This window comes from Trachinotus anak, unplaced genomic scaffold (genome assembly GCF_046630095.1).
Source record: "Trachinotus anak isolate AG129_WGS33_773 ecotype Australia unplaced genomic scaffold, CSIRO_AGI_Tana_v1 ptg000002l, whole genome shotgun sequence".
Lineage (NCBI taxonomy): Eukaryota > Metazoa > Chordata > Actinopteri > Carangiformes > Carangidae > Trachinotus > Trachinotus anak.
In genome coordinates, this window is record NW_027273853.1 from 24,146,838 (window position 1) to 24,260,986 (window position 114,149).

The following is a 114,149-nucleotide window of genomic DNA, read 5'->3' on the forward strand; positions in this document are numbered from 1 at the left end:
GACACCTTCCTGCCAGTGTTTCATGTGTGCTTAATGATTTTTTTTTTTTAAGCGTAATTTGCCCTCTCTATTCCTGTGTGATCTCACAGGTCGGTTTTGAAGATGTCATCGCGGAGCCCATCTCCACACACAGCTTCGACTCAGTGTGGATCGGAAGCCACGCCGCGTTCGAGCTGGTCAAATTCATCTTTTACCGCCTGCTGACCACGCTGCTGGCCGTGCCCCTGGCCTTCGTCCTCGGACTGGTCTTCGGGGTGCTCAGCTGCATCCACATCTGGTAGGAAGAGGTTCCTCTCAACCTGCAGGTCTCTGTCCGGTGCTGTTTGAAGCCTGGCTTATCTGACGGGAAGTGGCACCTGAACATGTTATGTGACAGCATCCGAGTATCACATTAGATGGCTATAGGAGCGTTACAGTGATGTCATGAGACAAAAAAAATGACAAAAATGTGAAAAAGAATCATTAAAATTCAAGAGATTATAAAATGCAATAGAGATATTATAGTAGGAGTATTTTAGTGACACTAAAAGATATAAAGTGCTGGAAAAAGTATTTAAAAAATCCTCTTGTAACTAATACTGACTGCACATTATAACTTCCAGTAGGCGTATAAAGTATTATATTGATATAAAATTTGGTAAAAAAATTAAAATAAAAATAAAAAACAACCATTAAAGTATGATCATATCAAGTAAAAACCCTGTTTGGAGCAACAAAGACACAGTTAAAATGCCTGTGGGAACATTACAGGAACATCAGGGGCCACAGCAGACTTAATGTGGCTCTTAAGAGTTATTTTTACGGTTTACGTCACATGTAGCGTAACACTGAAATATTTTGTCAGCCTTTTGTTTTTATACTTATATTTGGATAGTTAGGTCACGCTTATGTCAGCTAAATGCATTTGCTGTGAGTTGAACCAGGTGCTTCCAGGCTTCATGCAAAACGTGCACATACAGTAGGTTCCCAAAGAGTCCATTTATTAAAGGTTGATGAAACAACATTTTATGGCACAGAGGGAAGCACTCTATGGAAAGTTGGATGTGGGGGTTGTGTAGTGGAAAAAAAAAAAAAAAAAGTCGTGGAAAAACACCCCATGCCCTTTGCCAGATCACTGGCATTCTAGTAGCAATTGAAGCCTATTTTCAGACCAGAGTGGGACATTCTTCAGATGCAGATGGAGCAGTGCTGAGTTACTTTTGCATGACCTTTCACCTTGATGAGGTCGCAAGCTCGAGCTCCACCTCAGTGTTATGACGGAAGAAGCCACCTCAGGTATTCATCAATAGAGGACTGAGTGAGGAGGACACTGAGCTGGTCAATACATCTGGAATGTCAGGAAGCGAGATCTCACAGAGGAGGGGACGGGCTTGCTGCTTCAAAAGAGGACGCAGCTTTCACAGAACACCCTCACACTGGAGAGAAAGGAACAATCAGCAGGAACGCAGCAATAGGATGCAGTTCCTTAAAGAACCTTTATAAGAACCACATTACAGACAAGACAGTAACAGTTACTGATAAGATAACACAAATATCAGAAATGAATTTACAGCATTGTTACAGAAAAATAGGCCAAATATGAGTCAAAACATCATATAAAATCTTCAAACTGACTGGATTTTTTTTTTAATTAGTGCAAATGTACCCAAAACATAAACATTCAATCATATTTTTTATTTCATTGATATATATATATATATATATATATATACACATAATGATATACAAATTATTGTAAAGACAATGTTTAATACATTTTTAAGAAACACTGGTATCAACACAGGTGGCAAACAGGTAGCAGAGTAATCACAGCATCCTGAAAAAAGATGCCACATAAATTCAATCATGTGTCCCCTGGAATTATAATGAAGAAAAGAAAAGACCTACTCTTTATTTACTTGTAGAGCCATCATTGTGGTCCGAGTCCACCTGGCTGCCACTCAGTTTCTTGAATATAGAAAATGAATAGTATTGTAATAGTGTTGTTTCTTAGCATCTTTTTCACCTTGTCTTTCCAGGTTGGTGATGCCTGTGATCCAGAGCTGCCTGATGCTCTTACCATCCATCCAGGTGGTGTGGAGGAGTCTGACAGACATGTTCATCATGCCGCTCTTCCACAGCATAGGAAAGAGCCTGTCCTCCATTCAAGTTAAAACCACCGAGAACTGACGCAGACGCCTCTCGGTCCCCAAGAAGAAAGAAAGAAATATGGGGCAGATTGGAGTGAAAAACAATTGGGAACGATGCACATGAGTTCTTATAAAGTCGGATGTAAAAGTTCTGACGAATCCTGTAAACAACTAAAAATAGTTTCTGATTAAGGCCACAACACCCCTGGGTTAAGTACAGAGTTACATATGGCCCTTGTTTGGACACAGCATTAAAAACAACAGTAATTTGTAGCCTTGACGCCACAAAATTTCACTTTTCTTTAACCAATTTTAGCCATGTTTGAGCTGAGATAACTAGATTTCATTTGACCTGCAAATCAATAAATACTCAGAGATGCTTGTGCATGTTAATGGTTAATAGACCCTCTATATCAGGCTATAGGAGCATAAGCTGTTATGACAAACAGTTTGAGACTGACTTTATAAAGAGCTCACGTGCGCCACCCAAAATGGAGTTGTTTTGCTGATTGTGACCAAAAGAAATTCTTGTCATTCCATGACTTAGTGGCAGACAGCAATGTAGAGGAGTGTAACTTTACTGTTAGGGCAAACTTACTGCTGACCTGCTAAGAGATGTAATATTTCTGCTTTTTTTATATATATATATTGTATATATTGCAATAACTTCAGCTGGAAGTTGAATGTAATGACCCGAATCAGAGTAGCTAGTTGCCTAAGATGCTAAGATGCAGCTTGTTGCACATTCACATTATTTTATCTGCTGTGTTGATCTCACTGTGCATTGGCAATAATACTGAGCATTTGCTTTCATATGGATCTACGGTAGAGCTGTTTTCACGTGTTACTGATCGGCTTTCTAATTTATTATTTATGCAACGACCAATTCTTGATTGGGAAACACTGACATCAAAGTAGTTCACTTCACTGCAGACGCGCCACATCTCGCACTGCGTTCTGTTGAAGCCTCAGTTGAACTGAGACTTTGGTACATGCATATTTCATTTCGAGGTGTTTTTTGTTTGCTGCAGTGCTGTGAGTTAGTGGGCTGGGTTTTTGAATATTTCTACAGGAATAAGAATCAAACAGCGACATAATTTTTACCTTTTCTTGCTGTGGATTTGATAAAGTTGAGTTTTAGGTACAAGCCTGCACAGTTCACCTCTCGCTGTGAGTTGTACAATCTGAAATTCAGACGGTGACAGAGAAGGAATCAGTGTAACAGGTGTCAGGCGCATCTTATACTGGTTTGTGCTTTCTAGTGAGATTTCAGCATTTCCACTGTGCACTTTAACTTTGTCCTTACAAGTGCAAACTCACTTCTCATAACCAGACACATACTGTATTTCCTTATACCTTGTACTGTCTCTGTCTTTAATCATTGGAACTAATGTCTATGTTTCATGTGATGGATGTAAATCTGTGCAGCAACATTTAAAGCTGCATTCATTTATTTGAGTACAGGCTGGAAGACACACACATCTGATTTATTACCCCCTCGTTGTGGCTAACATGTTAGCAAACTGCTGCACACTCTGCAGACACAGAGCAACGTCAGCATGCATATTTAGAGTCATGTTTCTTACAGCTCAGATTTTCCATGAAGATGGGAGCTCAACAGGTGTGATTATAGCGTTAACTAACATTTGCATTTTTGACAATTCCAACTTGTTACTCAACATTGTATTGCGAGCTAGCAAGCTAACCTGCTGAACTTCTAGAGCAGAGAGGCAGAGCGACGTCTGACACAACAGATGACACTGCATGACGTGATGTTTTGTTTCCAGCAGCTCTGTCAGAGCTTTTTTTTTCTAATCCTTTCACTGATGTTGGGCTGATGACAAGTCACCAGCCAACTTTCAGAGGAAATTCAAGGTAGCTGTTGTGCAATAGACACACACACAGGTGTGTGGCTAAAGCTTTTTTTATCTCCTCAACATAACATGTAGCACTAAACAACCTCAGCTCAGCCCAGCTATGCTTCAAATGTCATATAAATCATAATGTGACCTGCATCTGATGGTAAAAACATATACTTTTATTTGTTTGTATGTTATTCTCACAATCATTTTTTTAAATGTAGCTTTACTCGGACTTTGGATATACTCAATTTGAATAGAATCTCTTTCACTTCAACAAGCCAGATGTGACCAAAATAAAGACATTTTTTCCTCAAGGTAATTTTTCTGTACATGGTTTCTTTTTTCTGTCAGAAGAGATGAGTGGTTGGGATACGCAGCTGAGTGCCAGAGAGGTCTCATAAATCACTATGCTGAGATTGCATAAGACACTTTCCTATACAAAGATGAGCTGTGGGTCGATGGAACATGACCTGAGGCTTGGCTGTTGGACCTGCAGGCCTGCACAACGTTTCTACCTGTTACACTCCACCAACCTCTCTGCACTTCATATTTGTACCTCCAGCAGGTTTGTATATTTCTGTGCATTCTTTTGATGCTCAGTACTCCACGTGTGAAAAGTGCTTCATTTTAACCATCAGTAGTTATATACAGAACACAAATGGGGAGGACGTGCTGCTGCCTGTGAGGGTCAAATGAGTCAAAACCGCGAACCAAATAATTAACTGTCACTGACTCCCATTTCCAAAAGAAAAAAGATAAAACATTTTTGGTATGTAGCCGCACACTGTGAAGATCAGTTACTCTGACTTGCATTGCTGCATCTGCCTGAAAAATACTTGCGCTAATGCAACCACCCAATCACAGCCCACAGTGATGAAACAAAGCATTGTGACATTTTTTAAATATATATAAATACACACACACACACACACACACACACACACACACATATATATATATATATATATATATATATATATATATATGAAGCACATCTGAATGCACTGATGTTTTCTGTTGTGTTTCAGCTACAAATGTAGGGTAAAGGGTTTTTAATGTGAAGCCTGACCTTTGACTCCAACCATAGACGGATATCCCAGGCGTGCTGCTATAAGTGCAACCATTACCTATGGTAGAACAGTAGCTACACTTAGTGACCGCCCTAATGCTTAGCGTACCACTCAAGGAACAACATAGTGGCGCAGGGATGACGTATTTTTTTAAGGCTAACCCAGATGTTCGCTTCACTCTTGTTCCCTCAAGAAAAAAGGATTTGGATTACTGCAAAAAATAAACTCTGTGGCATAGAAAACTTTATGAAACTTACACATTTTCCTCAGCACGATTATCTTCACTAATAAAACCCACTTCTAAGATTTTTGTGGCCTTAATACAATCAGCAGCAGTAAAAAGCTAATGTTATGCTGTAAAAGAACTACACCACGGTCACTTGACTTTAACGTCACCAACACTACACTTCCAACTTGTAGTTTGACCTAGCCCATACCTCTTCTGCAAAAGCCTTTCCTCTTACAAAGTTACTAATACGTTTTCAAAAGCACGAGTATAAACACAACGAGGCTGTAATGGTGGACTGGTGAGTAGATCTGTTTTTGTGTAACTGCTATATCACTGCTGTTAATACAGACACTCCCTGCTTGACATGCATGGAGCTAAACATAGCACCTGTAAAAGATGCAACACATCCTGTGTGTCAGTTAATATGCGCCTGACAAGAAATCACATGCTTTCTACCATGCACAAAGAAGTTTCAGCTCTTTGTTTGCATTGTGTTTGTGTCAGTCAGTAAATTATCTAAATTTACCCACGGTTAACTATCATAATAAGCCTTTAATGAATCCAGTCCCTACAATATGTAATATGTAAATGTGAACGTATTTTACGTTTCAGTTGTTTTAAAGGAGCCGTCATCAGTTTTTCAAGGTCAGAAAGGTCATTCACACGTTAAGCTTTTACAGCTTTTCCAGTGTTGTCCTCCACACTGAAAACACAGCTGGCACTGGGAACAGAATCAGCTGTTTAAGAACCAGTTCTGTCACTGCTCTGATTGACACATTCAATATTTTGGATTGTCAATTCATAAACTGAAAAGACCTCACTGTTCCCACTGGTCCGTTCTGCATTCTGCAGCCTCACACTTCACAGTGTTTTCTGTATCTCAGCCTCCAGACACAAAGTCATGCCTGCTTATGATGCTCACGTAGGGACCATTGATGTTTGATATCAAATGATCATCTTTGTTTTTAATCAATTTTGAATTATAGAAGCCATTTACACAAACAGCATTGCTCATACGACACAATATGCTTACAGATATGTTTCCAAATATGCTAATATTTGCTGCCAGGTCAGAAACTGCTGATGTAGCTGCCTCTGTGAGGCTGCAGCAGCATATCTGTTTGAAGCAGGTGCTCATTTGTTTATTTAGATCTGTGTTCAGCACCACACCCAATGAAGTATAGAAGAGTAATTTTCTTTTTATAGCACCTTTCCAGAGCACAGTTACAGACAAAGGCAACAACAAAGGCTCTGCATCAGCAGTTGTAGTGTAGTGGTGTATTTACTTGTAAAAAGAAGAGAAATAACATGCACAAATGTGTTGGCTAATGCCCTCCTCACTGTGCATGGTTGAGAAAAGAGTAGAATGTGTGGTGACACATGGATTCCGAGACACAGAAGATCAGATCAAAATATTTCATGAAAGATTCTTAGGACTCTTGGTATTGCTTTCTGAAAATCCACTTGTATGAAGAGTGTCTAAGTTTGAACTTATTACTTATTTAATTCTTAATGAATCACTGACCAGATATTTATGGATCAGCTATATCAGTAACTTATTATTAAGAAAAACTTTCCATGTTATAAAAACAACCACAACCTTAATACATTTATTAACACATTACTATAATTAATCAATCAATCATTAGCATTGATTACTGCAGTAACATTCATAACTGCACTATTACCTAATATGAAAAAAACAAGTCAAACTGATTTTTCACAATCTGACAGCAGAAAACAGTGATCTTATAAATTAGATACAACCCATGATGCACTTGTAAAGGGTTTCTTATCAGTAAATAGTAGCTGAATCTTTAAGAAGCTGGCCTAGGAGTTCTAAGAGATTAAATTGACATAATACATAAAAACTCAACACAACAGTGAACTTTAGTTCTGTTTGAAAGCAAAAACTGAACATGAACCAAAACCTCTGTTCACATTTCTTCTCTGTACTAAATTAAAAAGCAAATAAAATTGATGTTTTCAGCCACTAAAAGAAGTGAAAAACAACTTTCCAGAGTTTAAGGGTGGCACCCATCACACACACATAAACACACCCACAAACTGCACCTATCATATCTACTGGCAGAAAACAGTTGATTGTGCCAGCTGGTGTCACTCCAAGGTGAGTAAGAATGTAAACAGACCAGAGTGACCAGCATGGCCTCCCAGTCTTGTAAAGCTGAAAACAACAGTATCCAGGTTTAAAAGACTGGTATAAAGTAAGCAACTGATGACAGTCAGGACTCTGTTTGCTGAAACAGCTAAATGAATTCTGGTCGGTCCTGAAAACCCATTTTAGTTTTATTTGTTTATTTATGTATTCTATTCATGATAACCACTTTAATTGATCTCCCTTAGGCTAAGGTATGGCAAGTAGGGATCCACACCTTGCCAAAGGTATTATTCTATGCCTTGATCCCCAGATAAAATAATTCCATGCAAGTTACAACACCCTGGCTCTGCTGTCTCAGCTCACAGGTGACTCCCGGGCTGTGAAGAGTTCGCTCTGCTCTGTGGCACCAGAGGAAACACCGGAGGTCTCCCTCACTGCCCTGGCATTAAATTCCTCTCACGTTCAGCGAAAAGGGCAGGAATTAGATCACTGCAGGTCCACGAGAGGAGCCCCGGTCCTCTCGGTTTGCCTCCACGCCTCCCACACGGCTTCCTATATTGTCTTCTTGTCTTGTTTGACCGCGGTAATCTGTTCAAACGTGAGGAACAGCATGACAGGAGGACTGAGAGACAACGAAACAGAGGAGGTACAGTATGGCGCTCCGTGTACAGCTGGCACTATTTTTTGTTGAATGTCTTTTAGCTGACACGGATTTTTTTCCTCATCAATGAGCTGATTATTCTGGCTCATAATTTGTATTCATGAAGGGAATTCTGATGTTTTTCCAACTCCAGTCGTTATCTTTTTCTTTTCTGGCACTTAGTCATGAACGCTTCTCCCACACCAAGTGAAGGAATATGAAGAACCATTCAGTGCGCATTAACATGAGAGTGCGAGCGTTTACCTGCTAAGACCATTATTAACACAGTAACCGTTTTTTTACGCATCAATTTGGACTTTATATTTTCGTGCGTAAAAAACGCAGAGGAGAGTAAACCCGCAACTTTTTCCAACATGAAATTTTAAGTCATGAATCGCGCACGCTCTTTCGCACAGACTAACGAAGCCATATGGCTGTGAGTATAAAGTATAAACGAGAGTGCTTGAAAGACTCACAAGCAGGACTGAGGAGACCAAAGGAGTCTTTACGCACACACTTTTCAAAGCGATGGACACGGAAACCCAACGTGTTTTTGCGTTAAATGTGAACATCTATTCACAAGTTAGATTACAAATATTTTATATCTATTTTTTTCAGAAATGGCAAAAACATATTCAGCTGTAGCGTCTTATATTCAAAGGGGGAGAAAAGAGAGAGAAAAGAGCGCATATTCCATATTTGGAATATGCGCTTTTACGCATTTCGTTAAACTGTTGCCATGGACACAGGTACATGTTGAATAAACTTTATGTCAGGATATTAGATTTCTGTTTGGGTGGTGAGGACCCCTTGCGGCTGTTTCGAGGGGTGTGGTGCTTCATTTTCAACTCATTTAAACCCATCCCTGTTTGTAGGGCAGGCTGCTAACTTGCAGCTCCAGTCTCTCTCCCTCTCAGCGCACTGCACACTATCCCTCCTCCTCCTCACTCTCTTCTTTTTCTGCCTCCTCCGGATCCCTGACAGGAGTTTCTGCATTCGCCGTTCATCCGAAAGCAAGGGAACATATACAAACCCAACAATAAAGACATGGACAACGACAGTCTGAACGAGAAGACAATGGAGGACGTCCACACCAAAGAGATCGACCTGGTGAACCGGGACCCCAAGCGCATAAACGACGATGTTGTCAAGGTGAGTCAAACCTGGAGGGCTGTTCATTTTTGTGCTTTAAATTTGGGGGTAACCCGCAGCTGCTGTGAGCTTTCTGTCTATTTTACGGCGCCTGAAACCATAACCTCACCAGAGCACCTGTTGCAGAGTTTGCATTTTATTTATTCTAAGTGGAGCCGCCTCACAATCACAGTAAACTGAAATAAACTGAGCGCAGAGGAGTATGAGCTGTCAAACTAGGGTTATGTGTGACTGTGCGCTCAGAGGCGCATTCAGTACTTTTGCGCACAAGTTGCGCGCTGCGGTTGCAGTTGTGTTACTCCTCAGCGACTTTCCCCCATTAGGAAAAGGTTTTGCATTGATATATTAAAACTCACCGTGGCGACAGTGTGGCAAACATTCACGTGTGTAAATGTCTGTGCGTCTGTCAGAGCAGCGGACTTGGAAACGCGAACGTCCTCGCTCCAACAGAGGAAACATTACGAATTTCCTGTTGTTGGAACACACGTTTCCCACAGTCCTTGTTGCACACGCCTTGCTGTTGGGAAAGTAGAATTCTTTCCATAAGAGAGCAGCCTGGCCGCATAAATACCGTGTGTTTATTTTATTCATTTATTTTAAGTTAAGAGTTAAGGCAGTAGAGTAGTGGCGCGCTGGAAGCCACCTGACGCTTTGCATGGCAGCCGCCTCAGCCCGGCCTCCCTCCTCTCCAGCTGGGGCAGGTTTTTTACATCAGAGTGGGGTCAAACAGTTCCCTGCGTGGGACGGCAGGGGTTAGCTCTTTGAAATGCCTGAACTCTGCCTTATTAAAACAGTGAAACACCCAAGTAGCTGGTCAGTCTGAGGGGATATCCCTCACCACTCCCCATCTCTCCTCCCTTCTTTCCTCCCATTCTGCTCCTCTCCTCCCCCCTTGCCTCCCTCCCTCCCTCCCTACATTCCTGTAGTTGCGTCAGGATAGCAAGTATCCATGTGTTGCTTTCTATTGGCCGCCATCAGCTTCCAAATGATAAGTGACAGTCTGACATTATTGATTGTGTTGATTGGAAAGATGGAAAGAAGTGTTTAAAGTCAGCTGACTGAAGCAAAGCTTGACTGGCAAAATAAATACATAAAGAGAGTAAAAACATACATGCCTACTGTCTTACTGTCTTCTTCACTCAAGAAATGCTGTTTCCTATTTAACATATAAATATCTTCAAATTGGAATTTATCACTTGTGTAATGTCTGAAAACCACGTGTGCCCAAATGTACATTCTTCCCATGTGACATAACTGTTTCACATGTGATAAATTAACATTTGCTTTTTTTAAAAAGGGACAGAGGGTAGGCCACATTTGGTGTATTGGAGTGTGTTTCCAATGGCAACCAGTTATACAGCATTCTCCCAGCTCTGCTGCATGAATACTTTCAAAAAGGAGAATTTGTACAAGCTTAAGAGAAGCAAAGATTCATATTTTTGGAGTGTAAATTTGGGAAAATGTTCATTTTATTTATTTAATCTTTTGGGGTGTTCTTTAAGAAAATGAACTTCAGTCTCTACTTTCCCTTCTGCTTCTCTCTCCACTTCTTCTTCCAGCCCTGTCTGCTCTCGCTCCCTCCTCCCAGTTCTCCTCCATTGTGACAGTGAGTCAGACTCTCCTTCCAATCTCAGAATAGAATGCAGCTTTATGATTGGCCCACCCCTCTCTAATCAACTCAACAGACCGCTGGAGAAATTATCTGAAATCACACGCGGGTACACTGTAAAAGTTAAAACTGCTGCAAGGAAATGTTAAGAGGCTGAGACTTTCAACTTGTCACCAGAGCTGGAAAGTAAATAAGTACATTTGCAAGTACTGTACAATAGTATTTTTATGTTATGCTACTTTATAGTTCTAATCCAATCCAAAGTTTTATTTGACAGCTGCAGTTACTAGTAGGCCTAACAGTGTTCAAATAGCCAATGTATAATAATATTTTGAATACAATGCATTGTTACAGCTTAACCAACCAAACAGTATGAAAAGTGATTCATATGATTCTCAAATCGACATCAAAATGCTACTTACTGATAATGTATTAGTTATGATAAATCATAACCCTGGCAGGGGCCATTGTGTCCTCATGAAGAACACTTTTACTTTTGATACTTAAAGTATATCTTTCTGATAAGTAATGGAGTAGGTTTACATTGAGGAATTGTATACAATCTAAATTTACAAGTGTTATTCACTACTGTATAGCACAAACCAGACAGTTCTTTAAAGGAGGTATATGTAAGTTTTTGCTATAGCTACAAAGCTAACATTAGCATTAACAGCTGTTTACTCATCAGTCAGGAAGAAATGTTGCTCCATCAGTGGAAAGCAACCCTCTTGGTTTGCTTCTAGTCCTATCACTTATTTTCTCCCACTGAAGTTAGCATGCTAACCAGCTAGCTCCACCTGGTTGGACTGTCTTGTCAGTTTCCGATACTGAGTCACTGTAGCATCCAGGCTACCCTGAAGATGTAGCACTGTTCTTGTCTTGTTATCGCAACAATGGCTGAAGATCTTGCCAAGTTTGGTAAGTAAACAACTGTTCATGCTAACGCTGGCTATGTAGCAGAAGCAAAACTTACAAATAGCTCCTTTGAAAAATTCCCCTCACACAGACTTAATGAAGCAACAGTATTTTGAGGAACTTCTGACACAGAACTTTATTTTTGTCATGAAGAACCTACATTGTTCTGGAGTTCAGAACAAACGAGGACCTAGTTTTTACAGTGTGCTGTATACAATGGCTTTGAGGTGCTTTGAGGTCAATGGAACAGTTCTGCCAAGTGGAAGCGTGTGTTTGGTGTGCCCCAATGAAAAGCACAAGCAGAGGGAATTCCTCCCAGCAATCCTCATCCTGCAATCCACTGTGACCACACACACCCCCACATACAGTGCTCACACGTAAATGTGTGTTGTGTGTATTAAGACATATTGTATGTTCAGTGAATGCGCACACATACACACACGCGCTACATTCTTGTAATCAAAGGAATACAAGCTGTTCTCCTGAAGCTGCTGCAGCTGGCCTCAATCACCTGGCCACATCAAAGAAGTTCCATAACTGACATGCATGTGGCGTCAGCCCTGCAAAGAGAGTTTTTTCCTCTGGAGAAGTTGTGGGTCTTTATATAGCAGAGAGGAGGAGCTTGAGCCCAATAGTCAGTGGAGTGAAAATGCCCCCACTGGAGAAAATGTTTGAGAGGGAGTTGTGAGAAGTTTGAGCTCCGGCAGCAGAGCCAGCAGGTCCCTGAGGTCAAACTGAAAGGAATGAGACACTCCCGCTGGGACTACAAGGCTTATGATTGGTTGACTGTTGATCATACACATGACCACCTGATTATCAATTCATTAATGTTGTGTGAAATTTTCTCACCTCCGGTTTTGACAATATCTGTGCTTTTATCTTGACTGAGGGTGGGAATTATGGTGCTTATGAAATGTCATTGCATTTGTATGCATCCAAATGTCATGCAAATTTAACAAAAACTACTGATTCATGCATATCTTTAAAATATTTGCAAATATATGTGTTGCATTTTTTAAAGGCCCCATATTTTAAATCTTTCTGGTGTTTTATTTGAATGTCCATGAGAAGTTACATTTGTGGTTTTAAGTACCAAAAATGTAGTTTTACATCTCCTCTCTCAGGCTTCTCTCTGGAGCTCCAGTAACAACAACAGGTCTTGAGCCAATCAGAGGAGAGGCTCTGAGCATAGCTTACCAGGGTCAATGTGTTAAATTTGAGTCAGTTTAATTTAATTTGATATATGATATAAATTTGTGGTCACTTTGTTATTTTGTGACATCAAAAATACACTTGAATATGGTGGATAGAAAACAACTCCTGTTTAAACTAGTGAAACGTTCCTTAGTCTGTGCCTGTTGGTCATGTATGTTTCTGCTGCCAATCATCCTAATCTCTCCTCTGAACCAAAGCAAACACTTCCCCTGACTACCAAAGCCCTCAAAGTAACAAAGGAGTCCATTAATGTAGCACACGCTGACCTTCTCCTCCAGAGACCCACTTTGTCTATTCAAGCATAGTTGAGAGCCTGAAGATGGAGCACTGGAAATAGCACATCGCCTTATTTACCCAATATTACAGTTGCCTTGCCGACTGGTCACATGCCGACCCTGAGACTCCATTGTTTGATATCAAACCTCTGACATGACCAACAGAGGTCCACTCTTTGACTCATAACTCAGCTGCTGCAGTAAAAGTGCTATATGTATATTTTCATGTAGAAGTATATTCTGATTTCTATGATTTATTTATCACAGTAATATCCAAATCAAAATTAGCTAAATAGTATTTTAGAAAATGGTTTTCCTCATAATGTTACACAAAAAACAAGTATTTAGAAAACTGAAAAGCTGGAGAGAAAATAGCAACAAACAGCTTCACTTTGTGAAGTTAAAAACTCTCCACCATCCTGCTGTGGCTGTGTTTGTGCCGCTCTGCAGAAGGCTCTCATTTAGTCTCAATCAAAGTTCTGGAAACTGGCGCAGAGTGGGTCCACTTTAAAATTTGTAGCTGTGGAAAAATTAAATGGACGCCACACTGGTTTTGTGGCTGCAGTCAGATTTATATTATAAGGCTGCAGTGAGCTCCGCCAGTTGGTGCTGTGAGAGAGGCTTTATGCTGCAGCTTGGAGTAAGAATTGCACTTACACGCCGCTGTTTCAAGGCAAAAACAAAATGTAACTCTGCTGGAATATTGGAAGAGCTCTGTTCCAGGATTGGAATAAACATTATATTTACCAAGAGCATCTAATGAAGCCCTAAGATATGTTGTATACATATTTGTGAAAATGATATAGTATAATACACTATAAATACAATTTGTTTGTTTGCCTTAAACATAAATATATTAGCATTTTCAATAGAATGATTAATATAAATTGTGCACTGCCACACTGAGAGGTTTATCTTAGCTTAGCTTAGCTTAGAATAGAGCTTGGAAATAGTATTTATGCTAAGACAGCGTAAAAAGGCAACTTTTTTACACAAAAGTTTTTACAGAGATTAAACATGTTATTCACTCAGTTCAGAGGAGCTGATAGGGGGATTTTTTGACCTTTGGACAGAGATACGATTCCTCTTGCTTCTAGCCTTCATGTGACTGTAAGCTAAGCTAACCAGCTGCTGGATTCTGTTTAATATTTAACAGAAAGATATGAGAGTGGCATCAATCTTCCCATCTAACTTTAAGCTTGACAATCTTATACCATTTAAATGATGAGAATAATCTCCTTTTAAATGTGAATATATGGCATTACAAAATAGAGATTGGCTCCAGCCAGTCTGAAAAATGTTTCATTCAAATCATTGGTTAATTAACAGATGGAGTCCATTTTCACAGATCTAAGATGGTGAAAGTATCAGCCGTGACGTGCTGTTTCAGGAGTCAGTTTGTCTTAAGTGGGCATCACGTCCTCCAAACAGTGAATAGTATCACACGAACTAAGCACTTCACTTTTCCATTTCACCATCAGCGTGACACTGGATAATATCTACGTGACTTATTGGTATTACAGCCATTAGCCAGCAGTAGCCCAACGGGTTTGTTAGACAGTCACCAAGTAACTGTAAAATAAATATTGAGCCTGCTCTCAGAAGCCTGTGGAGAGGATGAGAGAGGGAGAGAGGGAGAGTCTGCATTGTGTTTAGAGTGTGTGAGTTGCCACTTTTCCTTCCATTTCTTAAATGGCGCTAGAGAGATGTGTTTACAGTGAGCAGAAGCACAATGTCTTGGTTCACCTTAATGGTGAGGAGGAGAAGGGGTCCAACAGATCACTTGCCAATCAAACAATGTGGGAGGCCAGATGAGTGCCACACTTATGATCACATTGACCTTGGAGTTTTCTTCCTGTTTATTCCACATAAACCAGAAATGTGGAACCGGCACTTCCTCTGCACCACAAGATTTTTTCCTAAGAAAGACGTGCCACACACTGAGTGTTTAGAGCAGCAAATGTAAAAGCTTACAGGAACTGGATTTAGCCTGATAATTATTTAGATATATCAAACAGTAACATAGTCCTCTTAAACCACCAGCCAGCCACAGTCCTTACAATGTTTTACTGCATGCATCTGGTCCATCTAAGGGTCAATAGTAGCTGAAAACGTACAATTTAGTCCATCTATCTATCCATCTGGAGGTGGATGTTTTCAAGACGCTTGTATGACTAAAATCCTCCTGATGATTTTCAGAAAGCAAAGCAGATTCAAGAGACAGTGTGTGTAGTAATCAGTATTTTAGGTGGGCCCGTTGGCGGTTACGCTGTACCAGTCGCTGCAAGGGGAGATGTAGATCTTGCCAGGAATCCCACTCACCGACATATCACTGTAACAGTGAGTAAAGCAGCTGATTTATGTGGAAATAATGAGTTCAGAATTTGAAGGACTGTAAATTCAGTGTGATGGTTTTATCTGTACCAAATCAGGACTGTTGTGAAATAGCTATTAGCAGTGAATAAAGGAGTCTGAGGAGTATAATGACAAGTCTGATGTGAATGTGGTGGTCCTGTGGTTTTCTTTTCTGTTTGTGATGAATTCATCCAAATCACAATTCACTGTTGGCTGTTTCAGGTCATTTTATTTAATATTCAGCCTACTTCTTTAGAAGAAAATACTTCAAAGCAGTACAGAGAAAATCTAATTTCTAACCACAGAGGTAAAACCTTAACTGACATCTCCTAATGTCACTATTGTCTACATTATCTCTCTATATTAAATCTGTCAGTGGATTCTTCTCTGCTGTCTTGTAAATGAAAGGCTGATTTGTTCCCCGTGGTCATCATCTCATTTGTCACCAGGGAGCCATCTGCAAAGTCTACTCCTTTTTCATTCATTTGCTTTTTGAGGACATGGACGGCTAACCCTCACATAAAAGCCATTCCAAGAAATGTGATTACAGTAACTTCTAGCCCATGATTATTGTACCAAATAACTGAGATGTTATTTGACCTGCATTATAATAGCTACATTTAGTTTTGACCTTTTAAAATTGCATTTGCACATAATCAATAACTTTTGCTTTGAAACAAATGGGTTTTACTGATAATTGATTAAACCTTTACTTGCACATAGGTCTCTTAGTTCTGGCAAAAGCGGGTTTCACACCTTCAAAGAGTTGGTAGACTTAAAGAAGCTTTTAGTAAGTTTTGCTAATGCTATGTAGCCAGCGTTAGCATTAACAGATGTTTACAGTCTAGAAGAAACTTTGCTCAGTTCAACCTTCATTCCTTTACTGACCAAGAGCTGTCTCCAGACGTGGAAAGCAACTTTTGTCTCTATTCCATCTTTTCTTTTAGTGAAGTTAGCATGCTAATCAGCTAGCCCTAGCCCATCTCATCACTTTCTGATAGCGACTCACTGTAGCCTCCAATCTTCCCTGAAGAGGTTGCGCTGCTCAGAGGGCGTATATATTTGTGTTTAATATAATAATCATTTATGGTTGATGGGTTGATTTACTGTCATTGACACTGGCATGTTCTGGTCAACAAGAGCACACAACTCCTGTCATCACACTCTGATTGTTAAATTCTGATTGGGCAGTAACATTAGGCAAACATGACATTTTCCACCAAGACTCTCCTCCTCAACTCGTGAGAAATACTGAAATCTCTATGTAGATACAGTATCCTCCTGGCCTGGAAGATAACTGCGTGTTCATAGAGGACCACACTGGTGACACTAATGTTGCAATGCTCCTCTTATGGTTCCCTTTCCTGACTTGGGAAGTCATTCTTCCGACTTCAATGTGTTCATCTGCTTCTTCTAACTATATTTGGTCACCCTACGTGGACACCAATGGTTAGCATAGGGTGTTAGTTAAATGTTAGCAAAAAATTGATATGCAGACCATGAATTGGCACCATTAATCAAAGGTTTTTCACCATCAACCAAACACTGACTTTCATCTGCCAAGTTTCTGCATATATATGTCAACAACTCGGCAAGTGGTGTACCAAAATTTTCACTGACTCCTGGAGATGTTGTTCTGAATTGAGGGGTCGTTTATGTGAAACACATTTTTTCAATTATTCCGACACCTCATTAATGCAGGGTAAGAAGCTAACTGAGAAAATAGGTTCAGTTGATAGTATCATTACATCTATAATATGTCAGTCTAGACCTGACAGTCGAGAGTGTTTTTCTCACTGTTTCTCTTTCCTCCTCTTCAGGTGGACTTTGAGGACGTGATTGCAGAGCCTGCAGGAACCTACAGCTTCGACGGTGTGTGGAAAGCCAGCTTCACCACTTTCACTGTCACCAAGTACTGGTGCTACCGACTGCTGACGGCGCTGGTCGGCATCCCCTTGGCGCTTATCTGGGGAATCTTCTTCGCCATCCTGTCCTTCATCCACATTTGGGCCGTGGTGCCGTGCGTCAAGAGCTACCTGATCGAAATCCACTGTGTCAGTCGCGTCTACTCCATCTGCGTGCACACCTTCTGCGACCCGCTGTTCGAGGCTATGGGCAAGTGCCTCAGCAGCGTCCGAGTCCGCTTATCCAAGGAGGTGTAGCGTCAAAAAGGGGAGGAGGAGGATTAACGGAAAGAGGGGAGGGAGGAGGGGAGGGCTGGAGCAACATGGATGGAGGGAAAAGTCAGAAAGGAAAAGAAGAAGAAAAAATTGACCTCTGGAAAATGGGAGGTGAGACGTTTCCAGAGCTGGGCGGGGGATGTTAGGAGGTGAAGGGGCGTGGTCACCACCCTTTTCCACCAACTGTTTTTTCTCACCAGTGTTGGCGTAACCAAACGGGGGGTGTGCACAGGAAATCAAAGGGTTGTTCTCCTGTTTTCTGTTGTTGTTTTGTTTGTGTTCCATAGTTTTTTTTTATTCTTCACTGTTAACTTTGTCAAGCAGGCAACCAAACACCATATCTGTTTTCTGTTTAGATTTGCAACATGATGTTAATTCCTTCCCTTCTTAGTGTTTCTGTGGAGAGATCATCACTTTGACTGATTCATGTGAAGACGGGATGTCAGAGTGTATCTCTGTCTTCCCTTGCGCTTGTGTTTTTGTTGTTTTTGGAGTCTCGGGGCAGGGTGGGATGGTGGGACGCTAAAGTTGGAAGGGTCAAAGCAGAGAGAGAGAGAGATAAAGAGAAAGACCGCTGCCAAATTCTATCTGACTCTGCAAAAACAAAACAACCCCACAGCCCCTCCCTCGGCCCCACATGACCTCCAACCCACCAAAAACAACCTCCCACCACCCCCACCCCCCTTCGCCCGGCTTTCCCAGCAGTCTGACACACTGAACCTGCCCTCGTTCCTGCATGCACCTGCATCACCCTGCCAGCAACTCGCCGTCCACCACTGCCACGCCTGCCACACCGCCTGACGATGCAGCAACGATTTGCATCTCCACTTACTCGCTCTCTGCATCAGCTTCTTACTTTGCCTCAAACAAAACCTTTCAGTGCAGGTTTCATCACCACCATCCTCATCAGTAAATGAGTGTGTGACAGAGAATGTTAGCATCTGAATTGGACTAAAACTATTGTTTTGTTTGTTTTTTTTGCTTTGTTTTGTTTTTTTGTTTTTGTTTTTTTTATGTACTCCAAGAAAGGTATTTTATTTTTCAGTGAAGCTCAGTGCTTTTGAATGCACATCATCATAGCTCTGTAGTGAATGCTTTTTTTTCTACACTATGAAAATGAAGAACTTTTAGGGGTTAGTTTCAGTGCTATTATTTTTGATATCCTACATGTACTGTAAGGGTGTTTGTGCAGAAAATAAGGCTTCACAAGCTATGGCCTCATTCCAGTGCACTAATCTATAGATAAGTATTGTAAGTGAATAGCACTAATGAAAATCTCCTTTCTCTATAACTCATTTTGCAAAGGTAGTAGAGTTCTAACTAACTTTTGCTCACTTTGCACTTAGGACGTGCAGTTATGAGCGTGTGTGTGTGTGGAGATTTTTCATGGGCACTGTGGTACTTATGCAGGTTAATGCATTGGAAAAAAGACAATGTGAGGTGGAATGTGTGATTTTTTTTTTGTTATCTGATCATAATTTTGCACCCTCCCCCTAGTTTTCACTTCCCCTGACGAATTTGTTTTGCTGCCCTGCTTCTCAACTGTGGACACGATGCTGAAAAGCATCAAAACTAACGCCCCACCCAAGGATGGGTGGGGTTGGGGTGGGGGGAGGGGGTTCTGTTTTGTAGAGACACTAAGCTCGCTTTGACTCCGTCACCTTCAGTCTACCTGCTGTCTTCTCACAGGGATGGTAATATCACAGCACCTGTTTCTTGAAATGAGTATTTTAGCTCAAAAGGTGATATTTTTATAAAAGTGATTTTTTTTCCTTCCTTGCTTTTACTGTATAATATAACGCTGTGCACATTAAAAATTTAATATAATCCAGTGTTCATTTGTTCATGTTTTTTTTCATCTACAGTTTAATTACCACGATGGATCACTAGCATGTGCCTCGCCATGAAAGTCAGATTTTAACAAAGGCTTTTCTGTTCGATTTTTCTTACTTGTGATATTGAGTCATAGCAAATCTAATTATCTAATGATTCACAGTAGATACTTGTTGACTGGATTCATCTGTATTGCAGGGACAAGCTAGTTGACGCTACATGTGGAAAAAATACATAAGAATGAAGCTGGAGCAGCTGAAAAATCATTTCCAGCAGCGGTGCCCTCTGCAGTATCTGTGTCAGTGAGGTCTAATGCCTGCAGGGTTGCTCATAGCCTTGTGTTTTCCAAGCCTGGCACAATGTTTCCATGGTTACATGAGAAACAAATAAAAATCTTGGGTAATGCTCAAAAGGCTGGAGTCAAGTCTCTTGACTGTATTCAAATTAATTTACACCAAAAGCAGGCACATAATTATGCAGCCTGAAATAAGCCTGGACTATTACTATAAACTGTAACAGTAACACACTGAGAATGAAGTCAAGTCGACTTCACAATGGTTCATTGTTTCAATCACTCAAAGGTTATTTTCAAGGATACATGGATACAATAGAAAAGGGGCACAAAACAAGCTGCCTCCAGGATTTTATGTATAAACACAAGTCGGTAGTAACTTTATGGCCACACTACATGGCCAAAAGTATGTGGACAGTTCATCCATGTGAGATTTGAACATGTTAGTCCAAAACTATGGACATTAATCTGCAGCTATAACAGCCTCCGCTGTTTTGGGAAGGCTCTCCACAAGTTTTTGGAAACTGGCTGGAGGGATTTGCTCCTGTACAGCAACAACAGCGTTAGTGAGCATCATAGTAATGGTGGGCCTGGGCCTGGGCCACAGCCTGTGTTCCAGTTCATCCCCAAGGTGTCGAATGGGGTTAAGTTGGAGTGATAAGGGCAGACCAGTCAAGTTCTACTAAACTGACCAGGGACATTTCTTTGTGGACAGGGGCATTACTATGTCGAAGTAATAAGCCTTCACCAAAGTGTTGTCCCAAACTTAGAAGCATGTTATCATCTAAAATAACATTGTATGCTAATGGCGTCTACATTATCCACAAAACAGCTCCAAACTAAAACCAGACAGAGCAACAGAGTGAATTGAGTGAAGTGTCCAAGACTCTTCAGTTAATCTGCATCATAAGAAATATTCAATGTTCTGCACATTAAAGACAATCTTTTTGTAAAACTTGTTCAACTACACAATGCATCAACAAAACTGAAAAGATTCAGAATCAATTGACTTGGTGTATATCACTGTTATTTTCCATTATTTCATATGTTCATATGAAATTATATTTTCATTGTACAAGGAAAGCAAGGGGATATATCCTGTCTGACCACCATCTGTTTGGGATTAACAATAAAGTCACAACTTGGAAAATAGGTTAAAACATTTTTTTTTATCGTGGAGGGGAGAAAATATAACACATATAAAAGATAACACATGGGAGACAAAAACTAGCCCTGATGGTATTGTATTCAGAATTTAGCCAAATGATGTAGATAAAGGTCAGCAAGGTCAAATTAAATCACAAATAAGAGAAAGCAGGCAAAAGGAAAAATCAGGTTGAAAATAACAGGGAAAAAACAACCAAAACACCAAAAAACTGAGACCTCCTCAACAGTCTGACCACTCAGACACTCAAGCATCATTATGAAGCAGCCAAACTGGACCACAACAGAGCAGGATGCAGCAGGAGGTCCTGGCAGAGGGAAACCTGCTCACTTTTGCTCCAGAGGGGGAACATTTCCAGCGACTTGCAGAGCAGGACCAAAGCAGACATAACAGGAGGATGAGAGAACACAGAGACAGTTCTGTTACCTTCACAAAGACGACAGGGTTGGACGGTGAGCTAACGGCAGCGACCTGGTACGACCAGGGTGAGAAGTTACGGAGGTTGTTCGGCTCAGTGCTCAGTGCTCCTCTGCTCACCTGTTCTGTTCAGTATTATTTGTGGGTCCAGGTTTTTTTTACAAACTGAACTTCCTGGTTAAACAGTGAAACTGGCAGGAGGGGGTGTTTGGATTTAACCACTCAAATGATTTTTACACATTTCAACAAAGCTGATCATGTTTAAAACACATGTTTCAGATTTTTCAAAGCATTTTTCCTACCTGCCATCGACTTCCACTGACTTCTATAACTTGGTGACAAATGTTAATGTTGTGTCCACTGGGATGGATTAAAGATCTTCAAAAGCATGCTAATGACACTGTTCAGAACTGTAATAATCTGTAATGTTGGGAAAATACATTCAAAATACTAAAACTCTGCAAAGTGTGTTTGAAAATAATCTGCATACATGTAAAGCATGATAAACATGATTTGTAGATAAGGAGCAAACATAAAGTCCAGGGTTTAATATTGTTATGTGGAGAGTTTGCATGATCTCCATGTTTCCTGTCAGTTCACAGAGGTGCAGGTCGGGGTGATTTAAAATACTGAACTACAAATGTCATTTGTTTTTCTAGCTCCTGCCCAGTGTGTCCTGGGAAAGGTCCCAGCCTCCTGTGAAAATGAAAATAAAAGGTAGAAAAAAGTGAATTAATGTTCCCTGTGGATTCAAGTAAATCCTTTACACCTTTGTCATATTTGTCTTTATCAAGATGCTTAACTCAGCTTTTACAATACAACAGCTCCCTCTAGTGGCACAAAGTCAGAAATGCATATGTTTACTATATGGCCAATAGTATGTGGACAGCCTTATTTAAAGCTCCATCTGATTTGAATAGCCTGCCCAACACACTTAGATTTATCACCTCTTTTCATGTCTTTAAGGCATCTCCTCTGTCTCATCTTCAAACAACCTGCTTCTGTCTCTCATTCTGTGTCAAGTGCACCTATGAGTATTTGCATACGTATATGTTCACATGTGTGCATAAGTAAGTATATTTATTTATATATGTGTATATGTATGTGCATGTGTTTGTGTGTATATGTATTTACAATATAAATGCAATTACAATTAAGTCACACAATTATGCAGACACGCTTATGTCTAACTTTTATGGGAATGTGAACATTTATTTATTTGTTCATTTGTTCATTCATTTATCTATATCTATGTAAGTGTGAGTATACTGTAATTGTGTTGTTGTGCTTTATGTATTTTGTGATAAAGAACCCCCTTGGTTCATCTCAAGGGGTTTATCCTTCCAATAAACTTTCATTTCTTTATCAGCCTGGCTTTGTGCATGGGGGTAGTGCCATGTGTCACAGGAAAGAGTCTTTCCCTCGCTGTTGCCAGAATACTGGAAGCAAACTATTGTCTAGGTCGTCATTGTTTGCTGTGGCATTTAGTTTTCCTCTAACTGAAACTAAGGATCCTACGGCCCCAGTCCAAAAGTACACAATAGTAAATGCACAGGGGTGTCAACATCTAGAATCATCTATCGTTTCTTTTTCATGTTGGTTTGTGCATGGAAAGGACAGGAAGTCAGTTTTTTTTGTGTCAATAGAATGAAACCACAGACTTATTTAATGAAATTACGTTGACCTTGCCGTGCTGTATCACATACCCCTGTGAGCAGACGGAGGTTTAGACAATTTGATATAAATAAATCAGCATTGTTTTTATTTTTGGAGCTCTATCTAAGTTTTGCCTGGTTTATCTGCTCACTCCAGATGAGTCATCATCACATGCTGGGATTCGCCTCCTCTCCAAACAGAGTGAGCCACTACATTATTCCTTGTTAAATGGAGGAAAAAAACAGTGAGGTAGCAACTAGAGAACAGATGTAACAACAAACATGACGATCGGTCTCTTCTCTCCTCCTCCTCCTCCTGACTCAGTAGTGATCATCAGTGGAAAGACAGAGGCCAGGTGACATAAACACTGTGGCTTTTAAGCACCTGGAGGGAAACAGCATCAGCAGCTGTTTTCTCTCGCAGCAGACAGATCACACACACAGCAGTGATTAGACAGAGACGTCTCAGCCATTCTCTGTGATTTGTTGCTGTCAAAATCCGTCAAGCGGACACGTTCGCCTTCCCCTGAAAAGGTGGTGAAGAGGATACTTTCTCATATGCGTCACCTCAGCTCTGTGGGTTTTGTTTAGGTGAATTCTTTTAAGGCTTGATCCAGAGCTTCTATGCTTTGTATTCACTTTTTTGTGTTTACATGACTTATGTCCATTGATCTGATGTGTTCATTCGTACTACTTTCTCCTGCAAGCCAGTCAGTGGAGAGATATTCTTAATGTAATTTAGATTCATTGGTAATTTTCCATAAGAGGAAAAGATTTATTCTTCTCTGGGACTTCAACTTTAACAAGAGTCAAATGTTATTATCATTATAATTGTTGTCTAAGTTGTGCATTCATTTTATTTTTCAGATGGAGTCAGATGAAAAACAGATGGAGATTATTTTTGTTTTTATTTTTGTTTTTTCTTATTCCTTGACTCAGACTCATTTTAAAGCTACTCAAGACAAAGCACTGAAAACATGTTTTTTCTTTTAATAAACTGTTTAACTGCACAGTTAAGATCAGCAGACCCTGAGGTCCAGTGCAGCAGCTCTGATGAGGCCTAACTGCACATGAGGAGGCAGGTGTGAGAGGACAATATAGATATGTGTAACTTTAAATCATGGAAACTATTTGTGTCCTGTTCCAGTGAATTAAATACCTGGTAAATTCAGGTATTTCATGATATTTTGTAGCTGAAAAAGATCCACTGTTGCTTCACCCACAAAGGATTTATTCAACCAATATCAACATGAACGTGACAGATCAATATTGTCTAATGGTAAATACAGTAAATCATCACATTGCCCCACTCTACAAGTGAAGCTCCTCTTGATCAGGTGTAAAGATGCATTTCGTTTTAACTCCCAAGAGGTTCCTCGTCCTCAGCTTATATAGTCTCCAATCAGCTAAAGTCAGGCAATCAGGAAGAACCAAAAAAAAGACAGGAGTGTGACAGCCCTGGGCCATATGACACTATTTGTTTTGGTCTGTCCCTGTTTCCCAAGTTAAGCTGCAGCAAAACACAAATAATTCAGTTTTATAATTCTCCCCCTTGCGTCACCTCACAAACCTTTTTATTTGATATCAGCAAATTTTTCTAGATTACACAATATTTTGCGTGTTTGTAGAAAGACTATAGCAGCCCGTTCTCTGATGGCTCACAACCATGAGTGGGCACTGACTGACCATACATTCGTCAGCTGTCCAGAGGAGCTCTGGCCTTGCTGATCTGTTAAAAGACAGCTCATTTCTGAGTTGGATCGCACGCGCACACACACACACACACACACACACACACACAGTACCATCTGTGTTCTCCAGCATGTGTTCTCCAGTATGTTGTCTTGATTCGGTTTCAGTAAACAGACCCTCAGGGAAGCTGCTGCTGTCCTGGTTTGCCCCAGTCCCACACACAATGTGCTCTCGGGCTGTTTGCCTGCAGGACATCGTGTCTGAACTCTTCAAGACAGAAATCTACTGAACTGATCATTTTTGTATTTTCTTGCATGCTGCACTGTGAGGTGCCTCTTAACCTTATATTGTGTTTACTGTACATAGATTTTCTTTTTTAGTTGAATGGGATTTTTTAAGTATACTAAAGGAAATGACTTGCATTTCTTCATGGTAATAATTGTTTTTTTTTTAATCTGATCTCTCTGGAGCTCCTTGAGGGGATATGAGCCGTGAATCCAAACAAAACATAAATACACATAAACACATAAGATACAGCAAAAGACAAGGAGTTCTGCAGTGTATTTAGAAATATAATCCCACACTTGATAAATCATATTAAATATCAATATTTCTGAGAAAAAGGAACAGATTTCCCTTTCCTTGCAAAGTTACACCACATGTGTAATCCTTTGTTGTGTTTTACTTCATTATTGTCCTGTACAGAATTTCTTCTCACTCCAAATTTGCAGTGGCCACACACACACACACACAGGAAAAATCTGCATCATTTTTGGCCTCACACTCTCTCAGCTGTTGCAGCAGTGCATACTAAAGATGATGAACCGTGCTATGACATCAAGCAAGAGGAAGGCTGGCGCAGATCCATCCCCTCCGGCTCATTGTCCACCACCACAGCAGCCCTTTGCAGATGTTCATCTGCACTCCAACACACCTGGTTCTACATCAGTCTACACTTCACTCTTTGTCACTTTTATCACATCTGTGTTAAGAGTTTAACAACACAACTCCATGCAGTAAATCTTAGAGGGCAAATCTATGACGTCTTTACTTGTTGATCCTGTCTCAGCTTCTGTTGCTCTTTCTGAGATTTCTCTGCGCCGCTTTTCATAGAGATCCCCTGTGAGTTAGACACTGTGACGTCTTTTCATTGGATACTGTGTTGGTGAATTTTAATTTTCTGTTTTCTTTATCACTGCTCATGTTCATCTTGTGTGTATTTTCAAACAAATTCTAAAAATAACGCATAGATTAGACATTGAAAATGTGAAAAGTGAACTTATATTTTTGTTAAAGGTCCCATATTGTATAAAGTGAGATTTCCATGTCTTTTTTTCATTATAAAGCAGGTCTAGATTCTCTAATATATAATAATATAGAATAATACTGTGAAAGTATCAAAGTGCTCAGTCCACAGAGATATGCACACAGCCTGTTTTCAGAAACTGAGCCTTCAAACGAGCCATCAGGAGTTCCTTAACTTTGTGATGTCACAATGAAGCAGTCACCGCCATCTGCTATATATTTATTTTATCATTCAGAAAACAGTCAGCCAATCAGAAGAGAGCCTCAGAGCCTATGGATATCAACACTCAGCATAAATAAAACACTGGAAAAGTGTAAAATACCTTTAATTGAAGGAGGAAGTAACGCCAGATGAACTAGACAACATCCTCTGTTCTCTCACAGCTATAAAGACCCACTCAATTTAAATCAGATTTATACAATGAATGTGTGACTTTTTAGTTATACATGAAACCAAAGGTTAAAAAGAACAAATACATATTAATACTTACAGCGGTTTACTGTTTGCATAAAAATAATGTGCGAGCAGAGGAGAACAAGCATAAATATATATGTGGGACAGACAAATGAATATGTACTGTACATGCAGCACAAAGCTCAGATGTCGTGCTGTGGCTTCACTGGCACTTGACTGTGGTTTATTTTAGTCAAAGATTCCACAGATAAACAACAAGGACCGGAGATTTTAAGAGCTCTTTAGGGCTTCACATAAATTGTTTTACACAGTGAGACTAACACAGCAGAAGGAAATGGAAAGATCTAGCATACTGGATGCAGTAGACTTTTTTAGTTTTTTCAACAACAGGAGTAGGGCGTGCATGTTTTTTTTTTTTTTTTTTTTACAGTGTATATACAAAACCAGTGTCATACAGTAAAATCGAACTTATCTGATTCAGACAAAATATTTGTGTTTGTGTCGTCCTTCTTCACTTTGAGACATATGTGCATATTTAATGTGTCTTAAGAGCCATCTGATGCACTGAAACTTAACCACATTAATCTTTTCTCACGGTGGAGATATGTGGTATAAATTTTGTCCTGTGTTTACTTTCCTGAGCTGATACAATTCTCTTAATTATATTCCTAACATCCACTGATGGCCCTCAGTGGGACTTCATATGAGCTGGGCTGCTGCTGTAACAGATTGGTAGATACATGCAGCAGAATCTCATTGACATTGTTCCTGTCTGCCTGCTGCAGTAACCATTTCCTGTGATGTATGAGATTGTAATCTGTTGGTTTCCTGTTTCATTAGGTGAACCTTTATCTAACACACAGGTAATGGAAGATGGGAACACTGATCTCTGCAGTCATGAAAGTATGGAGTTCAAGCAGGGTGGTCTGATCACTGGCTGTAGCCAGGAGGTTCAGTCTAGGTAGGAAAAATATGTCCATTAGCAAGCAGAGTATGTCTAAAACTGTCTAAAAGTAACACTGCACATTTTTTTAAATTTTCAGTGAATATAAATAAATAAAATCAATTATCTTCAAGAATTTTCCACCGAAAACTACAATAAACTTAATACAGGTCTCTGTCTTTAAAGGTCCTATATTGTATAAAGTGGCATCTCCATGTCTTTTCTGATTATAAAGCAGATGTAGTTTCTATATCAATACTGTAAAAGTATCAAAGTGCTCAGTCCACAGAGAAAAGCACACAGTCTGTTTTCAGAAACTGAACCTTAAAAAAAAAGGACTTCCTTTCAGAACTTCCTTAACTTTGTGATGTCACAACAAAGCAGTCACCACTCTCACCCAAGGACTTGGTTTCTCTGACTGTTTACCTGAAATCTACTCTATTTTTATTCAATCACTCAGTAAATAGAGGAGAGAGGCTCTGAGCCTCTCTTCTGATTGGCTGACTGACCTGTTGTTACTAGAGCTTCATTCTGAAGTCTGAGAGAGGAGATGTTAAACTACACTGAAATGGTTTTTGGTACTTAAAACCACAAATATATCTTCTTATGGATATCAAAACTTCAAATAAAACACTGGAGTAGTGTAAAATATGGGACCTTTAATATTTAATTCCTTCATTCATAATTCATACAGTTTATCCTTATAGGGTCGCAGAGGGACGGGAGCCAATCCCAGCTGACACCGGGCAAAGTAAATGTCAGATTTACACCAACCTGATGAAGGCACCAATTCCAAAGACCTTTGAACTGTGTGACCTGTTAGTTTATCAGTTGGATTTAAGTGTCATATTTTCACATATCACTTTTCACATTTTCCTCTGAAGAAGAGCTCTGTGTTTCCTCGGGCATTTACTGGTGATTATTTTAACAATCTTACATAAATTAGGCAGAGTTTGTACATCGACACCATAATTCAATTCTGGGTTAAGACAGGTGAAATTTCCTCACCTAGAAAAATCTCACTGCAGCATTTTTCACTGTAAAACCAGGCATTGATTGCAATACCACTCTACTCTTCTAATTTGTGAGCAGTCTTCGTCAGCAGACACTGAGGTGCTCTCTCATTAAGAGTTAACACCATACAGACGGGGGCACCACATGAAAAATCCTCCCTCGACCTCCCGTTCTCATGTGACCTTTTATGAGCCGCTCTGTCATTATCTGTCATGAACCGTAATGATCCAGCTGAAGAAGCCTGTCTAAGAAGACACACGGCTCACAGCGATGGAGGCGGCACACACTTAATCACCACTCTGTGCATGAGCTAAAGCAACTGTAAGAGGTAAAAGGGTCCATCTGCAGAATGAAACCAGCCTGGGGCATGTGATGGGTCAAGAGCATCAATCACAGTTTACTGTCCTGGTCAGCAGTTAACCAGGGTTTGTATTGACCCCGCAGGTGATAAACAACCTCTTTTGGACTTAGGTTTAGGTGCATGGGACTGGGTGACAGAAACAGGAAAACCAAGACTGAGTGCAACCCCGCTCCTCCCTGATAATCCCTCGCCTTGTCTGTGAGATTACTCTCCTCACTTTCTGTTCAATAGCTTGGACCTGAGGCTCCCTTCGCGTCTCAGGGGACTAACAGTGCCTGGAGTACCAGCAGATGGCGCCTTAACAAGCTAGAGGCAGGCTGTTGCAGCAGGTTTTAAAAGGTCAGTTCAACCAAATTACAAATCCTCCTCTTCATGCTTTTATTTCAGCTACTCTGCAGCCTGGAGCATGTGAAGAAAAGAAACAGGAAGTGTGTAGTTGTTGTGTTGCAGGTGTTGTGGTTGCAAAGATGCAGATCATTCCTTCAGCTTGTGTCACACATTGGGGTTTCCTTATTCTGCATGCTGATGATGTTTACCACCACTCCAGCTTTCTTCCTCCCTCTTCTCCTTTCTTCTTCTTCTTCTCCCGCTGCTGCTGCTGCTCCCTGCCAAGACAAGGGCCCGAGCCAAAGTAGAGTTTACCACCACAGGAGCCACAGAGCACGCACACACAGACACACACCCCTCGGGTATACAGTAAGACACATACAGACACACACCCTGTGTGAGGCACACCCCTTGGCAACTGTGTCAGAAAATGCCCTGAGGAAAGGCAAAACGCAGTTCCTCTAACAAACGGAGACTGAAGGAGGTTGTGAAACTTCTGGATCATCAGTTGCAGAGTGTCACACTACAAGCTTTTATAACACGACTTTTTTTAGAATTGCATTTAAATTCTTTGGGCGTTTCGCTGATGATCACTCCATAAAATGATCATGAGGGAGATACAGCACAGGATTCGTGAGATTTGTGAACAAAGTGGCTTCTAGTGAGAGTGAAATCCTCAGAGAGTTGAATGTAATTAAGCTTAATCAATTAATGAAGCGTAATTTAAGTTTAAGAACTGAAATGGTTAGCACATTATCCTCAACAAAACCAAGAGTTGAATTTTCTTTAAGACTGTGTTAGCCAGACTCACTGTTTCCAGTCCTCATGATTTAATGATCTTCTCCGAGCTCTAATTTCATGAATCCAGATCTAGATTTAGATCCGTTTCAAAACTTCGAACCCAGCAATTATCTGTTCTCCTCTGTAAATTCTGCTGCTGTATCCTTTTTATTATTATTATTATTATTATTATGCATATGTTTTTCTTTTCTTACTCAACATAAATTCCTCTGGAGTAGTCCATCAAGGTGAAGTAAAGGTTGATGATGCACACAGTGACAGTTTAAGGGCTCTCTGGTGTCATGTCAGAGGCAACAGTGTTTTCCTTTAGGAAATCAGGTGAGGTAAGAGTAGAAATGCAGATGAATTTGTGGGGTTTTGTCCAGAAAACGTCTCTGTGTGAAGTCATAAATGGTCAGTTTCAGTTCTGAGAGTGAATGTAAAAGCAGATGAGCTTCATGGGGTATTGTTCAAATATGGAAAAAATAGGAGGAGAGGGGAAACAATTACTCTGTCACTGCGACACTTATCACGTCCATGTGCAGGGTCATATTTAAGTTGAAGACGTCACAAATTTCACCTCGTCCGCCCACTTGAACACACTTGCCTCCTGTCTGTCAGTCTCATTAAACCATCTTGTCAGAAAGTGAGTGCAAACAGCCGCTGAGCCTCCTCTCGACAGCTCTGTACCTATTAATTCCACATCCACGCTCTGTTATCAGGGTTTCCAGTCTTCATTCCAACTGCGCCTCCTTTCAGGAAGTGGGACAAAGGAATTTTTTTGTGCTGCCCGCTGTGATTCATGGCTGAAGCGCACACACACACACGCAGTTGGTTCAGCCTTTATAACCTAGATCATTATTTATGGCTGAGTGAGCCGTTTTAACATGACAACCAGTAGTCTGACTCACCGGGGTGCTGGAGGAGAGTCAGGTGGAAGCTGGAGGAGAAAGAACTTTCCTCTACATGTGGCCTGGTTCACCTTGTCCCTGTTGGATAAATACTGAGAGCCGTTATCAGAAGTTGTATGAAGCCATAAAGACACACAAATAAATACTTAAAAGAACCCATCAGTTGCGTTTCTCTGGTAATCGCACTGATTTAGTTGTAATTTGTGGGTTTGTGCAACATGATAATGACTAACCGGAGCTTGTAATTTACTGTAAGCCCAGTGTTCCTGTCTCATCTGAGCTCCACCGACCGAGGAGCCTCTGTAGCACCTGGATGCGTCACGGAGTTTGGAGAGAAGGAGGCGGAGCTTTACGCGCCAAGAGAGGAGCTGCTGCGAGATGTGAGAGCGGCGGCAACAGCAGCCGCAGCGTGTTCCTGCAGCAGTCAGTCAGTCAGTGAGTCAGTCAGTCAGTCAGCCAGCCAGAGTGGAGCCCTTACAGGTTTCAGCTGGAGGGTGTAACTTCTGGAAAACAAGCAAGAAGTCAGATTGAGAAGTAAAATATCGGACAGTTTTTTTTTCTAGAATTAAGAGGCGAAGAAAAAAAAAAAACGCAGCGGTTAGTTTGGATTTCATGTGAAAGTCAAAAAAAAGTGCCGCATTGTTAGAGACCAGTGGAATATGATTTGAGCCAAGGGAACGGACAACACTGTTGCTGACTAACAGGTGAGTTTTTTTGGGGTTTTTTTTCTTACTGTTTCTCGACTTTCCTCTGTTTCATTTAGCAGTTTAACCTCAGTCTGTTCCTTCCATGCGTAAAAACGCGGAGATGTTCACAGCCCTCCGCTCTTTCTCCTCCTCCTCCTCCTCCTCTCCTTATTCTTCTGGTTACAGTAGCTATCACAGCATGTTTTCAGATGTTTTTACTGGCTCCTAACACCATTTCACCAACTTCCCAGTTGTGTTTTCTGAGACGTTTCGCCATGAGTCACTTTCCTCTCAAACTGAAAATATTTTCACTGTTTCCCACCGCCTTTTGTCCTTTGAAAGAAAGAAAGAAAAAACAGCCGTGCTCTAAGTGTGGTGTGTTTGGTGCAGGTGCGCGGTAATGTGCCTCCTATTACTCAGAATTTTAAACCAAAACAAGTCGACTATCATCTCACCATCCTCCTAATGATAGAAAGCTGCCTATAATATTGTGTAACTCTTCTATGAAAGAACCTTAAAGTGTGTTTTTGGTTTGGTTAGTTTCTACTACATCACTATCATCCTCCTCAGACTCTTTTATTAGTGATATTGTCTGCTGGAAACTTTACCTACAAGCACCTGTTAGTTCTGCCAGTTTTGAAATCTTCCGGAAATATTGTGGCAGGATGACAAACTGAGGTTTCTCCCTCACACTTGTGCTCACAAACAACATAACTTCAGTCATAAATCAGTCAAAGTATTCGCCCAGGGAATCACAGCGAGCTCACACATCACTGTGGGCATGAATAAAAACACTGAGCCGAGTGTGTTGGATGTTTTTGCCTTGTTTTGGTTTATGTTTTATATCTGGGGTTTGTGTTGAAGCCACATCCAAATTGTAAGAATGCAAATACGGATTTTTGCAAATGCTTTGGTGTCGCTCTCCCCCCTCTCCCTCTCCCTCTCTCCACTAAAAGCATCTCCCGGAGGATTACCATTTAGTCGCTGGGGTTATTTATCATTTCACAGGACGGTTTCTTCCCTCCTTGCCTTCTCCCTCCCACCTCTTTCATTTTAATTGAGTTTATCTCTGCTCCCTTGGGCTTTTGCCGTCTAAACTTAGGCCCGTGGTTGCGTTGCCCTGCTCTCTGGGTGATTCACTGCTCAGCTTTGCGCTGTGGTCACTCGGGAATGGAGCAGAGCACCACAGAGGAGCTCACCCGAGTCTCGCCGCTGGTTTGTCGAGGGTCAGTGGACTCAGGAGTACAGTAGAAGCGCTGATGATTAGGAGGCTGATATTAAAGCTCTGTTTCACTATAAAGCCCCGAGTCACTGCAGTATGACTGGTTTCACTGCTTGTGGTGAAGTGAGTAAACCCTGGTTTTACACCCTGACACAGTGCTATCTCTGAGTCTAAAAAGGGATTTCGGTGACCCTCTTGTTTCTTGTCTGTAATCCCTATTCAGCACAGATTCTTCCACACAATTAAGGCCACCTATTCAGAGATATCTGTGATGAATGTTTTGAGGTCTTTGTGTTCCACCAAGGGATGTTTTACCGACTCATTTCTCATGTCTCTTTATTTCTGGAACAGGATGAATCTCGGTTCGCTTCATGCAGTCGTGCTGCTGTGGGCCCTGTGCCCCAGTACGCGGGGCCAGTGTGATAAATCATCAGAGACCAGCAAACTCAACCTTTCGGTCACCTACGAGCTCCCAACGTTCACTGCAGACTTCCCCATCCAGAACATGGTGACACTGGATGGGATCATCTATGTCGGGACTGTGAACCGGATCTACGCCCTGGCCCCAAACCTCACGAAGCTCTCAGAGTACCACACAGGGCCCCTGCTTGCCAACGAGACATGCGGCCAGAGACTGACCGGCACAGGGAGCAATGGCAGAGTGGACAACCACAACATTGCCTTGGTGGTGGAGAACATTTATGACAAGGGGTTGTACAGCTGCGGCTCGGCAGACAACGGTGTTTGCCGGCGCCACGTCTTGGACGATGACATTAGCCCGAAAACTGTGGATGAACAGGTCTACTGCTTCGCTGACAAGGTGAGGCAAGGCAGGGGTCAACCCATCGACTCAGATGTTGTGGTCAGCCCCTCAGGCTCTCAGGTGCTCAACGTGGAGAGCAACGTCATCAAGTTTTTTGTCGGCAACTCTGAGATCCCCGGTTTCGGAAACGTATCAGGCAGTGCAACACATCCCCACACCATTTCTCTGCGGAAGATGAAGACGAGCCAAAATGGCTTCACTTTCTTCTCCAACCAGTCACACATGGACCTGATTCCATCTCTCCGTGGAAACTACTACCTGCACTACGTTTACTCTTTCCACAGTGGACCTTTCACCTATTTCCTCACCGTGCAGCGGGTGAGCAGGGACTCTCAGGCCTACCACACCCGCATTGTTCGCATGTGCTCCTCAGACCTGATGATCCGCCGCTACGTGGAGATGCCCCTCGAATGCATCAGCACTGATAAGCGGCGGCGACGTTCCACGGAAGGCGTGAAGGTATTCAACATCCTGCAGGCGGCCCACGTCACCAAGGTGGGCAGCGATGTTGAACTGCAGAAGCAGCTGGCGGTGGAGGAGGGCGACGATGTGCTGTTCGCTGCCTTCGCGAAAGGAAAGCCAAATTCTCCAGAGCCTACTCCGAATTCGGCCGTCTGCATCATGTCACTGAAACACATCAACAACATGTTCAAGATGTACATGCAAAGGTGCAACACGGTGGACCCGTATCACTTCACTGGGTCAGACAAGAAATCCTGCTACAATGTGGTAAGAGTCGGGCTTGGGCTGGGGTCACCTGTGCAGGATTAGCCATTGTAGAACTCCCACTTTGCATTTGTTTTTTGGAGGGAAATGCAAATGTGGCTGTTTGTTCAACTTAATTTTTAAACTCACAACTTTATTTAAGGAAAATTGAAAGAAGACATTAATCCTGCATTCGTCTTCTTTTCTGCTCAAATGATTAGCGGTTTTCACCAATTTTTTAGCAAAAATAACCAATTTCTTACAGTTTAAACTACATTGATTTAAATTACATCAATTTGGTTCTAATATTTGTTATGTTTGAGATTGAATAAACTGGTTTAAGTGGCTGCAGTTATGTTTAAAGGCGACTTTACAATGGCTACTGCTGTATCCTTATGAAATTTATGACACTTTTGTGACTCCACAAAGAGTTTTTGAGGGGGTTCAGCCTGCACAGTCTTGATAGATGCAAATATGTACTTACTTACAATGTATTTGACATGGTCTGATCAGTAAAACAAGATTGAGCGTCATGGTGATGCAGTTTTTTTAATGTATTTTAGTCCCATGAAATAAGCTTCTATCAGTCATCTGTTGAATATGCATGACTTGGTTTTTATCCTTTAGAGTTTGAGGCCTTGGCTGTTTTATCTGCTGCAGGCTGGTTGGATTGTTGGCTATAGAGACTGTCTCAGTAACTGGGTGGTCTCAGGCTCAGCCAGTCAGTGTGTCGACTGTGTCCTTGTCCGAGCGTCCTTGAGCAAAACACTGAGGCATGACCTGCTCTTAACTTGTTCCCCTGACCTCTGAACCCCTGTAGTTAGGAATGTACATGTACACCTGCCTCTCAGCAACATGTGAGTTCAGTTTTACGATGACTGAATTGTTCCAAAATTCCCATAATATCTATTTTATACCCCCTTTTATATTTATGGATTAATTACTGGCTTTATACAGTGTGGTGTTCCTGGAAACGAGCAGGAAGTGAAGATGGATGAAGTGCAGGCCTGGCAGAACATCACAGGGCAAAGATGCATATGGATGCCAGTGTTTGAGACCTCATTTTTTTATATTAAATATGATTATTTTAGTTTATTTTAATGTGATGAATCACCTGATCTGGATGTAAACACCTTTAAATCCTAGCTGAAAGTCAGCACTTTTACCTTGCAGTGATTCTTCCAATTCATATGTGTTGTACTGAAGTCGCCGTCCCCCTTCCCCATGCTGCTACGAGCCAGCTGTTACCTTTGCCAGCTCTCCCTTTCCTCCAATCCATCAACATTGACCCAATCAATGGGCCGAATCACCTGATCAATAGTGACATGAAGTTAACTGCCGACCACCCTGCCAAAGGGTCTGTCAATATGTGTTCTAGTGCTTCGCTCTCTGTGACTTCATCTTTACTTAACCACAGCATCAGTCACCACTGTATATCACCATATGTTATACACTGAGTGGGTTGTCAAAGGGCAAGCACATACAGGAGCAATGCTAGAGTTGTGTGCAAACATGCAACACACTTCTGAGGAAGACTCAAAACATTGGGAATGTGTGCTAGTCTTAGTAACTACCGTATTTTCCGCACTATAGGGCGCACTGGATTATAAGGTGCACTGTCAATGAATGGTCTATTTTCGAACTTTTTTCATATATAAAGCACACCGGAATATAAGGCGCATATACACACACACTGTAATATTATGGTGAAGCACAGTAGGTATTACTCCGCTGCAAGCGGTGTGGCTTTGTAGTTTACCAAAGTCGTACAAAAACATTTTGACAGAGCGCCGTGAGCACCATGTACCACACAAAATCACTTCGAGGTCAGTAAGCACAACCAGAATTAATCCATATATAAGGCGCTCCGGATTATAAGGCGCACTGTTGTTTTTTGAGAAAATTAAAGGCTTTTAAGTGCGCCTTATAGTCCGGAAAATACGGTAGTTTAAACATCGCTCTCTGTGCCTCCACAGTAGGAACATTTATTGCTGTCATTAGCGCGGCTGCAAACCACAACCATGCACCATAACACTGCGGGTAGGAAGCATCTCAGATTGGTTGTGTCAGTGGTTTTGCTTGCTATTTCAGTTAGTTTTTCTATCATTACAGACGTCCATTGGTGTCAGTTTTGTATGGCATAACATCACATCTGCATGAAAGGTATCCCATTGAGTTCTCTTGTAAACCAAAACAGTTATTTTTACACTGAGTTTCTGTTACCATTGTGTGTATCCTTGAGGCCTAACGAACATTTTGAATACATTGATTTTCGCCTAAAACGTTTTGCAAAGCCAACCTGAATATTTTTGAAAGTTATATTGTGTATATCCATGTTCATATGGGATAGTTGTTCTCTACTTGCCTACCCTTTTCTGGTGCATAGCTTCATTTCCCATCATCTTGCTGCATGTCCTGTGCATTTTTTGGGTACATACTACTGGAGGATCAGATACAGAATAAACAGGGATCTGTTCAACAACGCTGCTAGTTGAAAACTCCAGGGTGGACCTGTAATTTTTGTCAAAGTTACATTATTGTTAGAAGATAACTGGACATAACTCCTTTAATAGAACTTCATTTAAACTGCATTACCATGCAACAATGTACTATCAACAAAATGAAAGCAGACTTGATGTTCATGATGATGGATTACACAACATACACAAGTTTACTGATAGATTTTCATTCTGTACAGAATTGATAGAAACCATATAAAAAATCTTAAACTGTATAGCATACATTGCATATTGGTTGGCAAAAGTGTAAAGTATATATGTTTTGCACTTCGGTCCTTAAAGTTCAGTATGTAGTGATTTTAAAGGGGGGCTGCAGTGGAAGATCATACACACAGACATGAAGAGTGACATGTGGTTAAGCTCTTAAAGCAGATTCAGACCAGCTTTGCAAATGCATGCAAATGCATGGTGGGTGGGTGTTTGGGTACATCGGCACGGCCCTGACAGCTATCAGCAGTGGGGATCCACAGGGGGAAGTGAGGAATGCTGGGAGCCGGGGGTTTGAGGGCAGCGAATATCTGACTCTCAGCGAGCCGTGATGAATGGCTCGGGGATAACAGGGCATCAGCAGCTGGGCGGAAGATGATCCCTCCCCACCGAGGCCTCCTCCCCAACTCCCCCTGGACCCCCACCTGTTACCAGCACCTGTGGGAAAGTGGAAGTCTCATCAGTGACACCAAAGAGGCTTTTTGATGGGTTGATATTGGGCAGGGTGATAATTTGGTATTATCTTCTATTGACTTTCTGAGGTGTCAGATCTTGATTTGATCATATCAGGATGTCACTTTAGAAAATTGTGGCTGTTCACACATTCATGCATTACTTATGAGAAACCTCTTGGACCTCAACACATTTCAGTGCAAAAATGTGACACTCTCTTTTTTTTTTTTTTTTTTTGCGGTAGAAAAAAGTTGGAAGAAAAATCAGCATTTGAATCCCACAGAACAAACCACGGACCTTCTGTCCTCTGGCGTCTTTGATGAACAGCTGTGAAACGTTTTCTCTGCTATAATGCTTAGCAGTGAACAAATTTTGTGGTTGTTTTTGGAATGTGCAGAAGTCAGATGCATTCCTCTCCTGTAAACTGATAACTCACAGAGCCCGTTGTGCACAGGACCAGAGCAAAAAATCATTCTGCTGCAAATCAAACAACTTTAACGCGTCACGCTTCTCTGGTTCCAAACAGTTTCACAAGAGCTGTATTGTACCAAGTGATGCGCACTGGGCAAAGCTTTCCCTTCCCTTCCATCTCCTGACAGCGACGGTATATGAAAGCTGTTGTTTTGATCACGCTGAGTGAGAACGTCCTATTCCATTATTACATGATTGTTTCGTGTTGACTCACTTGATTACTAGGTCGGGGTGAAGTATGATGTCAGTTTTGCTCGAGGTGCAGGAGCATCTCTCTGCCGTGTAATTATCACAGGAATATTAGTTTCTAACTCTACAGAGCACTTCTTGATCTCTCTGCAAACCACATTATTTTGAAAGTTAAAAATGATGCTGAGTCCATTCTTTCACAGCTGCATGACATGATCCCTTTTTAGTATCCCCCAAACTCAAACACATGCATACACAGAACCAGAACATTAACTTTTTTTTTTTTGTCTCTGGACGAGTCAGCAGAGACAAATGGCACAAAAATCTGCTGCTTCAAAATATTTCTGTCCCAAAACACATGGATGCAGCAGGTTCAAGTGCTGAATTGCTGCAGCCAAAAGAGCTTTTATCTCACTGCAAACCAGGAAGTCGTTTTCCAATTTCTCTTTTATTGCTGATAGTCTTACTTGTATCCTCTTGCCCTCAGCTGCCAGGTTAAAAAAGCAAGCTGTAACGACAACACGCCATCCAACAACTGCCCGTCTGAAGCTCATGCTGTAAGAGTTGAATGATCTAATCATGGCAGAGCTTAATAGATTTATGACTTGTATTTGGTGGCATATGGCAGGTAGACTCTTTGTTATCATGAGGCTTGGGAGAGATAAGCATGGTCATAAATTCATAAACGTTGTAAATATTCAGAGGCATGCTTAAACACGTAGGAGGTTATTTTTGTCGTTTGCTGAACCAAACCATGTATTTCTAGTGGAAATCTGCCAGTATGGGTCTGGATGAGGTTGAGAAGCTGAGTGGAAGAGTATGTTTGAAGTTTTTAAGAGGCCGTTGTCAGCTCAGACATGCCTCTTAACTCAGGTTTAGGCAGCCAGATATGATAAATGTTGTAATGATGAGAGCCTCTCTTTTCGGGCTGTCGACATGATGGTACAAATCTGTCGTTCTGGTTCTCTCCACGGGGATGTTTCTGTCTTCAGGCTGCACCTCACTCACTTGAACAGCTTGAAACTAAAGAAATAATTACTGTTCTTCATGATGGGATGTTGAGCATAACCACTGCTTACTGTGGTTTTTTTTTATTATGCTACTTTTCCGGGTGCAGTTTAAAACATTTTTCTAATAATTGTTTTTGTATTTGGATTAGTATTTACATTACCAGAGGCTTTTTAAGCAATGAGATCCATCACCGCTGCTGTACAATAGTCCACTGAGTCCTCAGTTGACTCAGTGGTTGATTTGAGTAGATATCGAATGGCCAAACTGATAATCAGTCCATTACTTTATTTACAAGAGTCACGCAGAAATTAGTTATCCACAGTAATCCTTGGTACACATAAAATACAGTAAAAGTCTCTGAGCGCTGAAGGAGCCAGTGTCATGCTTTTACTGTCATTTAATTAAAGGTCCCATATTTTGCACTTCCGCTGTTTTATTAGAAATGTTGATATCCATAAGAAATATATTTGTGGTTTTAAGAACCAGAGAGGCAAACACTCAGGACCCAAAGCCTGCAGGGTTGAATGGTGGGTCCCGGTAGGTGGAGCTAATGGCTTGGCTGAGGGCACTGACTGCTTTGTTGTGACATCACAAAGTTACAGAAGTCCTGACGGCTTGTTTTAAGGCTCAGTTTCTGAATACAGGCTGTGTGCATTTCTCTTTGGACTGAGGCTTTGATACTTTCACAGTATTAATATAGAATCTAGACCTGCTTTATAATCAAAAAAGACATGGAAATATCACTTTTTACGATATGGGACCTTTAAGCACATGTGCCATAATTTACCCTGAATAGAGAAAAGATTTAACATGATTAACAGATCTTTTCTCTATTTCTGTAGCTGAAATAGAGAGATAGAAATACACAGTTATCAAAAACACTCTCTAAGCTATTGATCCGACCCCCACAATGTTCTGTCGCTTGACGGTATCACTTTAAAAAAAAAGACATGTCAGACCATTTTCCTGGGTAATGTAGTGTGCAAAGCCATGGCAGGACTTTCACGCAGCCCCAGCACGCCTGGCATCCATTCCCATAAGTCTATAGAGGGAGCAGGAACATTTGAGACTAAAAATAAAGAACGGCCACATTCGAGGTCAAAATTATCATCGGATTACCATTGATTCGAGAAAACCCACCAAATGCTGATTGCTTTTAAATTGAATCTTCGGCCTGATTGATTATAGTGTGTCGTAATATAATTCCAGCTTGGGAGATGCTTTTGACCGACAGTCATTTTAATTAGCCCGCCTGTTTTAATGAACACGCTTGAAACGTTGGCTTGAAAAAATGCCAAACAATTGATTTAATGTTACTATGTTAAGGAATTCCTAATAATTTCTGATTATGAAGTAGAATAGATCCAGTTATTTGGCTGCCAAGATACTGTATATCAGCTGTTTGGTGACTGGGAAAGATCAAGTTACATTTTATTTGCATGTAAGGAATTTGCATATAGCACTGAATAAAAGAATGCAGACAGGAATGCAGCACATATCCAGGACCAGTTAACGCTTTATGCAGCTTTAATGACATGATATCCAGCATTTATTTGTAGCTCTTTAACAACGTGTAGTCTGTGGTTGTTTGTAACAGCCACAGCTGGTGTAGTGTGGAATTAATCACGATCAAATGCTGTCTTTCTGTAAATCTGTCCATCCTTATTGCTCTTTCTCAGTTTTTTCCCATTAAAAGGGTTTTTGGAGTTTTTCCTGATTCAAACAGAAGGTCTGTGGAGAGAGTTCAGATTGTACATAAAATTGTTTTGATAAGCCAAAAAAGAGCCAGAGATAAAAGTGCCAGGTTGCTGGCTGGAGATTTTGCACTTAGATTCCTGCTGGACTTCTGTCACAAAAGTAATGACCTCAATGCTGTGAAACTTGACTTACTTGAGACTCTTGTAAATAGCTTGCTATGTTAAAGAAAACACTGTTAACATAGATGCCATGGTCAGCAGTCAAGTGCTTGCAATGAGTTGTTATTTGATTAGACTTGTCTTTCCTGAAAAGGAAAAAAACTTGAATCTAAACTTGGACTTTTCCCAAAAGCCCTCAAAATAAGCAGCGCTTTTCAAAAAAGAGATGGTCAGCATGATAAAAACACGAAACTCCAGAATATGACGACTTCTGTCTCAGTCCATCTGCTTCTAATCTGTATTTCACTGTGAGCTTTAACATGAAACTGTCATAATAAATGTACAAACATGTACCAGTGAGCATCAGTTGCCTTGCAGCTACTGTAAAACATTGTAAACTGCACTTGTCAGAGCTTTAAAACGTACATCTCCTCCAGTGTTAGGATACGTCCTGTAGCAACAGCGATTACTCGTCATTCACTTCAAGTGCTCCTGATATTTTGTGCATTTGCTGTAGTTTTCCACACAGGGGGAGTTTCAGGGTGATTCGACCCGCAGCAGTCTGACAATAGATGGACTTAATACTCTTAGTCTCTTAGTAGTGCTGCTGATTCAGTGGGTTCTGCTGTGGATGCCACAGTTTTGAGCCCCACATGCCCGAGCCTGCTCATGCCATCACTTAGCTGGTATTTGCTCGCTTGAACTCTCCCTCTGCACGAACCAGATCCACCGAGCAGTAGGCTTTACTGGGGCTGGTGCAGGCAACATCATTACCATCAGCTAGAAGTAGTTTTCTACACTTATTCCTTTTTTTTAAGAAGCTGCAAAGCACATATAACACCCCAGAGACAAAGATGAATAATGTCTTCTTTTTCTGTGTTGCCACTTTTGCAACTTTTTGCATAATGTTTTGGTCCTGTGACCTTTTTTTATCTCCTTCTGGAAATCTGAACCAGGCGAGACAGTTGGAACTTGCATGATGAAATGCAGTACATAAACATTTGCTGCTATTGGCAGCCAGAAAATGCATTAACTATTCAGTGGAAAATATAGCTCTCAAACTATTTTCCACTTCACTCCCAGGACAGACAGACAGGCAATAGTTGCCACATTAACTGAGTAGACAGTCGTAGCACTAGATGTATGGAGAAACATGATTATAATTTCAAGTAATTAAAGCACATCACACAATGAAGTATTTGAAGTAAATAAAGGTAAAGAAAACCTAAAAGTTTTGCATAATTTGGCACATGATTTTTCATAAACATTTCAAGCACTTGATAAAAAGAAGTCTTGTTTTTGAGAGGTTTCCTGATTTGGCATCTGACACAGTTGTTGATGAATGCTTTTTTTTTAATCTTTATATTTGATCACATGTGATAAGAGGATTATGTGTCTGATTTTATGTTTGTGTCACAACACACAAGAAGAAGCACATCTCTTCTAAAGGATGAACATAAGCATAAAAAGTATGAAAAATAACACAGTGGCACCGCTGCCCTTTTGTATGTTTTTTTTTTTTTAACCACAGATGTCACAGATTGTGTAACTCATGCCCAAACCTGTCCATGCCATTGCTAAACCGGGTGCAGAACCCAGCGGGGCCCTCAGCAGGCGGGCGGGTCTTCAGGAGCGTACGGGAATAAACAAAAGAATGAAAATGCTATGTTCTTGTCCCGTCCTGTCCCCGTCGTTCCCCCTCTGCGTAAAGCCTCAGTTTTGATAAAGAAGACTCTGTGTGTGTTTGTATGTGTGTGTGTATGTGAAGAGAATGAGATTAGATCTGCTGTGTTTCGGTACCCTCCATCTATCTCTCACACTATCACTCACGTTAACACAGATCTTCACACGTGCATACGCTCACTCACACACAGGTAAACACCAGTAGCGTGCAGTGACTTTTACAGATAGTCACAGCTGGTTTTGGGCTTTTTTTTTTTTTTTTTTGACAGCAGATCAGTCTGAAACATTGCAGGGAGTAATGGAAGGAGAAGGAGCTGTCAGATGAAGAGCTGCAGGCGACAGGCTGCACACCTCCAACTTCTCAGCGAGCGAACCAAATGCTTCCACTGTGCCCTGCTGCTCACAGACTCACGCCGTGCGCAGGGCCGGGGGTTTGATAAAATCAGATCAGGATGCTCACAGATTGATGGAAAAAAGCCACTTAATGTCTGACTTCTTTATTAAAACAATAGTTTGTTTTGCTGCCCCCAGAAATCTGCGACCTGTAGTGTTAAACCACATTTGCTGTCACCACCAAAAGTACATCTGAAAAATCTTCCAGATAACCACTTTACCTGACAACAACACACTCCTGTGACAATGCAGACTTACTGCAGATCTTACACAGAGAACCTCACACCTTGATTAACAGAAATGAAAAGATATTAACATGATAACTAAAAAGCAGTTACATGGTTAACTGTAAATATGTAAACTAAATTAATATGTCAGTGTCCTTGAGTCTGTGGGGAGTTTGTAAAAGCTGCTGCACAATACAGCCTAACTCCAAGCTGTTACACATGTAGACCTTGGGGGTTAGTAAAACCCGCTAAGACCTGCTAACAGCAATGTAAAAGGTTACAATCTGCATTCAACCCAGGTCAAATGACTGCAGTAGACGTGGGTATTTATCGGCTCCCGTTCCGATCGACGTTGATGTAAACACGACCCGCGGGAGATCTCGTTCATTTTTGCCCTTTTCCTGCTGTGATTTTGTTCAGTCGCTGTAGACACACCTGTCACCTGCCCGGCACGGTGCCGCTAAACCAGAATCACTGCAGCTACGGATGAAAGAGTGAGCACAGCCCGGAATAAGATTTACTGTTACAGGAGCGGCAACCCTGAGATGAGACGTGACAGATCCGTTTTATCAGTTTGCACAACAAAGCAGTCACCGCTCAGACCCACTCCCCACGCGGACCCACCGTCCAACCCTGCAGGATTTGGTTTCTCTGAGTGTTAACCTGAAATCCGCTATATTTTTATTCAGTCACTCAGAAAACAGTCAACGACCAGAAGCCAGAGAGGGAAGATGTAAAACTACATAAAGATGGTTTTTGGTACTAAAACAATTAGAACTTCTCATAGATAACAAAACTTCAAATAAAACACAGGAGAAATGTAAAATATGGGACCTTTAAAGTAAATGTAAAATGTGTTTAACTGCTGAGTATGTCAGCTCGGGCTTTAGAAATTCCCGGGCCCTTCATTGCAACAATCAGCCATATTTTTGAGCATAAATCAGTGTTCAGGCTGATCCAAGCTACTGTTCACATGTTGTAACATCATGGAAAAGAGGACTGTGCGCCCTGACCCAGCGCACTACGACTGCCCACAGGGCGATGTGTTTTCGGTGAGAGCTGGCAGCTGTGTGCCCTCCTCCCCTCCGCCCTCAGGTGGGCCGTTGCGTCACCTGGCAGCCGTGTCCAGGCAGGTCCCTCTGCGTGAGGAGAGGGTTGGTCAGCACCCACATCCAGCTGCATGGCACATTAAGAGAAAAACAAAGCACAAAGACGTGGACTGTATATAATGTCATCGTATCATAAAGTCTTGCCTTTTACCAGCCTCACAGTGAAGTCATGCTAAACATGTAAGCACAGATTGATTGGTTGCTTCAGCAGGGCATCAAATTACAGGCTAATAGAGTTCATAATTCTTTGAGAGCAGAAGACAAAACTATCAGAGATTGCATCAACATTATTTCAACATCACCAGTCCACCTCAGCATGAACCTGTCTGCAGGCTTCTGCAGGCGTCTGCAGGTATTTCTACATGATTTTACATTCACCCAGTGTCTGTGTTTAGCTTTGAATCTGCAGAGTTAACCATTAACCCAGGGGTCTGGGCTCTTGTTTTGCTGGAGAGATGGAAGTGTGTGCAAATCCTTTTGCAGGCAGGCTTTTGTATGCACATCTTATCTTTGTTCCCTAGATAAAGAGCAGAGTAGTAAATATGCAGACGGTCCTTGCCTGCAAGCTGTCTTCCAATAAGCAGGGTGGGAAATTACCAACAGTCGACATCAGCCAAATACTGTTAAATTTAAGCCACGGCTGATAAGGATTTTAGTGCTAACTACCACTTTGTCAGACAAACAACCATCATTTCTTGGTTTTTCCCTTCTCTTCCTTTCTCGTTTGTCACTCATTCAGCTTCTCAGATGTGAGATTTAACTGCTTTTTTTTATCATTGGAAATAGAATATCTTTGGTTTGTGGTGTTAGTGAGTCAAAATAAACAATTTAACAAAGTCAAATAGGCCTCTGGGATGTGATTTCCCCCCCCTTTTTTCACTATTTTCTGGCAATTTATAGACTAAATGATCAACCATGCATCAAAACAAATCATCAGTTGCACCTCTGCTGAAAACTTTAAAACACATCTGGTGAATTTTGAAGTTCATCTTTCGCTGCTGTTGGCTGATGGATAAAATACTTTGTTTCCAGCCGAGTGCACAAAGTGCCTTTGTGATCATTGTGGCCAAGCCATGTCTTCTTTCTGTTTTGAAACTGTCTTGCAAATGAGATGCTTTCCTTAAATACCATCCTGCTGACAGACTCATATCTGACTGGATTTCTTAAATGTTTTCCTTACCAGCACGGAGGCACTTGCCAGCAGCGCCAGAAGCCATTCATGATAGACTTGTTTAGTGTCAAATATGGAGGAGCTTTGCTCCACCGAGCTTATGAGTCAAGACCCCCAAGCTATTTCCTAATCAGCGGCATGCCTCCTACTCTTCTATTTCACCACATGGTGATATCCTGCTCTCTTCTGAAATGAGCTGTGTGGATGCTTATCTGTCAGCCCCCACGCTCTAAATGAAGGACCAAAAGCAATCTCCTTTTGCTCCCGCTGCTGTCCTGAGGAGCGGCCTCACCTCGACCCCGGATCACTCTCATTTCCTTGGCTCTGGATCCTTCGAGCTTCGTCATAGTTCCCTGAGTCTGGCCCTTTGAAATGCTCATAATCACAAACTTCACTAGAGCAGCAAATGATCCCAGCAGGCCTGTGGCCACGGGCTCTAGGAAGACAAATGAAAGCTTACCTCAGCTTCATATTGCTCAAGTTTTAGTAATTATAGTTTCGAGTGCATGAAAAAGGCAATATGTGGATTGTTTATGTACATAATCTGGTCAATACAGTAAGGAGACATGGACAGAAACATCTGGCCGGGCCATCCTGCAGATGCATGTAATTAACAGTTGATCCAAAGTATTTTAAGTAGAAAATTAGAAGACGCTGCATCCTCAACATTTCAGTTCACACAAATGACCTAACATATTTCGGTCATTTACCTTGAGCGGTATCCAGCTGTGCAGGTGTTTTGGTTTTACTTGTTCAGGCTTTTGTTTGTCTCAAAGTTTTCACGCCAGCCTCCACACCAATAAAAATACATTTAAATAACAAGAAGCATGTCTGTGCAGAAACACTGTCTTTGTTATTCTCAACACATGGACTTTCCAGATTTCACAGACAGCATTTTGTTAGCAGCGCTTCTACATACACGTTGCTGTTGAATTTTTTACAATGAAAGGCATTTCATTCGATTTCATTCATCTACATGGATTTGATTTGGAGAAGAGCTGAATGATATGCCCGAAAAATGATATGCCCGAAAATTCAATCCAATTATTTTGACAGACACGATTTCAGTAGAAATCATATTTTTTGAATTTTATTTTTAAAAATATTAAAATGAAAATGATGTGGTTTTTGTTGGGTCTTGTCCCAACCAAGCATGTTCCTTTACGCGTGGAGAATATGATTTAGAGGCTGGGGGCATCTCTGTAACACCACAGTGCTTCATTTATGGTATGTTGTGACACATTGTGCAGCTCCTGTGATTTAGGTATTGCAATCGGCCATATTGCGATTTCGATAATATGTTCTGTTAATCAAGTGTGTTTTTCAGCCCAAATCTGGAGGCAGATATCTGACAATCTGAACAAGTAAAACCAAAACAATTGGAAAAAGCATAAGGGAGAAGATTTTAGATAGAATAAGTAAAAGTTTTCTTTTTTATTTTTCGGCAATTTGACCCTTTAAGTCTTTTGATCTGGACAATCTGCTAAATTTCCTGTGTTGTTCAGTCCACCATTTCAACAGGCCTCCTGATAACACAGATAACCAGTGAAGTATCCCACATTTCTAAGCTAATGGAAGTGGACACCGTATCATTCCAGTCGAAGGTCTCATCTCAGATGAGGACTAATCCCCCCAATTCCATTCAACCAGTAATCCCCACACAATGCAAGCAAAGGATTGTGCCTGACTGTGTATTCAAGTAATTGAGGGGAGTACAGAGGAAACCCTCCTCCTCATCATCCCTCTGTCCGCACACTTGCTTGGCTTTTATCACCCCCGGCCGCGCTCCCAAACAATGCACCGCAAACAGAGAAGGTATCCAGTCACAATCCCATGAACACTGCAAATAGTGTCTGCAGGCTTTGATCTTATTCTCCTCATCAGTGATCCTAGCTTGAATCATAGTGCAGGAGGAAGGCGAGCTCACACCTGAACGGGCTGAGGAGCTTTTCTTGGAAATGAGTGGCGCGTTTTACGGTTAAAGGCCTGATTTGTGTCAGCAGCTGGCTGAGTGTTTTGGTTTAAGAGGTGAGAAGAAAACATCTAAAAAAAACAGCTTTTGGCTATTTCTAGTTTTATGGGCATGCAGTGTTTGTTTTGTTTGATTAGGATCCAATTACCAGTTTGAACCAACGTTATTTTATCACACACTTTGCAGCCTTCACATCTTTTTTGAAAGTAAAAAATGGAACTGGGCCTGTAACATTAACTAAGCAAACTCAGATCATCCAGTCCTGAGTATTAAAAATTCTGGCTTGGGGCCTGGTGGCTCACTGAAGTGAGCGCGAGCAGATGCAGCAAAATTATTCAGGGCCCGATCCCTGCAGATCTTTGATATATGTGTGTACGAGTGTGCGAGAGGGAGGTTAAGCAACGCTGCGACACCAGATGCCAACTTCCAGGAGTTTTACAAGTGTGAAAAAGTAGCACAATGATGCATTGTTGCTCTCACAATCAGCTCTCGGAGGACTGAGGCATTGCTGATTTGTCTGTTAGTCTGCTTCTTTGTGCAGTGCAGAGACTAGAGCGAACAAATGGCTGCCACCTGCAAGCTGTCACGACATGCAGCGTCGTATTTTATGGCGTCTTCATAAAGAGCTTCTATAAAAACTGTAACTGTCTGGAGTTTGTTGATGATGTTTTAGCTGTTTGGAATTTCTTCACTATTTTTACCTCTGTCGGTTTCCATTGAAAGCTGCTGGAATATAACGTTTGCTTCTCTGTGCCATTTGGTGAGAAGGGACACATAAGAAAGGATGTGCAGCTGAGCAATAAAATGTACATGCCCTGTGAGGAACATTTTCTTCCAGGCCGCCACATTTCAGATTCCACTTGAGCTGTCGCCGCCTGTATTTGTTTGGTTTTCTTCATCTGGCTCTGATCTGAGCTCTCCTGTTGAGCATGAGCGCGGCGTCTCTGCCAGCGAGGATGCCTGCCAGTAAACTCATTTCATCCAGTACGGAGCTGAGATGAGGAGGCCCTGCGCGTTCGAAACCTTACATTGACCCTTAGTTGATACGCAATGCCTCACTAAAGCGCAGGCCAGTTGTGTTTACAACCTGAGGTTATCTGGCTGCTGCTCGATAGCTGCTGCTGCTGCTGCTGGGCTGCAGCCCTCCAGCTGCTGCGGTTTCCCCTCACTTACCTTGTGTGTGAGCAGCAAGCACCCCCTCAGTTCAGTCTGTCCCCACGATAGAAAATTGTCTCTCAGGTCTAAAAAAAAAAAACAAGAGACAGACGCAAAAAGAGCCACTTAAAGTCATGACTGTTCTGGGCTTTAAAGGGTATCGAGAAGGTTTTTGGCAGTTTCTGCTCACAGTGAAATCTTCACCTTGGAGATTCTGCCAAGTGTCTGCACCGGTGGATGGATTTGATTATTCCAGACTGCTAGGAAGCAGGAATTCTGGGGAGAAAAAAAAAGAAGAGATTTGGCTGAATAACTTAAAAAAACGTCAGGTTATATCTTCATAGGACTTGTGTGCATATCCCTGCTTCTTCCTCTTCCTCTGCATTAAGATCCAGTTATTTTGATGTATTCAGTGAAGCTGTTATAGACTTGTGAACCCACTCAAGCTGCAGTGATCAATGGGAGAGACGGTAACACTAATGCAAATAAAATCATCCCAGTAGTTGATTGGTGCTAACTCTCCGAAGCAGCTTCAACACTAAATCACCCCCCTCCTTTACGTTCATATGTTTCTGTAATTAAGAGCACATGTAGGAATGGCAGCTGCTTCAGTAAATACGACCGATCGCCCCGCTCAGCTGTCAGTTTTGGGTGATGGATCCGACCTCAGAAAGACATTCATGCTCTAAAATATTGTCCTGAGTGAGTAATATCCAGCCCGAAAGGGCAAAGCATGATGTGGCGCTCATTTACACCCCGAAAATTACCCTGCGTCATTACTCATGTAGTTGCACTGCAGTCAGAAAGTATTAGGACAGGGTGTTTGGGGTTGTTCACATCCATATTCATCCATGTTATACTTGTAGCCCCTTTTTACCCTCAGGGGCTATAAATAAAACAAAGAAAAAACACTGCACTTCCTGCACCATTCATCTGATATGAATGTAAACACCCTGAAATTAAAGGTTTGTATTCAATCAAATGACCAACAACATGCTTTCTCATGAACCTCATGCAGGTAGTTTTGATTTCTGCTTCCACCCCCAGTACAAAGGAGGCGAATGGAGTTTGACCAACAAACAGCAGCATGTCTTTGGAACGAAGGAAATTTTCCTGACAAAATCACCTCACAGCGAGGACAGTGATTCTTCAGAGTAAAGAAAGACACATTTCTGTATCAAAAGCTGTGAGAGTTACAAACAAAATCACCCTCATCTCCAGCGTGTTGGGAGGAAGGCAGAAAGACACAGATCTCAAAACCTGGACAAATCAAACTATAACTATCTGCATGGTTACATTTACATTCCATTCCATTTATTCATTAGGCAGACACTCTAAAGTAACTTACAAATGAGGGACATCGCCAAAGCTTCAGTGCAGTAGGAAATCTTGGTGTAAGCACTAAATACTAAATCTGTTCAATAAGAGCAAGGAGATCAAGAAAGGAAGTTCAGTGAAAGTAGGAGCAGCTGGTAGGGGTTGAGTCTTCCAGAGATTCTTGAAGATAGAGAGGGACGCCCCTCCTCTGAGAGAATTCAGTAGCTCCACCGTCGGGGAACCACAGCAGCCGAGAAGGAGCATGAGGCTGTATGACTGAGTTCAAGTGGATGGGTGCAGACCCAGAGGTCGCTCTGTGAAGGCAAGCAGTAGTGACTTGGTTAGATATCACTATCATAAGAAAGTATGAGTTTTTCTGGGCCTACTGACCCCTCAAAGCTGAAAGCTGATTCTTAAACTAAGTCATCGTTTAGACTTATGTTTTCAGGTTGTCCGTCCTTCCATCCCTGAATGTGATATCTCATTAACACCTTGAGGGAACGTCTTCAAATTTGGCACAAATTGTTGTGGTCATAACTCACAAATTCATACACTAACTATGACACAATTTAACTCATATGTCTCTAAGGATATAATGAAGTGATAACATTTTGTATCCAAATGGTCAAAGGTCAAGTGGTTGGCGACGAGGCTGTAATTCTAGTTACAGTAATGACAGCCCTCATCTCCTAGGAGTGGTCCACTTACATCCCAAGCAGCCACTAAGAGCTACCACGAGGGTCCGTGCCACAGCATCCTCACAGCAGATGTCACAAATATCATCGGTGACCTCAGTGTTTAAAGAAAAAAAGAACAGTACGAGTCAATTTCATACTGAAAGGACACATCAAGCATGACAAGCCTGGGTTTATATAGTGTAATGCATCTCATGTGTCAGGAGCTTTTATGAAACACAGAGGGTAAGAGTTGCCTGATATTAGTCATCAAAGGAAAAATGATCCCTCTGTTACACAAACAACACAGAAACTGGCCTAACTGAATAATTTTATAAACTTCTCTCTCAGACTCTCGCCTCTACCTACAAATGTAAGAATGCATTAAGGAGTCGACCTCTCTAATTCCCTTTGATCTACAGACTGTAACTTCAGCTACTGTGTCAGTCTGACCGAAACGTGTATTTTCACAGCAACTCTTCAAAGCTCATCTGAAGAATGTGATGTTGGTGTTGAGGAGAAGCAGAATCAAAGAGGTTCTCAGACAGCAGAAATAGTGTCTTTTGGCCCCTGATCGCCAAACTCAGCAGTCCATCATTCTTCCCCCTTGTTTTGAATCGCATAAATCTCAGAATCTCTTCGAAGAAGAGGAGAAAAATATGTTGATACATGCAGAAAAAGAAAGTTCCTGTGTCAAGCAGTGATGAAAAATCATCTGGCATCTAGCTGCGTTCTCAGGGACGATAATTTAGTTTCTCGTTGGAGGCAGAGGAGACAGAGGATGCAGGAATATCGTTCACCCAGCCCGGTTGCATACAGTAAAGGTGATTTAGAGGCTGGAAGCTGCATTGTTCCTTTGTGGGAGAAGTTAAGAAGAACATACACAAACACACAACAGATTATTTAACAGTTAGAATGGACTGTGCATGTGTGTTTTTGTTTGCAAGGAAATAGGAAAAAAAAAGAGAGGAAGGTGTTTTGTCAAGAGAAGAATTGAAGGGGGGAGGAGAATAGGTGGGCAAAAGGGCAGAATTTAAGTCAGGACTGGAGGCTTTAAGATTTTCTTTTTAAGAAACAATAAGCTTCTTTTTCAGTGTCTGGGCTGAACAAGAGAATCTCCTCCTACCAGTGCGTGAGAGGAAGCAAGAGGTTTTGCAAAGGATGTGATACATTTTTTTTAATGGATTAAAAAAAAAAAAGGAAAAGCGGTATGACATGATCTGTGGGCTGTTTTCAGATAGTTGAGGATTATTAGCAGTGTGTCAAAATTGAGCAGTTTTAAGTTGTTTTTTCCCACTTCTTTCCTGGGAAAGACTTTCCCAACATTTTTCACGGCATAAACAAGAGCTCTCAAATGCAAATGACATGTTGCAGGAATGAATAATGTAAAGACGACATTCCTTCACAGGAAAGAATATGATATCTCATTATGGACACTATCATTTTCATTTTTGGTTAAGAGAGAACTCCCAGCAATAAAGTCTACAAAGATCAACATAGCAGAGGTGAGATATTCCTGAATTATATTCTCTAGTATTCTCTCCCCAGAGGAAGTTTAGGATCAAGTCTGAGCGTAACGTTATTTGAAGAAACATGAGTATTTGCCTGACCATGACCTTGTAGGCCGAAACGTTGCATATATACACTGAGTTTTAGGCAACTTTCTAAATTCAGTGTGCAGCTGTACATGTGTTTATCTCACCGTTTGTGCAACAGAGGAAAAGACCTTTCGGTAGTTGCCACTTGCAGCCTCAGACGCTGGAAGATGACAGTTGTGGAATTTGATGATGGATGCATGTAGGGCGTCTTTTGGAAACCAGTGATTTTAGAAATCTCCAGGCACGGCCACAGAAAGTGACACCATGATGACTGTCATTTCCAGAACAGCTATTTTTGAAGATATTCTTACATGGTGAATGAATCCAACGTCCCGATTCTCTGGCCACACACGGCGTACATTATTTGTGGATACAATAATCTGTAAGCTGCAAAGCATCAAAGGAAAACAGAGTTGAGATACTATCATTCTAAAACGTATCCCAAGCTATGAATCTGGAAGAACAGCACAGGTTTTCCACTTCAGTGCAGTTGGTTATTGTTTGTTTTGTTTTGTTCTTTGCAAAAAGCTGGTCGTCCAGTTTTGACATCAGTTGTGTCGAAGAGGTCTGAAACCGTTTTTCCAGAACTCAAGGTTCAGTGGAAAGTTTCCACTTTACCGTCTGCAAACTTCATGTTATTGTGGATGTTATCATTTAAACATAGAGCTTTATGTTGGTGTCCCTATATAGTTTTATATAAATTTTTTATGACATTTTTCAAAAATAGGATGTCTAATTTGACTATAATCTCCACCTATGATTCTTCTTATCCTCTGTTGGACCTGTTAATGTGTGAGGCTGTTTTCTGCCCGCGGCCGTGCCCATCCCAGGACACCTTTATAAACAAAGCCGTAGTCCTGCCTGGCATCTGGCGTCAGGCCACTACAGGGCGAGGCCAGCTGCACTGCGAGCGCCGGGGTCGGTCTTCTGTCGCCTTATTGTCAGCTTCTCTCCCTCTCTTAACTGTCCCTGACACCCTGACAGTCCCCCACAGCAACACACGCACACACAAACATGCAAACACACATTAACACATGACCGCATGTGCTTGGTGCAACCAGCCACCTGTGTACTTAGACACACACACACATCACGGTTATTACAGCCACTGAGAGTCAGGTTGCAGAATAACGTGCACACTGAGCCCAGGTGGGGTACTGTAATGTGTGTTGTAACATTACTGCAACAATACGCTCCCCCCGAGTGAATGCACGCAAGCGTGAACCCATATGTGCACTCCACGTTCCTGTGCATTTCACTTTCTCTAAAAGACGCATTTCCTCACACCCCGATGACAGCCGAACCTCTCCACTGTCTGGAGCTCACAATTGCACAAGTGAGCCATAGGTCAAAGGTCTGTTATTCCAGTGAGAGAGCCAGCTGAGCAGCCAGCAACAAGACGGACCCCACAGGGTTCGTGCATGTGTGCAAGTCCGCTAACTCAGGCTAAGCCTCTGCAACATGATGTGTATTTTTGTACATTAGCAAGAGCGCCTTTGCTCTATTTTTGCATAGCACCAACAGTGTTTGCATCCAAAGCCTCCTCTGCAAGTAACCCAGTCCATGGTTTATAATTCAGGCATTAGCGTGTCTATTCACATAAGACCCAGGGGCCACAGTGAGAGTATGAAAACGACATTAAGCCACACAGATCACCTTTCACCCCCTCTCTTGATTCTCCTGAGCAGTGCTGCAGGGTTGGGGAGCTCCACAACACTGAAACCCTATCGCCACGCCGTTGTTTTGGGGACAATGGCTGCTGGTTAAGTATGGGGCAAAAGGTGTACAGTATCTCAGCGTATCTGCCCCACGGTGCCTGTTCTACGGCTGAGAGACACGTTCACAAAATGGCTTGAAATATGTAGAACATCAGGGGCACTTGCCCATTCCATAAATCTTCCAAAAGATTAATGTGCAAGATATAAGAGATGTTTGCTTCAAGTTCATCTTAAACTTCAAATGGAATCAGTATTAATAGATATTCATTGACAAATAATACTGTTTTTATATCCACTAAAATAACACAACATCAATAACTTACATCTGGTATGGTTTGCTTGCTCATTGGTATTGTGATCGCATTTTATTAATTTCTTTTTTCGCATTATAACCATTAGCTTTTAATGAGTATGTAACAAGTTCTACAGGATCACCTGTCTTTTTGAAGAGACAAAAACTGGTTAAAAATGGCTTGTTTGCTTCCACCTACAACTACAATTAGTAATACCTGACCCTACCCCCCAGCAGTTTGACCTTGTAGCTCATACCCTGAGAAACTGCTGCCGGCGTTCATCAATCACCATCACAACGTAAAAAAATAAATAAAATAAAGGTCATATATTGTATAAAGCAAGATTTCCATGCTTTTTTGATTATACAACAGGTCTAGGTTCTATATTTGATATGAAAGTATCAAAGTGCTCAGTCCACAGAGAAATGCTCACAGCCTGTATTCAGAAACTGAGCCTTAAAACGAGCCGTCAGGACTTCTATAACTTTGTGATGTCACAACAAAGCAGTCACCGCTCTCAGCTATGCCCCAAGCCCCGCCCACCTGGACCCACCATCCAATCTTGCAGGATTTGGTTTGTCTGAGCCTCTCATCTGATTGGTTTACCAAACTGAGTTTTAGAGACAAGCCTGAGAGAGGAGATATAAAACTACACTGAGATTGTTTCTGGTTCTTAAAATCACAAATATATCTTGTAATGGATATGAACACTTCAAATAAAACACAAGACAAATGTAAAATATGGGACCTTCAAATTTACTTTGCTCTATGCCAAAGAAAATAGTTTTATTTGTCTTATCGAGTTAGCATGAAAGCTTATTGTGTATTTTTGTGTCTTAATGGACAAAAATAAGATGTCTCAGTACTGTGGCTGTCAATAGAGGCTGGTATAATTGTAAATATGTATGTAAGGTCTTTTATTGAAGTTCGTGTAATTCTTGAGGAGCCTGTTCGCCTCCATAACAGTGTCAGCGTGACGTCCTCTCAAACTCTCTGTCTCTGTGCCAAGAAAGAGCCAAGGATAACAGCAGCGGAGCTTCAAACGAAGCTCGTCTAAACAGACTTTCCACCGTCCTCATTGCCTTGATCCTCACGAATACCTCAGCGGAGAGGCAGAGGAATTGCCCCCAAGACCTTTTCAGTTCTCCCTCCTATCGTCCTGCTCCGCTTCAACAAACACCCAAAAGTCCTGTTTGTTTGCTCTGAAAATAATCAGCCCGAGGCCTGTTTTTTGAGCCGCGTGGCATAATCTCCGCAGTGATGATGTCTCTATCTGCTCTAGTTTTGAGAAGTGAGAGGAGATGTTTTGCAGATTCCCATGTTTTTTACATGAGCCTCGTCATGTTCCAAGAGCGCCAGCTGTAGTTGGGATGGATCATATTTTAAACTGAACTTGTGGGTCAGGGTAAATTTACACACATTCATAGATTCACACAAAGAAGAGATGTATCTTCAGCCTCAGCTCTTAGACTCAAACCCTCATTTCTTCCTACGTGTCCTTATCTTTATCCAATTTCCAAATCAATTTCAGTCCCAAGTTATCACTCCTTATCCGGTTTGAACTATTTCTCCTGTCTTTAACACTGAGTAATTCAGTGCAGATCAGCTGGCTGCATCATCTTTTAATGTGTCTGGCATTAAAACATCAAACCTTTCTGCCAGCTTTCAATTTCCTCCACATTTTCCCTGCGTTTGACTTAACCATTGTCTCTCCCGCTGCAGCCACTGGCCTTGAGGACATTTAATTTATCCATGGTTTGTTGCTGCATGCTCGTCAGTCCGCCAGGTTTCTCTGCCTTCCTCGGCTTTCCTCTTCTTCGTGCGGGCCCTTGTTGGTCTCAGTTATGTGACGTCACTGAGAAAGAAACTTTTACGATTTATGACTCCACCATTGTTCTCTTCATCTTCAAAGCTCGCCTTTGAGATCTGCACTAAACAAATGATGCAGCATGTTTCATACAAACCACAAATAGTGGCCTCATGACCCAGAGAGTTCTTTAGGTAGAGGCAGAGAGAGATCATGAGTCTGTAAGTGATTAAAACCAACTTTGTTTGATGCAGTAAGATCACTTCTAAGTCACAGCAGAAGGCTATAACCAAGGTCACGAACATCTCTGTGAGGAAAGCGAGACCTGCAGGGTTTGGAGTTTCCTGCTATAACTGTATACACTAATGGCACAGTGAGGCACTTTGAATGAAGGCATCCACCAGTTGTCATAACCATTGTACCTGCAATTGCCCCACTCCTTGTGACTCCACTCAGGAGGTCATCATCCACTGAAGCTGAGAAAACAACAGAAAGCTCAGGTCCGGTCAAGCAGCCAGGTCAAGGACCTTAAGAGCCAGAAGAGGCCCGCTACCCTCTGGGTCATTAATAATTAATGAAACCTGAGGCTGGGACAGGAGGCCATGACTAAACACAAAAAAGAGCCAGAGTGGTAGGAGGGCAGGGCTGGGCAGTAGGGGGGGGGGGTTACTGATGGAGAAAAGGCGCTGAATCCAGCTCTGGCTACAGTCCATGCTTTCACTGTATGCTCCAAAGGCTCCAGACACAACAGTCTGCACAACCCAGCGACGTTTGAAAACCCAAGAGCAGAGCTTTGGACGACAGATTTTGGTTTTAACTTGAAGAGAGGAGATGGAAGTAGAGAAAGAGGAGGGTGAATAAAAGCAAGAGCAAAAAAAGTGGGGTTGCCCAGTTGGAGAGAGAAAAATGAGTTCATGGAATGAAAAACACCATGAAAGTCTCCTCGCTGTTTCCCATGAAATCCTGCCATCCACTAACTTCTACCCAACAAAGCGTGTACTTGCCCTGGAGGTACTATCACACCGAGACCTCCATTACGAGCACGGTCTGATGAAAGAGGAGCTAAGGGGGGCTTAGGAGGTTTGGCTCTTAACCCTCCCCCATCGGGCCTGATATGAAAGAAGATAGTTCAACATGATATTATATAACAAGTGCTTTTTAGGGGGGCAATCTGTTTTGACAAAATGATCCAACCTTGCTGATGAGTCTCAGAAAGCACAGTATATTATCTGATCTTTTCTGCTTGCTCCAGATTTTTATTCTTCTGCAGATTTACTAATTTGAAGTACTCCTCTCCTGCAGGATGTTTTTACAGATGTTGAACATGACCACGCTAACACTGCAGACATTTCTTAACTGCCTCTTATGTCATATTACTGTCGTGCCCATAACCACAACAAACTCTGATGTACTGATGCCTGTGGTTTATTTGCAGACTTCATCCGACGACTGCGACCCACATGAGGGAATCCACCAAGGGAAAGAGGGCACGTACCGCCTGCAGGTGACCCAGTTTGTCCAAAGGTTGGAGTATTGGCACAAAGAGCTGACGAACACCTTGGTTACTTCTATAACCGTGGTACCAGTCCATGGCCGAGCAGTGGCGTACCTGGGCACCGCCGATGGACACCACATACAGGTAAATCAGTCTTTTGTACTGTCCTCAGTGAACACTTTTTAAAAGACTGGAAAGAGCTTAATTTGCATGTAAAATACCAGCAGTTAGGCGCAAACAGAGACCCTGAGGCTACAGTGGCTGGTGCAGTTTCCCTCTGTCATTGTTCATGTAAATGTGGCAGGATGTTGGTACGTGAGGAGTGAAAGCACACTGCTGGAGACACAACATGAAGTCCACTGCAGGTGCCTCTGCTAAGAGCAAGCTGGGGGAAACTGTGACCGAGCACCGGGACCTTTCTGTTTGCACAATTTGCTTTCCTTTGACCTGTGCTCAGCGAGCTGCCGAAAAGGCCCACGTTCCAGTCTGCCATCTGAGCAAACACCGTCTATTTTGAATATCAATGTACAAACCAACAGTGGATTCCACCACAGCTGATCATTGTTAGCAGCTTTCAGCGTCTCATACATGATCTGTCACTTCTGCCTCTTTATTGTTGGGAGGATTTAAGTCATAGGAAAACTTGAATTAATGTGGGGCAGTGAAAGGAGGCTGTGATTATTCACTTTTGTTCATGTTTGTTTGCTTTGTATCTTTACATTTTTGTGTTTTATCGTTGTATCTTTAAAACCCAGGTAATTGAATCACTCACAGGGGGAACTGATTGAATGATCCACGTGCATATACAGTAAACTGACAAGGTTAAAGCACCTCAGCTCTAATGATTATGCGGGTGTTTGTCTTAGAGTAAAAACTGACAGACAAAATAATGTCAGTGGTCTCCACTGTCACAGCACAGGAGGTCCTGGGTTTGAACCTGCCAGCCAGTCGATGCCTTTCTGTGTGAAGTTTGCATGTTCTCCTTGTGGGTTTTCAGGGTGCACTGGCTTCCACAGTCCAAAGGCATGCAGGTTAGGTTAAAGGACAACTTTAAATTATATGTAGATGTGAAGGTCAGCCCTGTGATGGACTGGTGACCTATCCAGGGTCTACCCCACCACTGCCCAGTGTCAGTGTACATTAGCTCCAGCCCCCTGTGACCCTAAAAGGATAAGTGGTACAGCTAATGAATGAATGAATTTAATGAGTTATAAACACCAAACACTAAATACAAAGACAGACTATTCTTATACCGTCTGCTCTTTTCCATTTCTCTTGCTTCTTCCATAGAGGTTATGGACTTTTTACATCATGATATGCATCCTTGAAACTGGCTTTGTTCATTTTTAATTGCACTTCTTACATAAATAACCACTGCCTGAAGCTTGTAATTTAAAGTCTATATGGTCTTGTCAGAGGCCACTCTTTTGGCTTCCAAATAAGCTCTGATTTTGTAATTTAAGGTTAAAATTAGGCTAAAATATAAAATATGAAACAGTCTTAAACAAGTTACATACTTACAAATACATACAACTGTATTTCAAAAAGTCATTTATACTTAGTGCTTGTGTATAACTGTAAGCAGTAAAATAAAAAAAAAACTCTTTTCAACTGAATTTAGTACAGTTTTATGTCTAGACACAAAACTGCCCTTGTCAGTGATAAGGGAGTATGTGTTTCATCTGGCACATGAAATAATTTTCTAGCTTTTAGTGCCTGTGCACCTGCAGTTCAAATGAGCACTTGGCTTGGTATAGGTCCATTAGTTGCATTATGTTGTTTTGAGCAGTCATCAGGGTGAAATATAGCATTTTGGCATTCATCTTAATTAACTCAGCATGACTCGCCTGTGTGGCTGCATCTCAGACTATGACTCACTGCAGCCACTTTCCCTCCCTTTTCATGTGAGGTTTTGTCCGTCCACTCTACCGCCGCAGCTGCAGCAGGCACTGCAGCAGCCACTGCATGCAGCTGCAGAGTGAGGTGCAGCGAAGTGAAGCTGCACCGCTGCATCAGTTCAGTGCTGAAGGAAAAAACTGTGGTGAATGGAATGAAACACGTAAAGTAAAAGCTGAATTACCTCACGTGTTTTTGAAACAGAAGAATGAAAAGACGCGCGTGGAAAAAAAACAGCAAGAGAGATGTGGAAAAAGGGGCCGACAGCTGCACGGAAAGGGGGGGGGGGTTTGATGGAGAGAGGGTTGAGACAGTGGTAGTTGGGGGCGAGGGGGCTTACAAGCTGAACGGCACGTTAATGGTGAACGGCAGGCCCCGCTGACACGTTCCCTCGCACGGCATTTTGAATCGCTGAGCGTCCCGTGCAGCTGTTGCTGTGTGTTTCTCTACCGTCAACCCCCCACCCCCACCCACCCTCGCCTCCTCTCCCTCCCAGGCCCTCGTTCAGTTCTTTTTTGTGGTTGGCTGAAGTTCATTGTTTTAACTGAAGCATTTTAGAAAGTCTGAAGAGGAGACCAGCTGTCCTGCACTGCTAAACTCTCCATTTTATCAAGTAACTGTCTCCTAAAAATCTTACTTTCTTAAAACAAATCAGCCATTTTTAGTAAATATCAATTTACATTGACTAAATTTGTCTAGAAATAAGTGTTTGACTCTTTGAAAGAAGAGAGGAGGGAATTTGACAAAAGAAGAAATATTGTTTTTAAAGACCAAATCTAGGAAAAGCAGAGGAAATGTACTGAGTGAGACAAACAATTGAAATGCACTGGACAAGTATTTGAAAGATGTTGGAGGACCTGGAAGGGAAGAGTTAGGCGGATTTGTCTGTCATTTCTATTGGTAGTTATTGTATCATCTTCTCTGACATACAACAATTCTGGATGGTTTTAAATATATTAATACATACAGTTTAGCCAAACTTATTTTGAAGTGAAGATGAAGACGAACAGTAAGGTCATTACCCAAATTGTCTTTTGAAAACATCCAATCACAGACTGACTTCCTGGTTCAACTGTCACCAACTGTACTTAATGTTAAATTGAAAACACAGTTTTCCTGTGAATTGTTATGTCAAGTGCTCTCACGTTTGGTTTTTTAGAGAGTGGTCCAAATACAGTGGTATAGATCATTTGGCCAAACTTGCTCTTGAAAATAAATGTGTCAGCTTGTTCCAAGATTGCAGCACTTATACTTTATTGAGTACAATGTAATCACAGATAGAAGTGATGGCTAAAGCATATTAAAATAAAACGTGTCTTGTCCACTTTCCCTGATTTTCTGAGCCGGGCATTTGAACTGACGACCCTCCGGCCACCTCTCAGTCCAAAGCTGAGCAGCAACAAGAATCTGTGAGAGATGGTCGCCTTTGCTTTGGCAGGTCATTTCATTGTTAGTACGATAAAAAAGAACCTGTCAACTTTTCATGTATATCAGTTTCCTGGTGGCTCCCAGCGGACGAGGCAAGAGGGAACACAGGGTAGAGGCAGTGAAAGAAAAAGAGCGCTGTTCCCCTCCACGGACTCCATTCTGGCTCAGGAAGTGTTTCCCTCGGCTTCACTTGGGCCACTGTGGGAATAACACAGGGGCCGTGTTTATAGGCCAAACTTCCCCCCGGCCTGCTTAATACAATAAGCTGTAATTTACACCACTATTACCTCCAGAGAGATGCCTGTTGTATGGCCTCGTCCCCAGAGGAAAGCCACCCATTATACTCGCTGTTACAAAGCGAACGTTGATCATGAGGCTGAAACAGTGGGAGGTATGACGCTGGAAAACAAGATGTTTCTGAGGTTGAGGCGAGGGTGAGCGGCGCAGCGGCCAACCAAAAAAATCACATGCACAACTTATTTACTGGATGCTCACACACATATACCACTACTGCCATCCCTGCGGTGTGTAGCAGGCTGCCAGGTGTGAGTTATACTCTATCCGTGTGTGTGTGATTTGATTTGCAGACAGCACCACAACGCAGGGCTTTTCTTTTTTTGGGTACTACATGGCTTTGCAGAAAGATTGTGAGTGTCAGTGGACTATATCTGACTGTGTGTGTCTTTTTGTCTATTAGTGTGTGAGTGCATGTGCGTGTGGATGTGTGTGTCTCTATGATAGGGAGAAGAGTAGACTTGGTGTAACTGAAGCAACCACACAGCCCATTAGAGACCCTGTTCTGTTCTGTTTGCTCCCAGGCCTGTAATTGCAGCGTAACCGCAAATGATAAACGCTGTTCCAGGTGTGTGTGTGTGTGTGTATGTGTGTGTGTGTGTGTGTGTGTGTGTCTAAAACACAACACAACATGTCGTACTCGGTGTTTCTGCCAGCGGTTGCATCTGTCTGTTCTGTGCCCCAACACCAGGGAAATTTCCAAAATGTCAAATCTAATAGTGTTTACTTCACTCTGTTCTCCTTTTGTCAGAAGAAGGAATTACTTTAATTAAATTTTCACCTTCAAATGATGAAAAGTTAGTTAAAACAAATCTAAAATATTCAAATGTTCAAATGTATTCAAGTTTAATAAGCTGACAGAAAAAATCTGAGTGAAAGTTAAATGGCCTCTTAACTAGCTAAACATTTTGAGTTGTCAAAGAAAGGTTTAACTAATTAATTAATAATGGCTGCGTTCCAATTTGCTTTATTAGGGCAAGGGCCCTGCAGGCTCATTGGCATACTGTACCAACACACCTGATAGAAACAGACACATCTTAATTACACCTGAACTTTTACTTCTTCTGAAAAGGCATCTACTTCACAATAAGCCAAACACCAGTGAAGGAATAACCCAGGAAAAGATGACACAAGCTGGATCATATTCCTTCACCAAGGTTTGCTGGTGCAGTGCCAAAAAAACTGTTAGTGTCTTCTAGTTTTTCATCCCTTTGGCTTTCATTCCTTGGTTTGTGTACAACATTGTGAAGTGTTCCAAAAAGAACATAGCAACAATGAAAACCAGTAGTGACAAGTAAACCCAATTCCATTCTAACCAGGTGCCCTCATCTGACCTGTGTGCTGGATGCTTTAAAAAACTCCCAGACACCTTGTGACTTACATGCCTCTGCTTTGATTTCATTATAAGTTATCTTTAGCAACAGATGTAGGCATTGTATGCACCTTGTTTTTCATTTTATCCCTATTGACAAAGTTTGGCTGCATCCACAAGAGGTACTAGCCAGTGGATACACGACTACGGATTAAATCTACTGTGTATTGATTTTATATGCTGTCAAATACAAAGGATTGACTGTAACAGGCCATATAATAAAAACAAATATTGTAAGATGTATCTCTTCAGTGGCATCTACTTCTTCTTCAGGACTGATTACACATGAATACAGGTTACCATGATTTCTGCCACTGTATGTGAAGTCATCTTTGCAGATGTTTTAATGTTTTACTGCCAAAAATGTCCATAAGAAACCACCAATAAGTTTGTTCAGGTTTTCAGAAAGCCGTATTCTTGTTGGTCAGGCATCTTTAAGGGACTTTATTATTCCTCACAGCTACAATCAGTCTCAGCTGTGCCAGAGTTGTGATATTGTTGCTGCCGTTGCATTAATTAATGCCTATAAGACTACAGCAATGACCTGTCCTCCCTCCATCAGGTGCTGTTCTCCCGAGTTGCCTCTCCTCACGTCAACATCCGCCTGGACTCGAGACCCGTCTCCTCCAGTGTGGCACTGCTGGACGACAACCACTCAGAAGGATCCATGCTAGTGGCCACAGGAAAAAAGGTGAGCTTGGAACCACAGACGTGAAGGACACAAATACAACCCTGGTTCTCTGTAGTTCTTTCCTCAGCAGAATAAGAAGTGATTACTATTGTAAACCTTCAGTTTAGGCTCTGCCTTGTGTTCATCACAAAATACTTTGCCATGAAACAAGAACATAATTCTTGCAAAAACAGAAATGCTTGCAGAAAGCAAATAAACAACAGTGAACATGGAGCAGAGCCAATTCATAAAAGAGAATATTGATCCTATAAGCTTCCCATCAGGGCTCTGTACCCAAATGTCATCCATTCCTGTCTGAGGGGAAATACACAGAGGACACTAACTTCCTGTATAGAGTAGCTGTATTCTGTCATTTTCACCATTGCAAGTGTATAAAGAATTAAATGTTATGTGGTCTGTTTTTGTTTCTGTATATTTTAACTCAGTTTTTTTGTCCTTGACTCTGTCCTCTTCCTAGATCACCAAGGTGCCTCTGATTGGCCCCGGCTGTGGCCAGCTGACCACCTGTACTTCCTGTTTGCTGTCATCCAGGGTGACCAATTGTGGCTGGTGTGATGGACGTTGCACCAGAGCCAACCAGTGTCCCTCCTCTATCTGGACACAGTCCTGTACACCTGTCATTACTAAGGTAATCACAAAGACTGGTCACCATGGTGACGATCAGGACAGGAAGGTCACAATTTCTATTCACTCACCACTATTCACTTACCAGCTGGAGAGATTTTCAAAATAAAAACATGATGGCAGTGTGAGAACTTTTAAACCCTGTTTTCTACTTGTGTGTTAAACTTATCAGTTCTTCATTGTTCAGTTCACTGCTGTTTCCACACTGTGCAAATAACCTGAACCTAAAAGCAAACTTTAGTAACTCTGCAACTACCTGCTGACTCAGTTTGCTGGGACACCGCTCATGTGATCACATCATGACTGGTTCAAACTTTGCTCAAACTCTCTCTGGCTCCTCTCCCTCCAAAAACAAACTCATACAATCTGTCTGTTGAACCTGTGATCTGCATGTTTGTACTGTATTCATCTGTGTGGCAGTGAAGGTCACAGTCTCACACCTTTTAACCGCAGCACTGTCCTATTTAACACCACTCTGAGAGTGTGAGACTTTACTGAGCTCAGTGTGGGTGGTGTTCAGTCCTTCTGATGTTTAATGCAGCACCCCATGCTGCTACACTGTCTCCATTGGAGAAAACCCAACAGGCTACCTCTGCTGCTGTGAATGCAACTAAATGGTTAATGGGGCAAAAACCTGTAAAAACACCTCTTCGTCTGGGACTGCCTTAACTCACGACTTAAAATGTGTATGTTATTGCTGAGTATCATAGTGTGTTTTTCTAACATCTAGTGTCAGGATAGCCTTGACTTTTTTCTCATCTACATCACTTATCTGCAGTGTTGTTTGACAGAGCATAATTTAATTGCAATACAAACATATTCATTTAGAAAGAGATACAATGACATTTGGAACAACAAAAACAAGTACAGCACTGCTTTTCTAGAACATATTTTTAAAGAGATAATAAAAAGATAATTACCACATGGAGAAGAATTAAAGTTGGGGTAGGCTGAAATCTAGAAAAAAAAGCCAGATAGCAGGTCAATGGTCAATGTGGTCAATGTGACATTGATTTATAGCACAAAACAAGCAGAAAGCACTGTTGTTTCAGATCAGTTCAGAGTTCAGAGATCTTTGCAGTGGCAAATGGTGGAGTTAGTAAACTGTGATTTGAAGAGACATTAACTCAAATGCAACACTAATGTGAAACAGAGACCAACCTTAGACTGGAATTATAACAAGTTTCAACAGTTTCTTACACCTGTCCTGTATGTTTATGTCCAAACAGGTTAGAAACACCTGATCACAGATGCCTCATTTTTTTTATTATGGTCTCAGACTGATGGGTACATTTACAAAAATGCAAATGTTCCTCGTGCATGCATTAGGTGTTTCCCACCTCTGGGCCCATACGAGGCTCTACAACGGTGACGATTTGCGGGCACAACTTTGGCTTCGACAAGACGGAGAGCTTCAAGGCCTCGCTGGTATCTGTGGAGGTGGCGGGAGCTCACTGCAAACTGCCCAGACAGGACAACGCAAACAGGTGTGTGTGTGTAGGTGTGTGTGTGTGTGTGTGTGTGTGTTTGTGTGCGTGTGTGTTTCAGGGACCATGCACTTTTCAATCATGCAATCGTGTGTTTTGTGGAGAGGTGTGTGTGTGTAATTTGTGCACATCTTGCCTGCATATTTTGTGCATGCATTTTAAAAACAACATTGTTCCTGCACAGTATCTGAAAAGCCACCTTTGAGAAGCAGAGAGAGACAGCGTGGGTGTTTACAAGATAAAGGGACTCGTACACTGGCGTCCTATAGGGGCAGAGCAGGTTTAATAAGGGTTATTGTGTTGAAGGAAGAATGTTAAGAACCCCCCAACCCCCCCACTCCCTCTCTTTTCTCCAGCAGCATGCTACATTCAACACATGACTCCCCTAACTGAAAAATTGCTGGGAAAAATCGCTGCATCCAGACTTTCCGCTCTCCCAAATCCACTGAGGCCACATCCCATTCAAAAGCCCCTTTTGCTACAAACAAGCTCATTACAAATGAGGAAAAAAAAAGAAAAAAAACACCACCCAGTCCCACATGGAGATCGCCTCTGTGCATTCCTGCAGGGCAGTGGATGATCATTGAATTAGGATAAACGCTGGGTGGCTGTGACAAGGGTATAATGCCTGGTTCTGTATGTTGTTTTGGTGGGGGGTGGTTCGTGTTTAGGTGGACTGAGATGCAGTGTTCCCCAGTGTTCAGTGGGAACTTCACCCCATCAGGTCACACAGTGAAGGTCACCACTGGCAAGATGGTAGCCAAGATCGAGGGCTTCACATTTGTGGTAAGACTTGTATATTGTATATTAACTTGTATTATGATATATTTTTATATGATTTAACATGTTGCAACCATATATGTTAACAACATATATTTATTATATATTTATTTATTATTTAACAACATGCATGTCAACATTCCATATGTTTACATATGTTTTCTTCTCATTAATTTTTCTCATTGATATTAAACATGTCTATCTAAGTGCTGTCAGATATTTGGACCCTACTGTACATAATAAAAACATGTATTGACAGGCTTTGGGATGGATGTATATTTATGTAGCTGCAGGCTATGTCTACAATATAAGTATACATGCATACATTTGTATTTGTATTTGCATACACTTTGATTTTATTTGTACTTATATTTCATACATGGAAATTCAATATATGTACATGTATTACATTTGCACATGGGTACACATGGAAGACAGATGTACACAATTATGACAACCTTTACCATATCTCAACTTGATCAATTTCAACAGAGAATTTTCCTTCTAACAATAAACAATCAAAGCAAAAACACTAGTGTCTCAACACTAGTGAGTTAGTCAAAGGATCTCATGATCTCTGCATCATCCAGGACCCAGTGATCCACGATATCTTCCCAACATTTGGGCCGAAGTCAGGAAACACCATGCTGACCATCAGAGGAAACTTCCTGGATACTGGCAACAAGCAGGAGGTGACAGTTGGGAAAGCAGCTTGTAAAATCCAGAGGTCAGTTCACATCAGTTTTTATTTATCTCACTTAATCATTGTTTGTCTGCCTCTCTCTCTCCTCTTCTTGCCTCTCCTTGTAATAATTTTTGCATGCTTTTTTGCCTCAGGATTGGCTCTTCAAAATAAAGTTTGCATGTCAAGTTGCTCGTGTAAATTTTGCCCATGAACCAGAAGAGTGGTTAAAAGGTCAAGGGTTTTTCTTTCATTCATTCGTTTCCTCAAATTTTTCTCTCTTTTCCTTACTCTGTCTCTTTTTCCCGCTCAAGCAGGAATTATCAGGAATTGTCTGCAGGACTAGTGAATGAATGGAGGCTTGGACAATGGCTACCACTGTACATACTAACACAACAATATATCCTGTGTGTTTCCCACCTCCTCCACCCCCGTCCCTTATTCTAACCTCCACCGCCAGCTTGTCCTCCACCATGCTGACCTGCAAAACACCTCCTCACGCTGTTCCCTCCGAGCAGCCCGTGAAGCTGACGGTGGATTCGGTGGAGCTCCTCGCCCCCGTGCTGTTCACCTACAACCAAGACCCCATCATCAACAGCATCCAGCCCTCGCGCTCCTTCGTCAGGTTAGACCTCCAGTCATTCAGCAGCGGTTTGAAAATCGCTCCTTGTCAGTGTCAGCTCAACTTATTTCATCCAAATCTGAGCTGTTGCATTGTTTCACATCTATCAGAGAGAAAGTCCAAGGAGACTTTGAGTTAGAATAAGTGCGTATGAGGCGAGACAGATTAATGATGTAGTTTTACAGCAAGAGGAAACGAGTGGGAGGTGACAAGTAGCTAAACTGCTAACGCTAACAGCAGGTCCCTCCCAGTGGGAATCTACTGTGTCTCTCTGTCTCACGATAATGCTAATATCCGCTCTCATCCCCCTCACTGCAGTGGAGGCTGCACGGTGTCAGCTCACGGCTTCTTCCTCCAGTCCGGCCTCCAGCCCCAGATGGTCCTCACCACCGGGCAGGATGCTGAAGTCTTCCACGTGGTGCGTACATCAGGGGTTTTATATCCAAAAATGTCATATCCATCATTTGAATTGCAAAGTTTTGAAAACTTGTTTGTGTTGTTTGCACAAGAACTCAACTTAAGCCATGGTTGAGCAAATATACAGTAGAGATCCTGTCTGAGAAATACTTTCCTGAAACTCAAGAATATTTTCAGAATCAGAATCAGGTTTATTAGCCAACTAGTTTTTCACATATAAGGGATTTGTTTTAAAATAATTAATATAATAATATGTTATAAATGTATATCTTCATATATCCAGAGGATGTATATATGTATAATGATATATCCCCTTATATTTAACATAACATCACTCTTGATATAGGTACATATATGTCATATATTACATTTCTGTATCAGAAATATCCCTTGATGAACAGCAGGCGAAATAGGAAAATAAATTCCTTGCCATCGCATGCATGGTATTGTCATTACACATACTAACTCCCTCAGAAACTGTTCAGAAGAAAAAGAAAAGAGTTCTTGACAATGGAAAAAAGAACAAGTGCGAGACAAACATGAGAGTAAAGGAAATGGAAAATCCACGGTGTGATCTGTAGGATCCAGCTGTCACCTCTGACTCACACAGAAGCCTTTAGGATGCTCTGGCTCTCCTCACCTCCGTCAGACTTTATTTTACTTATTGCAGGAAAACTATACACACACACACACACACACAAACACGCCTTTATAGCAACAGCCTGGAGGTGTTTTGAATTATCCAACCCTGCCACACAGCAGGCTTTCAAGACGCTGTCTGCAGGCTTTTAAAATGTCTGAAATTTATGTATCTCAATTATAAAAGCCCTAAAAGGTGTTAAACATATGTAAAATGTCATCCAGGTCATAAGGTCTTAGTCAGTGCTGCTGACTAATCCCAGGCATCAGGACGTGGACAAATGATACCTTTAACTTACATATTGTATATTACCTGAACAGGAGGATCATCGGTGGACAAGCTTTAAACTGTAAACTTTCTGTTTGTTCACAGACCTCAAACTCATTTTGTCTTTCGTCAAGTTTGCAAAGTTTTATTTTCATACCACAAGTGACAAAAATCTGCTGTAATATGCAGTAAAACTGGTTTTCACGTATTTCAGGTTGGATTTTTCTTGATTACAGATCTAAGACCTCTCTTATTCTTTCAGATACTGAGACTTATTTCTGGAAAAATGTTGATTTCTTTTGAAAAATATTTTTAATGCATTGCAAGATTTTTAACCTGAGAAGCTGGAGAGTTGTGCTCTGCTTCTCGGTGTCTCTGTTTTTTTGGAACATTGTCTACGACAGTTGATATGACTTCAAGGAAAAACCTGCATTCTCAATTCATACCACAGACATAACAGTCAATAAAAAAAAAATATTCCAGATATCTCTTTGGCCTGTGTTGTGCAGCCCAACTAAAGTTTTCATGTTGCAGCCAGAAAAGAGTCACTGCTGTCTGAACTAATAATACTGACCACAGAAACTACCCGCCATGACCCTCTATGTCCCTGAACTTTGCGACCTTCTGGTCCGCTCTCATAGTGAACTCTGAGAACAGACTCTCGGCTTGGATTTCATCACAGTTGCTGCTGAAATGAGACCGAAAAGAGAGAAGCGGAGCACCTTTTTTTATAGGTCGAACTGCGTAAAATTCTCCATGTAAAAAAGAAATGTAATCCCTTGAAGTGAAACTGAGAACATGTGACAACAGGCAGATTTTTTTGAAGAAACTTGAAGATATCGACTTGGTTTGATAATTTTTAACGACTTGTATGTGATTAGCAGTCAAGTATTTTCCTAAGAGTACGTACTCTTTCAGAGTGAAGGTGACAGGTTTCTGGTGAGTCATAAACAAACAGCCCTTTCCACACAGCGAAGGTGTGTGTGTGTGTGTGTGTGTGTGTGTGAGTGAGAGAGAGATGTTTGCCTTAGGGAGGCGGTTTGAGGACAAGCAGTGCTTTGTAATGATGTTATCTGTCATCCTGAGGCACACGCTGCTGCAGGTTCAGTCAGGAGATAATAATGTGCACAGTAAACACACACACACACACACACACATATTCACACAGACAGATGCAGAACATGTACTCTCATGGAATAAGACTCAAATCTTGGTGACAGAATATCCCTTTATCACTCATCTAGCATTTCTTCCCTCGTTCGTCTCCCTCTCTCTCTTTCTCTCACACATTCACACACAAACACACTCTCGCTGCAGTGTCTCGTCTTTCAGTTTCCCTTTCCCTGGTCATTGACCTGTGTTCAGGTCAGCGGCTGATGGGTCTCTGGGGAGCTCGGGCTTCGTTACACAGACAAAGCGTGAACAGACGCCGCTCGAGGGCTCCGAAATTGGACTTGATGATGCAGAGATTGCTGGTTCGAACCCCCCGTTTTACCTGGCGAGTATCTGCCACTGCCCCTCCCTTTGCAGTTGCTATCAAGAAATCTTTGAGCGCTTAACTGCTCCAGTGGAGCAGCTCTGAGGGGCAACAGAAGCCACTTGTATCCGTGTGTGAATGTGTGCATCTGTACGAGGTGAAGCGGTTTGTTTGAGCAGTTGAAAGGTCAGGAAAGCCTGAGCTAACTGGAGACTTTAGGGCCAGAAAGGTTTGTTTACCTTACATCCAATGTCTTGTAAGTGTCCTGATTAAAAATAAGACAGTATTTTTACATCATGGCCATTCAACACTGACAAAATAAAAAAAAACGGTGTTGAAGTTTTGTTGGTCGTCAGTTTAAGTCAACTGTGAGTAACACAGGACAAAGCAGGATCACTGTTGCTAGGGTTACCTGCAGTTCTATATACTTTGCTCACTGATTGAGAACACTGGTTAACGGACTGGAACTGTGTGTCAGGTGACATCTTCCAGCCAATCAGGAGCAAGTATAATATCCTACAAATACGTCTCTATTGATAGGCTTTTAAAATCTAAATTTCGGGGTCATCTGGTAGAGGGCATACCATACACCCAATAATGCACTCAGCGGCTCAGGTTCGAATCCAGCCCCGGGTCCTTTGCTGCTGCATGTCACTCCCTCTCTCACTCTCTCACTGTCCCTCTCCCTTTAAAGGCATAAATGTCCAAACTTAAAGATCCAAATTTTTATTGTCAAAATAACCAATTTTGGTCAAAATAACCAAAAATACAGTTCTTCTTCTCTGCTTCTGGTTTATTCTGATCTTATTGTGCTTGAAAGTCACAGCTGAGTTTACTGGGTGTGATTTAACCTGTAATCTTAGATGAGTCATGTGTTAACATTTTCTTTATGTGTCACCTGGAAGCAGCACTGGAAGTTTACACCAGGGTAGTCAGGGTTCAGTTCACTTTCATGTTAACAGCACATGCTGTGAGTGTCTTTAAAACCATGCAAACTGGGAGTTTTTGTTTTGCTTTGAAACCGTTTTTTTTTTTTTTTTTTAGATCCTCTCTGTTAAAATGTGAAGACTGAACAGCTCTAGGATGACTGAAAGGCGTCGTGTTGAAGCGAACCTTTGCCCTGATAGTTTATTGTTCATTTTTAAACTGGAATACTCTCTTGGCGAAAACAAACTTCTGGCCTCCAAGAGAGAGAGAGAGAGGGAGAGAGGAGTGCATGAAGTGGGCAGCCTGGATAAAATAAGGCTATCATTACTAATGATTTAGGATGGGATCATGCCCCGTAGGGCCCCAGCTGTCGCCTGTTAAATTCTTTCCAGTAAACGGGATGAGTTAAGACTCAGCCTGGGAAGGGACAATATAAGTGTCTTATTGTCTTAACCCTTCAAAATAGAGGCACAATCGAACATCCCAGACGTTTCCGTCGCCAGCGGAAAGGCGCTCTGGGTAATGTGAGTCTGTGATTCCTGCAGAGCTGCGTTCATAAACCTAAAACGATGGCAGTGCAGTCAGTTTGCAGCCGAATGATGCTCAGTTCATTTTGCAAAATCTGCTCCCAAGTCAGACGTGAATCTGTGAGATCTTAGAGGAAGAGTCCAAGACCTGCTGAAAGCCAGCAGCAGAGGTTCTCAGCTGGAGCCAGAGCATGAAAAAAAAACACACACACCCAGTGTTGACTTGATATCTGCCTCTCAGATCTCCAGTAAAGCCTGGTCTCAGCCAATCTCAGATTTCCCACAAACATGAAAGAGATTTTTTTTTTTTTTTTTACGATCCATCGTGAAAAGCTGGCACGGTCACAAAGCCCAAGGGGGCTGCACATATACAAAAAAACTGCAGAAAAAGTGATCTGTGAATTTGAGTTGAGTTCTTCATAGCGGTGTTGCTGCACCATCACATGTAGTTTGGTTTAACTACAGTCTTCGCCGTGGCCAGACACCTGTTGCCTGCATTCACAGATTGGCTTGTATAGTGTCAGACTCGTCTTCCTATCTCAACCCCGCCGCAGGATAAATCCCTCCAGCTGACACCTGAATGCCTCATGAAGCCTCTTTCCTTTCCCATGCCCCCCACAGCTGGGGATGGAGGGGGGTGGTATCTGAGAGAAGGAAGGGAATGAAAGTGAATGAGTAATGTTTTCCCCTCTGTCAACAGTAAAGGTGCTTCAGAGCTCCAACTGTTTCCAGTGGAGCTTCTCATCGGCCAACACTGTGGTTGTGCTGTATTGTTGTGATTGTGTTTAAATTTATCAATGTGAAAGAGGACAGTTGCTATAAAGGGAGCAGATCTGTGTTGTCGTGTGAACAGACCAAACCTCCATTTTTATTTTCAGCTCGGCTGAGAGCTGCTGATTGAGCTGCGCATTGTCTTTGAAATCCTTTCACAATAAAACTGTATTGTTGAGTCAAAGTTTGCACCGTGGAATTGATGTGAAAATGAGTATGTAGCAGATGTAGCACCTCTTTTAGACACTTCGTGTGGTTGCACATTTTGCAACCACACAAAGTGTCCTCCTGCTAAACACGCAATTAGCAGTGGAAGGGTCATTTAATTTGGACGTTCCTGCTGTAATTAGCATTGGCTTTGTGTAGATTAGCAGTTTATAACTTCTTACTATGCTCAACAAGGCCAGGTTATGTGGGTTTCCTATTTAAACAGATATGATGCATGTGCAACAGGTTAATATCTCATTACCACATTATTATTGTGATACAGTGAATGTTATGGAATGACATTATGGAAGGCTTAATCTAGGATAAATACATGTAAATTGAAGGTGATGCATGTAGCAGCTCTGTAACAGATGTTTGTGTGGTTGCACATGTTGCAACCACATGTGGTCTTTGTTCTTGTGTGGGACTTTGAGTTGTACAAAATACTGCTGAACAAGCAATTAGCAGTGAATGGGTCATTTAATTTGGAAGTTCCTGCGATAGTGTCGCGTTGACATTGGGTAGATTAGCAGTTTATAATTTCATATTATAAACCTATGTGTGTTTGCTACATAAACAGATATGATGCATGTGCAACAGGTTAGTATCTCAGTACCTCAATATTATTGTGATACAGTGAATTTTATGGAATGACATTATGCACGGCTTAATCTAAGATAAATATCTGAAAATTAAAGGTGATGCAAAAACTCTTTGAACCCAGGATGATGAAAAATCAGTTATCGATGTAACAGTGTCCGCTATGGCAAAATACACCAATGGATATTAGAGAGGGAGCTAACTAAGTGTAAATGTTAAAGCAAAATTGACACCGGCCAAATTCAGCAAGCCATCATGTGCCATATTGTGTTGTTTTGTGCATATCACAAGAAATCCTATTAGGATGACATCCCGAAAAGCTGTGGAAAAATTAGGTTTTCACTGCACAGTGGCTGCACAGTCCATTTAAATGAGTCCAACTCCAATGAGAGTAAATGAGTTTTGCTGAGTTTGGATCAACACATGACAATCTGCATCCATGACATTTGCAAGGTATTAATAAAATGTTAATGATTATAGTTTAATATTTGCACAATGATAAAAACATAACAATGAAGTCGAAAAGGAAACATATTGTATAAAGTCATGGAGACAGGGGGGACAAGATGCAACATACATTATATGCAGTAACAGAAATATACAGAGACTTTAAATCCAAAGTGAGCACGACACAGCGTAGCAGGAAACTCTATGATTATAATTCACTGTAGATTTGACAGTGTTTTTTGTACGTGGGAGCTCCGTTGTGACTTGGCTTTTTCGCAGGCTGTTACACTAATGGTCCTTCAGGGACGGCGGAGGGTTCGGGATTGCTGGTTCTCTCATCACCCCCCACAGTAGCCCCCTCGGTCCACTCGCTGCCCGGTTCTCCGAGTGATTGTATTTACAGCTGCTCCCAACCTACAGCCCTTCACCTCCTCTTCCCTAAATGAGAGGAGACATTGGCCGAACAATGAAACTGACTGAGGTTTCCACTAATTCACAGGATATTTTTCCTTTCGCCGCACCCCTGGGAGAAAGGGGGGGGGGGGGGGGGGGGGGCTACAGTCCCTCTCCGCTCCCTCCCTATTGGTGTGGTGGGAGGTTAATTGGATTGCTTTTGTTAGGCGACCCAGCGTTACCCCTACACACACTTTTCATATGTGTGTGTGTGTGTGTGTGTGTATGACATGTCTTTATGTTTCTATGCTTGTTTTCAGGCATTAGCAGTTTGTGTTTGTTTGTGTTGGTGTGTGTGTGTACTTGTACTTGTAACATAGTAAGGACCAAAAAAAGTATTTTACTAACACAGTGACAACAATTTGGGAAAGTGAGGACATTTTGGCCGGTCCTCACTTTTTGAGACACCTTCTAATCACATTTTGAGGGTTAAGACTTGGTTTTAGAGTTATGGTTAGAATTAGGTTTAGGTTTAGGTTAGGGTTAGAGTGCATTATGTCAATGAGTATCCTCACAAAGATAGAAGTACAAGTGTGTGTGTGTGTGTGTGTGTGTATGTGTGTATGTGTGTATGTGTGTGTGTGTGTGTGTGTGCGTGTGTGTGTATGTGTGTGTGTGTGTCTATCCGGGCTGCTACAGCTCACGAGGGAGTCAGACTGGGAAGTGTATGAGGAAGTTTCAACAACTCTTCAACAGCGCTGCTGCTACTGCTCTCCAGGGACTCAGATGTCAGTCAGTGTTGGAAGTCAAATTTCAACCATTTTGTCGAATTTTTATTTGGGTTGTAACAAACTTTGCCCTCTCAGCAGAGCAGTGGTGCCAAACTGGTCTAACCTCAGGGTACACATTTCTTCCTTTCCTTAAATCGATGTCCGACTACTCTGCCCCGTGTTCAGTTTTGTTTCCAAATATAAGTGCAATTTGGGCACACTTAAAACCCAATGAAAGAAAGGTTATTTCAGAGGGCGACCCAATAGCAGAGTAGTTAGGGCACATTCCATGTGGGGGCAGATGCCCTGAGCAGCAAGTCCATGGTTCAACTACCAGCTGGCCGAACCCTTTACTGCACCTCATTCCCCAGCTCTTTAGCTAATAAAGACATAAAAATGCGCAAGAAATAACTCTTAAAAAAATAAATGTCATTGCAGTATCCATCCATCTGTCCACCAGTAACTTCTTATCCTGTTGGAGCTGACTCCAGCTTACATTGGGCCACATGTGGGTTACAGCGTGGACAGCTTGACAGTCTATCACAGAACTACTGCAACAAGGCTTGAAAACCACCAACAATTAAAATGTTGCAACAAGTAAATCCATGAAAATGTAGGTCATTTAATGTCATTTGTCTATAATATTAAATAGCAACAATCGAAGGTACATTTAGGGGGCAAAAAAAAAAACCATTTGCAGGTGTCAACACTGTAACACTGGAAAACTAATACAGCCAAGTTTAAAATAGGAAAGGGAACACAAATACAGAAAAATCTCATGGGAAATCACCCAAATTGTTCCAGCTTGAGCAGAAAATGGTTTGCTAATGTTGGACCTGATCATAGTGGAGAGATTTCAGGCTTATTCAGCCTCCGAAAACAGTATTTTGAGACAACTAATAACAGAAACAGAGAGGGAAAGTCATGTTCAAGCCAAGTTTCAAACCAGGCCAGGGCATGCATCACGCTGCACACTGAGGCTTTAGACTTTGTGTGTCTTCAATGTCAGAAAAATAATGTTTAGTATCACAGTTCAAAACTAGAAAATAAAATAAGCATCATTTACTGCCCATTGATCTTCAGTAAAACCAGTGAGTCCAGAAGGATCCAAAACCCCAAACCAGTCTCTCACAATGAGCAACAGTTTGAAAGCAGAATTTGTTGTGTTCAAAGGTTACAAGAGGCACAGTGACGAGCATTTGAGCACATTTTATTTACCTCCTGTCCTTATGGGATATGGACTCAGCGACACATGTACCTTTGTAGCCTAGAAGACAAACACGGGCTGCCATGGCTGTTACCACAGCGCAAATATCATCATTGATCTCTGAGCATGCAGCCAAACAAGTCCGGTTTGTTCTGAGTGCACCTGTGTAGAGGAAACCCACGTTGTCACGTCGACTCTTAACGGCTTTTTTTCATCATTTATTTTCGGTATTTGCTTCGCATAATGAACGAACCACAATCTTCATAATCGTGACACACATCTGGCCTCAGCTCAACCACAGACATACTGAAGCTAAGTTCTGGAGTCAGGACATGAACTGAAAATGGGAGGCGTGTGTTGTGATCTAAAAATAAAAGAGCCTGACAGGCAGCGGAGGGGATAATAGATAATTTTATAATCACAACTAACCTCATAACTGCTCCTATTGCTGCTTCTTGAAAGGTCATGTCATCTACAACATTTTCCACATCCCTGTTAGTCTAGTGTGTCTAATGATTTCTTGTTTCTGGGAATGTTGCCCCAATTCAGGATCCCATTTGGATGCTGTTCACAAAGACGAGTACCTCAACAAATTTCCCACTCCCACCCTGTGTTTGTTAAACTGTCGATGGCTCAGTGACTTTTTACTGTTTACTACATTGTGTAACAGTGTGAGTTTTACAACAGTTACTTTGCTGTTGTTGGACTTCATGCCCTCATCAACACCATGTGTTGAACATGTGTAGGAATACATGTCTCTATTAAAACTTTAGGGCAGAACAGAACAGTGCAAAATGAGCTGTGTTTTACATTTTTGGCAGGTTTCAAACAGTAACTGCTCTGCACTTAAAGCTCAAATCTTGATTTAGCCGTTTCTGTCCAGCTGTTGAAAGGTTCCACCCTCCGGTTTAGACCCTACTGTACTGTATATAGTTCAATCAGAGAAAACGCCACAAGGAAACAAAATGCAGATGTTCATCTTAGGTAACTTTAAACCCTCTGGCATCTGGCATGTCTATTCATCAGTGAATACAGTGAGCATGGTTTATTAATAGTAACATAACGTCAGACTTGAAGCTGAGTTTGTGCTTAAAAAAGGACACTATGCATGTGGAGTGACGATGTTAAAGGTCCCATGTTTTACACTTTTCCTGTGTTTTATTTGTTGATATCCATAAGAAGCTAATATTTGTGGTTTTTCTGTTAAATTAAGCACAAAGTCAACACTTGTCTTTCTTGCAAGTTTAATTCAGTATCTGCAAATGGACTCACTGCACAGTCAAGCGTATGAGATGCGCGAGTGAACGCCAAGCTCAGTGTGTGACAGTCTTTTATACCACTTTGTTTGTTACATTATCAGAACAGCAGGTTCTGCGTTGTTATGTCTTTTTGTACAAAAACCAACATTACAGAGGATAATACACAGTTTATCTTGTCTTTGAACGTTCTCGGGGACAGAGATTAAAAGTTTCAAAAGTAGTGAGTTACAGAAGAGAATAGAAGAAAACACAGTGTTTTCTTCTCATTTCCTGCATGGTCAAATGTGACACGCCCTTGACTAATCAAACACAAATTCAGGTTATTGGGATTACATTGATTACGGTGACCAAAGGAAACAGGTCAGTGAGTTGATTGGCCGACTAATTTCTAAGTGAGTGAATAAAAATATAGCAGATTTGAGGTCAACACTCAGTGAAACCAATGCTGCACGGATGGATGTGGGTCCAGGTGGGCCGGGCTTGGGGCATGGCTGAGAGCGGTGACTGTTTTGTTGTCGTTGTCGTTTAAAGGCTCCGTTTCTGAATACAGGCTGTGTGCATTTCTCTGTGGACTGAGGCTCTGATACTTTCACAGTATTGATATAGAACCTAGACCTGCTTTATAATCAAAAAAGACACAGACATCACTTTATACAATATGGGACCTTTAAAGACAAAAATAAATGCATAGATAATAAATCTGGACCCCAGAGGTTTAAAAGATATTTGGTGAAGAGTCAGCTGATGAAATTTAACAGTACTTGCTGTAATGAAAAACTTTCAGGAGAATGTTCCTGACTAAACATTTGAATAAGATCACTGAGCTACTTGCTAGTGTCCAACTGGCATCTACATGCTCTTGATTAGTGTTTATGTGACCTCTGCCACACTTTCTTCAGTTCACTTTTTTGAGTCTACTAAACAGTGCACTGTGCAATTCCCTAATAATTACACACAGAAAAAGACATTATACAGAAAAAATTCTGACTTCACTGCATCCACATGAGGTTTATACCTTTTACCTGTAAACACAAAAGACGTCAGCCTCAGCAATAATCTATCCTCAAAAAAAGATCTGCCACGCCTCAATAAAAACAGACTTAGGGTGTTTTCTGTTTTCCAAGCTTTCGGTCTCTTGCTCAGGAGGGGTCTTAATGAGCACAAAAGCTGGGGGAGGCCCATACCTGGGCTGAATCCAACATGGGATAAAGCTCTGTTGTGCCCTCAGGCCAAACATGCAAACACAGCGGTGGTTGAAAACAGGCAGAGTTTCAGATACTGTGTTGAGAATAAAACAAGCTGCCAATCTGAGGATTACTGCCCGGCTGCTCTTCAGTGTGACTGACTTTAAACCTGGAGGGACAGTGAGGAGTAGGGAGGCTGAGGTGGAGGTGTAATAAGCCTTTATGCCTGTCTACACTGTTTGTGTGTGTGTGTGTGTGTGTTTACAGGTGAATGTGTGTCTGTTTTTCTAACCTATGTCTCTCCACCTGCAGAGCTGCGTGTACGGTGAGAACAGGACGTCCATCCAGTGCACCACGCCCTCCCTGGCTAAGCTGGCCCTGCAGCCCCCCGTGGTCACCAAGGTGGCGTTTGTCCTGGACGGCTACTCCACAGATCAGTGGGACCTGATCTATGTGGAAGACCCCCTTTTCCAGGACCCCAAGCTCACCTCCAAGGACAACAAGAGCATTGTGGAGCTCAAGGTGAGAGAGCGTTCACAGTAAACATCCTCTGTCTTCTGCGGTCAGCTCCGTTCAGTGTCTGGTGTCAGCTACAGACACAGCAAAGGTCAGGTCATGTGTGGATAAGCTACAGAACTGCCGCCTTCGGTAGAGATTCAGACACCTGCAGGAACAGGTGCGCAAACACACGACACCTGCAGAAACTCCTCCAGTTTAAAGGTTTTTAAGAAGAGAAAGAAAATCTGAATTTATGTTCTGCAGCAAACTTTAAAGTCTTAGAAGCGCCTCGCAGTACACCCCCGCAGCTCTCTGCTCACCCTGCACCAGGTCTGCAGGGTTCTGCTTGTGGTGCTGGTGAGATGAATCCACAGTTTGGAACCAGGTCGATTCTGACGGTCCCTGCTGAACTCCGCTGCACCTCCCGGTCCACACATTCGCACGTACAGCCGTGCATGGTCCAGGTCAAGTTGGGAAGGAAACAATACTGGAAGAAAAACAGGAAGTGGAGTCTGTTTCCCATCGTTTACACCCCCACCCAGACCTCCTCCACAGCTATACCTCTCCGTGTGTTCTCTCCCTGTCAACTTGTATTGTTCTGGCTGCCGAGGTCAAAGCTCTTGACATATTAATGCCGCTTTTCAAACAAGCCACCACTGTCCCCAGAGCCTGTTTTAAGAACACAATGAAATACATATTTCTCCTCTTTTCTTTCTTTCAATTTTTTTTTGTGTTGACTGCAGCTTGATGGTTTGTGGCAGCTGTGCTGAACCTCTCGCAGGGGATCCTGGCTGTTTTTGTTTTTTTTATTTTCCTTCGTCTTCTTTCTTTCTTTTCCCAGACATGACCTTGGCCCTGATGCTAAATCTACTACCAACTCCAACCTCTATCCCCCTTCATCCCTCCCTTCAGCCCAGACAAACCCCAGTTTTTACCCAGGGGGGATGGTACCAGGCATCATACTGAAACAGGCCACATTTAACGCCATCTGATAACCCTGCCCCGCTATGGCCTCTAGTAAAGGGCAAAAGCTGGGGCTCATTTAGCGCCATCTGATAACTGCAGCCCTAAAATGGCTGCCAATAACAGATTTTAAAAAAAATGGATATTTAGCTCTGATTGACAGATCCACAGCTGTATGGCGGCACATGAAGGAACCGGGCTGCTGGCTCGTGGCCAAGCTTTTATCACGCCGATCAATTCACGGGAGAGTGAGAAGCATCTCACGTCCAATTATCATTGTAACACTTCATTTAGAGCGACTGGTATCACTGCGACGCCGCTTTAAAAACTTTAATAACTCTCCTCTGCTGTGTGTACTGCAGTGTCATACCTACAGCCTGGAAACACACTGAAGTCTGTGTGTGTATGTGATACAGAGAGAGAGAGAGAGAGAGAGAGTTCAGGAACAGGTGCGAGCCTCCACTCTGTGTCAAATTGGAAAATCCCAAGCTGTCACGCAAGGAATGTGATCATTCTCTTTATTGCCTTCTGCTGCACTTAAACAAGTGTGTTTATGTGTGTGCGAGAGAGAGAGAGAGAGAGAGGGAATCAGAGAAACAAAAAAAAACAAGAGTGAGAAGAGAAAGCAAGAGAACAAGAGCAAGTCTGAGAGAAGGAACCGGTCAGTCTGTGTTGTTCTTTCACAGATTTCCCGTCAAACTTCATACACTCACTAACTCAATTAAACACACACACGCACACACACAGAGTCATGTGAACAATAGCTGTGTGTGTTCCCAGTCACATCTCTTAGTTGTCCATCCCACTGAGAGTCACAAGACCAGAATAAGTCACTTTGTCTTACTCGCTTCAGCAGCAACAAGTTTAATTTATGCTCGCTGCTCCCGATCGCTGTGAATCATGGTGAACTCTGCCAAGAAGTGAGACCTCCCTCTTCAACCCCGTACATCTCATTTACTTCAGGGTCACCTCACTGAGGATGGTTTCTAGACGTTTCTTCCACCAGATCTGAAGCCTCCTGTTTTCAAATGCCATTTGGTCCCAAATAAGACATGACGTTACATCTAAAATATGATTTCAGACTTAAAAAAAAAAAAAAAAAAAGATCAAATCAGTTTTCCAACCAAACACAGATTCCACTTACTGCCCTGAGAAGTCTTATAAAAAGGCTGAAAAAGAAGACCTTTGAAGAGTGTGAATGTTTAGGACTGTCGCCTGTGATCACTGTATATCAGAGTTTAGGGTCAGGGTGCGGGGCAACATACACTGTGGTCAGCTTTGTCCACCCTTAACTAGTATCTGAAGTTGATTTTGCTTCAGGGGCCAAATGTAATTTCCAGCTGCTCTGTGATAGAATATACTTACCCTCTGGTTTTTCCCTGTGCCGATTAGTAATTTGATAGACTGGAAAACAACAGAGGCCCTGTCACGGGCACTATCACAGACTGTTTATTGTGCATATTCAACAAATATATTCAAAGAGTGCATGTTATCACAAGTACCACAAAGCAGCATCTCACTGGGCAACAAGGTGTAATCTTGATATATTTCTATTAATGTAATTCAGTTTAATTAGATTTAAAGTTTTATTTAGCATACTTAATCATTAGTTGCTTCTTTAACTGTTTGAGAGCAGTAACCTTTGACCTTAGTTGTAGCTCTTTGTAATGCTGGTGATCTAGAAGTTGCAACTACTTTTGCAGCTACTGTGTTGAATTGAATTGAATTTCCTTCTTTCTCTCCGTCTGTTTCTTCTACCTTTTGCTCCCTTCTTCCCCTTTTCTCTTTTCCTCAAAACTACCCCCCCCCCCCTCCCCGACGCAGGGTGACCGGATGGACAGGGAGGCGATGAAGTGTCAGGTTCTGACTGTTTCTAATCACAGCTGTGAGAGTCTGACTCTGGTTGGAAACACTCTGGAGTGCACCGTCCCCACCGAGCTGCAGGCCACCACCGCCAAGGAGCTGCAGGTGGAGGTGAGATACATGTGCTGTGTGCAAACACCAAGACACAAGCGATTTGCATGTTATTTTGCATTAAGAGCAAAAGACAAAGGTGTGTTCTTTTGTGTTTGGCAGCACGTTGTGACACGTTTCTTTTGACACAAACACACAAATAAAGATGTAGGTGTAGACACATGCACGTTAATGTATTCACACATTATGTTTGGGCCGATATTCAATAATATCAAATATCGCAATATTTGAAACATAAAATACAACAATATAATTATTTAATATTAAATACAACAAAGAAAATACCAACAAAAACCTGCAATAATATATTGCGATTTTTGGCCTGGACTGAACTGAGGTATTTAATCTTGGATATCGCCTGAGCCTATCACACATGCAGATTCACGCATGCAGACTCCAAATCCAGGAGAGATTCAGAGGCAGGTGTGCAGCACAGTAAATACACCTGTGTACAAATGCACACACGCAAACACACCAACTATCCATAACCTGTGTGACAGTTGGTCAACAAAAATACCTTCTTTAATTAAGAGACACCCAACAATTACACATCCACACCCAGCCACACACACACACACACTCGAACACACACACACACACACACTCCATACTCCACTCAATAGATATCTTACTTGTTCCATCTTCATTGATGTTGACAGAAGAGAAAAGCTTCAGTGTCTGTTTGAAGCAGTGTTTGGATGACAGTTCAGGGTGTGTGTGTGTGTGTGTGTGTGTGTGTGTGTGTGTGTGTGTGTGTGTGTGTGTGTGTGTGTGTGTGTGTTAAACTTTTAATTGATGCTGAAGATTAATTATATAAAATGTAACTTCATTAACTTTAAAACTTTCTCCCGCACCACCTCAGTCTTTGCTCTGTATTATTCCAATTTTCTTTTCTTTTTTTAAAGTTATTGAGACAAGTTAAAAAGCAAAGACCTTCATCCAATAGAAATTAGCTGGTTACAATTTCTATGAAAATTCCCCTTTGTTTATGTTATGAGGCTCACAGAAGGAATTTCAGCAATAAAAGGATTCATATCATATCACAGCACCTGCTTCTGAGGAGGAAGAGGCTGACTCGCCACATAGCAATAACATAACACACAGTGATGATAGATGGGCAAAGTATGTGCAAAAAAGATTTTAATTCATCATTCCATCATTATTTGTATTTCATTTGACTTATTTCTTAAAATTTCATTCTGTTTATTTCCCACTTTTAATTCAAAGATCCACAGGTTGACAGTTAATAATTAATATAATAGCAAAGCAATGATAAATTCAGTGTGTGAGCCCTCAGGGGGCAGTAACAGGATCATTCTGCCATTGGCCATGTTGAACTCTTCATTCTGCGCTTGGGGAAATTCATGGAAAACACCACATTCCTTCAGCGTTCCAGATCATTTACAGGAAACTTCAATAACTCTCCTGTCCTAATGCAGTCCCTTATAAAAACCAGCTCAGGGAGAGTTTATTACACAGTGTGCTGAGTGAAAGAGCTCACCATCCAGCTGTCTTGTCACTTGAATATCAGTCAAGCATCCTCTGGAGTCATGAGAAGGGGGGCGAACAGTATAGAAATGTCAGAGGAAAATGTAACACACATCATGTGTCATAAATGATGAAGCCATTTAAGTAGAAATGAATGTTTGGTTTCCCTCCTGTGACATTCATCACACAGGCTTAGACTCAGTGTTTTCACTGACCTCCAGCAGTTTAACCTCCCACTTTGTCGCAGTGATGTACATGTGACCATGTGACATCACTGTATGGTGTTATTTCATTGACTCTAACTCTCTATCACGTCTTTTTTTTCCACTGAAATTTGCACGCTAACCAGCTAGCCTCGACCCGTCTGATCACTTTCATATAGCGACTCACTGCAGCCTCCAGTCTGCCCTGAAGACGTAGTGCTGCTCAGAGGGCATATCATAACCTCTTGTCTTGAAAACCCGATGATGCCTGAAGGTTTGGCAAGCGACAATCACCCCCACCCGCTCTTAGCAAGAAAACTTTTAGTTTAGTGAGTAAATCTAACCGCACCATCCAACTTCTTACAAACTACTTGCTGTCACCACATGTTTCTGGATCTGTTTTAGTGTTTGATGTAGTTTGATTCTTTCACACCTTAACCAAATGTCAACAGATTTCGAGCAGCTAAATCACAGTTGACAGCGGGAAATATTTAAATGATCGAGAACATCAACAGTGAATATCAGATTTTGTTGTTAGAAAGGACCTAAGGTTTCAAGAGAAGGATTTTGGGCAGATATTCAATATTATACAGAGAGAAAACTGTCATGGAGGAGGTAGAAAGCTCATTTCTAAACCCAAATTCCAACAGAATGTGACTATAAGACAAGAAAAGTCAATTTACATTGACTATTGACTCAAAACCCTGGTTTTACTAAGCTGACCCATCTTTTTCTCGAGTTCGAGGGGATGTCAACAAGAATTCTTGGAAATGTAGAAAATTAAAGTGAAGTAGTGCTATTGGAGGCATGTTACATTTTTGCAGTACATAAGTCAGTAAGCATTTTTGTTTCTTTTAAACCATAACACAAAATAAAAGCAAGTCACATATTGGTTTTCTCATGAGATTTAGCATCTTTATCTGTTATAAACAACCCTCCAAACATCCTAATAGGTTATAAGAGGATTGATAAAAAACATATATATCTAGCCTTTATGATACAAACTAATATTAGATGCTGAGCTTCAGACACTCTCCTTCAAGATAATATCCAGTGGTCGCCCTCTGGCAAAACACTGGCGTGCTCCAGACCAGACGCTATCAGCCTCATCGCTGCTGACTTGTGAACTGGCCTTCAAAAGAAAAGCTTTATCTCTGGGGAGGGTCAGCCAATATCCCTTAGCTCTATGAACCTACACACACACACACACACACACATACACACATTCATATATCTTCTACCTCCAGACATGCCCACATTGTCTCATTCATACACAGTCATGCACACACAGACACACACACATACACACACACACATTGTCCCATCTGTAGCAGCAGGCAGCAGTAGAAACCTCATTTCCACTAAACCTAATAATGGCACAAGCAATATCACTGATGTAATCTGCCTCCAGACTGCGGCAACAGACTGACGCGTGTGTGTGTGGGTGTGTGTGTGTGTGTGTGTGTGTGTGTGCATGCTTATTGCATACCTGTCTGAATGTCTGCATGCCAGCTACATAGCTTTTAAATGCTTGTGTGTACACCATATCTGCCATGCATGACATACTTGCATGACATATGTGTCATGTGCACTGTGGTGGTGATTGTTTGTGTAGCATCTGCCTGTGTGTAGTGCAGTGTGTCAGTTTTAGGACATTGACGCCTTTTGTTGGGCTCCTTTCTATATAGTGCATTAATTTTAACAAAACTTCAATGCAGTTATTATGTTTAATATCCTTTACAGTCAGAGGCTGCCTGAGTCTCCACTCTACAGAGATCAGACAGACAAGCCGTCCTGTCCTTATAGTCATTCCTTTAAAACACCTCTAAAACTGAATGCCTGTGCATTATCCTCATAGCATTTCAAGTTCAGTGTGGTTTAGCACAGAGTTAAAACAAAGCTAACTTGAACTATTCTGTTTTGCTCATCATTGACTTTCCACTCACATAAAGCAGCACATATCCAACATCAGTCTGCATTAACGTCTAATTGTGGCTACTGATTGCTCTCAGAGTGGTAACACCACTGCCCACTGCACTGACTCCAACCTCGTAGCATTTCATCAGAAAGCCAACACTGGTTTAAAGTGCAAGGAGTATGAAGGTCTTCTGACCTCCCCTAGGGGTGACCATGAAGTGTGGACCAATAGTAATTGTTGTTTTATTTAACATCTACCTCCTTCATCCTATACCCTCTTTCAGTGGCGGCAGGCGGACTCCATCAGGCATCTGGGCAAGGTGACGCTGGCGCAGGAGCAGGACTACACCGGCCTTATCGTGGGCTGCGTGTGTGTCAGCTTGCTGCTGCTGCTGTTGGGAACACTGCTGATGTGGAGGAGGAACAAACACATCGATGGTAAGGGCAGACGTGTCATGCTGTGGTTGGGTCGAAGGGTCAAAGGTCAGTTTAGTTCTACTGCTGCTGCATACACAGGAGCTTCTGATATCCTAACCTAAGTTTAAAGGTCCCATATTTTACACTTTTCCAGTGTTTCATTCGAAGTTTTGATATCCATAAAAAGATATATTTGTAGTTTTAAGAACCAAAAACCATCTCGATGTAGTTTTACATCTTTCTCAGGCTCTGAGCCTCTCTTCTGATTGGCTGACTGTTTTCTAAGTGATTGAATAAAAAAAAATCGCAGATTTCAGGTAAAAGTGAACTGTTTGTTGCCTGTGTTTGTGTGTGAGTGTTCATATATTTGCGTACTTGCCACTTGAGTTCAGTGTGTCTTTTCTAACCTGTGTGCATGTGTATCTGCTGGGTTTTTTTTTTTTGCCTGGTGGGTTTACAATACGTTTGTGAACGGGGCGCACTGGTGGAAACGCTTAGCCTTTCTTAGTAATTCTCTCCTCTCTCCCCCCTCCCACCCTTTTATCTTTCATCTCATCCTCTCTCTGTTGCATCTTTCCTCTCTCACTTCCCTCTCCATCCCTTGTTTCTCATCCCTCTCTCCCTCCACCCATTTTTCCTGTCTCATCATCCCTTTCACCTCTTCTTGTGCTTATCATTCCTTCCTTCTCCCCTCTTCCTCTACCCCCCCACCTCCCGCTCTCTGTCTCTAGATCTGTCTGAGGTGTGGTATGATGGCCGGGGTCACATCCAGCATCTGGACAGGCTGGCTAACGCGAGGAGCGTCAGCCCCACTAATGAAATGGTCTCCCACGAGTCAGTCGACTATAGAACAACCCTGCTGGAGGGTACGTCAACCAGATAAGCCCCTCCCCTCCCCCACCTGATAACTTCTTCTCCCTATCCCACCTCCCTCCCTCCCATCTACCTGCTTCCCTCCCTGTGGGGCTGAACACTTTGCTGGCAGTGCATGCCTTACATGTTCTGAACTAACCAAAAAAACATACTTTTTTGAAAGAATCTGAATTTTTTTATCTTCTTTTGTTTGGATCAACTCACTGAAATCCTCCATGTAAGTGTAGAGCATCATAATCCTGGTGTCATCCCTCCCTGTTATAACAACGTCATAGCTGACAGTAAATGAATTCATCTTTTGTGTCAACACTCATATTTCCTCTCAGGTAATTCAACCATATTAAAAAACACATTTGTACAACTTATTCTTTCCTTGACTGTAGTATCTCCATTGTTCAAAACCAGTAAACATTTATACATTTTTGTAGAATTTGTGTAAAAGTTACTCATAAGTAAGTACTTCATATTTTGCCTAATAATCGTCATATTTATACATTTTCTTCAGATTTTTCATGGAGAAGATTCTTCTAAATACACCTGCTGTCGCTGTAAATGTAGTTGATGGAATTTGTGGTTCAATCAAACCAAAACAACATAAAGAAGGCAAAAACTAACCTCAACTAAGATGACCATCAGGCAACTGTTCTAAAACTTTCATGTAATCTGAGTCACCTGTGGTTCTGGTTCTCGTTGCTTGGATCAGGGGGATCCTGATGGGCAGTTTTCCTGCAGTTTAAAAGTTACTTGAAAGGTTACTCGGGGGGGGTTGGGTGCACAATCAGTAGCTGAAAGTCCATATCTGAGCTTGGCCATTTTACATCCACTCTGTCTGCTGCTCTGGCTTTTTAGATAAAATTTTGCTTGAAATTTTTTTGCGTTCATTCTCCTTTCACTAACAGCATCAGAAGGGAAATCAGAAACTTTGTTTTTCCAGCTCTGCCAGCCTCCATCAGAGTGTCACATTGCTCTCTGCCTTTGTAGCCATCCCTCTCTGATCATGTAACAGACCTTGACCTCTGGAGGCCTCGTTGATACACTCACTGACCTTCAACCCCCCTCCATCTCCTTTGCCTCTGCAGATCAGGGCACCGACAGGCCCGAGACATGCCGGGCGGCTCCTCCCATCTATGGGGGCAACGGGGAGCTGCTGTCTCCCAGGCTGGGGGCACTGGGTGTAGGGATGGGTCTTGGGATGGAGGGCGAGCTGGTGTCACCTCTTTTGATGGCCCCGGTCCACATAGATCCATCCTGTCTCCACCCAGACCTGCTGACTGAGGTGCAGCATGTGGTGATCGCCAGGGAGCAGCTGCTGCTTCACCTCAACCAAGTCATTGGCAGAGGTCAGTCCCAGAAACTCTCTTTACTGTCATTACAGTATTACACATCACTCTGTCTTCAGTGGTAATATTATGTGAATCAGACATTACTGTTGTGTTTCAGCCTTGTTCTTTCCAGTGTTTTTTTAATTGTGTTCTCTGTTGGTGGCAAAATGTTTTTTTGTCATGTTGCTGTTGATGCTAGCTACCCACTTCTTTTTCTACTTATTGTCAATAAGTAAAATCAGTTTCTCTGCACCAGGAAGGACCTACTAGCTGCTAAAATGCAAAATAAAGTAGTAAAGCAGAGATTTATTGAGTTATAAATGTTACCGTGCAATCATGAATCAAAGTGCAAGTGCAGGAACGATATCAAAAGATCTTCACGATGCATGACAGTGTTGCAGTGATCAGCTGTGTGCAATTAAGAGCATCATAAAGCATATTATCATTTTTTACTACACCTGCAATTAGATTGTGACTAACAATTAAAACGGACAGATTGTCTCGCCCATGATACTATAGCTATCAGCAACAATATTCTGTTGCTATTTCATCAATGAAATACCCAGTTCATTGAAACCTCCTTTAATTTTCTAAGGCTGTACCTATAGCATTCATTTGTCCTCTCTTATGTCCTCTATTGCATTTAATTATATGCATTTAGCAGCCAGCATCTTGAATGTTCATACTGCGTATTTGAACTTAGTTACTAAATAGAGAAAAAATATCAAATCTTATTTCCTCACAAACAGTTCCTGGAAGGGTTGTTACTGATGTGGAGTGATACTGTCATCCAGCAAGCTTAGATTTAATTCGGGATTTATGTTAAGCTGTACAAAAGCTAAAGTCGCCCACAAAGCGTTTAATTGCCTGCTTTATCAAACCGCGAGCTTGACATTCAGACACTAAAATCGCCCCATATTGTGGCGTTTAAGTAGGTGGTTCAGACCCACAGATCAAATTCAACATCAAGAGGAGAAAGACCCCAAACCCCTCCGTGTCACAGAAAACAGCCGTCTGCCCCCTCAACTGAATTATCCCCCGAAGAAGAAAAAGAGCCGGGATTTCGAAAGCAGGGTTTTTAAAGTGGCGTAGGATGATTTGTTCACAGCTAGTATTCCCAGGGTCCATTGTTTGGAGTCGTAATCCAACACCCTCAGCCATCTGCGAGGACGTGATAGGAGAATGGCGCGGTCATTTTATTCCTGCACCCCCTCTCGGTCTGGGGCAAGACCTCATGTCTTAAAGAAGAGATATAATTCAATAAAATGCACAATAACTCATTGGGGTTTGGCACAGGCTGTTAGCTGGTCTGGGGTATTAATGAATAAAGCTTCATACTGGGTTACTGAAGAGTGGGGGGATTTTTAGTGTGAGGGTGATGGTAACTTTAGAGAATCAGAATTAACTATTAAGCGTGTGAAAACTGGCTAAATACACTTAGAGGGGTCAGATGTGCTTGTTTGGTTAACAGGGAACCAGTGCGTATAAAAACTACATGCACTACATGAAATCATCTCCATTGCTTCTGCTCCAAGCTTTAATTTTTATGAGTAAACAGTGGACAGAAATATTTTTTATCTGATTTCTGGAGCTGCTGTGATCATGGAGCCAACTGGCAGGACACATGCTCTTAATCACAGTGGCTCTGTTGAGAAGGAGGCTTCAAAAAGCCAAGATATAAATGAAGTATGCTGACTGCACAGAATCCAAAAATGGCCCCACAACGTCTCCCTCCAAGCAAAGTGGGTAATTTAGATGGTTGCCATACAGTTGTTTCCATGTATGGGCAAGATTTAGAAACTGGTGCAACGAGCAGCAACAAGCCATGGAGGAGAAGATATGATCAGAATCAGATTCAGGGGTCATTGGGCTAAGGAACTGGAATCTGGTTGTCAGAAGCTCTCAAGCTCTCAGTGTGCGCTTGCAGTGCCAAAATAAATGTGCATGCTCTCGTGAAGTTTCTTTGTCATGTTGTACTTCAGGTGGTGGTGCTGCAGCGTCGCCAATGAAGCATCATATTTTGTGTCAAGTTCGGGCCTCAGGGGTTCTAGGAAGCCCTAGAACCCCTGTTATAAGTTATTATAGTATCACCAGTTTGCAAAGAAATCCTTGGTTTGAGCAAAACTCCCAATATTAGTGATCAGGTGCTGGTTGGTTGCAGGAACAACTAAAATGAGAATAAACTTGACCACTGCACACTGAGATAACTTCACTATGATTTTCATTGAGAGCAAACAATGTTTCAAGAGCGATCACAGCTGCGATAATTAGATACAAGTAGGTCACATGACCAGTTATCATCGTCTTCATTTCTCATTTTTCAAAGTATTTTAACATTTTTTTTCATATTTCAAGAGGTAAACATTTTCCAAAAAACATGACAATAATATTACACATTATCAAGAGTCACAGCATTATTAATACTACTTTTTCCATAATATTAACAAGAATAAGGGAACTAACAACTATATACAGAACTGACTTTATGAGAAAAGTCACATTTCGTTATAGGGGTAGATTATGGGTCCTACGGCTGTCCATTGGTTTATTGGGTACACAGGTAGCACAGTGGCAAAGTATCCACTCAACACAGCAGAGGCAGTAATGGTACGTCCACCTCGGTCATGCTTGTGGCCACATTTGGAGGAAGACAACTGTATGAAGGGAGGCGGCAGCCAGAAGCTCACTCTTGGGTGAAACAGGTTGACTCAGACACGTTGCTTCTGCAACACAAGCTAAAACAAACAAAAATAAATCTTTGATTAACATCCTTCGGTCTCAACTGATCCTTGCAGCTGGCATGGGCCTGGGTGCCACTGTTCACCTGCTTTGAAGCTGGACTGACTTTATCTCTCAGAGAGGCTTGTTTTGTTTGGGGTGAAGAAATGTTATTTCAAATGTCTTTACAAGTTTGAACAGGAGCTTTTTAACTGAAGTGATTCTGACTAATACTAATACTACATCATGTTGTAACCTGCAGGTCACTTCGGTTGTGTTTTCCATGGAACTTTGCTCGAGCCAGAGGGGCAGAAGCAGCACTGTGCCGTCAAGTCCCTGAACCGTGAGTACAAATCCCTTTAAATCTATACAGCCTCAGCTATCCCCTGTTTTACATGTATACCGAATTTTCATTTTCATACGTGCATGTGTAACAGCTTTGCATTACGACCCCAAATTTAGTATTTTTAATGGAACAGTTTGAGGGTGAGTTTTCTTGCCAAAGGGATTTTTTGATGCTGAGTGTTGGCTGCTGTTGCAGTTAGAAGTTGAAAATGGGAAATTATTTATTTCAGACTCCATAGATCCCCAAAGTACAGTCATTTTTGTTTGACTCAATAGCACCAGAAATGTTTGATAAAACATTTTTAATTTAAAGGTCCCATATCTCACACTTTTCTGGTGTTTTATTAGAAGTGTTAATATGCATAAGAAGATATATTTAAGAACCAAAGATGGTTTTAAGAACCAAAAACCATCTCAATGTAGTTTTACATCTCCTCTCGCAGGCTTCTCTCTGGAGCTGGAGATTGGCTGACTGTTTTCTGAGTGATCAAATAAAAATATAGCAGATTTCAGGTAAACGCTCAGAGAAACCAAATCCTGCAAGGTTGGATGGTGGGGCTGGGTGGGCTGTGCTTGGGGCCCAGCTAAGGGTGGTGACTGCTTTTTTGTGACATCACAAAGTTACAGAAGTCCTGATGGCTTGTTTTAAGGCTCAGTTTCTGAATACAGGCTGTGTGCATTTCTCTGTGGACCTAGTGCTTTGATACTTTCACAGTATTAATATAGAACCTAGACCTGCTTTATAATAAAAAAAAGACATGGCAATCTCTCTTTATACAATATGGGATCTTTAACCATCTAATGTTGCTGTTTCTGTAGCATGGGAAACCAGTTGTAGTTAATGACCTGTCATGAGCTGAGGTTTAACATACACATCCTCCTAAGTAGGCAATCTCACTTAAAGCAACATATTATTGTTACAATTTAGAATTGAATGCAGCACATCCTCTTCACATCCTCCCAAGAACACACGTACACTCAACACACACTCTTCTTGTCCAGACATATTCACGTCCAGCCATAATTATTGCATCCTACATCAGCTTATATATCATACTTATTGTATGATATCACAACGCTACAATAGTATTAAGGATCTCATCTCATCTGAGCCCCAAATCATTTTCAGCTTGAGTTGATGGTGATGAATGAGTGTCTGATGGTGAGGACGGCATTAGGGTCCCGTCTAATCGTGTAACCTGTCAGTTGGAACAGGGAGATTGATGCTGGAACGATACGGAGGAAAGACCCCAGGAGCCACATACCACATTGGGATGGGATGAGCTCTGCCTGCTGGGGTTTGGTCCTCTGGGATTTGAACCTTTTATTAGGTTTACTAGGTCATCATGTCATTGTTTTTGGTTTTCTTTTGTTATATTTGAGACCTAGAGTTGATGCTTTTATGCTAATTTAAGTATTACTACGAGGGGCAGTTGAAAGGAAAACGGCTAAAGGCACATGCTGAATGATTGCTGTAAGAGAGGAGTATCCATCCTCCTCACAGCAATGACCTCATTTTCTTCCCTTGCTTTCAAATCAAGGCTCTGAAAACCAAATGTCATCTCTTTCTGTCTTTGGGGGTCTATCCTCAGTTGAAGGCCAATGAGCTGGTTTCTCCAGGCCTTAAGAGCTTCCATCTCTAACCAGATAAGAGCAGAGTCAGTGGGGCTAAAGTGCAGGGCATCAGAGGCAGAGATGCAATTGGCAAATGGGAATTGGGCATGGGTCAGGTCTGTGTGAGGGTATTCAGCGTTTTTTTAAACTCATACATTCCCATCATCAGTCTTATTTCCCAACGGTCCATAAGGAATGACCTTTTTTAGTGATGTCAGAACAGTGGACTCCTCCTTATATTCAACGATAGTCTGAGCAATCATCATGCTTTCTACTTACTCTTCAAATCATATCAGATCTTATTTTTAAGTTAATACGTATAAGAGTCTACTGAGGGATTTTAGCAAAGGTATCATGTTGCCAAGAGGTCAAAAACATGTCTAACTACAGAGAAGCCAACTCTTGAGCTGAATTGAAAACTTAATTTGGAGTATTCTTTTTCAAAGGCATCACCGACCTTGAGGAGGTGTCCCAGTTCCTGAAGGAGGGGATAATCATGAAGGACTTCAGCCACCCCAACGTTCTCTCTCTGCTGGGTATCTGCCTGCCACCTGAGGGTTCTCCACTGGTTGTTCTGCCTTACATGAAGCACGGCGACCTGCGCAACTTCATCCGCGATGAGGCACACGTAAGACAAATTTGTGACTGTAAATCTCTGCATGAGTGTCTTCAGTACGTACGGAGAGATACACACATTATGGGGACACATTATCACCTTATAGTTCAGTCAAACCCTCACAAGTTAAAACATAGACTGTATATAAAACTGGACGAGGACTTTTTGAAGTCTATGGGAAAATGACCCTACAACTCACTTGATTTATTACTTCAGTAAATGTTTTACAAATGAGATGATGGTCTCATTCGCTATTTTCCAGTCTTCTTCAAGGTCAGATCCACCCCTCACTCCTCCTTAGCTCCACTTTTTCGTCCAAATATGGTTTCTTCCAATTTTAAAAAAACAAGACTGCGATGGCCAAATTGCAAACTCATTTTATTACAAACCAGCTTCAAAACAGCCGTTCACAAACAGATGGGTTGCCACTTGGTTAAAATAGATCAATTTAGCTGATAGTTGTGTTTTCTCCAGAACCCGACAGTGAAAGACCTGATGGGATTCGGGCTGCAGGTCGCCAGAGGGATGGAGTATCTGGCCAGTAAGAAGTTTGTCCACCGAGACCTCGCCGCCAGAAACTGCATGTGAGTCCACGTTGATTTGTTCAATATCACACTGGGGTCATTCCCATGGCTCACCTGGTAGAGGGCGTACCATGAAGGCGTAGCCCTAACCACAGTGGCCCGGGTTGGAGTCGGACCCATGGCCCTTTGCTGCATGTTATTCCTCCTCTGTCTCTCCATGACTTCTCTGTTAGTCCTGGAATAGAATTACATACAACTGAGTAAGAAGGGAACAGAACAGAGGACACAGGGAAGTAAAATATAATACAATAGAAAGTCACTGTTATTTGCCCTGACAGGTTGGATGAGAGCTACACAGTGAAGGTGGCAGACTTTGGCTTGGCCAGAGACGTTTACGATAAAGAATATTACAGTGTCCACAACAAGAGCGGAGTCAAGCTGCCGGTCAAATGGATGGCTCTGGAGAGTCTGCAGACACACAAGTTCACCACCAAGTCAGACGTGGTGAGGACTCACTCACATGTGTACTGAGAAATTCTGAGATTACATTACAACAAGACAATAGCGAGCCAAGGAGTTAATTTCATTGTTTTTTTTCCATAGTGGTCGTTTGGGGTGTTGCTATGGGAACTAATGACCCGCGGCGCTCCGCCATACTCTGATGTGAACTCCTTCGACATCACCGTGTTTCTCCTGCAGGGGAGGAGGCTGCTGCAGCCGGAGTTCTGTCCTGACGCCCTGTGAGTGTGCGCACACACACACGCACACACACACACATATATACGTACACTACTTTTCACTACTGTCGTTCACCTCCTTAAGCAAAGTGCCACGGCTGAGTTACTGTGAGTGATATACTGTGGAGCTGCACTTAAATACATCATCGAGAGAGACAGAGCCTGAAATCAGGAGAGAGCAGCAGGGGAAAACACTGAAGGTGAAAGATCTGTAGTTGAAGCAGTTGAAGTCATTAATAAAAAACATTGGAGTTTGGGCCATCCATTATCGTCAGCAAGAGTCTGAAATACACTCACAGCTCCTCAGTCTCCTCAGTTGAGCATTACATCTCATCACAGCTGGGGGTTCAAATAAAAGTTTAAGCACAAACATCAATTCGTAGATGGAAATAAAAAAACAGTATAGTATTTATTTTGTTGCTAAGCACTTGTTGCTTTGGAACTTAGTGTTGCTGATTCTAAGGAACTAAAATGAAACAGAACATCTTTTTTTTTTACATTTCTTTTAACAAAGTGCATTTTTCTTTAGTTTTCTTTGGATCTGTTCACATCAGAGTTTGCCAGGAGAAAACCTTCACACCTGCAATATACACAGTATGATTTGTAGTCATAGACTGCATACAAAGACAAACGCAACCTCTGTGACATCGCCAGTTTCTGAAGAGCGCTTTTGAGGCTGAGAGTGAGCTGCTCCACTGTTGCCACCTTGGCAGTGCCTGACTCCCTGCTAATCCTATAATGGGCAAAGAGGTGGGGCATGTTTGGAGCAGAGACTGTAGTTTATGCTTTAATAAATGTGGCAAGCAAAGCCTCCCCTTAGCATCGTTAGCACAGCTGGGCATCTGGGTGTCTTGCTCGAAAGCTAATCCAAGCTAAATCATTCAGGCTAAGCAGCTAGCCAATGAGCTAAGCTAACAAGCCAGGTATTGTGAGTACAGACACTGATACCTGCTAATTTATGCTAACATACAAATAAAATAATACTAGAATTTCACTCACTTCAAAAAACAAGAGCACAGACTTCCTCAAATTCTGTTAGTCAACGAACTGCTAAACGAGACATATCATTTGTCCGATATTTGCATGAAAAATACTCCAAAAGATACCAAAACCACAAACATGGCAGATAGGTCACGTTTACTGACTCAAATTAACTGAGGTGACGCCTGTCAGACAGCTAGCAGCTAGAAACAGAGCGGCTAGCCAACTGTGACTGCACCCACCTGTCAGTGAAAGCAGCCATGCCCTCAATTATGCACAACTTAAAACTATGCATAACTACGAATTCACCCTGCATACAGTTGTCATGAAGGCAGAAATTAGCCATAAAGACTTTTTTTTTGTACCAGGTTGTAAATATGTAAATGTTTATTTCTGCTGTAAAGTCGGGATCTATGGAGACTGACTCATTTTTGGAGGCAGCATGAAGTGGCCATTTGAGGAACTGCAGTTTTTTGGTGCTTCTGTGTTGGCTTAATTTCTCTGCTCCACAAGTTGCCGCTTGTTTGTACTTTGGACTAATTCAGGTTGCTCTGAACTGGACTTCAGTCATAATCTTTAGATAAAATATAGCTGATAAAATATAGTGACTACCTGACATGGCTAAAATAAGAGCAACCTCTGTTTTGTGAAAGTGGTAAATGATTAAAAACAAGCAAAACATACATTTATTTGTATGTACAATGTCACATCTAATCACATGAAAGTATGTCAGTATCAATAAAGTGCACACATCAATTCACTGAACCCTACAGTATCTGAATAGTCTTTATAAATTCAACTCTGACCCACTGGTCCTGTGAAATGAAGGCCAAGTGTGATTTCACACAGTGCAGATAAAATCATGAGGTACGCTGCACGTGTGTGTGTGTGTGTGTGTGTGTGTGTGTGTGTGTGTGTGTGTGTGTGTGTGTGTGTGTGTGTGTGTGCGTGTGGACATTAGAGGTGAGTGGGAGTATTCAGGTGAGGGAAGAAGACTGAGGCCCAAAGTTCCCAAGCTGTAAATTAAACAGAAACATCAGGCGGTGATGCATGTCCACAAACATTCCCGCAATTCCTCACTCCTGATCGTTCACAGGACACTGTGGTGATAGCAGTTGCTGGCAGATACTTTGGAAGTGTGATAATGGGGCTGTTTTTCTTAATTTTAAACAATGATAGAGTCACTCTGCCAAGTCAATCAGATATGGCTCCTAACAGTGTAGTTGCACAGTGATAAAACACGAGGCCCACTCTGACAGCTGATGTGGAAGCTAAACTTTATCTTTGAGGCCTGTTAAAAAAGTTATCAGACCTTTTCATTTCATATACACAAAACCTGTGAGGGAGGAATAACTTAAAGTAGATTTCTAGGCTACTGAGTGATGAAATTAACCATAAATAGCTGTTCTAGCACTTTGGAAAGAAAGCCTTCTACAAAAAATACCATAAAGTTCAAATGGTGGCTAATAAATAATATATTGGTTTATGGAAAAAACTCCAAAATAGGAGAGGAGAAGCAGGGCCTTATGCTGTTGCAGGGGTCGAAAAAAGAAATGGGAAAAACTGAACTTAACTGAAATAGCAAACAAAAATTTGACAGCAGCACTGAGAAATTATAAGAACTACAGACACTAGAATAAAGTAAAAGTCAACATGGAGGGAAAAACTAATAAAAACTTTACTTTGTAAAATGGAAGAAAATAGTCAAAAAATGTCAACAGACGTTCCTAAGCTGGAAAAAGTGAATGTTTTGCCTGTTTTGCTTGAGAAAAGTCTTAAAAGAGTTATTTCTAGGTTTTGCTATTGCTACATAGCCAGCATTAGCATTAACAGCTGTTTACAGTTGAGAAGAAATATTACGAGTTCAGCATCAAACTTCATTCCTTTACTCGCCAAGAGCTGTATCCAGTGGAAACACCAGAGTTAACTCTTCTCTATCTCTTCTTTTCTCCTCCTGAAGTTAGCGCGCTAACCAGCTAGCCACAGCCCATCTCGACACTTTCTGCTAGCGACTCACTGCAGCCTCTAATCTTCACTGAAGACAAGGGCGTATTCCAACCTCTTGTCTTGTGACCACAGCTATGGGCTGGTTTTTTTTGTGACATCTAGCTCTTGTACTATTATTTTGGAACTGAAATATGCAAAAGACAATAGTTGTGGTCAAGCACTGAAGCCCCTGTTTCCTCTTCTGGTGTCTCCTGCCTGACTCCTCTCCTCTCTCCTCTCCTCAGCTACACCGTGATGATCGAGTGCTGGCATCCAAAGCCAGAGCGCCGGCCTTCTTTCTCCGAGCTGGTATCGAGCATCTCCGCCATCTTCTCCAGCTTCAGCGGGGAGCACTACGTCCTGCTCAACACCACCTACGTCAACATCGACAAGATGAGCCCTTACCCCTCAATGCTCGCCTCCTCTTCCACCACTGCTGCTTTCTCCTCCTCCTCCTCTTCCTCATCCGACCCCACCGACACCACGTCCCTGCCATCGCAGTCCCCCTTCTTTTGCCACGTGGAGCGAGACTGCTGCACCTGAGAGAGGACACCAGAGGGAAGGAAGGTGGAAAAAGACTCAAAATGGGGAAAAAAGCGAGGAAGCGAGGAAGAAAGCAGTGAGGTGATGAAGAACTACTGTATGTACTTGCCAAACACTGGACACTGTATGCTGAGGAAAAACACAGAGCTTTGACTGTTCACTCAATGTACATAGATCCTCGACCTTTGACCTTCTCAAGCATCGCCAAACGACAGGAGCCTCCATGAACTACAGGGCTGACCTTATCGACTTCGCCAACCGTTCGGACCTTTCATTGACCCCGGGGAGGGGGAGGTCAGCCTTCCTGCGCCTTCTACAAGACAATTACAAGGCACAGGAACGCCTCCTCGAAGATTTCCAGCGGACAAAGCCACTGTCACAGAAGAACATTCATCAAAACACCCAAAAACAAATCCCACTGACTGCTGTAGCCACACAGGGCGAGGATAGATGTCATGATCCAGCTCGCATCTGGGTGGTACGTGCTTCGATACGCGGATGTGGCTTGGACCTTTTCGCTGTCATTAATGTGAATGTTCGACAAATGGCCATGTATTGTGTCGTATATAGAAAATTTCACACCTCCACTCACCATAAACTAGACTATATGTCACCCACATATACCTGAGAGACAATGGGGCTGCTGTGATAGATTTTGCTGCCTGAGGTGAGTAAACCAAGGAGTGCTGGAGATAACGGAGAAACGGCAGCAGGTGTAGGTGTAAGGTGGGATGTGTTTTTAAAAAAAGAAAAGAAAAAACTGCTGCTTCTGTGCAGTTCACTGGATGCTTTATTTGTATAGTTATCTTTGGGCAATTAACTTTTGATGTGCATGGTAAACAAAAAAGAAAAAACATTGTAAATGAATGTTCACTTTCCTTTTTATTTTCGTTTTTTAAACCTGAAATGTCCCGTCTTTCCAAAATACTATGACTCTGACAGCATGGAAGCAAAGAAGGAGGAGAACAAAAGAGAATCATGTTGTTTTATTTTTTTGTTGATGAATTGTCTAAGTCTCTTACTGTTTGTCAGATCTGTGTCTGCTAACTCACCATTTTATTGACAGAGAACATGCTCTACCTGACAAAGGACATGAGGGCTTGCAGTCAGGAGGTTTTTATCTCACATAAGGTTCATTTAATAATAAAATCGAATAATTAAATAAGATTAGATAACTTGCGGTCAACATTTCCACAAAGAGCTTGTCGTTTCCTAAAGATTTCACAAAGAACTTCCAATAAAGCTTTTACCTCAAAGGTTCCCAGTGTTCATATGGCTTTAAACCAGGAGTGAGTTGTTATGCAGCCATCAGTGACAGCTGTATATCACTGTATCTTTATGACGACTGCACATTCAGTCATTATGAAGAAATACTCTAATGACCATTTCAGGGTGTTTGTACATTTGAGCTTCATAACTACAAATCATGCACAATCTACACTTTTGTTGCCTGTTTTCAAAAGCATTTTAACTGTAAGGCTTTTTATCAACCCTTTCAGGCAGCCATTGACTTCCATTCATTTTAGTACAATATAAAAATCATTCAGCAGGTTGTTGGAACTTTCTTCAGTTGTGTAATCCAGTGCATTTGTCTTTTTGCGTTGTCTGATTTGAGTTTTATGGAAAGGAGCTATTAGCATTAACAGCTGTTTACTTACCAGACATTTCCAGTTCAGCATCAAACTTCATTCCTTTACTCACCAACAGCTGTCTCCAGAGGTGGAAAGCAATACCAATGTTAACTCTTGTCTCTATCACATCTTCTGCTGAAGTTAGCATGCAAACAGCTAGCCTGTCACTTTGCGACAGCAACTCACTGTAGCCTGCAATCTGTCCTGAAGAAGTAAACTTACAATTAGCCTCTTTACAGTGTGCACTTTAATACTGGGTTGTTCCAATTGACGATCATTTAGCTTATTGACTAATGAAGAGACAGTCGAGGAATAACAGAATAATAGTTTCCAGAATCTGCTAAAAGGTTTTCATGTTGTGCAGAAATGGATGGAAACCAATCCTGCCTGGAACAGCAGAAAAAATCCATCACCACAACAGCCTGATTTCAACAGGTGTTAACAGTGACATACACATAATATGTTGTAAATGGGCTGAAAATGCAAATACAGTGTGGTCAATGCCCCTTTTTTTCTTTGCTTTGTGTAGAAGATTGTTTTTGTTTTGTTTTTGTTTAGCTGAATGGCTGCTGATGTGACTGGGCCATTGACGGACAGGTATGAATGTTTGCTATGACAAGAAATTTGCTGTACTATATTTTTGTATTGATGATGAGCCTCTTGTTTAAGTGAAATCTGGTCCAATGGGAAGACTGGTGGCGAGCTGAAAACAGCGCCACGAAGAATGAACAAAGCCACTTAATCAATCCTTGGTTTTCAAGACAAATCACTGCCATGTTGTAAATAAAGAGAAGGGACTGTGGGGATCTGTGTGGGTCTGTCTGCAGCACGCAGAGCTGCACATTTAACTGATGAACATGTGGGCGTGTGCTCATTTAGCTTCTCATCATCACTGGTAGAAAACAGTGAAGAGTTGAACAAACTTGAGCAGCCTCACACCCGACACAACACTCAAAGACTGCTGTCACTTTGATCATGTGATTCTCCACGACTTTGTCTGTGCTTAACACTGTCTGTTCTGTGTGTGTGCACGTGTGTATGTATGATTTTGTTGTCTATTGAAAAAACCCTGAAGGTACATGTTCCTATGTAATGTCCAATGAACTTTGTCAGTGTAATAAAGCTATACTATCAGAGTAACTGCTGTTTCTACACATCCTTTGTTAACAAGACAAACAGCTGGAACAGCTGTGCTCATGTGTTTTATTGAACCGACTTGTCTCTGAGGGAAACATAAAGCAAGACTGTATACAATTGTAATTGCAAGTTCCTGCATCACACTTTCCATATGGTGGGTGTTGTGCAATAAAGTACAGTTGACGCTTCACTTTCACAATGAACAAGTTCAGAAACACATTGAAGTGTGTAGGTTTTAAAAATCAGTCATTGCTCAGACAAAGACAGATTATCATTTGGCCTCACACTGGGTCAACACACGTCACACTTGCACAACATTCTCAGTACACACTCACTGGCTTTTTTGTCTGCCTTTGTTCACCCTTTTCTGTTGCCATTGGTTGGCAATGGCCTTTGACCCTTCACCTCAAGCCTGCCCCCTCCCCTTCTCTCAACCCCTGTAAGTACTGTGGTCTAGACTTTCTCCTTCCCTCTGTCTGACTGAGCCGTGACTGTGGCTCTCAGGACAGGTTTTCCTTTCACAGTCACACTCAGGAGGTTTGTAAAGTCTCACTCTCAAGAGTCACATCTAGTTGGCATGGGAACAGTCAGGCTAAATTTTAATGCAGTTTTACTCTCTAAGTCTGCATGGAGGCCAAGCTTTTAGTGTTGTTTATGGTGCTGCATATAGCTTGTTGGCGGAATGAACTATTAACTTATTAAGAAAATAATGCAATTTTTCACATTGTGTGCCACTAGGCCACACGGTTGATTTACAGCACAAAGATAAATTACCTTAAAGCAGAAATCTAAATTCTATCATACTGGTATTTACTTGACTTTGCAAGATATTGTTGTTTAAAAGTTAGCATTTAGCATTTAGCTTAAGACTCGATTTAATTTAGTTTTTTTGTGTCTTACAATATCTTTCATTATCTCAAAGTTCTATGGAAAAACATGTTATAAGCCTTTATTAGATATTTTGACAAATCACAACATGTAAGAAAGAGGAGGAGAGAGGGGGCATCACCACAAGTGTTGAATAATCTTGGTTGAACTTAAGGATTCCAAGGAACTCCTCTGAATAAAATCAAAACAATGTCTTCCACTGCCTGCAGCAATGTAAAAGGTGTGGCCCCAAGTGTCTCCGTAGAGAAGGTATGAAGTAAATCAAGGTATTTTTTAACAAGTAAACTGTATAAATCTAACCCTACCCGTTATGTTTTTATCCCTTTCTGTGTTTATTGTACTCAGTGATTACATAGGCTTGAAAAATCTGAAAAAGTCTTCAAATTCCTTACAGTAGCATCTGTAGTCATTAGGGGCCTATTAATCATGCAGCAATTTTACTTAACAGAATAGGATAATTCTTCTTTCTTGCAAAGTTCATTTTATATATATGTCCCACAAGTTTGCTTTCAAGGGCTCTGCCACCTGTATGATAAGAAGAATTAAACAAAGTCATCTAAAGTTACTTCTTACTTAATTTTTCATTTTCCTTTAGTTTTAAAACATGTGAATTCAGTCTAAAACATAATGTTGTCATAGCAACTTATTGTTTTCTTTATTTTGACTACTCATTGCTGGTCTTCAAATTTTCATAGTTTGTCTTCTTCAAACCTGCAGGCTCACACACACACACACACTCACACACACACACACACACACTCACACACACACACACACACACTCACAGAGGAGAGAACACAGCTGTGATGGAATTTTCCAGCCTATCAGAAGAACATGGACGTGATGTAAGTATCTTAACCACTGCGCTGCACTGTCTTTGTCGTGAGGCTTAAATTATCCCAGTAAAATCCACGTTAAGCCCCGGCTAACACAAGCATGAGGCATGTCTGTCTTTGCATCTCACTCCAAACATCCATCTCCCTCCTGCCACACCAGGCTTGTCTTGTCTTTCATCCCACCTCACTCTCAGTCTTTCACTCAGCTGCCTCCAGTGCTACTGGTCCCCTCTGATCAGGAGGTCAAGATTGTGTTTTGACACACTGAAGCCTCATTTATGCATGTAACCACTCTGAAACATGCACGAAGACATTTTTACATGAATTAACACTTCCACATATTTAAACTTCAGTCATTCAAATTGTGTTTCTACTTCAGAAAATGTTCCAAAAACTCATCAGAATCAGAATCAGAATCAGAATCAGAATCAGTTTTATTGCCAAGTATGCTTTCACATACAAGGAATTTTTTCTGGTGATTGGTGCAATTGATCAGCAACAGTGGGGCTCTCTAGCCTTGTTGATGAGGCTAATAGCAGATGGGAAGAAGCTATTTTTGTGGCGAGAGGTTTTGGTCCTGAAGGACCGCAGCCTCCTGCCAGAGGGGAGTGTCTCAAAGAGTTTGTGTCCAGGGTGGGAGGAGTCAGCTACAATCTTCCCTGCACGCCTCAGAGTCCTTGAGGCGTACAGGTCCTGGAGGGACGGAAGATTGCAGCCAATCACCTTCTCAGCAGAGTGGATGATACGCTGCAGTCTGTTATTGTCCCTCTCCGTGGCAGCAGCGTACCAGATGGTGATGGAGGAGGTGAGGATGGACTCAATGATGGAGGTGTAGAAGTTCACCATCATAGTCCTTGGCAGGTTGAACTTCTTCAATTGCCTCAGGAAATACATCCTCTGCTGAGCTTTTTTGATGAGGGAGCTGATGTTTAGCTCCCATTTGAGATCCTGTGTGATGGTGGTTCCCAAGAAGCGAAAATGCTCCACGGTAGCCACGGGGGAGTCACACAGGGAGATGGGGGTGGGTGGGGCTGGGCTCTTCCTGAAGTCCACTATCATTTCCACTGTCTTCAGAGCGTTTAGCTCTAGGTTGTTCTGCCTGCACCAGGTCACCAGACGCTCAGTCTCCCACCTGTAGGCAGACTCATCGCCATGGTACAATATGACAAATCAAAGGAACGACATTAACACTGCACCTCTCCACTCCCTGTTCCTAATCCCCCCTAAAGTCAACACAGGCGAGCTTGCCCCCCCCATCCCCCACCCCTTGTTCTCTACCTGTGTCAGTTTGGGTATTTGTGTCTGTGTGTGTTTGCCTGTCTCCTGTTCTTGTAAGTGATACACACTGAAAGCACGCACCCACACGCGTGTTCACAGAGCAGACAGGTGCGAGCGTTGATGGTATCACAGTAAAACAGTTAAAGTGGATGCAGGTTTTTGCAGTGGAGTCATCGGGTGAGTCAGCAGGATCAGTATGCATGTCAGAAGGGCTGCTCAACTCATAACACACACCTCACATACACTCTCTACACACAATGCATGTAAGCACACACACACACGGTATGTTCAAGCAAGTACAGTGCATGTTATAAAAATAAGCTTCTGAATATTAAACACTGACCCCATGCAGGTTTGAAAAGGAGGCTGGTAAACATTTCCTCACTGGAGAATTCAGTCACTTACAATTAAAGTGGGGACAAGTTTTCCCAGGGGGGAAAAATAGAAATAGAATAGAAATGTTTGAATAGACATCACTCTGAGGTCTTGACAGCACAAATCAGATACAGACCAGATGTTTTTTCCTACAGTGTGATGAAACAATGGTTCACTTCTGTTTCACTATTTTTCACTATTCTGACAGCTGTAGAAACTAGTCACTGTGCATGATTTGTTGGAAATTGAAATGAAAGTTGCAAGAAATTCTAAACATTAAAAAAGAACAGGCAAAATAACCCCCCCAAACTTTCTTTAGTCTTTATACTGTGGGTCAACTTCTAAAAACACCACATTTCCAACAATCCACCCATCCAGTTTCTGTTTTTAATGACTAGCGTTTAAGCCTAAAATGAGATAACCCTGATGATGTCATCCAGCTCCCCTCAGAGAAATAAAAGACACTGTTTTCACAGGCAGAGTACTCGTCATAGAGCGCACTTTAATTAGTTAAATGCTGCTTTATCTCAACCAGCTACAACATTAAAAAGCTGCTCATGCATTAATGACTTATTAATAAAAATGTTATTACTGATACTTAAAGTGCATTTTTTCTGATTATATTTCTGTACTTAATCATATCTTTGAATGCAGAGACATAACATGTACTGAAGTAGTTTTACATAATAGTGTTTCCATTTTTACATAAAGTAAAAGATCTTCAGGAGTGGTGAATACCAGTCACTGTTTTCAATGTGCAAATTTATTACACACCTTTCAAGCCTATAGAGGACACACACACACTCACACACACATAATCTTATCAGTTTATAAAGCATCCAAAGCCAGTCAGCACCATTCTGACCTGCTGAGTCAACTCACACTCATTAACCTTCTAATGGATTTTGGCCTGGGTGAAACCAGGGAGGTAGATGGCACCGAGTGGAGTGAATACCCCCCCAACACACACACACACAAGCTCACACTCCCATACCACAAATACCTTTTCTGCCTTCATTAAGGATCCTCATCACATATTACACTTTAGTTTCTGCTGCTGAATCTTTCCCATAATGAACCATAAACTCAATAGTAGGGGGGCTTGTTCTTGGGTTGTTGGCGCCCCCTATTGAATCTGCATTGCTTCTGCACATACAGAAACACCTCATCAAGCATATGGTATGTGGGCATAAAAAATAGAAAGGCCGCATCAAAGAGAAATACGTTCACTTTGAAGTAATGTTACAAATCCAGCTGCAACAGTGAGTCACAAGGGAGCTGCCAACCACCAGCACTTATCAGTTATAAAAAAACAATCAGTATTTGACTTGATATGTGAGTTCATAAAACGACAGGGGCCAACTGACAGAGTTACAAAGAGGCAAAATTCAGTGTCTCTAAGCAGGAAGGAAAAAACATCCCCCAGAATTCAAGGTGTTTTGATTTGTTCTGCTAAAATACAGCACAGGACAGTGAATATCAAAAACCCCTGTGTGGCTTTTGTGCTGCACCTGTCCCTCAGCACCTTTATCCAAAAACATTATTAAATATAACAAGGGAGACAGTCTCTAAACCAGGACAGCACTGGAGAGTTCACCGTAAGAAGAACAAGAAGTTGCAAATCAAAGCTCTCTGACAAAGGACATGACAACCAACTGAATCATTGCTAAATGTCACTGAGGCCTCGGCGCTGCTGATAGCACTGAATCAGCACCTATAACACCTTCATAAAAACTGTATATTGTGAGCTTCATAGAGCTTGAATTCATGAGAGGGGCTGTATTTGGAAACCACTTCTGTCCAGACACCACACACAGAGACAGACACACATAACCTGACGTGAAGTGACTGGAAGCCGTGAGTGATGAAGAAAAGTATTACAAGTTTACACTGTGATGAAGGCAAACGTTGCTTTTAGCCCATAATGTTTAATGTCTGTTGGCAATCGTTAAACACTGTGGGAGTTCTGTGACATTATGGACGGCCAGATCATGAGATGGATTATATCAGATTAATGTTTTTTCACATTCCAGGCAGACAATACCCCCCCCCCCACATAGCTATTGCTATGTTCAATAGCAGATCTGAACATACCTGAACATTTATGGAAAAACCCTGGAGCACAGAGAGTGGATCTCTACATCCTTCATCCCCACAAAAACTGGAAGATTTTCTTCTTGACTATCTGTGCAGCACCATAAGTGTCACACTTCAATGGTATGATAACATTATTAGAAAAATGAATACCTTTCTGAGTTCCCTGTGCAGATCATTTCTTATTATATCATTTGAGTGTAGAGGAAGAAGAAAAAAGACTTGACCTGGACAATTCTCTCCCATGTGATGTGGATCTCCTCTGGTGCTTGTGTTTTGTGATGAGACTTTAATTCTGCCAAGAAGTATTACATTTATGTCAATATTTCAAGGTGAAGCAGACCTGAGCCCACAACATAACATGATTTCTGTATTTTCTTTCACAGTGAATCATTACTATGTGTGTTTCCACTTGATGAACATCTCACTTTGGTGCATGCCTCTTCTTTCCTGAGACAATCTTCATCAAGACTTGTCTTCAGGGACTCAAATGTGGGTTACTTCTCACATTTTTCACCTTCAGCTGCAGCATGTGTGTGAGTGAGGCCTAAATCCATAAGTCAACATGTGCTCCAGACAACATCTTAAATTCAGACCTACAGGCTTGTTGGCTGAGGATCTTCATTCCAGCATCCAATCAGCCAAGGCCAGCATGCCTTAGTGTACGGCCCTGGAGGTGAGCTGTGAAAAGTTTTCCTCACTGTCTGCTGTGACTGTAACTCTCCTAGCTCTGCTGTTTGCAGAATTAAATTCTTTCTCGTAATTCGCTTTTTATTGCTTTTCAAGCAACAGTAACATTGCACAGAGCAAAGACATAAACAGAAGAGATAACAATAAAACTAAGAAAACAAGGGAAAAAAGCACACACACACACAGGGTATCACAATAATATCACTTATGTACCACCATAACAGCAGTATAATTATCACTCCTATACCTATATATCTCCTTTGCCATAGTAACAAACAGGGCAAGTATAGCTGCTACTTACACATCCAATATTAATGAAATATAACATATAAACAGTCCTATCTATATAAGTTTGACCATCCCTCCCATATACTGATAACTTCTTATTGGGTCAACAAAATCTTAATCAATCAAACAGCACCACATACAATACAGACCATCTCTAACATATCTTTATAGTAACATATTATATAAATTAACAACAACTTCTACCTATTCAATAGTGTATAGGGGCCTCATATTTTCCTAAACACTTCCTGTCTGTTGTTCAATTTAAAAATGAATTGTTCATATTTCAGCAGCCTGACTGATGAGACTAAGCCTTTGACCTTTTTAGACTATGACATTTGTGAGAAAGTCTATACTTCCTGAATGTGTTTTCTGTTGTATTAATAAATCATTTGCACTCAATAGCTCTTAATGTGGGGGTTTGATTAAAGAGTGAGTTTCTGCACTCCCCATTTTCATTTGTCACGTATGCCCTTTTTATGGATATTTTAATGAAATACACAACAGTCAGTGGCCCTTCCATTCTCTGTGGAGTATCCTATCCAATTAATTTTTTGTTATTTTTTTCTTAGATAACTCATCCACTCCTTCAAACCTTCCGGACACATACGCAATGACGATGTTGTTGTGTTTATTCTTTCCTCACTGCCTGCAGTGTCTTCCTGGACCAGGGTAGTCAGGGTATCCACAAGTGCATCCTTCAGGTGTTTGTGTTCCCTCTCTTGGGCCTGGACACTTGTTGGTACATTATCAGCTCTGTGTTGCAGGGTTCTGATAACTCCTGGATTGTGTTCCTTCGACTGCTTCCTCGTACAAAGCCAGCAACAGAGTTTTAATTTTATTTTAGAAGGGAAAGCAATACATAAAGAATATGCCAAAGAAGGAATTCAGCATTACGTTTGTGAGATATTAATCCAGAAATGTACATTTTAATTCTTAGATGTCTGGTTTGAAGCCTTCTCACCAGAATAACTCAAGCAACACTCATACAAAAATGTAATCACAGTGAAATGGCCGATAATCAAGACTCTGAGTGCTGGTGTAATAAGGAATTCCAGGGGAGTGTGATCACAGACAGACTGGCGTTGAAAGCCCGTATCTGTGGCTTAGTGGGACACCAAAGTCCCAGAAGACCATGTGGAGCCTTTAAGGGGGGGGGGGGTTGTATCCACACATGACAAGTGATATGTAACAGCATTTTCAAAAGTCTAAAGACTAAAACCAATAAAGCAAAGGAAACATACACATTTATTAAAAGTTCAGTGTGCATTGATTACATATACTTAAAAGCTGTGTTTATTTGTACAACTTTGAATCATGTTAACACAAGTAAAGAATGAAGTGTCAGTGCTAATATGCTGATGTTTAGCATTTTAGTGTACCAAAAAAAATGCTGCTAATTAGAACTAAACACAAACTTAAGCTATGGCTAATGGGAATGTCATCCATTTTGCAGGTATTATATAATTAAATCAAAGTACTGGAGAAATTCAAAATTTTGATTTGATGAAGTTATTACGATTCATCCTGAGGGGGACTGCAAAGTGTACTTGAATGTCTGAACCAAATTTGGAAGCAAGGTTGCCAACAGTTGTTGAGACATTTCATTTAAAGCCACAAATGTCAACCTAGAGGAACAGTCAGGGGATTGCCAAAGTCTGGAGATGTTGTCTGGGAGCCACGGATGTCTGTACAAAATTTTGTGCCAATCCAGACACAACATGGACAAACAATATTGAGAAATATTTCTCAGGATGTGTGAAAACTTTGAATTGCTGGTGACACTAGAAACCAAGAATAGCAATGTCGGTGGCACTAGAGGAAAAGTCAGAGAATCAACAAAGTCAGTAGGATTCATCTTCTACGGACCATGAATGCGTGTACAAAACTATGTGACAATACAGCTAGTATTTGTTGAAATATATATTTGTTGAAATAATAGTTTGGACTGGAGCAGTGGACCAACTGACTGACATTACCTTTCCTGGAAAGTTACACCTCTAGTGTGGTAAAAAAAAACAAAAGAGCTTGCCTATATCATCTCACAGTTGCCAAAAACAACATCCTGACTTCACCCAAAGGTTTTTACCTGCATGTTTTGACCCCTGCTTTAGCTCAACAATTGAACCCTTCATCCATCTGCACTGCTACTGCCCACATTTCAACACAGCAGCTATTGAACTGGCACAAAGCAGACTACAACAGATCTTGTCAGGAGGTGTGGAAATACAGTCTCCGTCGTCCCCATGACACTGCCTCCTTACACTTTGATGCACTTGCCAAGAAGATATCTCTCATACTCGGATGGCAGGAGAACAGAGAGGGACACAATCACTCAAAAATGATACATACAAAAGTTGTGCTACTTTTATATCTTAACGCCTCATCAGTCTGTATCTTTAGTACCTCAACATTTTAGTGCCTTTTGAGTCTTGTGGGTGATTATTGTCTAAGTGGGAACAATGTAATGAGTATCCGACGTGACTAACCAGTGGCTGAGGGTGAGTCACACACCGACCCCCTTTTCACATGCTGGAGTTCTCAATGCTCCCTTTGGTCCCCAGAGGTGATGAGTAGCTCCAGTGTCGACACAATGGGGGCACGGCGGGCCATTCAAGTTCTAGGCATATTACAGGGCTTTTCAAATCCTCTGGTTTGATCCTCCAGCGTGCCTCATCATCCCAAACCTGAAGCTGCATAATTATTCAGCCACTTGTGCTGATGGTGGGGCCTCACTAAGGAGGGAGATAAAGACTCAATGATACTTCTGGGCTTTAATCATAATTTAAGTATTTAGACCCATCAAAACCTTAAGAAGCAAGGCAAGATTGCCTTGTCTTGATTGGAATGAGTCTAAAATGAAATGAAAATGGCAAAAACGAGACACAGCTTGATGCAATGAGAGAAAAATTGTCTGCGTGTATAACTATAATGATAGATACAGTAATGATATATTAGAAGACTCTATTGTTAGCTCAAAGTAGAGTCATGGATGAAAGAGAAGGTGAAGGATGGACAAAGTCGGGCTTGTAAGACATAGATTACTATCATCATTGCTCTCACTGCTGTTGCCCTGTAATAGTGGTATATAATACAGTGGCAACATGAGTACTGAAGTGACCCCACCAAAACAAACACAGAGCTACAGTGTTGGCATCGCATGAACACTGAGTCTTTTCAAAGGACGGATAAATTACAGTCTTAGAGGGAGAGGCAAAGGCCAAGGCAGTGGGGAAGAAGTTAACTGTCAGGTGGCAGTTCAGCTTGAAGTGCTCATTATGTAGCTCACCGGAGGCTTAACACTTACCTCATGAATCTACCTGTTGATAACAAAGTTGCTAGAAAAACCAAGATAAATGAAAAATAAAAAGCTGTAATTTAGCTGTATGCATGTAGTGATATTACAGCACAGATGGATTGTGAGGTAACTTTTGCCAAAAAATTAGCATGTTATAAGTACTGTCCTTTTATTGTTCTCCTTCAAAACACTCTAAACTGTACCTTGAATTACAATGTATAATTCAGTTCAAGCTAACTTTGTGATAAGCTAATTACCTGGTAAGCTAACCAGCTAACTAAACAGTGGGCAAATTCAACACAACCAATAACTTTAAATGATTCATATTTTACATAGAAACCAATTACCAGTTTCTAAATTACTATGTATAGATTAAACTACCCAGGTATTTAAAATAGTCAAACCTTTGCTCAACCTTTACCAGCTCCTGCATTAAAATACTTCACAAAAGATGTGGTTTGCTAGCTAACAGGTTCACATAATCAGTCTTTCATATGAAATTAATAAGTAGCAAGTTCCCCACATCTAAAACTTCATGTTAACGTCCAATTCTATTTCAACTGACAAATGTGTTTATATTTATGAATGCAAACTACATCCAACTGTCTTATGGTGCATGTCTGTAAATATGTGTGTATTTCACTGAAACTGCAGGGACTCACTTTCCTTTTTTTTTTGTTAAGTTTACCTTGGGTTTCATTTAGGATGACAGCTGAATTTAGGCTGGTAAGGATGGGTAAGGTTAGGGTAGCTCCCTGGAAATGAATGTACTTTAATACAATGACCTCAAAAGGGACAAACACAAGTGTTAGGTTTGTGTGTTTCTGCACATGAAGAAGTGTCATATTGCATGAATCAGGAAGATGCAATGAGCAAGAGTTCTGTAACTGAAGGAATGTAATCATCCGGGCTTTCTTCCACCAGCGTCTCTGCTTCTTCTCAGGGCTCACACAGAATTCTTTGAACCTCCCAAACCTAACAGTCATTCCACCATCTGTGATAATATTTAACCAACCTCTCTATTTCTCTCTGCCCCTCCCCCTCTGTCTCTATGTGGTTGTGTGTTTTTTGTATTAAGTATTAAGTTACATGTTATATTTTTGCTGGTAGTGTGAAAAGGACTGAGACAGACAGTAAAACTGATCTCAGCCTTCTCATTATTAGACTCCTATAACTTCAGTTGCTTTAGGAAAGCACTGTTTGTTTGCCATCTAGTGGTGAAAGGCATGACATACATAATGTGACAGCATCTTTGGGTAATTACGGGGCCTTCCCCAGACATTTTTGTGAGGGTGAAGACAACATGCTCATAAAAGAAGCTTATTACTGATCACCATATAAAATAATAATAAATTAAAACTCAACAAGGAAATGAAAGGAAATTTTAATATTAAACTCAGATGTTTTCACTCAGTAACAATTTGCTGTGACACTGCAAATTTCCCCACTATGGGACACATTTTATCTTATCTTACCTTAATATTAAGATAAAATGAAATTATCTTTTATTTATTGATCCTTATTTATTGGTCCATCTCAATGGCAGGCTAACTATGCTATGCTAACCGATTTTGAGTTTGTTTCTTTTCGGGGGTTTTTCCCATCAAAACCCAAATTTGATATTTTTGGGGTTGCGTGAATTCTTTGCTTTACCTCTTGCAGTGTTTGTGTTCTTCTTGGATCTTGTAGCTGGTTTCACAAAGCCAGGGAACCTAGAAGCTTAAAGTGCATCCTTCAGGTGTTTGTGCTCCCTCTCTTGGGCCTGGACACTTGTTGGCATATTCTCAGCTCTGTGTTGCAAGATTCTGATAACTCCTAGCTTGTGTTCCAGTGGGTGGTTAGAGTCAAAGAGTTGGTATTGATCTGTGTGAGTGGGTTTCCTGTACATTCGAATGTGGAGGCTCCTGCCTTCTGTGTATTGCACAATTTAAAAAAGGCAAGCTGTTGTTTCTGGCATCCTCTTGTGTAAACCTGATGTTTCTGTCCACTGATTTGATGTGTTCTCTGAACGCTTACACTTCTGGGTTTTAATTGTGTCATCCACAAATCTGAACCAGTGGCTCTGTGCTGTAACTCTGAAAGAGTTCAGGGCCCTGCCTTCTGCTTCTTCTTGGTTTAAGACAATGGGAGATACTGGCGAGCCCATAGTGCTGCCATGCTTATGTCTATAGAACCCCCTGTTGTACTGGAAATAGGTGGTGTTTATGCAGAGGTCCAGTAGTTTGCATATCTGGTCAGGGCTGAGGCCGGTTCTGTTGTGAACGGTGTTGTGTAGAAGGTGTTAGTAGTATCCAAACAAGTTTTGTGTTCAGGCTGTTTCCAATAAACTTTTGAGTTGAGTGAGCAAAAAGGGATTTACAGTTCAGGTTGTGCATGAGGCAGTAGAGCTCAGTTTCTCTCCATGTACTTCAACCCACTTCCACAATAGGACTCACATGTAAACTTTTTTAACTGCTTCCACTACAGTTTGCATTCTTAATCCCTTTTGTGGCTGGACCACAACAGCACCCATATATCGGTGCCAACCGGGGGCTTAGGGCTACACCTCTGCACACAGGCAGTCTATTGAGCCACTCTGGGTTCCCAGCTGCTCCGAAACTGCAGAAAAGTGGAGGAGCGCTTCCACTACACTGCGCTTCACCTCAATTATGGCAAATAAACTACTTTCACAACATGTATCATTCTGAAGGAGGCAGAGGAATAAGTAAACATAAGACACACCAAGCAGAGAGAGCGGGAGGAAGGGAGAGAACTCATCCGTAACTGCTAAAGAAACTAGCAGATCTGAATAGCATGTAAACAATAGAAGCACCAGCAACCAGGGATTGGATAATATGCTTACTTCAGCACAGCAATAAAAGTTTTGGTTCACTGAAACGCCAGAGGGCTTTTATTTTGATAGGGTAACAGGAAGTGTTGAGTTTTAACATGTAATGCAGTAACGTTAACACTGCAAACACAGCAAAAAGGAGACTTCACAGGTAGAACTAAAGACCAGCTTCTAATAAACATCTGTTACATTTTGGAGGCTAAACTATCGTGGATCCCAGACAGAGGCTGTGACCTGATAATCTGTCTTGGGGGGGCCCCATTGCTTACCTGGTGGAGCAAGTTTGAGTCTGGCTGGGTTCAAGGTAGCTGCCTCCCCTGGGGGCGAGCTGGGCCTCCCTTCATTCATTCAAATTAGAAAAAGGTCACAAAAATAAGGATTTTTACACATTGATTCAGCTTTTTCACAACCTTCTTATACTCTTAAAATGTCAGTATAAGATTCATGCCTATTTCAGGCAATTCATGAAAGCAATGCAGCTCAGGCTTTTTGCGTGTGCTTT

The 114,149-nt window shown here is 41.7% G+C and overlaps 3 protein-coding genes and 1 long non-coding RNA gene across 5 annotated transcripts in view; 3 read left to right on the plus strand and 1 right to left on the minus strand.

Moving 5' to 3' along the window:
- cav2 (caveolin 2) overlaps window positions 1-4,310 on the plus strand; it is a 4,778-nt gene extending 468 nt beyond the window's left edge. Inside the window, exons 2-3 of the mRNA XM_071457397.1 lie at window positions 90-277; window positions 2,019-4,310. Of these exons, the coding sequence (XP_071313498.1) occupies window positions 90-277; window positions 2,019-2,169 (339 nt within the window). The 3' untranslated portion in view covers window positions 2,170-4,310. The remainder of the gene's footprint in view (window positions 1-89; window positions 278-2,018) is intronic.
- Window positions 4,311-7,420: 3,110 nt separating this feature from the next.
- Window positions 7,421-19,582, plus strand: cav1 (caveolin 1). Its single transcript, XM_071457410.1, has 4 exons — window positions 7,421-7,515; window positions 7,768-8,055; window positions 9,034-9,201; window positions 17,391-19,582. Exons 2-4 carry the CDS (start codon window positions 8,020-8,022, stop codon window positions 17,730-17,732), a joined length of 546 nt encoding a protein of 181 aa, XP_071313511.1. The 5' UTR covers window positions 7,421-7,515; window positions 7,768-8,019; the 3' UTR covers window positions 17,733-19,582.
- Window positions 19,583-24,804: 5,222 nt separating this feature from the next.
- LOC139605719 (uncharacterized) lies at window positions 24,805-31,226 on the minus strand. Its single transcript, XR_011684449.1, has 3 exons — window positions 31,094-31,226; window positions 30,861-30,938; window positions 24,805-29,447 (listed from the first exon to the last, which is right to left on the minus strand). It is a non-coding gene; the product is annotated as an uncharacterized lncRNA (long non-coding RNA).
- A 22-nt stretch (window positions 31,227-31,248) lies between these two features.
- met (MET proto-oncogene, receptor tyrosine kinase) lies at window positions 31,249-101,073 on the plus strand. Of its 2 annotated transcripts, XM_071457423.1 has the most exons (21): window positions 31,249-31,564; window positions 33,120-34,320; window positions 57,555-57,758; window positions 63,167-63,295; window positions 63,753-63,923; window positions 65,249-65,406; window positions 66,078-66,192; window positions 66,777-66,913; window positions 67,329-67,493; window positions 67,809-67,908; window positions 78,896-79,105; window positions 81,869-82,018; window positions 85,911-86,064; window positions 86,775-86,909; window positions 87,996-88,256; window positions 91,219-91,299; window positions 93,362-93,543; window positions 94,006-94,115; window positions 94,394-94,559; window positions 94,659-94,795; window positions 98,005-101,073. In XM_071457423.1, exons 2-21 carry the CDS (start codon window positions 33,121-33,123, stop codon window positions 98,300-98,302), a joined length of 4,263 nt encoding a protein of 1,420 aa, XP_071313524.1. In that variant the 5' UTR covers window positions 31,249-31,564; window position 33,120; the 3' UTR covers window positions 98,303-101,073. The 2 variants fall into 2 exon arrangements, with proteins under 2 accessions (XP_071313524.1, XP_071313534.1); XM_071457433.1 differs by lacking the exon at window positions 86,775-86,909 and having other exon boundaries at window positions 31,286-31,564.
- Window positions 101,074-114,149: the final 13,076 nt, after the last annotated feature.

What these genes read in the sequence shown, in the direction of transcription:
- cav1 (XM_071457410.1), top strand. Translation starts at nt 8,020, where the DNA reads ATGACAGGAGGACTGAGAGACAACGAAACAGAGGAG. An exon ending in GAGACAACGAAACAGAGGAG is followed by an intron (nt 8,056 to 9,033) that starts GTACAGTATGGC and finishes GATCCCTGACAG; the next exon opens with GAGTTTCTGCATTCGCCGTT. An exon ending in TAAACGACGATGTTGTCAAG is followed by an intron (nt 9,202 to 17,390) that starts GTGAGTCAAACC and finishes CCTCCTCTTCAG; the next exon opens with GTGGACTTTGAGGACGTGAT.
- met (XM_071457423.1), top strand. Translation starts at nt 33,121, where the DNA reads ATGAATCTCGGTTCGCTTCATGCAGTCGTGCTGCTGTGGGCCCTGTGC. An exon ending in GCAGCTTGTAAAATCCAGAG is followed by an intron (nt 66,914 to 67,328) that starts GTCAGTTCACAT and finishes CTCCACCGCCAG; the next exon opens with CTTGTCCTCCACCATGCTGA. An exon ending in AGAGCATTGTGGAGCTCAAG is followed by an intron (nt 79,106 to 81,868) that starts GTGAGAGAGCGT and finishes TCCCCGACGCAG; the next exon opens with GGTGACCGGATGGACAGGGA.